Genomic DNA, 144179 nt, shown 5'->3' on the forward strand with positions numbered 1-144179 from the left:
AAGTACTGTGAGACTTTTGTGGGGAATATGGTATAGCAGTGTATTAAATGCCACGTGGAACCACAGTTTTAATTTCACTTCCAGCCAATTAAGAAAGAGCAATGCCTTATAGCACTAAAGGCCCCTAATGTGAAAAAGGAGTGTGTTGTAGGATTAAAACACCCGTATTTCTGCCTTTACCACTCAAAAAAAGTTGTCTTAGGTTCTACATTGTAACTAAAATACAATGTAATTTAGTAGTCCTGTAAATGTAATTTAGCAGTCTTTTTGTAAGCAGTCCTGCTGGGTGTCTCTCTCTGTATAGGCCAGTCTCAGAAGGTGGGTCTTGCCACATGTGTTTCTTTTTAGGAGGGAGCTCAGGGGAGGGGAGGGGTGCCACTATCAAGAGAGTGACGGGCCAAGGGAGATATGGCAGTGGGGGTTGGACAGGCCGTTACAGGAGAAGGAGAGTTCATCATAGGCAGATCATCTCTCCTTCTGGTCCTTCCCCCAATTCTCGGATGCCTGGTGGTCTTGGCGGTGAGTCCCTGGATCTGAAGCTGCTGCTTTTGAATGCCAGGTCGGTGAATAACAAAACCTGCATTATCCGGGATTTAATCCTGGATGAGAAAGCCGAGCTGGTATGTATTACGGAGACCTGGTTGGACATGGCAAGAGGAGTTAGTCTCTCTGAACTTTGTCCTCCAGGTTTCCAGGTGTTGCAGCAGCCAAGATTGCAGGGACGGGGAGGGGGAGTTGCAATGGTCTATCATGAGTCCATCTCCCTTACCAGGTGCCCTGTCCAGCAGTTTGCTGGGTTCGAGTGCCTGCACGTTGTGTTGAGAGGGCCGGACAGGATTGGGATTCTGTTGGTGTACCACCCGCCCTGCTGCCCAACAGTCTCCCTGCCTGAGCTGACTGGGGTGATCTCGGGGGTGGCATAGGAGGCCCCCCGCCTATTAGTGCTGGGGGACTTCAATGTGCATGCCGAGGCCCCTGCGTCAGGTGCAGCTCAGGATTTCATGGCCGCCATGACAACCATGGGCCTGTCCCAGAAGATCTTGGCCCCAACACATACTGCAGGACACGTGCTGGACCTGGTGTTTACAGCTGGCCTAAGGTTTAGGCTTGTTGCGACTTCCTACCTCCGCAGAGGCGGGGGACCGTTTTCTATGGTCTGCCCCCGGAGGCTAATGGATCCTGAAGGTTTCCTGAGGGCTCTGGGGGATTTCCCCACTGCCAAGACTGGCATCTCATCTGAGGTCCTGGTTGACCTCTGGAATGGGGAAATGACCAGGGCAGTGGATGAGATTGCTCCGGAGCGACCTCTGCCACGTCGCAGACTCGGAGCAGCTCCTTGGTTCACTGAGGAGCCGCGAATGATGAAGCGGCAGGGCAGACGTCTAGAGCGATGGTGGCAGAAAACTCGGGATGAATCCGATCGGACACGGAGTAGAGCTCATTACAGAGCCTATTCCATGGCGGTGGTAGCAGCGAAGAGATCATTCTTCTCTGCTACCATTGCGTCTGCTGACAACCGTCCGGCAGAGCTGTTCCATGTGGTGCGGGGCCTCCTCCATCAGGCCCCCCCAGTAGACCAGGAGGAATACACGGTCAGCCGCTGTGACGTGTTTGCGCAACATTTTGCAGGTAAAATCGATCGTATTCGTCACAACTTGGATGCCACATTGACAGTGTCTGACGATGTCCCCTTGGCAACTGCTTGTCCTGTGTTGTGGGATTCTTTTCAGCTTGTACAGCCTGAGGATGTGGACAGACTCCTTTGGAGTGTGAGGCCATCTGCCTGCCTGCTCGACCCTTGCCCAGCTTGGTTGATAAGAGCTGCCCAGGGTGGGCTGGCTGAGTGGACAGGGAGGGTGGTCAACTCTTCCTTGATGGAGGGGACGTTACCACTCGCTTTGAAATGGGCAGTGGTTCGCCCCCTCCTGAAGAAGCCCTCCCTGGATTCCATTGTGTTGGATAAGTACCGGCCAGTCTCCAACATCCCGTTTCTGGGCAAGGTAATTGAGCGGGTGGTGGCATCCCAACTCCAGAGGGTCTTGGATGAAGCGGATTATCTGGATCCTTTTCAATCTGGCTTCAGGCCGGGCTTTGGGATGGAAACCTCCTTGGTCGCCTTGGTGGATGACCTACGCCGGGGACTGGACAGGGGGAGTGCGTCCCTGTTGGTCCTGCTGGACCTCTCAGCGGCTTTCGATACCATCGACCATGGTATTCTTCTGGGCCGATTGGCCGAGTTGGGAGCTGGAGGCACTGTTTTGCGGTGGTTCCGCTCCTACTTGGAGGGTCGGTCCCAGATGGTGGTGCTGGGGGATGCCTGTTTGACAGCCTGGCCCTTGAGATGCGGGGTGCCACAGGGCTCAATTCTGTCCCCCATGCTATTTAACATCTACATGAAACCGCTGGGAGAGGTCATCTGGGGCTTTGGAGTGGAGTGCCATCAATATGCCGATGACACCCAGCTCTATCTCTCCTTTTCTCCAGACTCCAGGGTGGCGGTTGAGGGCCTGGAGCGCTGTCTGGAGGCAGTGAGGATCTGGATGGGGGCTAACAAACTGAAATTAAATCCGGATAAGACAGAGGCTCTCCTGGTTCGGAAATCCCTGATGCAGGTGCTGGACTATCGGCTTGCGCTGAATGGGGTTGCACTCCCTCTGAAGGAGCAGGTCCGCAGCTTGGGGGTCCACCTGGACTCGCAGCTGCTCCTGGATTCCCAGGTGGCGGCTGTGGCTAGGGGGGCCTTCGCTCAGCTTCGGCTGGTGCGCCAGCTGCGGCCATACTTGGATTGTGCAGACCTGGCCACGGTGATCCATGCCTCGGTGACATCGAGATTAGATTACTGTAACGCGCTCTATGTGGGGCTGCCCTTGAAGACGGTTCGGAAACTGCAACTAGTGCAGAATGCGGCGGCCCGTGTGGTTACTGGAGGTAGGCGGTTCGACTCTGTCAGTCCGCTTCTCCACGGCTGCAATGGCTGCCCATTCGTTTCCGGGCCCAATTCAAGGTGCTGATATTGACCTTTAAAGCCCTATACTGCTCTGGGCCAGGATATCTTAGAGATCGCCTACTCCCGTACAATCCGGCTCGTCCTCTTAGGTCATCAGAGAAGGCCTTTTTACAAGTGCCGCCGCCTAGGGAGGTACGTGGGGCGGCTGCAAGAAATAGGGCCTTCTCAGTAGTGGCACCAACGCTATGGAACTCCCTTCCCCTTGACTTAAAAATGGCTCCCTCTCTTGAGACCTTTCGGCGAGGCCTGAAGACCCTTCTGTTTAAACAAGCCTTCTGAGTTCTCGGCCTTTTAAACATCTTTTTAACATCTTTTAATATTTTTTACAGGCCTGATTCTTTTATGACTTGCTGCTGCTCTATGCTCTTTTTACCTAGTTTTTATTCTGACTGCTGTTTTTTATGATGTGTTAATATGTTTTTATTTGTTTTTAAATTATGTTTTTAATCTGTTGTAAGCCGCCTTGAGTCCCTTCGGGGAGAAAGGCGGGGTAAAAATAAAGTTATTATTATTATTATTATTTATTATTAAAAAGTTAAATCATCCTCCAGATCCAAGCCCATCCCCCTTATCTGTATTGTGCTCATTTTCCCTGATCTAAACCATCCCTGACAGGTGTTTTTCTAGGCTTTCCTAAAAACCTCAACAGAAAGAAATTCCACAACTTCCCTTGGAAAAACCTTGTGCAGTATTACTCAGTTGATCTTAGCATTTACTTCAGCCACAGCCTAAGGGCATATCTGCACAGTACAGTCACACACCACTGATTCTATACTTTTGCAGAGAAAGATAAGCAGGATTTATAAAAAGGAAGTGCTCTCCTAATTTCTGGAGTTCTGCATGGCAGTTTTTTTTCCCCATATGGAGACAGATCTAGACTCCCCACAGAACTGTATGAAGCAATTGGCTTTAGCAAGTGAATAGACACAGGAAAGCATTTTTCTGTTTCCGGTCTCCATCTCTGGGTGTCACCTTTTTAAGAATGAGCTTTGGTCAATATTTGAATGAGCATATTTTTTTTTATTTTATTCTTCTGATTCTGGGGCAGAGATGTTTTTCCAGCACTCCATTGCTGTATGTTCCTTGCCATTTTTGCCAATGATAATGTCACTGTCAACAATGATATCACCTCAGTGCTACAGGCAGATAGATTGGCAGAAACATTTTCAGCACATTTCACAGAAGATTGCAAAATTTGGAACTTAGAGAAACTTTAAAACCTATAATTAAAACAGGAGGCAGGGCAGGACGTCTGGTCTAGAGGGTAGAGCCTCTATTTGCCTGAAGATAACATCCGCAGGTCGCCAGTTCAAGGCCACCGGTACCGTGCGACCTTGAAGCAGCTGACAAGCTGAGCCGAGCTATTCCATGTGCTCTGAGCGTGGGAGGATGGAGGCCAGAATGTGAAACCAGATCAGAAAGAAACATCTGAATGTTGTCGTTCTTGAAAGATAGAACCTTCTTTCATTTGTAAAAATCCCTCTGGGGATTTAAATAGCCTGCCTATGTAAACCGCCTTGAATAAAGTCTTGAATAAAGACCAAGAAAGGCGGTATATAAATACCTGTATAAATAAATAAATAAATAATAAAACTGAACATTGGTTTACATGTTTAAAACCAGTTATTAAAACAACTAAACATGTAAGCACAGAAACAGCAGAATAAGACATCTTGAGCGCAATCCTAAGCATACTTACCTCAGAATTAGTCCCACTGAAGTCCGTGGAGCTTGCTTCTGAACATAAGACAAACCTTATTGGATCAGGCCAAAGGCTCATCTAGCCCAGCTTCTTGCATCTCACAGTAGCTCACCAGATGCCTCAGGGAGCACAAAAGACAACAAGAGACCTACATCCTGGTGCCACCCCTTACACCTGGCATTCTCAGGTGGCCTACTTCTAAAATGAAGAGGTTGCACATACCATCATGGCTTGTAACCTGTGATGGCCCCTTCCTTCATATATCTGTCCAATTTCTTAAAGGCACCAAGGTCAGGTTCCATCACAATGTCAGCATAGGATTACAGTGTTAATAACTCAACATTAGGTTCTATACAGATAAATTCTGTATCTGTATATACAGATATTATGTACAGATAACAGATAAGTTCTGCATTTGGGAATGAAAAATCAGAACAAATATATCATTTGGGATACTTGCTTGGCAGCAGTATATCTGCAGAGTCCCACAGTTGTGAAGTGCTGTATGGCAGCCATTTCTCAGCCACAACTGTAAAGCAGCAGCATCAGAGGCCCACTGCTGCAGCTAGTGGCCTGCACCAGAGCAAGTAAGCTGGAACAGGGGACAGTTTGTGGGCAGGGAGGGGGAGTAACCAGAAGGTCATGTCAAGGGAGAGAGGGGCTAGATCTGATGACAATTGCACGTGCCAGATCTTATGCCTCATTTTCCTGTCAGTCCTGCCCCCTGGTTCTCCTTGGGCTTGCCTCAGCTATATAGCGGGCACGTCAGAGAAGACACCAAGGCGATCGGGCAGCCCACAAGGGGGTAACTAAAAACTATATATTTACTAACTCTTCAGGCTGTCTGATCTCTTCCCCCATCCTAGCATAAAATGCTGTCTGTTAGCATGGCTGCATGCTATAATGGGGCAGGATTGGGCCCCCAGAGCCTGATCCAAACAGGCACGCGCCGGCCCAGTGCCAGTGCAGTGTTGCAAATGTGCCATAAGGAATGCCTGTGACAGTCTGCACCAGTCCAGCATCAGAGCTGGCTCAGCTCAGGCGGAAGATGGAGGACCAATGCCCAGAGCTCCAGGTGAGCACTGAACGGTGGAGTAGTAAGTCTGGGCAGGTGGAGGCGTTCCAGGGCGGACAAGGGGAAGGCATGGTGGGGGAAGAGGCAGGAGGGATGGAGATGGCAGCAGGCCCTGCTGCACTCAATAGCAGGCTCAGATCCGAGGGGACCCATCAGGGTTGCCTGAGGATTACGCAGGTAAGGGAGAGTAAGCTCCCTTACCGTAGCCCTGGTGCTGCTTTCCAGCCCCATGGAATGCAGCAGTAGCCATTGCGGTGGTGCTGCAGCCATGGACGTTGGGTAGCATTGGATTGGGCTGTCAGCTTAAAGGTCAAAAGGCAAGTGCATCCTTTGGCTTAACCTTAAATGTCCTTTGTTTGATGCTGCCACAGTTCCACCTCATTGGTCAAGGCATAGTCACCTGAGCAACTTTACTTGCCACCATGATCTGATCATTTGGGAGGGGGTGCCCAAACTAAACACATTGCCACTTCAGGATCCCATTTAGGAACGGAGACAGGAAACACAGGAATTTTCACCACTGCTGCTGTGATTTTACTTTTGCAACAGACTAACATGGTTACCCCTCTAGCAGAAAACACACACTTTAGCAGACTCACCATTAATGACTTACCACATAACATTTTTACCCACAAAGGCAGGTTCCAAATCAAATTGCCATCTTCATATACTGGTATGGGCAGATAGGCATGTTGGTAAAATGCTTGTATTTTCCAGGGTCGGGAACTCAAGTCAGTGACTCGAACTTGAGTTGCAAAAATGTGTGCTTTTTGCTGACTTGGCAGCTCGTGAGTCATGCACATGGAAGACTTGGAAAACGTTTGAGTCTGGGTCCCTCTAACTTGGCACTCTTCCCCCATACATACTGACTTGAGTCTGCCTCTGTCTGGGTGTGCTTGCTTACTGTTTCCAGTGTGAAAAACCTGGTGGTTTAACATACCACCCGGGCAAGCAGCAGGGAGTTCCAGCCACGAGGCAGGGAAGGGTGAATTCTTCCTTTTCCAGTCAAGTTGGGGGGGACACAAGAGCAGGCTTTTTGCCATCCCTGATAGGAAGGAAGAAACCAATTATTATTGGACAAAGGATGGGTTTTCTCATATTGTCTTTGGTTGAGGGAGGGCAGGAAGAGGAGCCAAGGGGGTTCTTGCTTTACAGTTGGCTGCAGAAGCTCAGGGAGGAGGAGAAAGGAGGGAAAAGGGGGGAGGTTCTTAGCATCAATCACACTTTCCAACACATGACTGGCTGCTGTACACTGAGCTCCACTGTTAGGGAGGGGGAAGCCACATTGAATGACTGGCTGCAGTGGGACTAGAGTAGAGCTGCCAAGGATCAAGTCAGTGGCGTCGCTAGGGGGGGTGCGGGCTGCACCAGGTGATGCGCCCTGGGGGTGACGCACTAAAACTGCAGCATTAGGGGCTACTGTGTCATGCCATACACCATTGGATGTGGAATTCCCAGAGGAGTGCAATGCAAAAAACAGAATTGCTCCTTTCTTTCAAAAGTTATGGCCAAAAAACCAGAAGGAAAAAAATGCATGTAGCCCTATGGAAAGTGAAAGTGAGCCGTATCGCGTGTTTACTCATGCGTAGGCATATTTGCCATAGTCCATCCGAAAGGGCAGGCCAAGAGGAATCCAATGATACCAGAACAGTCCCGATCCAATGAATGCAGCCCCAAGAAAACACCCTAGCATGTCCCTGTCTCCCTCCCAGCTGCGTCTATTGAGCTCGAAACGAAGCCATGTGGCCGCGTTTACTCATGAGTAGGCAAACTTGCCTTAGTCAGTTGGAAAGGGCAGGCTGAGAGGACTCCAAGGACGTCAGAATGGTCCTCATCCAATGAATGCAGCCCCCCAAAACAACCAAGGAGTTTCCTCCCTCCCAGCTGCGAGTTTATGGAGCCCTACGGAAAGCAAACTCAGCCACATGGTCGTGTTTACTCATGAGTAGGCAGATGTGCCTTGGCTGGTGGTCAGGCCAGGGAAAGGGGAATGTGAGGACACCAGAATGGTCAGGATCTGATGGAGCTGGAGTGCAACAAAGGCTCCAGAAGTCAACCCCCCCCCCCCCCAAAGAAAAAGGACAAAAAAAGAGGCTTCAACTAGTAAGGGGAAGTTTTCCATTTTGCACTTGAAAAGCCAGGTGGGTCTTTGTATTGATATGCCTGAAATAGAAGAACTTTAAACTGGGCACTGGGGAGAGCTGGAAATCTCACTGATTCTTTTTGGGGGGTTGTTATTGCAGGCAGTGGCATAGCTAACCAAGTTGCTGCCTGGTGCAAAAAAAATTCTGTAGCTCCCTTCCCAGCAATGACATCAAATTTAATTAATTACATTGGGTCTTTTTATTTGTTAAAGTGAGTGAGAATATTTTAAAATAGCAAACACTTGTTGAAAGTAATTATTGCACTTTTAATCTCTTCATGTCTACTCAAAAGTAAGTCCCATTGTGTTCAGTGGGGCTTACTCCCTGGTAAGTGAAGTAAATTAGGATTGCAGCCTTATACAGTTTGAGATGTGCAGGAGGGGACTGGAGACAATCATAAGAGCCAGCAGCTGACCTTTAGGAAGTGGAATTGAGGAATTATGTGAATAAATGATGAGGCCAAACCACCTGCTGCTCCGTGCTCCTGCTGCAACTTGCCTCCCAGGTTGCTGTGCCTTGCTTGCTACCCTCTTCAGGCTCCTGCACATGCGCAGGTAACCTCTCACAGTCAGCCAACTCAGAGTCCAATCCTCTGCATGTCTACTTGGAAGCAAGCCCAGTCTAGTCAATGGGGCTTACTCCCAGGAAAGTGGGAAGAGGATTGCAGCCTCAGAGCCCAATCTCCTGCATGTCTACTCAGGAGCAAGCCCTACTGGCTTAGATTGTGGCAACAATTGGGCTGCTGCAGCCTTGCCAGGAGGATAAGGGGGCAGGCAAGCAGAGAGAGGACTGTGACAAGGAGAGTAGGAGCAGGGGAGTGGTGAGCAACTAGTCCCGCTGCACGAGGGGAACCCCCTCCTCAGTCCAGGCTGGGCTCCACAAGGGTCTCTGGGATGCCTGCCTATCAGGGGCTCTCTCTCTCTCTCTCTCTCTCTCACACACACACACACACACACACACACACCCAGTGCCCTGATCAGCATCCAACAGCCCCCCCCCAACACATTTCTTCCTCCCTCTCTAAACACAAACAAGCACTGATACGCTCCCCACACACCTCTCCGTGACTGTTGCCCCTCCTCCCTCTGGAGTGCCTGGCACTGGCAGCAGCCCAATTGTTGTGCACAGGTGCTGTTGCCTGCAGGTTGTTGCCCCCTCAACCACATTGTTGCCCCCACCCACCCTGTAGCCCGGTGCCCCTGCTACCCCCTGCACCCCCTAACTATGCTACTGATTGCAAGCAGACTACAGAGTAAGCTCCATTGACCACTATGGGACTTACTTCTGGGTAGACATGCATAGGATTGGGCTCACAGGCTGCAATCCTGCCTACACTTTCCTGAGAGTAAGCCCCATTGACCACTATGGGACTTACTTCAGAGTAGATTCACTTGGTGGAACAGGACTGGTTCCCCCTTATATTCCTTTTATTTTAATTTAATTTATTTATAATTATTTATTTTAATTTGCTTGATGATGTCACTTCTGGCCATGACATCACTTCCAATGGGTCCTGGACAGATTGTCATTCTAAAAAGTGGGTCTCAGGGCTAAAAGTTTGAGAACTGCTGCAATAAGGTGTTAGTAAGTTGACTGGGGAGGGGGTGTGTGTCAGACTCTACAAGTTTTCAAAATCACTAAAATCAGAATTTGGAGGAATAATACCATCATGTTATATATCAAAAAATGCGTAATTTCTTGCAGAATGCAATGAAACAAACCACATTGAAATATCTGTGTTCTAACAAAAGGTACAGCCAAAAAACCAGTGGGGGCAGGGCGATGGTACATCATCACGCCCACCACCTGGGGCGTTGCCCCACCCACTGCTTGGGGTGACGCGCAGGCCTCCCACACCGGGTGACACGAATCCTAGTGATGCCACTGGATTGGGTCATTCTGGTAAGACTTGCAGCTGCTGCGTGTGACCCTCTTGCTGCTTCTGTCCCTGCTCTCTCGCCATCCCTCCCACTTCTCCTGTCCGCTTTGCAGATTGGTGGAGACATCAGGGGAGTGTTTAAAGTGAACTCCCACACACGCACACGTGCGCGCATGCATGCGCACGCACGCGCGCACGCACGCACACACACACACACACACACCTGGCAAGAGACCCATTTTTTCCACAGAGCTACAGCGGGCTTTTTGAAAGGGGGGGACTCAACTTGAGTCCTTTAGAGTCACTAAAGGGTGACTCAGTAACTCAGGAAGTGCCCCATTATGACTCGTTTTTCAGTTGAGTCATGGGGGGGGTCAGTGACTTGGTTTTCTCATCCCTGGTATTTTATGTTATGTGTTATGGGTGTGTTATGCCTTAGTGCAGGAACCCCAAAATGGTTAATGCACTTCTTCAACAGCTGGAAAGCTGAATTTTGTCACATACAGTCCAAGAAACAAGTCCATGATTAATCAAATCCAAAAACATGACATATTATATTGATGATTTGCAATGCACAACACAAACTTTACTTCATCATAGTAGCCAACAGGGAGCAAACCAGGCTATACACGAGATTGAATATGGGGCTTGTGAGTTCCAAATCAGCCTTGGATGGAGGGAAGAGAGGCAGCAGAAAGGAATGGTTGGTTGGCAACCTTCAGTCTCGAAAGACTATGGTATCGCGCTCTGAATGGTGGTTCTAGCACAGCATCTAGTGTGGCTGAAAAGGCTGATTCAGGAGTGACAATCCCTTCCACACCGGGAGCAAGTGCAGTCTGTCCCTGGTCTGTCTCCCTGGCTATGGGCCTTCCTTCTTTGCCTTTTTGCCTCAGTCTGTTGGCAAAGTGTCTCTTCAAACTGGGAAAGGCCATGCTGCACAGCCTGCCTCCAAGCGGACCGCTCAGACTGTAGCAAAATATATATTTAAGGCACCGTCAAGGCATAAATTCCTCTGTATTTCTTTGCCTGATCAATGATTGGTGGCTACCTTGAATGTTTTAATTTTGTTTTCTTGTTGGATTGCTTATGCCAATAAAGGTGAAATGAATGAATGAATGAATGAAGAACGCTCAGAGGCCAAGGTTTCCCATCTGTTGAGGTTCATTCCTAAGGCTTTCAGATCCCTCTTGTAGATACCCTTGTAGAAAGGAATACATGCCTGAAAACAGACAAGCTACAAAAGCAAAATAATTGCAGGATATGACACTTTCCTTTTCACATAAAGTCCTTGTAAGAATTCTGGCATTGACTGAGAAATAATTCCCAGAGAGTGCCACATATATACTTGCTATACTTGTGAAATGCAGACTGCCATTACATGTATAGGTCTACATCTATTATATAGAAGATAAATGATACCCCATGTTGATGTTCTTTATTCAGAGGCCAGGAAAATCCCCCTACCTCTGATTCATTGTTTGCCCTAAGACCTATGGCAAACACTGAATTCATCATGTAGCTAAAAGAAGGTCCTGATAAATGATCAGGTCCCACTGGGTGCAACAGCAGTCTTCTGATTTGCAAGGTGGCAGAATTATCATAAAGATGTGGAAATGTGATTCCCTGGGTCTACAACTTCCAAAGAACTGAACTGAAAAAATGAGGATATGAGCAAATCCTAGTGGTGCTGTACAATTTTGGCCAGGGCTGGAGTTGGAGAATTAAAGCTGAGCAGACGATTCAGTTGGCTTGCCATTCTTGAGGGAAGATGCTGGATTAAATATGGTTTCCTTTGCCTTCCCACTTCTTTCCTGTTTCTTGCTCCTCAACCAGAATGCAGCCAAGAGGGTCTCCCTAGAGCTCAGCAACACCAGTTATCATCAGATGGTGTTGTTGCTGTTGCTCTCTGCATAGGATGTTAGACTCACCAAATTCCTAGCATCTTAATATCTTTTCTTTGCACCTGAAACATTATTTGCATTTGTTAAGTACAGTCCTTGATTATTTATTTAAGTGAACCAAAGTGCATCTTGATTATCTCTACTACTCCTTTCCCTCCCTGTTCACTTTGTGAAGGTTGGGAAACGGTCACAATGTTTCATCCAGCTTTCTGTTTACTTTATTAGCAGAAAAGGGAGAGGTTTATATACACACCATTAGAGCAAACAGAGTTGTTCCGACGGATCCTGTTTCAGTAGCATTTACACACATATTATATTGCTTAGGAGGCTCCTTAAAGGAAATCATTTTTTCCCTGTGGAAATGGAGTTTTCTCTGTGTTTCACAGAGGCAGAGGTGAAAATAAAATCACACATTAACTTACTTTGCTCATCACAACTGCCAAACATATGGTTAGCCCTTTTTTCATACACCAAAGACAATCATTGACTTCCACAAGAATATTACAAAACAAGTAGTTACCTGTTGTTCCCATTCTATAGATGAGAAATGAGCCTGAGAATTGCTTAAGCACTAGATGCTCTTAAGGGCATCTAGTGAGTCAATGCTGTAATTTTGTTCATGGAAGGAGACCCATGATCTTGCATGAATTTCTGGCTGGGACTGTACACTGCTGATGTGAGTAGACCACTCACATGAACAGTTTTTAACACAGCTCAGCTACCAGTCAGAACTGACTCAAAGCCTGCACTTCAGTACAAGTTACCCCAAATCTCATGCTATGTCTAAGGGCCATTTCACAGGTTTTAAGATTAATAATGTACTTTACATCATGGGCAAACATCATTTACACCCTCGTGTGTGAAGTTCTAGTACATCTACACACACCAGTTGCTAGTCAACAAATACAAAATACACACATATTGCCTCATTGTTTCAAACCACTGTTTTCTCTTCAAATTCATGCAAGTGGAAACTGAGAAAGGCTCCTGACTCACTGCATGCATGTATTTTGAAAGAGAAAAATATAATTTTCTTCACTGTCATTCCATACACATCCATGCGGCCTCCCCCACCACACACAGAATGGGTTACCAAATACAAAATATTATTTGCCTGGTTATAAAGGAGGGTGTTCCTGTGTAAGTCCCACAATATCATTGTGATGAGGAAGTTCTCTACACTGCTGGGATATTCCCCACAGAGTCCCCACAGGACAGAGCAAGGAGGTGGAGACAAACACTGCAAACTCCAGAAAAATGCAAGAAACAAAAGACAGACTCAGAAGTTTACACATCCCTGAACAAAACTTAAGGGTGAATCCCCTCAGATGAAATTCCAAGCATTGACTATGTCTAGATTAGAAGACTCTTTCCCAAGACTCCTCCAGTTCTATTCCATCCTCTGAGTCAGTGCATGTCTGTGGACATAGTATGCAATGTCCTTTTCTTTCACTTTAATGAACTTAACTTGCATACCAACCTATGGATGGCAATTGTTCCAGAGTAATTGACACAGAACTGCATATGTTGATCTCAGGCTTGATGCCAATGAGTCATTGCAATGGATGTGAACCCCAGAGAACTAGATTTAGTGCTTTTTCAAAAATAAAGTGCCAGATCTCAATGCTGCTTGTAAACTCTGCTTTATATTCCCAGGTGTGTGGAATAGGCTATGGTTGACAAATGACAACACAAATGACAGATAGGTTGTGGCTGACAAATGACATCTTAGTGCCGGAGGCAGAAAATCCATATGGCATACCCTGTGGTGGTCAAAACAAAACAAAACCAAATAATGAACAAATTGCTGTCCTCCAACCCTAAAATCTGTAGCCTGAAGCAGCCTGCCTCAGTCTGCCTGTTTCCAAGGCTGGCATCACTGTAGCTATTGATAATGAGGAAAAAAGGTCAGGAGGGCAGGAGGTCTGGTCTAGAGGGTAGAGCCTCCGTCTGCCTGAAGATAACATCCACAAGGTCGCCAGTTCGAGGCCACCGGCACCATGCGACCTTGAAGCAGCTGACAAGCTGAAGCTTAGCAATTCCATCTGCTCGGCACATGGGAGGATGGAGGCCAGAATGTGAAGCCAGATCGGAATGAAACACCTTGAATGTAGTAGTTCTTGAAAGAAAGAACCTTCTTTGAAATTGTAAAAATCCCTATTTAAATAGGGATTTAGATAAAGCCTGCCTATGTAAACCGTCTTGAATAAAGACCAAGAAAGGCGGTATATAAATACCCGTTATTATTTTGTTATTATTATTAAAAGTCTCTGTATATACTCAGAAGCACTTTTGCTTATTATTATTTCACATGTTCCTGGATTATCCCTTGATAGATTCCACAGGCTGAGCCCTGACACAAATTAAGCCCTCTTTGGATTTAAACGCAGCTCAGTTATGGGTTCATTTGGATGTCCTTCCACAACTGCACTCAGCTTTTTATCTATGAGGATAATGAAATGGGGAATCATAGTTCAGGGGTTTGCATGGCAGACACCACAGCTTCAATCCCCAGTTTATCTCATTTAAGAGGATCTCAAGTGGCAGGATTGAGAAAGACCTCTGCCTGAGAGCCAGTCAAGGCAGATAGTACTGGTCAAACTCAGCATAAGGCAATTTTATACACTTATCCTTCTTCACGTGCTTATTAATATTAGAAATGATGAGGTGGGCCACCTTCCTATGACATTTGGGACTTCATAAGAGAGAAAAAAGACAAGAAAGGAGGACATGATGGGGGTTTTTTAAATTATGAGTGCTTTTTACGAAAATGAGTAAAAAGTTGTGTGTGTGTCCCATCTGTTTCTCAGAACGTGAGAACCTGGGGGAGAGGCGCGTCACCCCAATGAAACTGATTGGCAGCAGATTCAGGACTGGCCCCATGAAGTTCTCCTTTTCGCAACACTTGCGATGAACTTGTGGCATTCACTGTCACCAGAAGTGAGGCTGGCAAATGGCTTTGGAAGATGAGGGCAGGCCTTCCCTTCCAAGTCCAGAGGGAGTGTGGGCCTCAAGTCCAGCCCTGAGGCAGCTGCATTGCAGCCCAAGGGTCAGGAAGCATACATTTCCTTGCCTGGGGGGGGGCTCCATGACCGCCCCCCCGTGGGGTGCAGCAGACGCCCTGTTGGGACGGGGGCTCGGCCTGGGCACTGCGCCCTGCGGGTGGGCGGGGGCGCAACGTCCTGCTGCTGGGCTTCCCTGCAGCATCTCTGGGCGGGAGGTGCTGCCAGGCTGCTCATCCTTCCTGGAGCTGGGAGGTGAGCCGCTTCCAGCTCGCGGGCTCCTTTCCTGTCACGAGAAACGCGAGCCTCCTTCCTCCCCACGGAGGAGGACCGGCTGGTGGGAACGGCATCGACTTGTGGCGGCGGCGGCGGCTGCTTCCCGCTTGCGGGGCTGAGCTCATCCTTCCACCCCTGTTCCCCGCGCGCGCAGCCCGCCCTTTCCCGCCCCCACCACAAACCCAAACCCCGAGCCAGGCGGCCGGGCAGCGCGCGAGCCAAGCGGCCGCCTCTGCCGCCAATGCATGAAGATGCAGCCCAGGCGCGCCACGGCGAGGGGGGCGCGTGTGACGAGGCTGGGCGGCCGAGGGGAGGGGAGGGGAGGGGGGAGGATTTCAGGCGGCGTTTCTAATTAAAGAAACTTGCCCCCCGGGGCCGCCGCTTCCTCGCGCCCTCCCCGCTCCAGCCGGGACAGCGCTCTCTGCGTCTGCGGGCAGGCTGCATAAGAAGGCGCGCGGGGGGCGCAGCCAGCCAGCCAGCCCGCCAGGGGAACAAACTTCAGTGGCCGCAGCAGCCGCGCTCGGGGCTGGGTGTCCACCCACCGCCCAGTCGAGACTCTTTCCCCCACCACCACCTCACGGGCACCCTGTAAGCCCATATAAAGCCTGGCCATGGAGTAGGTGGCGGAGAGCAGACGGCGCGCACGCCCGCCAAGCCCGAGCGAGCCACGGCAGGGAGACCAAAGAGGGCGCCCCAGCCAGCCAGGCAAGCGGCGGACACTCCAGAGCACCGGCACAGGTAATGCTCCCGCGCTCTCCAGAAGCAGGCAGGGCTGGCGCGCCTCGGTCGGGAGCAGCTTCCCGCCAGCCTCACCGGTGTGGCCACAGCCTCGCGGGCTCCTGCAAGGCAGGCGGTGCTGCCTGCAGCCCCAGCCTCCCGCAGGCAGAGCCGTCGAGTGAGCGGGAGCGGAGAGGCGCGCGCTGCTCTGCTCTGCTTCTCGGCCCGGGCCAGCCCCGCGCGCACTGGCGCGCTTGCCAAGTGGGCTGTGGCCCTCAGAGGCGTCGCGGGTGTTGGGGGGGGGGAAGATTGGAGGGAAAGTCAGGGCGGCGCTGCACCCCAGCGGGGGCTGCACTGTGCAGGGCGGAGGGACGGTGGGCGCTTTGCCTCGAGGGCAAGAAGGGAAAGTGCAGCGCGCCAAAAAGCCCCGTGGTTGCCACTGATTGAGAGCCCCACCGAGGCGTGTCTACTCAGAAGTCAGTCCCATGATAGTCAATGGGGCTCACTCCACACTTTCCTGGGAGTAAGCCCCACTGACTATAGTGGGACTGCGTAGACATGCCTAGGCTGGGGCTCTCGGTGCCTAACGCTCTCCAGCCCTGATGCAGCCCCGAGGTGAGGGAAGAAACGTCCCCCCTGCGACTGTCCCTCCATAGCAGAGGGCGGCGCACGCCCCACTGGCACCGCTGCTGGAAAGTTGGAGAGGATCGGGCCCTCGGTGTCCAGCCTCCCCACTGCAGTCCGAGCGGGGCTTGGAAGTACTGCACGAGAATGCGTTTTCTCCCCCCACTGTGGAGGCGCGCCCTCCAGACGGCGGGGCGTGCAGGGCCTGTCTCCCCTGACGCGGGCGCCTGGGCAACGCTGCACCTGCTGGGGCACCTTGTGTTGGCGCGCCGGCTGCCTCCTGGGGGCGGCGTCCAGGGGATGGGCCGAGCGATGGCAGGTTTCACAGCCGCAGAGACGGGCTGAGGCGCACTGGAAGCGCCGGCCCAGCCCTGGGTGTCAAGTCATCCTCCCCGCTGACTGGGCAGGACACCAAAGGCCAGGAGTTTCTCCAGTAGTGGCCACCTTTCCTTCACCTAAGGAGGCCCGGAGAACGGGTTCCCTGGGCTCTGTAGCTGCGCCAGGACAGACTTCCCGGCCAAGGGGCAGCTCCCAGGGCTCGCCCGCGCCTCGGCACCGGGCCCCCGGGGTTTCCTGGAGAAGCCGAACCCCAACCGCGCACACTGAGCTCCTAGCACTTTGACTTGGGACAGCCCCGCCCACTGCTGGGATGGGGAACGTCGCCCCAGGGTGCCCCAGACCCCTCGCCATTGGCCCTGCCTCCCTCCAGAAGAAATCCCCCGATGCCCACCCTGGGGGTTGCACCATTGGCGCGAATGACAGCAGTGTCACCAGCGTGCAAGGCGCTTCCAGTCCCGGTCAAACAGAAGCAGTAAAGACTGAGCCAGGTGTCCAGTAGTTCGTTTTGCACTCGAGTAGACGTTTGGGATTTTTTTTTTTTGGGGGGGAAGTGTTTTTCCTCCCCTCTGATGATCGCACTTGAAGCACCAACTCCTGGAGAGTTTCTGATCCCCCTCCAAGAACACACCCGGTTCTGGTTCAGGAGTCGTGCGTCTTTCTGCCTTGCTTTCACAAAGCTTTCATTATTAATGATGGTTACTAGCAAACGAGGTGGTGGCTTGTAGGAAGGGCAGCGTGTGCTTTACTGGAGGTGGCTCTCAGCACGCACACCTCTCCACCGCCCCCCCCCCCAAATTCCCACTCTCCTATACATAGCATGTATGGGAACAGCACTGGCTCCCCACCGTCTATATCTAAACAAGTCCCATTCAACTTTGCAGCACTTCCAGAGATCTCTGGGAGGCGATGAGAACTGAAGTTGGCCAATTCAATTCAGCTTGTCAGTTTCAGCTGATCTCACCCCCCTCCACCATGACATGTTCCTTTCTTTCTTCCCGCACCTCCTCCCGAATGTTTTCCCCTTTCAGGGAGTAGCGGAGGAAGGTGGCTCCATTTTCCTGGCTCCACTCAAGGTTTACCCTCCGAAGTGCGATGTGCAGACTCCTACGGACTCCTGCGGTGCTTCTGCTGGTGCTGGTGCTGCTTTCGGAGGGACATTGCATGGAGAGGTCCGAATCTAGCGAAGGGCTGAAGGACAGGCAGAATCTCTTAAACTTGATCATGGAGATCATTCAAGAACTGAAAAAGTACTACCTGGAGGAGGACGAGGAGAACGGAGTTCAATACCCATCCAAACGAGACTATCTTTTGGACCGAAAGGGGGTTCCTGATTATGGAGTGTATTCCGACAGAGTTGGTAAGTCTCATGAACTGCGTTCTGTTAAACCCTGCGTAGCCCAGTGTGATACAAATCTTCTGTGGAGGCATGGCTGGGATTTCCTTAATCGTTAGGTGAGTGCTACAGGAGGTTCTCCAAGAAAATGGAAAATTCCACAGCAAGAAAGGGAAGCTCCCCTCTCGCTGAACAACCTGGTGGAATAGCGGACCTCTCACAGCTAAACCCTGTTTCAGCAGTGGATGGCGCTGAAGAGCCAAACCAATAGAATAAAATCAGAGAAGCATCATTTTATAGGTCTATCTTTCAGTGTGGTCCTAGGATCCTAAAGCTATTTATTCGTCAAAGTTTGAAATTGAAATTCTTCTCATTTCAAATGCCTGCCCCCTTTATGTTTCTTAAAAGCTGCTCTACAGCTCAAGAAATTTTATCTCAGCAGTGCAATCCTGTACAAGCTTACTGAGAAGTCAGGGCTCAATCTTATCCAACTTTCCAGCTCCGGTATAGCCACAGAGCAGCCCCATGGTAAGAAAACACATGTTCCCATACCTTGAGAAGGCCCCAGGGACTGCCCCTCCATCACAGAATGCAGTGCACACCCCACTGGCATAACTGTACTGGAAAATTAGATAGGATTGGGCCCTCAGTGCCACTATGTTCAATAGGGGTTACTCCCCACTTGCAAACCTGTTCACACTTACTTGTGAGTAAGCCACATTGAACATAGTAGGACTGACTTCTGAGTAAACTTATATAGAATTGGACTGTAAGTCTTTTCACTTCTAATGTGTTTTTAGTTCTTTGGAGCACACTCTGTTTTAAGTACCAGGGTTTCCCCCCTCCCCCCTTATCCCAATTAGCAGCTCCCGTGGTGGTAATGGGTAGAGAGCTTAAAAGGGGCACCAGTATTTCAGGCCTGGATGGAGCTTTGTCCTACGTTATATCTCTGAAATAAGAAATAACAGTATATTTCATGTTAATGCTTCCACCCTAAACATATTTTTCCTGAAGTAAATTCTGATTTTGAAGTTACCTATCAAGGAAGCATGCTTAGAATTGCATGCTTATTTTACATTTCCTGTTTAAGACTCAGAAATGGGATGGGGGCAAGAGCTAAAATTTTGTTCTGTTAATGGGAATTTTTAGCACTGGCTTCTGGAAAAGCAGGATTACATTCCTATGGGTTACTTTGTCTTCCAAAACTCTTTATTTCTGTACTATGATAAATTACTTTACGTCCTGCACTGATTTCAGGTGCTGTGACCTTAAGTACGGTCTCACTCATGTGTAGGGAACAGTTGTACTCAATAGATTTCCTGTTTCTGCATACAGATCATTTCAATGGTAGGTCTGCAGTGGAAGTGCACTCACATTTGAGTTAAAATTGCCTTTCTTGGTACCTGAGCAAAGTCCATATTTGACTACCAACTATCAGAGGTTTCTCAACATTTCTCTGATATTTAACTTTTCTAGACTTTAGGATTAAGCACTGAAAAACTTCACTGATATTAAAGCATGTACCTAGGATGTACTTTTCACAAGGAGCATGTGCATATAGATGTACTTTTCACAAGGAGCACATGCGGGTTTTTAATTGCAAGCTACACTAAACTGACATAAATAGAACCTCTGTAATAAAAGCATCTCTCCTCCTCTACCCTACCTCTTTGAATGAGCCACACACTTTGTTTTTGTTTTCCAAGTGCCTGGCATGTTGTCCCAAGTTTATGATTTTTTTTTTTTTGTTTAATTGTCCATAAACTTTGACACCTGCTGTGAGAGGAGGCCTTATGACTGACACAAGGCAGCTCAGCACTAGGGGGAGTTGCTTCTTGACTGGCACTAGGACAAGCCAATCAGCACTATTGAAATTTCTCTATTAAACTGGAACAGCCCCATCCCAATCCTCAGGAGGTGTCAAACATGAGTGCACTTCCACAGCAGACCCCCACTGAAATGATATGCAGCCTCTCTACTAAAGTCAATGAGACTTGAAAGATGCTTAACATTGGCTAGGTTTATGGTAATTGGGTTTGAGAAAGGCTTTCAATGAGCAAGTTGGTCATAACTAAGCACCACTGAAATCAATGAGATGTTAGTCATGACTAACTTAAATCCCATTGAACTGGGATTTAAGAATCCTTATTCGTAGGATAGAAGCCTTAACTTCTGCTCATATTGACTGACACCTCTGAACGTAAATATGTTTTTGGTAAAAATCTCAACTACCTACATTTAATATTTAATATCTGCCTTGAAATCAATTAAACTGGGGAATAGGAGTTTAGCCAATCCACATTATTTTTATCTCAACAGGGCTAAAATATTTTAAGAGTGTAATAAAGAAAAGGAAAGTACAGGTGTACCCTAGTATCCGTGGATTTGGTATCAGCCATTTCAGTTATTGGCGGTTCTGCGGATACCAGCGAAGCCCTTTTAAAAGATAGGGAAAGTGAAGGGGAACATAAAAATAACTACTTTACCTGAGTATAGCAAAAATGCTGCATTTTCAGGGATGCAGGCAGCCTTCCAAGCTACTTGCAGCCTCTTTCTAGTTGCTCTAAGACTCCTCCTTTCTGCCAATGTTGCCCCAGAATGCACTGTTACCAGGAAGGGAATGCATCAGGATGCATTCTGGGGTGACACTGTAGAAAAGGAGGATCCTCGGAGTAACCAGGAAGATGCTGCAGACAGTTCAGAAGGCTGCCTGCAGTTCAGAAGGCTGCCTGCAGTGGATTCGATGCACTAAGGTAAACTATTTTTAATGTTCCCCCTCACTTTCCCTATCTTTTAAAAGATAGGTATCCATGGGGGGTATCAACAGGGTGTGTGTGTCTGGAATGGAACTTCCGCAGATAGCCACCCGCCCCCACAGATGCAGCAGCACCATAATGGCAACTGCTCCATCCTATGGTGGTGGGGGGAGTACATGAGGTCTTCTCTAGATGGTCTACCTGGGGGTGAGCCTCCGTGGTACAAAGTGGTCCTTGGATCTGTGATAGCTTAATTGCTATCCATGGCCGATCCATGCCAAGGAAACAGGTTCAAGTGGGTTATCAGCGGTGCAGGCGCTGCTGATCCCAATCCACCCATTCCTGCCCCTGCCTCCAACCTCCATGCTCCACGCCCCTCCCACTGACTTACCTTCATTGGTGAGCGGCAGGAAAAATACTGGAGCAGGAAGGAAGGCCAGCAGCATACTGAACTGTGTGCTGTCAGAATGCCTTTTGCAACTGGTGCCAACTGATTTACAGCAGTCAGTATGAGCACAAGAGGTGCACTACTATCAGGCGGCTGCATAGGATTGGACTCTTTAGGCACACAGGAGTATACATATAATGCTAAGGCTCAGTGGAAAATGAGAATTAGGTTTCATCAGTATTACTTTCCATTTAAGATATACAAGGCAGTTTCTATATTCCATGCAACTATAGCATGATCATGAAATCTAGCATGTCTGTGTTTAGATAAAATAGTAGAGCTATTCAAACTGAGAATAAGCCAGCATCTATGGTCCCACTGAGGTCTAGGACACAAGTTAAATCTGGAATATAGAGGGGCTAAGCCTGTTCCTTATCCTATTTGCTGAAATACCAGGGGAAGGTTTAAACCTCATCAAATTACATCCCTAAGTGCATTTCTCTCCTATAAGTGAATGACACCATTCATTTCTATAAAGCACAACAGAAAAAAGAAGAGGTGCATTCCAAAATGGCAAAAACCAATATTTACTGGAAAATATTGCAGGTCTTACTGCATCACAAGCTTGAAGGAAGAATAATCTTGTCAACAAAGATGTTTTCATATCTTTATAGTAAAAGTGCTCTTGTGAAGTATTGCATCTGCACACAGCATTAATGTAAGAGCAAAACTAACCTACTAGAACAGGTGATCTGGGCTGCCAGGGAGGCACTGCAAGGGGTGCCTGAGCCTCAGTGTGCCTGTGCAGACTTCTTGTGCCTTCTGGTTATTCCTGTAATACACAGAACCGTCTTCTCAAATGCTTGTCATAGTGTCAGTTGACTAGGGATTGGTAAGATTTTATCCTAATCCTAAACATGATAATTTGGAAGAAAGTGTCCAGGAGGACCTATTAGTAAGATTGCTTAGGATTGCAATCTTTGTATGCAAGACTGTGTCTCCTTTTTGTTTTAAAAAAGTTCTGCACTCAGGCAAGTCAAATTCTGCACCAAAAGCTGAATGATGTGATGTACACGATAGATTTAATTGATTTTGATTGCTCTCCTATGTGTACCTTGCATGCAGTAGACTAGAACATCAGGAAGAAGATTACTTTTTCATGCTGGAAGTTTTTTTTTTTAATAAGCACATGGACTCACCTACAACTTAAGAGCATTCAAAAATATGACCCATCTGCAGTCCTGAGTGATATAGTGCACCTCATCCTATGTAAAATGTATGATCTCGTAAAACAACTACAACTTTGTTTCATCAATGGATTAGGCGACATGTCTAATTATTCTGCAACACTTAGCAGAACACCTAAGCCAAGTATACTAGTGAGCATGTTCTAATCAAAACAAAATAGCCAAAATAGTTCTGAAACAGGTTTGCCAACTTTGGAAGGTTTTTTAAAATTATTATAATAAGAGAATTATTCTCAAAAGTGTTGCTACCACTAAAAGGAACTACTAGCTAGGGATCATTCTGTCAATCTTCAAATGTCTGCCTGTCATTTGAATTTGCCTGTGAATTTGTCAAATTCAAATGTCTGGGAATTATGCAAGAAACATCTAAGCATTTAATGCACTGCATGACACAATTAGGTCAAATGGGATAAAGGTAAATTTTACTGAGCCTGACTATACTTAGAAGTAAATAAAAGAATGAATGAATGTTGAGAATAGATGAGATGCACCTGCAAATCAGATCTGGTATAGAAATGTCCTGGTTTTAAATGTGATAAGAAGTTCCAACAAAATTCAAAGACTACACAGACATTCCATTAATGGTAAAACAATAGTGTTTCATGTTCAAAACAATAAGATATCAATATAAGTAACTAAAAGCAATACAACGGTAGATTAAGAGGACAGCCACAAGCAGTTAAAAGGGGTTTCAATAAACTACTAGCTCAATTCCCATCCACTGAATATAAGATATGGGAAAGCAAACCACAATAGTAAGGACAAAGACGCTCACTGTGGATGTTCCCTTTTCAATACTGTTTTGTTCAATAGTACGTGTTATGTTTACATTTCCTGAAAAAATGCTGGATTGGATCCAAAATTTCTCTTCCTGTTTAAGAAGGGAACTTTTGGATTCATCTTTTTTGGCAGATATTTTGGCTGCAATCCTATCCACACTTTCCCACTGATTACAATAGAATTTACTTCGGAGTAGATATTGGGCTCTCCATTATCAGACAAGGCTGATCAGTAGAGGTGTTTACCTATGCTTAGGGCTCTTTGAGCTTTTGGCTAGGATACTTGCTTAGTTTTTAGATTTATGAGGCAGTAGAGCCAGACACTTTGTTCGGAGTATTTTAGGTGCCAGTATGGTTTTCCATTCCCTTGAGAAAGCCCCACATAGTTAGGGCAAAACTTTGGGAAACTTTTTAAGATTTCTTGAACATGGCCTGAGAACCCATAAATGAATTTCTCTTTTAGTGACAATTCTGGCCACAGAAGCCTTAGTGCATACAGAAGTTATGTAGTTTGTTAAACTGAGGAACCAAATTACAGAACCAAATGGCAGTTTAAAGATCTAGTAAAACCGGGTTGCCTTTATTATTGTAGTCTCCTCATCTGCGTAAATAAGGATGTGCAGAACCATAAAAACATTAAACTCCTTTTAAACATCAATGTGGAATAATGGCCTGCAACCAAATGAAAGTTGATTTACATTAAATCAGTGTTTCTCAAACTATGGGTTGGGATCCACTAAGTGGGTCACAAGCCCATTTCATGTAGGTCCCCATTCATTTCAATATTTTACTTTTAATAAATTAGACTTGGTGCTCCCATGGTATGTGACTGCATTTGGGGAAATGTTACAGACCAGTACTTTTAACGCTACTATGTATACTCTTTTAAAAACGATAGTAAATAGTAAATGGGACTTATTCACACAGGTAAGTGTGAGTAGGATTGCAGCCTAGGATTGTTGATTTCCCTGATTGATGATGTCACTTCTGGTCATGACATCACTTTCGGTGGGTCCTAACAGATTCTTATTCTAAAAAGTGGGTCCCAGTGCTAAATGTGTGAGAACCACTGCATTAGACCATCACATATGTAAACAACAGCACCTGTCCTGGTTCAACCATTCTGTACCTTTATTTGATAGCCCAGAGTACACAGGCAACTTTTGCCATTTGACAAAAGTGAATCACTGCCTTTGGAATTTAAGTACTAAAGTTGCTCATAGGCTCATTATTCAGTTGCACAGCCCTCAGCTGACTAATCCCCACTCTTACATCACAACAGATAAACCAATTACAACCAGAGAGGCAAAGATACCTTGCCTGCAAAACACCAGTGACATAATAGTGTATCACCCAAAAGAATCAAGATAAATGGGATTAACATTTAAGAGTCTGAAGAGCTTGTAAGAATGATGAGCTAAGTGAAGAGTGTCAGGGAAGGCTGAAAAAGTTTAACTAGCTTTAATCTAGTTTTCAGATGTTTGAAACATGAATTATGATTCAAGTAGAATGAGTATCTTTCATTTCTTTTAACAGAAATAGTTCCTAGAGATCTGGGAATGAAAGACAAGTTTTTAAAGCATTTAACAGGTAAGCAGACTAACATTTGTATTTGTTTCTTTTATGCATTATCCTCTGCCCTGTAGTATCAATTCAATTGATTCATGGCTTTCTCTCTCTCTCTCCAGGTCCTCTTTACTTTGGTCCAAAATGCACAAAACACTTTCACAGACTTTACCACAATACAAGAGACTGCACCATCCCTGCATGTAAGTATCACCATCCAGGCCACCTAGAAACCACAATTGCCCACTACTGGATGGAATGGTTCCAGTTTTTGAGCAGTCATTGTGGACAATTATCATGCAGTTCACTTAAGGCACTTGGAGTTACAGAAATTAATCAGACTTCTGCTAGGAATATAATGAGACTCAATGTGGATACACTGTATGCATGCATGTTTACAGTAAAATAAGTTTCATTCCACATTTACTGATCAAGTTGTATCCCATGAGAAGCTATTTCCAGTTGCGATTGCTGCAGTTGCTCTGAGAGGACTAATGGCTCTAACTTCATAAACCAGCACTTAAAATGTATTTTCTGTAGGCAACTGAAGATAGGCAGTTTATGTGTACGCCAATTAAACCAGTTAGCCCCTTTGCCTTAGGTTGCAATACAGTAATTTGGAGTTTACCAGTAAGTCAAATTTTACATGTTAATGAACCCAATCCATTTGGCTTTGCAGCATTGAGATGGGGAAAACAAAGAGACATAAGATACATTGTTTTCAATCACTACAATTGGCAGGGGAATCATAGCTGGCAATAAGATCTGATCTATTAAGATGATGCATTTCCCCTTTATTCTTCAGAACAGAACTTTAATCCAAGATTCCTGGAATGTGGGGAATAACTATAACAATTATGTGCATCAGATTCTTTGTACACTATGTGTACCATCAGAATATAATAATCCTGAAAAGGTAGCCTTTTGTATATTATTGTGGGACAAAATATGTTCCTATCAAGGCAAACTCCTAATATATCTGAAGCTAGGCTTACATGCAGTTATTAGCCTCTGTAATGTATCAGAGAAAAAAGAATTAATGACAAAAATAATTGAAACAAGGTGAGAAGCGGTCATTAGGATAGGGATTCGACCGCTCTGAGGGTGGCTTCAAATGGAAATTTGTACTTTGGTTCAGATTTCCAAGTACACAGTTTGCATGTGCTGTAAATGGCACTCTGCACACGTTGTTCCTTTAAAAACACACACAAGGAACAAGCAGAAAACTCTGCTTATGTACATTTAAATGAGTATGTCCCCCAAGTACATACATGTACAATCACATGTGAATTTGTTCATAGGTATCTGTACTGAAGTACAAAGCATTTTAAATTAAGTTTCCCAAAGAGCAATAGAAAAAGTTCCACTTTGTAATCCTTAAAGAAGAAGAAAAAACTTTATTCTAGGATGGAAGCAGGTGCAAAATACCACAGTGCAGAAGCAAATGTGTTTCTTTCTACATCACAACACAGCGCTGGCTGGGCTGTTAACAAATCTTTCATAATGTCAGAGCCACCCCAACTGACAAGTCATAACTTATCAGTTTGCATTACAGAGCCATAGTCCTCAGAATACTTAATGGAGCCTCTGTAACTTCTTTTCCTCTTCAGTAGCCTTAGCCTAACTTGGCAGCTATTTGCATGCATTGGCTCAGTTTGATGTTAGGTTCGTTTACTTATTCATTCTTGGCAACTGTACATAAAAGTACTTGCATGTGCGAACACATGTCCTTTGCTTTATTAGGAAAATTATTTATTCTACTTCTAGTCACAGTTCTCCATATTCCAATATCTTGGGATTTAAATCTAAAAGGTCATAAACTAAGGATTGACACACAGAGGACCATACTAATGCTCGACATTTAAACCAGGTTGCGAGACATCTTAAACAAAGATGTACACTAAATACTATCCTTGACTGTACACAAAACTAATTACAAGAATGAATTTTGCAAGCATGAGACTTCTGTAAGCCTGGTAGAGTTCCCTGGCCACAACTAGTTGCTTATCATTAAACTGTATGCAGTTTAGGACATGGATTTCAAAGACCAAATAGCATTCATGATGTCTGCTGAGGGCTGGAGTGACATCATTAAGCAGGAAGTGACATCATTAAGCAGGAAGTGACATCATTAAGCAGGAAGTGACATCATTAAGCAGATGATAGCCAGGAATAAGCACTTCGTTCTCATGTAGGAATTCATCAGATGCAAATGATGAGAAAATATGCAACTCTTGCTCATATTTTCAAGATATGGGAGAGCATGGCCGCCTTTTCAGCAATGCTACTTCTGCTGTGACTTGTCTTCACAGCTTAGCAGCTGAGAGGTGCTTGGGACAGCCAAATTATAATTGGCTCAATTATACCCCTGGCCCAAGGAATGTTTCATACATTGTGGAGCAGCAAATGCAGCAATTCCTCATCAATATCAGATTACTTGTCCTCTTAGTTTTTCCTCCAAGTCATTGTTAACATAAATGTCATTCTATGTCATTCTATTCTAGCAGTAAAAATAAAAGCTGGGTGCCAAAACATCATGTTTGCCATTCTACATATCTAACTTGTCTGTGTACCCTCTACTCTTCCTCTATCACTTGTGGGTAGGAATGGCAAGTTATTCCTTAGCTGACTGAAGAGTTCCCTCCCCCATGCACACATTATTTTTTAAAAATGCGTTCAGAGCCTATGCCTATTTATTTAGAAATCCAAGTTCAACAAGGCTTACAAAATAACTCCATTTAAACATTCTTTTAAAAACTCTAAAATTTCATGTGCATGCTGTTTCTTAGGAATACAATTAAAAAATCAGTGATTTTAAAATTGTTTTCAGAATGAATGGCATGTGTAAACTGTACATTTTAAAAAATAACTCAAATATGTCAAGTCCTTCATTAACATCTATTTATGTTCTTTTCACTACAGACTATAAAAGATGCGCCCGGCTTCTTACTCGGTTGGCAGTAAGTCCAATGTGCATGGAAGGATAAGGTAAGCTTTTTGAAAGAACCAGTTACACGTTGCTTGCATGTACACAGCAACATCTCCATTGTAGCAATGACAAATTCATGCGTGTTGAAACAATAGCCCTTTGGTGAAGGTATTCCCCTTTCAGAGAGCTTGACGCAACTCCCTTCATTTAGAAAAATACTGGCCATAAATAAAAGGATACCCCCACCTGGAAAGTGTTCTGAAGTCTCCCAGACATCAAGTGTGAATTATTCATAGCTGTATGCAGTTAGCAGATAGTGAATTTGCTTTCTGAGAACAAAACATAGTAGGCACAACTGATTTTTTCAAGAGTGGAGTTGAGTCAGCATCAGTTTCTATGTACTGACATTGGCTGTCTTTCTAGTTGCAGCAGCAGATTTATGTAATATGCAGTAACATGGCTTAATATATACACATGCCTATTTTATACATGTAGAAATAGTATCTAATAATTCAGTTATAATATACTTGTAGCATGAAGAAATATTATGTAAATACAGTTGCATTTGTTGCACAAGTTCACAGTTCAGATTTTACCCATGCATTTAAGCAATATCAGGAAAGATGCACTAAAAATAAACCCCATTAAATTCCTCTTACAATTTCTATGCTATGTAGTACCCTTCTTTTTAGCTTTTTAGAATTGTCACACTGCAAAGCCACAGTCCTTCCCCTGACTGAGGTTAGCAGGCATGGCACAGTTCCTTTCTCAGATCAGAGGAGACCTCTGTGCAAAGTGCTTCATCTAGAGATTTGGGAATATTGACAAGTAAACAAATGACAGTATTAAGTCCACAGCTATTTAAGCTTACTAGTAGTCAATCTGAATATGGAAAAGGTTGATATAAGGTTAGTTGCTCTAGATTTCAGTGTTTAAAGTCTTGACCTTATATGCCGACTTCATTCCTCCTCAGTTCAGCAGTCACTGAGAGAAGGCACACTCATCTGCTCTGCAATTCATATTTTCCACTGGAACCTCCCTTTTACTTTCAGAACCAATGAGAAGCCAGCTTCCTTGTGGATAGACATGCCCAGCTGGGAGAAGGAAGCTGCAAGTGGGAAGTAGCCAGAAGTTATATAAAGTACTGCTTCCCAGCTGGATAAGAACTGCTTTGCATATGAGTGTGTGGAGTGATGCATTGGGGCTGAAAAGTCATTCTAGAGACATGGTCCTTAGCAGGATGGACATTTCAAAAAAAGGGCAAATTAAAAACATGTAAATTGAAAGTTACCAGTATATATTTAAAGTCAGTCATTTGTATATTTCTCAAGAAATGTCACAAAATCTGGAGTTAACTATCAGCACAGAACCTGACTTAATAAATAGTAAAGTGAAATATTTTTCTCTCTCTCAGGAAGAGTGAAACTTATTATTTGGATTTTTTTTCCTACCAGATGCTACTACTATCAAAGTAAAAAATTTCAAGAACCAAGAGAAGTGCCTTGGAAACCAGAGAAATTGAATTTACGACCTTTGTAACATATTCCATTGTGAACAAGAGATTTATTTTTGCAAGTTGACAGACTACTTCCCATAAATTCTTTAAACATGTGTTTTGCATACTGTTGTCACTGTTTACAGATATACATTCCTTATGGTAGACAACAAGCCACCAAAACAATTGAAAAAGTTTTAAGCCACCTTACAGGTTGCATTGATAAAAACATCCAATAAATATCAGCCTTTCAAGAATGAACATGTCAAGGAAACCTTGGTGTGGAGAAGATATTTGACAACTTCCATGCTTATGCAACTAAAAAAATTTGATTACAAATTTTTTATAAATCTGTTATGTTGGGCTCAGATTGAGTCCTTATCAAGTGCAAACTGCATGCAATGTGCAAAAGACAAACATGTTTAAGTGGAACTTGGATTCTGTATCCACATAAGACTGCCATCTGTTTTGTGTACAATTGAGGCATAAACATTCCAGCTAAATGTGCAATATGTAAATACTGTAAATAACATAATAAAGTATTTGGTATATGACTCCGCTCTTCATGTATAATTGTTCACACTTCCTAGTTGTAGTTTAGGATACGTTTATTCTACTAGATACATTGATGAAAATGTTATTCAACCAGTTACAGTTGGTTGAAATTGAAAAAAATATTTCTTAAAGTGAAACAAACCTAACACAAACATACTTAACATAATGGAAGATGATGGTATACCTGAAGCCTCCTGGAGGGCAAGTTCCAACTGCGTCATTACGAATAGTTTCAGACTGGCAATCTCGCTCTTTACTTCACTTGCCTGTGCCACCACATTTCTATCCCTGCCACTACTAGCATAATGCTAACTGTGGATCTGGTTCTTTCACTTTCACCACTGAGCTACCACCACCACTTGGACAGGTCTGGGTTGAAATGTCTGTCTGTCTCTTCAGACCAGAAGAGACTGGTAGACATCTCAGCACTATTAAAAGAAGAGAAGCACTGCTGAATCATATGCACCAATGGTTTTGATTCACCCTCATGAGAACTTCCAGATTACATACGAACAATGAAAAACATTGAATACAATTATATTCCCTCCATTTCACCCTCTAGGAAAAGGCACTATCCTTCTGAGCCTAAGAAAGGGAAGAACACGACAACGCATGAGGAGCACTGACAGATTAGACTAAAAGCCATATAATCCAGCATCATGTTTCCCAGAGTGGTCAGTCAAATATTTCTACAAATCCCATCAGAAAGAAGTGAAGGCAACAGTCCTCCCCACTAAAGATCCCCTAGCAATTGTAATTCAGTGGTATACTCAGGGGAAGCCCAAGTCAATCCTCTCTGTTCACAGTATTATCTCTGCAGGCCACTTTACAAGAAGCTGTCATGGAGCTGGACCAGGAGATAAGCATAATACAATATTTGTTCATTGCTATGAGCATATTATACCTGAACTATATATATGCCAATTATTTCTACATGTATAAAACGGGCATTTGTATATATTAAGCAATATTACAACATTCTGGAGGGTCAGGGACCCTCCAAAATGGGATTCTATGGAACACAGAGGACTCTAGAGTTCTGAGATTGTTCTCATGAGACCAATGATTGTTCCCCTCCAACCCCTTTGCACAAATGGAAACAGCATCCACTCATAGAGAGACGGTTGGGATATAAACCATGTCTAGATTACCTGCTATCCACATCTGACATTCCTATAATGTTCTAAAATGTTAATATAGTAAAAGACCTTTGCTGATGCCAAGCTATTGTTTTGCCAGCAAGGCTTGCTCTTCAATAGGCTTAAAACTTGACTTTCATGGTGCCTTCAACCAGTTACCTGGAACAGAACTTCGGTTAAGTGGCCCATAATTTCTTGCCTCTTTAAAAAAAATCGGCACTCCATTGACTATGTTCTAATTTTATGACAATATATTGCATATATTACATCCAAGTTTGTTCTGAACCCTTGCATGTATGCCCATCAGACCTAGTTAAATCATTAATTTGTCAATGAACTCTTGAACAGTGTTTCTCAGACTGTGGGTCAGGACCCACTAGGTGGGTTGTGAGCCAATTTCAGGTAGGTCCCTATTCATTTCAATATTTTATTTTTAATATATTAGACTTGATGCTACACTGGCATTTGGGGAAATGTTGCAAATCTACTTTTAACAGGCTACTATGTATATGCTTTTAACAATGATAGTAAATGGGACTTACTCCTGGGTAAGTGTGGGTTGGACTGCAGCCGAGGATTGTTAAAAATTTTCCTGCTTGATTATGTCACTTCAGGTCATGACATCACCTCCAGTGGGTCCTGACAGATTCTTATTCTAAAAAGTGGGTTTTGGTGCTAAAAGTGTGAGAACCACTGCTCTAGAGCAGGGGTGTCAAACATAAGGCCTGGGGGCCGGATGCGGCCCATGGAAGCTTTTTATTTGGTCCTTAGGCTCTCAGCTGCTGAGCAATGCTGAGGTGTTACTGTAGAAAGGGCAGCCCACATGATACTTAAGCTCCCCCATATCTTGAAATATGATAAAGATTTGCGTGTTTTCTCTTCTGCCATTTGCAGCTAATGAATTTCTAAGTGAGAAAAAGTGCTTACTTTTGGTTATGACCTGTTCATTGACATTACTTCCTGCCTTACAACATCACTTCCGGCCCTCAGCAGGCATCATGAATGCCATTTGGCCCACAGTATGAAATGAGTTTGACACCTTGGTCTAGAGCTTCACCTCTTGTCTTTGCTAAGTCTCCTTTCCCTGCCAAATTGGATCAGGGCAGAGTGAGAGCTGATGCAATGATAGCCAAGAGATAGAACATGAGCATACAGGATGGCCAAAACTACTTACCAATTAAAAGACTGCTCCCAGAGCAGCACACATTTCTCTTGGCAAAAAGTATGAGCCTGAAAGCTTTTTCTTTAAATGCATGAAAAGTATTCCTGGTTACAAAGGGCAAGAAAGCACAGGGAGCAATGGCAGCTGTCAGTATTTGGAACAGAAGAGATTCATGTGTGGCAAAGCCTGTCAAGAATAGGACATTGTTTGAAATAACCAGCATGACCAGAATTTATTTTAGCCACTGCCTCAATAACAACGGTATGTATTATATATACAAGTGATAAAGTTTGATAATCTTGGCAAAATTATTTGCAAAACTTGACACTATTCTTGGTGCTTAATGGAACAGTCCAGTTTATCCATTTGAAGTATGTAGATGAAATCCATGGAAAGATGACAAATCTTGATTCATGCACCTTTTTACCCTTTAAAAAATGGATACAATATGTGGTTGCCCTGGGGCCCAAGGCAACAAGTGGAGACTCCACCACAAAAAGTTGAAGGTATTCCCAGCCCCAAATGCACTTGTTCCCTTCTCCAGTCAGCCTGAAACAGAAGTCCTGTATTGCTGTTCTGGGTATAGAAGGGAAACTTTTTATATTTTCCACCCCCCCCCCTATTGTAGGACTCAGGTTTGGGGCTACTCAGCCCTGAATTGACACTTAATTGCTATATAACAGAGGAGAGGCTTTTTAATTTATTTTTTAAACACCTTATGGAATGCATCTCTCTAGATGCCAACACGCATCCTCCAGGGTGCTATAAAACTATTAGGGACCAAAACAAGTCATTCCTTCCCTTATTTTTCAATTTAAAAAAACACCTTCAGCATTCTATAGCTAAACTGACCTTAACTACAGATTGCGTTGCTTGATTTGCAATCTGTCAAACCTCAAGTTCTTAAATACCCTTTTTAGCCCCAGTCACTAACTTGCAATAAAACAGCAGATAGCTACACTGCAAAGTTGTCAACAGCCACTCTCTCCCATCCAAACCCCCCTTCCCGCAACATGGAGCTAATGGACTATATCAGTAAGGGACTTTAATTTTAAAAAAATTAAATGAGACTTTCCCACCTCTGAGGTGGGTGGGGGCAGATGGGGAGAAAGAGAGAAACAGAGCCTAGTTACAGTTGAATTAAAATCTTGGATTTGTCCATTGTTTTCGATGGGCAGTTCTAATTTCTACCCTGAGAAAAGCGGGGGGAATGGCAGCCAGTGTAAACCCAAAAATTAATTTTCCAGATAATGTCTTTCCCTCAACATTCCACAGATGCTGAATGATCACAAGGTAATTTTTAAAAATAAATTTCTATTAATTTACAGCACTTATTTACTAACATTATGGGTCTTACATTATGAACATTACATCCTTCTCTTTGATAGCAAACTCAGGAAGTGAAACAAGGACACCTAAAAATCCAGGAGTATGGATTTTCAACATCCTTGGCAATCCCTGAGTACATGGAAGTATGTAACAGACCATGAGCTCCTTTTTTAAAACTGAAAATTTGTAATCAATTCCAGAAAATCATTTTGTGTATTCTGGATTCAGGGTTGCAAGGGTCTGTCCATTTTATGTACAAATTATTTACAAGCTGTACTCTCAATGTAACAGTTCACATTAGGCAACAGCATATGTATATAGGAGGTAATGAAATAATACAAGAACCCACATAATTTGACTGCTCTTTAACACTATTTGGTCCTATACTTTCAGATCACTGGCCTTGAAGTTAATTGCTAAAATGGTAAAAGTTCTGAAAATAAAACCTGACATTTTTATTAAAATTTAATAAATTTTGTGGATTGAGGGTATGCTTGAGCAGCACTTTATTACCTCATCCTATTAAAAGAAATTATGGCTATTTTAAACTGCAAGAAAAATGCATAGGTAAGCAGAGATGGAGTTGGGTGCATGACGTAGTAAGTCTCAGTGCATTTCAAACTCAGTGGGCCTGTCCCCAAAACAAAGAGCACCATCTGTTTCCAAGAAAATCTGACCTTCAACAGAGTAAAAATAATATTTTATGACTGCCCTGTTGGCACTACTAAGGCTGCAATCATATACAGACTTCCTTAGGATTTTGGATTTGCTACTGAGTAGACATGCATAGGATTGCAGTTAGCCCTTTTCCCCACTAGTTTTTAGTTGGGCATGCAGGAAAACCAGGCTATCATCTTAAACCTGTCTGCATTATCCAGAAACAAATCCAGCACCCCTGCTTCACAGGGTCCCACTGAAAGCAAATGACAGAGTGCTGCAGTATCTGATATTATGAAGATCAAAACAGGAAGTGCAAAAGGAGTTAATGTCCCAGGGGGATTTAGTACTGGGTACCACAGTTTGGTTTCTCCCCTTAACATGGCCTATGACTACAGCTTTCAGATAAATGCAAAAGGAATTGTGATGATTTCATATTTCCTTGTCTACAGTTTGCACCATTAATACTGTTAAGCACAAGATATGGATCTTAGCAAGAAGTTTTATATTGGTTTATTTTAAACAAAAAAGAACTACTAGACTGACACAAAGGAGTGGAATGACACAAAGACGACCTTTATTCATGCCAGTACCCCTGAGCATATGCTGCACGTTCAGCTATATATTATTGTATTCAGAGGGTAGTTTTGCATTCAACAGTACTATTTCTAGGATAAAGCTTAGAAATAAGTTTTCTTAAAGTAGATGTTCTTTATCAGTGGCACTGGCCTGCTATGTTTTTATTTGGCTCAATTTTGAAGCCACTATTAAATGTTTACTTTCCTTTCTCTTTCAAGGAAGGGTTGGAGATGGTAAAAAGAGGGAGACTAACAGTGCAATCACTGGCTCTGCCAGTACAGCTGCTGCTGCTGCAGCCTAGTATTACAACATGCTGTAAAGCACATATGCTACTACTCTGGAGCAAGCAGCACCAGCAGGAAGGTGGCTCGCCAGCATTGTATCCAAAGGAAAGGCTGCCGGAGGAGAGTACTCCGCTGAGTGGCACAACTGTGGGACAGTGGGAGAGTGAAACGGAGGTGGGGATTGAGTGTAACCATTATAATGTAACAGGGCAGAGGGAGGACAGAACACCACCAGAATGTATCCAATCTGATGAATAAAGGCCCCAACAAACTCTTGAGAAGGAATCCTACCCACCCCCGGAAGACAAGGAAAAGGTACTGAACCCTATGGAAAGCGAAACTGAGCCACATGTGCTTTGTTTACTCATGAGTAGACAAACCAGCCTTGGTTCTTATCAGCAGCCTGGCAAAAGGGGAACACAAGGCCACCATAATGGTATGTATAAAGACAGAAAGATGTACTGGCCTTGAACTCCTACCTTTTAGAGAGCAAACATTTCCATGTTCAACAAGCTAGAAGCAGAGTTCTGTACATTCACACTAAAAACAAGTCAAATGCTGCAGCATAGTAATCATAATTTTGTGGATTTGTGTTATGCAAATTGAGCATATTTACATAATAATACATACATTTATTTAACTCCAGCTAGTAACGCGCAGGAACAAGGCTCCATTTCCCAACCACTGGAAATTATATTCAGCCACCCTACAAGGTGCTGCCTATCCTCTTTCAGATATCATGCCTGAAGCCAGAAAGGACTGGACTAGAAGCAGTACATCGTTCTTTCAAAAAGCAAAAGCCAAGACTTAAGAAGCTGAACTCAGCCTCAAATACCATATTAGGAATTTTGCAAATGCACAGAAAAATTAATGCATCACAGCTACTGTGCAGGGTTTCAAATCATGACGTGTAAGTACTTTAGAAGTGATTATTTTTCCACATTCACAAAGGGTGTGAATATTTCTTTTCATCAACTATTAGAACTTAAAATTGTAAAACATCAAAACATCTTCTAGGGGAGATCTGAAACTGCATAAATGTGTACATGTAATTCTGTGAGAGATGTTTAAGGTTAAAGACTCTACAACAAAACAGCAGCAGCAGATGTGCCTTATTTACTACTTAGAATATGTTAGTTATGAATCACTCATGCGCTTTGCTTGCACTGGACACATTCTTCTCATAACACTGGTATGATCAAGGTCTAATTTTTTTCAAAAAGAATGTACATAAATTGTACAAAACTAAAACTACAATTCAAACAGGATCTATTTCAGAGGCAAAATATGACAATTTAATATGAATCAAGTGATGTCTTAAACCAATACTTTTACAGAAAAGCTAAATATTTACTTTTAGAAGCATTCAGCTCCATTAATGAGGTTTCTCTAAAAACGCTTTACAGCATCTAAGGCACTGTTCAAAAACAGTTTCAAAATCTTCATCGTTCCCCTAGGTATAAAAAAAAAAAGACAAAGATAAATGCACCATTTTAAATGGAACTGGTAAACAAATTTGTTTATTGAATACCACAATATTGATTTTGAGTTAGAAAAGGTTAAATTTTCTTGGATACTTACATAGTATGGATCTTCAATAATGAGCTGATTCTGGGGATCATAACTCCCAAGTAGCTCAATTTTAGCTTTGCAGTTCTTAATATGACTACTTTTTCTTTTTAGATCTCTGCAGTACAAAAGATTAAGTAGGTTTTTAAAAAATCATTATGTGCAGTGTGCCTTTTTCAGTAGGCATCAACATGCTGTCAAGAGTTGCAACGTATGATGGAAACAAAGATTACATATGTGCTTTAACTGTGTGATATACCCTCACTAAACAGTGTTGGAAAGACAGTTGTAGGTAATAATAATTAAGCTTGTTCACTGAAACAGTGTTGGTGTTGACAATAACTCTAACTGGTTTCTGTCTGAAAAAAATTCAGAAAGGTTTTCCTTCACTTCATTTCCACTGACCAACTTTATATAATAAAAGTGTATTTTCTCTGCTGTACACATTCTTAAAAGTGACAGAACAAAATGCTTTCGTGTCTTAATTGGACAAGCTGTTTTTTGGTTAATTTTTTTTCCTTAGAGTTGACTTGAAATGAAACATTCCTCATGACCTCTACATAATGATGCATCAATGGATGAAATGCAGAATAATGCCCTTCTATTGTAGTGGTTCTTGATAAGCTGCATCAAACTCATCAATGTTTCCTCTCTTTAAAATTTACTTTCATCATTGTTTTCAGGCTGATCATCTTCTATGTAACCTATATCAGATATGGCCAATGGGTGGCCTAGGGACCAGATCTTGCAACCTAGAGATAATTTTATCCTCTCTCAGTGGTTACCCATAATTTTAAAATCAAAACATGATAAACTTTCCCCAGCTTCATTTGAAAGTAAAGGGAAAACATTTTCCAGTTCTAAGGAGCAGAAGTAGACTATACTTTCATGATCCTTCCCTCTTAGATTTTGTAGGTGACATCTAACAAATATAGTTTTATGTAACAGAACATCTGAACATTATGTATTCTGAAACTGACAAGCCCTTATTGCTAGATAGTACAAACTGTAACATGCAGCCAAAACATTTGAAAGGTGCCCAGGTTGAGTGGCAACACGTTTCTGGCCCTTGGACAACTGGATGGGCGATAATGATGTCCAGTTACAAGGCTGCGTGTTTATATTTAACACTGAAGCTTGATGAACATGTAGATCAAGCAGGGGCAAATTTTTATTTCTCCAATCCTGGCAATCACTTAGTCCCAGAAGGAAAAGATTGTGATAATGCATGAAGTACAACATGGCCAAATTACTTTGCTGGCAATCCCACAGTGAATGCCCCTGAAAGAAGGGCACTGGGGAAAATATACTTTCTGCTCCCAGTAAGTAGAGAGAGGGCACAATATGCGTAAACAACTAACTTTGAGGCTGCAATTATCAAAAGATCTACTGGAAAAAGCAGAAATGTTTTTACAACTTACCGTAGGTTACTTTCATCCATACACAATATGTAATCAAAAGTCAGGAAATCATCTTTTGTAATCTAGAAATCAACAAAATATTTCAAGACTGTTAGTAGAGGCATGTATCATCAACATGCACTACTAAGGTTGAATTTGAAACATACTTATTCAGTAGTAAATATGAAACTTTCAGCAAAGGTTTGTGCTATAAATGTATATGAATTGTCAAGTAATAATTCTACCATTACAGTTGCATAACTACATCTAGGAAAGAGATTCTAAGGCAGAAGGAAATTGTTTAAAGCAAAAAGTTTCATATAACTTATTCAGGTGAAATATCTAAAAAATAGTGTGGAACTTAACCACTTGAAAACACACGCAAATTTAGTTGAACACAAAAACCTACACAGGAATAGCTAAACATTCTGCATTAGAATAAGGTCATGCTTCAAAGATGCAGGAGTGGAAGAAAAAATTCCCACTGCCATACACTGAGCTATCCAACACAAGTGGATCTATGGATGGCCTTTAGGATGAAAGCTATGCAGGCAAAACACAAGAAAAATAGCATTATACCGAGGGCACATTTAACAAAATATGTTTCAGGCACCAGACAACATTGTTTGCAAGAATAGCTATGAGGTAAGTGGTCCCAGAAGTCTATCTTCTGTTAGAAAAAGAAAGGGAATGGGTGAGGGAAGAAACTGGAGACTAAAGGACTGGTACAAATTATGTTGTTTTAGAAAACTTCCAGGGAAACCAAAAGGTTTACATGAGTGAGGAAAGTCTCAAACAAATGCGAAGAAACATTTATTCAGAACCACATGCTGTACTTGTGTAAAAAGGCAAAGTCGCCTGCTTTACTACCTATCTTCTGAGCAGTTCAAGTTTTTAGACCCCCTCCATAAAGTTTTCTTCAACTAAGGCAGCGATTTTCAACCTTTTTCATCTCACAGCTCACTATCAAGCTGATAAAACTGTCAAGGTACACCATCGGTTTTTTGACAGGATACACTGCACAGGGGCCACATCCCCCAATAGTCCTACTAGTAAATGGCCTTTCCCCAAACTCCCATGGCACGCCTGTGGACCATTTGCCCCACACCAATGTGCTGCGGCACAGTGAAGAAAATCGCTGATCTAGCTGTGATACAAGAGGACCATAGAGGAATTGTTTTATTTTTAATACAACTACAAGGCACCCTGAATTGGATCAGAATCTTGTATTTTTTCCCCAAATGGTTCAAAAGTTGGTGGGTAACCCCTAATTCCAATGGAAAAACCACCAGAGGGGAAAAGGTTAAGAACTCCCATAGTTGCTCTGATTCAATTTAGAGTCCTCTGCGCTTGCGCTAAAGCAAAAAACCTACATGTCTCCCACATCTCATCTAGCTTGGCTGAACACACTTTCCCTGCTTTCAAATGCTTCCCACATGGCAAGTCACTTCCCAAAATAATATAAATTAAGGTCAAAATCCAGAGAAGTGTACAGCTAGCTTCAACACAGACAAGAAGGTTTTCTGAGCAGTAGCCCTTTGCTTTTGAAATGGATGGGTCTTTCAAAAGGAACGTGTTTTAAGGAAATGGACCAGATGATCTAAAAACCAACAAAAAAATCAAAACCCAAGCCAAGCGAGAGTATGCACTTGGACACTGGTTAAGGAAGGTCAAAGGGATGCTCTCTGAGGCCCTCTCAGTTTGATCAAGTAGGGCTCTTTTTTTAATGGAACAATGTACCGTAGATACTCGCCTATAGGGCGATAAATTTGTCCCAACAGATCGCTCCTGAGTCAACCCTTCGCCTTAACTGCGGCGCCACTAGGGGCCAGGGCTGTTTCAGGCACACTGCGGAGCAGTAGTGGTGCTGCTGGGGAGGGTGACCCGCCACCCGCTCCCCCCCACCTGGAGCAGGGAGCCTGACGGAGCTGCTTGGCTCGCCTGCAGCTCCCCCCTCCTTGGCGCTCCTGGGCATTGCAGTCCCACCCGCTCAGGCTCCCTGAGCCTGGTCTCCTCGGCTCTGACTTCCTCCTCCTCCGCCCCTGCTAGTCTTCGAAAGGACAGGAAAGGGGAGCAGGAGCCTGGAGCGCGTCCCACGTGTGTTGTCAATTGGGCTTACTCCCCGGAAAGTGTGTGTAGGGTGGCAGCCTTTGAGCCCAAGCCAGTGCATGCCTTCTCAGAAGTAAATTCCATTGTCAATGGGGCTTACTCCCAGGAAAAGATCGTAGCCTGAAGATGGGGAGAGAGACAGGAGGGCTGCTTCTTTATGCAGCGTCTACAGCTCTGCATCTGCTTCTTCCAAGTGAGAGGGAGGAGGTGAGCCCCCCACACAGCCTCCCTCCCGCCGGCCCCACTCCTGCACTGCCTGCTTCTCTCTGCCCTTCAGCCCCTCTCTTCCCTTCACCAGCCTTCACTCTGTTGTACTGTTTTCTCCCCCTTCTCTTCTCCCTTCCCCACTGTCCCTCTTTCTCTGCCACCTATTTACAAGCCATGCAATCAGGGAAACTGACCAGGAAACTGATTAGAGCAGCAGACAGCAGTTTCCATTGGAACATCCCCCCAAGACAGAGAGCAGAGCTGAATCAGCTCCCCAGAATCATCCCACTTCTTTAAGAGTGAAACCCCCCTGACAGCCTTGATCCTGCTGTAAATCAAGAGGAGGAAACAGCCCTCAGACCAGGTGGGGGTGGGCTTGTTGCAGCTGCAGGATGCACCTTCCCTGAAAGCGGAAACACTCCCATCAAATGTCTCACAAACTACAATTCAGAGCACCATTACTTAGGAATAACACCCAGGGAAAGCAATGGGTCTGCTTCTGAGTAAATAGGGTTTCAGCTATGTGCAGCTGCACTTGGTCACAGCCATTTGCTGTTGCTTGTCTCTGCTGTGAACTGAATTGCACACTCCCAGTTGTGTTCTAAGTTGTATGTTATATGTAGAGCTTCTGGCTTAAGAGCAGAAGACTCTGCCTTTGCACTGTTTTGCACCAGAAATGTCCTGAGAAATTCTGAGTGATAGATCACTTTTTTATGTTTTATTTTTTTTCCTGTGCTGGTCTTCAATCACTGTTTCATACATGAATTGATCACCAAAAATTAGCTATTGGTGGGGCTTTCACAGTCAACTAGCTACCTCCCTTCCTGCCTTGCTGGCCCTGCAAGGCATTCTGGAGCACTGCCATTATTCCATTCTCTTTCAAGTACCCCTAAAGGTCCTGTTGAGTGCCCCTGGGGGTACATGAACACCAGGTTGGGAACCACTGTTCTATTAATATGTTATTTATAGTGCAGTTACTCTTTGATAGTGTTTACAAAAATATGAAGACCAGAATTTAAAAGTTTATGAATAAAAATGAATCTTATGATCTTTTACAATATTTTTTTTAAAATTAGAGACTGTCAGTTCTTAGGTAACAATTACTGGTAGGTTATTTTTCAGGATCTGGCCTAGGGTAAAATCAGACAAAACTATAATCAGACACACACACACCCAAAGTTTATGACCTCGACTTATCCGAGGGACTTATCATAGAGAAAATTCTATGATTCTTGCCTCAAAACCTGCCCTCGACTTATCTGTGAGGTTGACTTATAGACAACTGCCTGCGGTAGTTCAAATCTTATCTCAGCCATGACTCACTGGGTGGCCTCAACCTCAGTTCCTTATCTACAACATAATTACCAACCTTATTTAAGGATTATTTATGGATTATTGTGATAATGAATAGGGAGTGCTAAGTATTAAGATTATAATATTCAGCAAATGACATTGCTTTTGTGGTGCCCCCCCCCCCAAAAAAAATCCCAGTAAAAGTTATCAACTTGTGAATACTTTGAAGATTTACACCTGGTAATTAACCTGATACCTGTTAACTCAGAACTAAATACCACTTTAGTCAATGGGATGTACTTCAAGGAAAGAGATTATAGATTTCATCCTTATGTTTGAATCTTTACAATTCAAACAGAACAGTATGCCTGAGGACATCTGTATCACAAGATGTATCACTGTATCACGGTGCAAATCACAATTAAAAAAATGAAAGCACACCATGCTCAAGAGACTGAAGAGGCATAGTTCCATCACTTCATACAGTTCCTAGAATTCAGTTACCATTTACATTGAACTAGTTTAATTATCCAAGATGTAAGAAATAACACTAAGGAAACCATCAGACTTAATTTGCCTCCCATCATGAAAACTCATGTGTGAGGGTGTTGATTTACTACTTCTCACCCATTTCCTATTGGCAAAATGGGGGGGAGCCCTTGGAAAATTTATTTACTACTCATGAATGCTAAGATTTCTTTTCCCCCCACACACTAAGTGTTACTGTTGCAGAGATTTAAGGTAAAGTGTCAAAAAGACACTGAAGTTGGTTTCACTTGTCTCCTTACAAAGACACTATTACTAATTCCACCGAATATAATCACTTACAATGACTGTATAATAAATTCTAATCTTTTGTTCTTCATCATTCCATGCATTGAACAAAGCTGTTATCAAAACTGGATAATAATTACAGTAGAACATACACCCATTATTTCAGTGAAATAACGGAACAGACTCTTTCTACCTGTCGTGCTTTATGGGTGGTCCCAATGCCATGAGTTCTTAGACAGCTTAAAGCCCTTGCATCTGGGGAGCGCCCCACGTTCCAGTCAGAAACAGCACCGCTGTCTATCATCCACTGCAAACAACAAGAGCATACATACACACACATTTAAAGGAACTGGGTACAGTACCTGCCTGGCAATATGACTCATGGTAATGCCATGTTTCCTCATGCAATTCTGGCCTCGATAATCTGGAGGATTTCCTATTTCATACGTAGATGTTGCTGCACTGTCTATCCTCCACTACAGAAAAATAAATTCAAATATTTATAATTTTCCCTTCACACTACTGTAATATTAAGAGAAAGGTGGCTCAAGTGGCAACACCAATAATTACCTTGTTTTCAAGGTTTCCATCAGTTACCAACTTTCTAAAAACCGATTCAGCTATAGGAGATCGGCAAATGTTCCCTATAGAAATAAAGATTTGATTAAGTGTCTCTGAAATACAGTTTCATATACACGTACAGGCAATCGTCAATTCACATACGGGTTACGTCCCTGGAAAATCATGTGCATCTCAAAAGTACTGTAAATGAAAACCACAGGGAACTATAGGATTAGCCTGGGTTAGGGGAAAAGTTATTTATTACTCATGTTGACAACTGACAACTTCTGCTTCCCCAAGATGGTACAAGAAGGAAGGTTGAGGAGGGAAGCTACTGGGAGTAGGAGTAGCTACTGATATCTTGCAATTTGGAAACCACTGAACTAAGAAAAGGCTCCTGTTTGGAATCCAGACTAGTTGTTGCCAGCCAGTGTAAACCATTTTGAGACAGATTGATATGGGCTTGACGCAGTATGTTTGTTTGCAGTGAGTAAGACAGAATTACCACCAAAGTCATTTTTTTGTCAGCTTTGGAGTTGGGAACTCAATGGGGTTTAGAAGCCTAAGTTGAGGAGTCACAGCAACTTACAGGAATGAGAAAGGTTGAAGATCACCGGAGTGGAGCATCACTAGGTAAAGGGAGAGGCATCTGGAGTATCCCTTCAGGTAACACGAAATTGTGTCCCAGTCCTACTAAGGTTCTTCACAATTGTGCTACAATAGCCTTTACTAATGCCAGATTTCATGGTCAGTTTTTTCTGCTCTCTCTAATAAGACTACAGGTCATGCCTCATTACCCATTAGGATTCTGTTCCAGGACTCCTAGTGGATAAAAAAAGTTAGTGGATACCAAATCCTTTGAAAATAGCTTTGAAGACCCACTTCCAGGTCTCTTGCTCCTGAATGCATCAGTAGACACTATACGGCTTTCAGCCACCAGATGGGGTGAATAATGGAATGAAATTATAATTATTTAACAATGGAACAAAATTGGATTTTGGAGTTTTTTTTTTCCTTGTTACAAGACAGTTAAAGGTGGACCATCAGTGATGAGTCAAATCAGTGGATACTAAATCAGTGGAAACAGAGGACATGACTGAGACATACAAAATTATGCAGGGGATGGATAGAGTAGAAAAAGAAACGCTCTTTTCCCTCTCACATAACACCAGAACCAGGGGACATCCACTAAAATTGAATTAGGACAGACAAAAGAAAATATTTCTTTACCCAGCATGTAATTAGTCTGTGGAACCCCTTGCCACAGGAAGTAGTGATGGCATCTTGCCTAGATGCCTTTAAGAGGGGATGGGGCAAATTTCTGGAGGAAAAGTTCATTACAGGTTACAAGCCATGGTAAGTACAAGCAAGCTCCTGATTTTAGAGGTAGGCTGCCTCTGATTGCCAGATGCAGGGAAGGGCACCAGGACGCAGGTTGTGTCTGTTGTCTTGTGTGCTTCCTGGGGCATTTGGTGGGCCACTGTGAGACAGAGGAAGCTGGACTAGATGGGCCTTTGGCGTGATTCAGCAAGGCTCTTCTTATGAGATCCCACTTGTATTTGGTTACATTGAACAGTCCTGGGATGGTGTTACAGGGGAAGGATGTGCAGTGTTCCAGGAGGGGGTGGGTGGGATTGATGGTGGGTTCCTAGTGTTATACTTTATTTACTTAAGTACTTATTGGGGGGGGGGTCGTGATATGAGAAAGGTGGAAGACCACTGGCCTGTCTTACTGAGCACAACAGGCTTACTTCTAAGTAAAATAACACAGGTTTCAAACATCTAAAGCAGGTTTATTTTCAACCTTTTTCATCTCTCGACACACTGACAAGGCACACCATCAGTCTTTTGACAACTGACAAGGCACACCATGCTGCAAGTGAGGGAGCTCACATCCCCCTATAGCCCTACTAATAAATGACCTTCCCCCAAACCTCTGTGGCACACCTGTGGACCACTCATGGCACACCAGTTTGCCATGGTAGTGGTTGAAAATGGCTGGTCTAAAGTATAATGAGGCAGAGCCGAAGCCTATGAATGCCTACTCAGAAGTAAGCCCCATTATAGTACATAAGAACAGCCCCACTGGATCAGGCCATAGGCCCATCTAGCCCAGCTTCCTGTATCTCACAGCGGCCCACCAAATGCTCCAGGGAGCACACCAGATAACAAGAGACCTCATCCTGGTGCCCTCCCTTTAATATACCCTTACCACATGGTTGGCAACCTTCAGTCTCGAAAGACTATGGTATAAGCCTACAGCACCCGGTATTCCCAGGCAGTCTCCCATCCAAGTACTAACCAGGCCTGACCCTGCTTAGCTTCTGAGATCAGCCAAGATCGAGCATGTGCAGGGTAACAGTTGCTGCCCTAGTGAACGGGGCTTACTCCCAAGAAAGTGTGGATGGGACTGCAGCCTTAGAGACCAAGCCTATGCATGTCTACTCAGAAGTAAGCCCCATTATAGTGAACGGGGCTTACTCCCAGGAAAGTGTGGCAGGACTACAGCCTTCCTGGGAACGCTGGAAAGGGAGGGGGGCGCAGAGGGGAGGCGGAGGCCTGCGAGCCCTGCCCGCCTGGCGGAGCTCTGCAGCTTCTTCCCCCCCACCGCTCGTAGGCGGCCTCCTGCCCACCCGCAGACCCAGCGGAGCGCGGGCACAGAGCCGGTCTCAGGCCCTCCCCCCTCCGCTCACCCAGACACACGAACAGAACGGACTTCGCCTCCCCCGCCGCCATCTTGGCTCAGAGAACACCGGCTAGCGGTGGGGGCGGGGCCGGAGGAGGAGCAACCGAGTGCAGCGCCTAGAGGAAGCACCGCCCCGTTCCGGAACGGTCGCGCGTTCGCGACAGCTTACTTTACGGCAGCGAGGAGAAGGCCCTGTGGTCGTCAGGGCAACCACAAGAAGGCCCCTTCGGGTCTGTCTAGCTTAGTGCCTGATAGGAAAAACAAAGCCCTCCCGCTTGGAAAGTAAATAAAACGAGTCTCGGGTTCTTAAAGTGTAGCTGTTACCCTCCCCACCCGCTTCCTTCTCCGTGAATGGGTCCTCTAAGAAAGCAGGCACGCGCGTAGCCTACTATGTCCCTTGCCCATGCACCTGCTCCATCCAGGTGAGCAGCAGCAGCAGCAGCAGAGGAAGGTTCTGAGGGGCGGGGCTTGCGCAGTCAGCAGCAGCTTCTCCCTCTGCTGCAGAGAATGCCTGCTTGGCAAGAGTGGGAGAGGCTTCCCCAGCCTGGGCTGTAGTGGGTGCCTGTGGGAGAGCTCTGGAAGGAGTGAGTATCTGGGTACTCTTCAGTGGGGTGAGGCTGAGAGGGGCTGACACTACTTGGAGGGAGTTCCCTGTTCTCAGTCTCCCCCACACACTTCTATGCTGATTCTTCCTTACGCAGTTCCTAAGGAAGCACAGAAATACTGAAGTTATATGGGGAGGGTGACCAGGTTCAAAGGGGGGGCAGACAGAGTGCCTGTGCCTTTAGCCCTGGGATTTTCAACCTTTTTCATCTCTGGCACACTGACAAGGCACTTAAATTGTCAAGGCACACCATCAGTTTTTGGACAATTGACAAGGTGCACCATGCTGCCAGTGGGGGAGAGGGGTGGCTCACATCTCCCAATAACCCGACTAACTTCTCCCAAGTTCCTGTGACACACCTGTGGGCTGCTCATGGCACACCAACATGAGTGGTGGAATTTGGACAGGAGCAGCTCAGCATAAAGCATTTTAAAAGCTGCACCTGCCCAAATTCCCTCTTATATAACAAGGTTAAAGATATAGGCATTCTGTTCCCCTTTGTATCTGGTAACCCTATATAAGAGGCTTGTCAAGCTCAGTCACACAGATCAATCAGTGGGACTATGTTAGAGTCAGTAATTTTGAGTATTACAGTCCTGTTTTTGGCAAGCTTGTTTGTTTTTATGCCTAGTGTGAACAGGGTGACCAGATGTCCTTTTTTTTCCAGGACATGTCCTCTTTTTTAGCCTGGTGTCCTGGAGAAGAACTTGGATGTTCTCCTTTTCCCTGTGAGCAGGCCCCTACTGGCAGTGTATAACCTTCTTGCAATTAATAAATTATATGTAATATAGTTTTAAGTAATATAGTATTTAAATTAACCACATGAAATCAATATGCGAGTGTTTTTAGCTTCTATATTGTCATGTCCTACATTTTTCTTGGATGTCTTACATTTTGGGGTGCCTTGTCCCCTTTTGCGGTTATTACATCTGTTCACCCTGAGTGTGAACAGTATGACTTTCTAGTGTCTGTATCACTATGCCTGTATGAGTGTGCTGCCAAAATTGTCTGGCTGCATCTCTGTTCCAGCTAGCTGTTGGTGATGGAGGATGGGGTAGAATAAGTAATTTGATTATTGTATCATGTCCTGAGTCTTTGGTGTGGGTTGTTTTGTATGCTCTCAAAAAATCTGTGGGTTCATGGTCCAGGTCTGTGCCATATTCATGTGCTGTAGTGACTATCTTTAAATGTACCCCAGTTGATTACTGTGGGATTAAATCCATTTATACTTCGCCAGTTAGCCCATATTGTTAGATTGTGGGCTGTGCCAAAAGCTGATTCACGTTCTTTTATGTTTATGTGTGACAGTCAGTGTCTTGACACTTGTAGTTAGTGTCTTATTAAAAAAAACACTACAGAGTATTATTAGCACTATAGTGTCAACCATGTATATGATGCTTTACAACAGACGTGAAGATGGCATTGTGCCCCAAAAGGCTCACAATCTAGAAATGGACACAAGGGAGACTACTGAGTATGCTATTTATTTCATGTACTTGGGCATAGTTACAGCAGGTAAACAGACTGGGTAGTTTTGCCAAGGACTCCTTGGAAAAGGTGTTGCTGGTTCCTATCAGCTGATACAAAAGCTTGGGGTGTGTGTGTGTGTTTGGATAGGCATTCCAAGCATGTAAAACCACTAAAATCTTGATTATGCAATTGCTTGATGATTAACAAGCATGTGCCAATCTAGGATCCTGTGCAATGTTACACACCACAAGTACCAATGTGCCAAATCAAAATGAAAAATATTGTAAGTAATTTAGTATCTATTTTATTCTAAGGTCTTAATTCAAACTACAGTGTTAGTCCAGTAACAATGCCATCCTATGTGCCTCAGCAGCCCCACCAGGCACATTGGAGGGGGGGAGAAGCAGTTGTGTGCCACCATGCACGCCCGACCAACCAGGCACATTGGACTACAGGGGCAATGGGCTACACTGAGGCCAGCCCTGCACCCCTGTGAGGGGAGGTCGGGGCGGGGAGAGGAGGCTGTGGAGAAGCCCTCCTGCTTGCTGCCAGTGGCTGAGGGGGAAGGAGAACTCGGGGCGGAAGTCGTGCCTGACAGTCTGAGGCTGCAATCCTACCCACACTTTCCTGGGAGTAAGCCCCGTTGACTACAATGGGGCTTACTTCTGAGTAGAAGTGCCTAGGGCTGGCTCTGAGTGAAGCCTCGCTCACAGTGGCTGGTGGAGGGGAGGACTTGGAGCGGGCAGGAAGTCATGCCTGACTGAGGCTGCAGTCCTCTCCACTTTCCTGGCAGTAAGCCCATTGGACACAATGGGGCTTACTTGTAAGAAGACATGCCTAGGCTTGGGCTCTGAAGCAGCAATCCTCTCCACACTTTCCTTCGATTAAGCCCCATTGACTACAATGGGGCTTACTTCTGAGTAGACATTCCTACAATTGGTTCTTAGTGTGGGAAGTGGCGGTGCCTCCCCCTCCTTCCCTCCTGCTGCTGCATCTCTGAGCAAGGTGGAGGCAGTTGGCAGCCCCGCTGGGGCAGCTCCCTCGCCCCAGCACCCACAGGCCTCGATGGGGCGGCTCTTGGTCTTCAGGCAGGGGGGCTGCGGTGCCCTCCCAACACTAAGGCATCCTGCAAAGGTTTCCCCCAGCTCCACCAAGATCTTGGGCGGAGCAGAGCAGGCTGTTCTGCCACCTCGAGCCCCTTTCCAGCTGCACCAAGTGCGAGCTGGTGGGCAGGCAGCCTGTCCCGCGCACCGCGCACCGCTCACCTCTCCATCCCACCCGGGAGAGGGCAGCCAAGGCAGGGCTTCCCCAACCTCCCTCCAAGGGGCTTCCCCGCTCTCTCCAGCTGCTAGAGGCTGCTGCTGGAGGCTGCGGGGGGGGGGCGGCGCAAGAGTTTAGCCAGTTGCCGCATGTGCAATTTACACTCTCCTGCTCATGGTGATAGCAGTGGATGACTTTTGCCCTTCCCCTGTAGTCCAAGTTGCACGGAGGTATTGTTGCCCCTGCTGTTGCCCCCCAGCCCCTGATGTTGCCTTCTCAGGAGCTGTAGCCCGGTGCATTTGCTACCCCCTGCACCGCCCTAGCTATGCTACTGCTCGCACTTGTATATGGTTGAGCATGTCCTGGGGAACCTACTTCCTGGAAGAACAGGCCTCTTTATTCAATTGATTTCTGCAATTTAGGGTGTTACTGTATAATTTAAGCAGGCTTGGTTATCGTTAGGATTGGCTTACTGGTCAATGAAGCTCTTTTTTGACTTTAGCCAACTGCCTGTCTTTCTGCAGGTTTAAATGACTGTAGGAAGATGTTGGAGGGAAGGGCCTACAATAGTTGCCTAGGAAGGTTCTTATTTGGATCCCAGTCTTCCAGAGGGTTGGATCAGTGAATGCTTTCTCAGTGTTGTACCAATATTGTAGTACATAATCTGACCAACTCCATCTGGCTTGTTTTTTGTTTTGCTTTACTAGCAAGTGAAGGTTTAGCAATTTTAATTAGCATCTGTACTTGAACTGAATGGAAGTTTCATGTAATCTGTAAGTGCTCTGTGCATTTTGTTTGTGTGTGTGTTGGGGGGAAGGTTAATTTGAATAGCTTGTTTGCTGTTTTTAGATGGTTGACCAATGCTTTGTATTCTACACAGTACTGTAGAAAGTCATTTAATACATTTGTTAACTGTTATTGCAGTGAATTTTCTGATATTTTTTCCCCAATGCAAGCTATGAAAGACTTTCAGTGTGCATTGCAACTTTTAATACCAGTTTTCCTATCTGCAGCAAAACCTTCACAGCAGTATGTAGTTGATACAGACATGCACAAAATTATATCATGATAATGGTTCTGTTTATTGCCTGCAGATTTTTTTAAAGACTCCTTAGTTTGTTTTCTGATGCTGAAGGATACCCAAACCTTTTCCCTGTCATCAGTAGGCATGGTGGTATGTGAGATTGGAACTGATGCCTGACTTCTGTCATGACTGCTGTCCTTTCTCCTGGTAAAAGGCCTTCAGATTTCATTTGTACAGGAATGGCAACAGCCAGAGTTGCCAGGAAGTGGCTGTAAATTGCATACTTGGCTATCATTCGACAGCCAACATCCTGCAGTATTCAGGCTCTTGCCAGATAATCCAGGCAAGACCTTCTGTGTGTAAAATAGGGAATTCCTTATCTTGATACAGAAATCCTTTGACTGTTAACATTGCTGGGGGAGACAAAAGCAGGCAAATGTCCTTCTCCATGGAATGGCATGTAAAGTGGTGTCATTGCCAAGACCATGTTGGCAGCACCAGTAGCCACAGGGCTATCCGGCCCCATTTGTTTTGTAGCAGCATTGGCTACCCCCCCCCCCCTTCAAGACAGTCAATCTATGGCATTGCTCTTGTTGTGCAACTGAATTCTTGATAGGGAAAGGAGAGTTTATAGTACTTCAGGGTAGTGAATTTTCGCATGCGGCTTCTCTTGCCATTAGTTGGTGAAGGTGTAGGTTAATTTTTTTGGATAGCTGTGGCATCTGTCTTCAGATGCATTTGTCCTGCGTGTCTTGGATTAGATTTTTTTTTCTTTTAGCTTTGTGTGTTGCTTTTTTAGCAAGAGAATGTCACGGCAAAGTAGACAGAAAATTGCAAATTGGTGCCTTTTACAATCTGTTCTTAAAGAAATATGAAGGTGATAGCAAACACCTGATGTATCTTTATTAGGGTGCCTCAGTTTGATATGGCAAGTCACAGTTTTAGCCTCTTGACACCAGAAAGGCAAGAGTGCAAAGATTTATAGAGTAAGCTTATTTAATCTAAATCTAGTAAAAATCACTCTGCTATTCACTCGGCTGAAGAACTCTATTGGTTTTGCTATATAATCAATAGAGAGAAGTGACTGAGGGCAGATGGATTTAACAGTATTTCAACAGTATACTTTCTTTGTGAAATATTTACTTTCTCTCTGTGGTGGGCTTCTGCAAACCAGAGTGGACTGTCCTAGATTGGATCAACCTTGTTTGGTTGGACTTCAGCACCTGGGGTCTGTAACAGTCTTTTTCTGGACAAGTAGCTCTGCAGGCCCACCACTTAAGCTGACCTCTGCTGCAGAGGTGCAAGCAGGTAGTTACTGGCATATTTTGTGGTGCTCTTGGCTGAAAGCCTGAATTGTGTTACCACCAAGCTTTGCTTTTTGTCCATCAACTTTTTGTTGTCCAATAATATTGCCCGCATGTAAGCAATTTGTAAAATATAAGGTAAATTCTCTCTTTCCAGAATGTGTCCTGCTCAGCTGTTATATTATTTTACTCTTCAATGTACTTTCGCTTTCATTCAGTGAGATTATCCTGCTTAGGAGGATGACAAGGATTTCAATCTGTGTATATTTAGAGGCTCATTTCAAGCTCTTTAGACTACAAAATAATTTGCTGTGGGGTTCATAAAATCCTTTTGCTAATATTTTTGTCCTTTTAATTAACTTCTCTGTCAGATTTTCCTGAAAGAGATTCAGTGCTGTGTGTTATAACTTTCTGTGGTCAGAAGATTACCTCTACGCCTAGGATAAACTGGTAACAACATTGGGAAGGCAGCTGCATCAAAGACCACACGGAGTCTTGTTCCCGAATGAACACACACACACGATTCTTTGGATTTTGGAGAGGCAATCAAACAGGCGACAGGAGAATTCAAAGGACTTCTTACGTTTACTCGTTTGCAAACGGGACCCCCCACAAACACACACACGTGGAGGGACCCCGAACTATTACAATGATGCTGGTTTTATAGGGTAGTCTAGGTAGGGGAGGAGGGAAAAGAGCACACAAAGAGAGCAAAACACATCCATGGCAAGCATGGGAATAACAGACCAACAGGCCCACAAACATTTGACTTTGTTATCAGATCAACATCTTGATCCTCAGGATGTTCAGGAGGGCAATTCGATCCACGTGTGTGTGTTTGTGGAGGGTCCCGTTTGCAAACGAGAGTAAATGTAAGAAGTCCTTTGAATTCTCCTGTCGCCTGTTTGATTGTCTCGCCAAAATCCAGATCAACAGTCCAAAACTGTTCCCGAATGAACACACAAATGATCCTTTGGATTTTGGAGAGGCTTTTGGAGAGGCCTTATGGGTAAACTGGGCATCTTGGGATATTTCCATATTGTGAGCTGGGCATATTGAGATCAGTCTTGTGGCACCTTAAAAGATGAACAAATTTGTTGTAGTGTTACTTTTTTGTAGGCTGCAATAAAAAACCAACCAACCAGGAGCTGCATATGATAGGCAGTTGTTGTTTTGAAAAATATTTATTTACTTTTTAAATAACAAAAAGCAGTGAACAAAATGGTGAGCTGCACAGGAGCTTGAGGAGAGCAGGGCAGAACAGAGGCAGGGAGTGGTGGAACAGGGTGGGGAAGGGCAGAGTGGGAACTGGACAGGCCTGGAAGGGGACAGAATCAGCAGAGGAGGTCTCTGCCATATCCTAACCCCCATCCTGGACCTGGGAGCCTTTCACGGGACTGCCTGGATTTGCACCAGTAATTGAGCTGGTGGAGTGCCAAGTAGCCTCACTGGGCAGACTGGAGCATTACTCAGGGTAAGGAGAAAAATATTTCCTTATCCCATAGAGATCTCTAGCCTCTTGCTAACCAGTGCTGGTTACATATATGCCTGGCAGCTCAATCCTATCCACACTTTCCTGGGAGTAAGCCCCATTGACTCCAATGGGACTTGCTTCTGAGTAAACATGCATAGGATTGGGCTGTTAGTCTGCAGTTTTCAAATCTTGGTAAAACCAACATAATTGTTTTGCCACTAGAGCTATTCTAGTACAGTATTTGCATTGAGTCAGATACTTCCACAGCCCAAGAGTACTGATAGAGCACTACTAGATGTCATTTTTACAATTGAAGCTTGACTGAGTGCCCACATATTTTAAAGTAGCTTCAAGCTACTTAGTACTTGAGCCTGCTGAAGATGTAGTTCTCCTGATTTCTTAACATGAGAGCCTGTTGCAAAATCACACATTTCCTTTGTCTGATCTCTCCCCTCTTACACACACACACACTCTCTCTCTGTACAGTACTTCACCTGCCAGCCTTAGTTCAGGCTAACAACAGCAGTGTCCCCCTGGTTAAGAGATCAGGAGTGTTATATCTGCACCTGTCTGTATTAGAATACTGTACTAGCAACTGTTAATTATGTTTGGTGTTTGATGACAAAATGTCTTGGTCTGTCTCTGTAATCCTGGGAGGGGATGCAGACCTATAAATGCCTATCTGCTTGGTACCCTACAGAGATCCCGCCCCTCAGCCTGCCAAGTCAAAAGACCAACTGGTCACCATGACTTGAGGCACTTCCTGGATTCCCCTTGAGTCAGTCCTCTTGCACCTAATTCTAAGACACACCCATATTCACCAGTCTTTGAGCAATCACCTGGCTCCAGGCACAATTCTAAGATATTCTTTAGAATGCATACTTGTTCCATGACCTGGATTCCAGTTTCCTGTAACTTGAGTTTCTTTGCATTTGAGATCCATTTGCACAAAATACTGTGTTTAGAATCTGATTTGTCACTTTTAAAAACCTGTGTCATTATCTGCCTCTCATATTGTAAACAGTCTAATTTTTTTTAGCGCAGCAGCAGCTGGGTACACTTCAGTTTTGAAGGAACTTTGCCACAGTTTGACAAGGCATTCAATCTGTTTAAGAGTCATCAAGCTTTTGCATAGTAGCTTAACAGGATGATAAATCGTTTTTGTCACAAACACGCACGTTTGTGTTCTGTGACTTCAACTGGGCCATCAAGGAGTGCAATGAAACCTCATGCTTTCATCCTAGGTCAGAATGCTGTGAGAAATAAGCTTCTTTCAGGATATGCTCTGCCAACATGCATTGCTGGTCAGAATGCTAAATATGGACTGATGCACTTCCCTTAGAAACTTGCTAACTCGATAGCACGCCAGCTTTCCTGTTCCATGGTGTGTGTCACTCACTCACATAGTGCTCAGTATCTTTGTTTTTACATAAGCGTGGGTGGAATTTTAAACTTCTCTGTTCTTAAACCGTTTTTTCCCTGGCATTTAACTGCTTTTATAGTTCCTACAACACCTCTCTGTTTCTTTGTCATTGGCGGAATGGGAATTTCAACAAGTCTTTAGCTGTACACTTACCTAAAGCTTCCTGGAGGAATGTGTCGCCTACCCCATAGATTTAATATTGTGCAAAAAAAATACTGTAGTGAGTTGTTCTGTAGTCATAGATTGGCAAGATTCTCCAAAGTCCTGCCATTATGCTAATTACTATAGGAAAGCTATACTGGTATTAATACAGTACTATGTGAGTTGTGAGGCCAGATACCATAAGTTGTACTATAAACCAGTCTGAACAATTATTACATCACTTAGGTTTCAATCATATCCACACTTACCTGGGAATGAGTCCCATTGACTATAGTGGGACTTAGAGCGCAATCCTAAAATTGTGCTGGGCTGGCACAAGTCCCTTGTAGACAGGCGGCGAAAGAGCAGGGGGTGGGGCTACTTTTGCTGGATCCTGACCCCGTTCCCTGGCAGTTCGGGGCAACTCCAGACTGCTCGGATCTGCACCACCTCTTCAGGTGGTGCAGATCTGAGTAGTCCCATTGGGACTGCTGTGTCTCTCCCTGGGGAAGTGATTCTCCTTACCCCAGGCTGAGCCTCTTCCAGCCCCAAACTCACGCTGGATATGGGGCAGGCTGGCCCAACCAGCCTCCCTGTTCCAGCATAAGTTAGGATTGCACTGTTCTGCGTAGAAGAGCATAGGATTGAGCTGTTTAAGTGATTGATGCTTCTTACCCATTTATAATCAAGTTTTAGTTAACGCATTCCTTTATATTGTTTATCACTCTCTTTTTTTCTTTCTACCAGTGAATAACCCCATACCTTCCAATTTGAAGTCAGAAGCAAAAAAGGCAGCTAAAATTTTAAGAGAGTTTACAGAAATAACTTCCCGAAATGGACCAGACAAGATCATACCTGGTTAGTAGAGAGATGGGTTTGCTGATGTTCTTGAAACCTTAGTCTGTCTTTTCTTGAGGTAAGGTTCCCTGTTAGCTTGGCTTGTCATTGGGAAAATTTATCTGACAGAAGAATTATTTACAAACTCTATACATGTAGTGTGCGATTTTACATTCCCTTTTGTTACATTTTGAGACCCCAGTGCACACTCTCTCTGTATAGGTATACAGGGGCCCCTATATTCCATATCCATGGATTCACTTATAGGATAGGCATAGGGTTTGCGAGCCCCCTGCCTGTGGGAGCCCCCTCACCCGCTTCTCCCCTCTGGAGATGGGGGGAGCTCCATTGCCCCTAAAGGGTTCTTTGAGCCCAGAAGAGGCTGCGGGTGCCCTCCTCCAGAGGCTTCCCTGGGCCTTCAGTGCCTTAAAAAAGTCACTTCCAGTTTCATGGAGAAACTGGAAGTTATGTCTTTTACACTGTTGGATTCAGTTTGAGCCCTGCAGAGGCCATGGACAGATGTCTGCAGCCTCTGCTGGGCTCAGAGGAATTTCCGGACATGAGAGGAGCTCTTCTTCCCTTGGCTCCATAGGGTGGGGAGGAGGCATTCACCCATATGCACGGTTTCATTTAACTGTGGGTTCTGGAATGGAACCCCTGTGGATACAGGGGCCCACCTGCATATAAATTCTTTGATTGTAAGCTAAGACTGCAGTCCCATGCTGACTTACCTGTGAGTAAGCTCCATTGAACACAGTGGTACTGATGTTTGAGTAAACTTCCATTCAATTGATCTGCATGGTTCATTTCAGGAAATAGCAGTTAACCCAAGACCTGCCTGGCCACTGCTGTATCTAATGGGCCAGGGAAGCAGCCAGAGGTCTCACTGGGGTAAGGGAGCAATTGTTCTGCTGCCATCTGCACCCCTTCCTGGGCCCAATTCTTCCCTCCTCCCATCCCATTCCATCATCCTCCTGCTCCAAAAAGCCTTGCTGGACACTGGCAGGAAATTTACCTCTCGGTGCTCCAGTGACGTGTCATTACCACTCTGAAGCCCAGCAGTGACTGTCGCTGGCTTCAGCACCAGCCCAGCATCAGTTCTGTTAGCGCAAAAGTAGGAGGCAGGAGGTCTGGTCTAGAGGGTAGAGCCTCCATTAGCCCGAAGATAACATCAGAAGGTTGCCAGTTCGAAGACACCGGCAGCTCCCTGAACGACTGAGAATGGCGAGACCTTGAAGCAGCTGACAAGCCCAGCTGAGTGATTCCACCTGCTCTTGGTGTGAGCAAGAAGCGTCTTGGCTGCCCTCCATGTGAGAGATGGAGCTACTTGTCAGCCTGTGTGGGAGAACTGGAGGCCAGAAGTGAGACCAAACCAGGAAGATCCATTCTGAAATGTTGTTGGTTCTTGAAAGAGAGATTGTAAAAATCCCCTTGAGCGATTTATGTAAACCGCCTTGAATAATGTCAGAGGAGTAATCCGATGACCAGAAAGGCGGTATATAAATACCTAGTTATTATTATTATTAAAAGTACTTTATGGCATTTTTGCAACAGCCAGAGCTGGCCAAGGAGCACCAGTGCTGAAGACAATAGGATTGGGTCCTTAGTAGAATTGTACTCATGTTCCTACTACCTGTACTACTTTAACACACATGCAAATTGTAACTTGTAGAATGCAACTAATACAAATGTAACCCCTGCATCTAAAGTGCTCTAAGGTCCATTTTGTACATTACACAACCAAAAAAGCAAGGTTGCCATAGAATGTACATTCACCCAGGAATGAATTATCTAACTTACAGATAGAAATGTTTTATACGTTTTTTTCAACCACTTCAGAACATTGCTCATGCCCCATAAATGAATAAATGTTTCAAGCTAAGTACAAACCTCTGGCACGTAACCTGTATTTAAGTAGGGACCTATCTGTACTCAAAGGAAAAGACCTAAAAAATCCCATTGGGTGTAATGTGTTGCTGTACGTTTGTTTTTAATTCACATCCATGCTAACTACTTATTTTAAAACCAAAAAAATTGGAGTAGTTCTTTGTATTCCTCCACAGTATTTTAACAGTTTCTTTTACTCTCTCTCTCTTTCGCAGCCCATGTAATTGCTAAAGCAAAAGGCCTTGCTATCTTGACTGTTATCAAGGCTGGATTTCTGGTTACAGCTCGAGGGGGCAGTGGAATTGTATTGGCTCGCTTGCCTGATGGAAGTAAGTTTACATGGTCTTCTTAAAAGAACTAATGGCCGAATCCTTCCCTCACGACCCTATGGTGGTGAGGCTCCCAAAAAGGGCACTGACTGCCATAAAGCAGCACCACCTGTTGTACAAGGCACTCTGACAGTATACAAGTCAGTGCGCTGGCAGGAAGGCCTGTGCCTTCCTGCTTCTGCCAGTGAGGGAATTGCCACTTGCCAGAGGAGGTAGGATAATGGGGCAGGCAGGAGGGCAAAACGGAGGTGGGGAGGGTGCAAAACCAGGCGGGAAGGGAGGATCTGTAGCAGGTGGCCTGCAATGGATCTTATCCCTTCCACCAGCAGCCTCCCTATCCCTTTTCTCTCCTCAGACTTGCACTGCTAAACTTGCCGGTGCAAGGAGACCCATTGCAGGTTGGGAGGCTTAAGTGGGGTTAAGGAGATTTTAGAATCCTCTTTTCCCACTGAAGCTTCCTGGCCCTCTCCCACTATGGATGCTGTGTTTGCCAGTTTGGCATTGCCGCATTTGTGGGGGGGGGGGGAAATGCATAAGATTGGGCTCTTAGTGTGTGCTTCTGTATTGTTCTGCTCAGAAATGTTAAACATAAGCAATTCACATCTTTCTGTTGTGCATGGAAAAGGAGTTGCATGGACCTAAGCAGAGATGTGTCCATATTTTCAAATGGACACAAACTGAATGAGAAATTATGTGTTTGGGTGTTTAAAATATGTATATTTTTTCCCATTTTTAACCCTCTTTTTAGTAAAAATTCCAAAGTGGCTAAAAGTCAAAAGCCTCGCAATCAAAACTCCAGCAGGAGACTCAAACCATTTCCAGGCCATTTGCACTCCCAAGACCTGGCAACAAATATAGGTTGGCCCGCTTTATCCGTGGGACCGAAGGATTTGACTTACTGCAGGTCCCAACTCTCTTCTGGAGGGCCTCGCCAAAACTCCCAGGTGCGACCGGAAGTGCCTTCTGTTCACACCCAGGAGGTGTTCTGAGGTGTAGGGAAATCCAAGATGCAAGTGCTGGGTCATCAACTTCTTCTGAACAGGATTGCTCTCCCTTTGCAAGAACAAGTGTACAGCTTTTGGGTTCTCCTGGATTCACAAGTGGCGGCTTTGATTGGGGGGACCTTTGCTCAGCTTAGACTGGTGCGTCAATTGTGGCTATTCCTGAGTCACTCATACCTAGCCATAGTAGTCCATGCCCTAGTGACATCACTATTAGATTGCCTACATAGGGTTGCCCTTGAAGATGGTCTGGAAACTGCAGTTAGTGCGGAATGCAGCAGCTCATGTGGTTATTGGAGCTCAGCAGTTCAACTTTTTCGAACTGCTACTCCAGCTACTTCACTAGCTACTGGTTTGTTTTCAGGCCCTGTTTGAGAAGCTGGTTTTAACTTTTCATAGCTTTTGCAGCTTAGGACCAAGATACCCATGGGACTGTCTTCTCCCATATATTCTAGTCCTTTCCTCAGGCCATCTGAGAGGTCCTCCTTATGTATGCTTCCCCTGTCAGAGGTTGGGGGGGCACTAGTTAGTCGGAGAGCTTTCTTGTTGGTGGCACTGTAGCTGTGGAGCTCCGTCCCTCAAGATTTGAGAGCTGCCACCTTCCTTGATGAGTTCCATCTGGGGCTAAAACATTTTTATTTTGTTTGGTCTTTTGTATTTAGTAATGGTGTAAGGTTTTTTTTTTTTTTTTTTTGCCTCTGCTTTTATAGCTCCTGCCTTCAGTTGTTGGATTGTTTTAATGTGTACTTTTATTACCACTGCTTGTATACTATTTTTAAGTTTACCGTTTAATGCTGCTGGTTTAACTGATGACTCTCTCAATGCTTTACTATTTTTATTGCTGCTACTATGTTCCTTGCTGTTTATTACATTGATTTTAGGTGTGTATGTGTGAGCCATCTTGTGTATTCACTTTGTGAAAGAAATGCAGAATGTAAATCTACAAAGAAATAAGTGTATGTTGTAGGAAAAGGTTGGATCATCTTGTTAGGGCTCAATGATATGGAAAATATGCAGTTTTAAATACAAATTTATGTCCAAGGAACTAATAGTGATGTAGTAAAGTGCAGAATAGATGCTATTTTGGTTTTGGGTACTGTAAACATTTAGACGTCCATGAATACTCATCTCTCTATCTGATGAGAAACTGAAGTACTCTCCATCCAGCATGCCTACAAAGTGAAAGCCTGTCTCAGAAACAAAATAGTAAAACTGAGACGGAATTGTACTAATATAGGGACATGTTTCAAAAAATTATCTGTGTTTTCAGTGGCAGGCAGTAATTGAGGGTTTCTGTAATCTCTAAAGTCCAAAAGAATGCTCTCTTTGTCTTGAGTCAGTATTTACTGTAGGTATTGTGTAATGCAAAATTGGGAGCTAAACTGCTGTGTTATGAAAATATTTCAGATTGACTAATGGAAACATTTCTGTAAGCCACTCTGCCATTCAGTTAGTTTTTATGACTCTGTGTGTGTGTGTGTGTGTGTGTGTGTGTGTGTGTAAGTAAGAGAAAGAGAGAAAGTGAACTGCATGTAAATAGAAAAAAATTCTGGTACAATCATTCCTGAGAGATGAGCAAAGTTTCTTAGCTTCAACAGCAATATGGATACGTTTTATGAAGAATAGTTGAGATTTCATCAGTGTCTTTGGGTCAAACAAAGTGTTTGCCCAGTTACAGCCTGAGAGATATTTCAGTAGAAAGTGCCCTTTTCCACACCTCCTCTTCAAAAAACAAACAGAAAACCAGCAATGGGAGGCATGACCAGTCCTTACTACAACCATTACATATGGGGAGGTCAACTCTTGTTGTGTTAAGTCTCCTCCTGAAAATCACCATTCAAGCAAAGTTGATGCTTTGGGGTTATTTTTTTTTTTTGCAGAAAAACGTTGCAAAAAAAATTGACTTCCCCCACATGCCACAGTTCCAATATGCATTTCCTCCCATCTCCCCCAATTTTGCAATTCTTGGTGGAAAAAGAGACACTTGCTTAGAAGCAGGCATTTGAAGTTCATAATTGGGTGAACATCTAATGTACATGTTCCTCACCCCTTTCCTTTTTTTTTTTTTTTTTTTTTTTGAGGAACCAATGTAATGGACAGTTGACTGGTTTGGACCTTACTTATGTTTACTGGTTGCCCCTACTCATTTTATGAAGTGCTCACTCATGACTTGCACATATCATGATCCTGTCATGTATCATAATCCTGTCACATCACTTCCCAGAGAGTTTGTGGTCACTTCCCTTAATTGTGGGGAGGTCTTGATGAATAACATACTCCCTCACATAAGAACAGCCCCAATGGATCAGGCCATAGGCCCATCTAGTCCAGCTTCCTGTATCTCACAGAGGCCCACCAAATGCCCCAAGGAGCACACCAGATAACAAGAGACCTCATCCTGGTGCCCTCCCTTGCATCTGGCATTCTGAACATAACCCATTTCTAAAATCAGGAGGTTGCGCATACACATCATGGCTTATACCCCGTAATGGATTTTTCCTCCAGAAACTTGTCCAATCCCCTTTTAAAGGCGTCCAGGCCAGTCGCCATCACCACATCCTGTGGCAAAGAGTTCCACAGACCAACCACACGCTGAGTGTGGTTCCCCACAATTAAGGGAAGTGAGCGGAAATTCTCCAGGAATTGAAAAGAGATGCTAGGACAAGCATGTAAAGTTTCTGTGTGCGCGTGCATGCACATCTTTTATCACATAGGGCTGGTTGAGTGATTTAAGCATTGTTGTTTAATAGAAACTTGCAAAGTTCTGTAGATAGGATTCCAATATATTGCTGTATTGTAAATTTAAAACCTTCTGTTCAAATTTTCAAGCAGTAGTTAATGATTTATTTTTAAATGTCCTGTATAGTATATCAGATGGATTAAGCCAACTTGTATATCTGAATTACCAATATTTTCCTTGACTTGGGCAGCTGTCACTGGTCTAGGATGTGTGACCTCCACAGTTGTATCATACAAACCTCGATTTAAGTGTTGGACATGGAATTCAACATACTGATAACTCAATTTTCAGCTTAAAATAAGCAAGCTTTTAGTCCTTTACACTGTGCAGGTACGTGTGAAAGTGCTGAGGCGGTGTCTGTTGAACTCTCAAAAGTCAGGGTGGGCCCAGAGCCTAGATGTTAGTGGCTGTGGCCTGAAGCTATCTGTTTTCTTCCTCCATTAGCACAAACAATATAAAGAGCAAAATAAGCAAAAATGGACAATTTGTTTTAACTCATCCAATTTATACATGTCTCTGAATTTGTGGTACAGAATTTGGCTTATCTTGACGGAAGTTGTGTGGTCTTTACTGAAAATCCTTTTTTGCTGTTTTGCCTAAAGAAACAATCGTTAAAATTTTGGAGTTGCTAAATATCCTGGAGAAAAACAGATGAGCACGGAACATAAGAACAGCCCCACTGGAGCACAAAAGAGGTTGAAAAGCACAAAATTGGGAACAAAATTCCTGATGTTCCATAGTAGAAAATGGAAATATTTTGTGTGTGGGATGACTGTGAAGTGGTTCCTTCTTTAAAAAGTTTTTTTTTTTTGCAAATAGTTTGCACAATGGGATGGGTTATTTGCAGATTGACTTTCATTGAAAGGCAGATGTGGCATACACTTGCCTTCCAACTTGGTTTCAACTTGCATCAGTTTACTTCCTTACTAGATCTAGAGCTTATTTAGTTCTTTACAATCTGTTTCTGTTCACATTCAGGATGGTCGGCTCCATCTGCGATAGGGATAGCTGGCCTTGGTGGTGGATTTGAAATTGGAATTGAGGTAAGTGTCTAAAATAAGGGATGCGGTGTTTGGTCAGGTGACTTCAAAAAACTTAGATCAATTTTTAAAAGTGTTTTGTCCTAATTAATTGGGCAACAGACCTTTAAGATGACTTTTAAAACTGCTTAACAAAAACTGTAGATGGTAAACATCATCTTAACAGTAATTTCCTCCAGTGTGAGAGGAGGAAAATATTGATTCTAAGATGTCTTGCTGCAATGCATGAACACAAATTGTATGACTTTATTGTTGGATGCAATTTGATTAAATGTTGACTCAAATCTAATATTAAATCAGATGTATTAAATCAAATACCGATTTGATTAAATTACGATGAATCGATGATTAAGAATTCTTTGGCCTGGCAACTGTCCTCTCTAAAATGAACGTGTCTCTTCCATGCGCTTCCTGTATAATACTTAATAACAAGACATTTTTTGAGGTTGACCCATGGCCTTCAGGTAAGTTGTATTGTAGCAAGCATGTTGTGCTAACTTAGTAGGAACTCTTGGCTGTGGTTGAACATGTAAACATAACACTTGAAGGCACAGAGTAGGATTTATAAAGGACAGCTAAAATAGCTTGGTAACTATTGAATACTTAGTACCTAGTCGTTCAGTTTCGAAACTGCTTCTTTTCTTGAGAGTTACAGCTGAGCAGAAATTGGTAATTTTAGGTAAAACAAATAAGGAGCTGCATTCTCATTTGGGAGGAATGGTTGCAGAGTCTGGCTGCTGATGCCAGAGACTGTTGCACAACCTGAACAAGCTTTATATGTACCTGATAAGTGACCCATGTCCAGAGTAGGAATCTGAGCCACTCACTGAATCTAGCTCATTACATCAAGGAAACTAGTGGACTCCACCACTGCTACCCTGCAGTATGCTGTCATGTCATGTCATTCCCTGTCACCTACTAAACTTGAACACACCCCAAGTGTTTTGGTTTTTTTAATCCTTATTTTTTTTCCATTTCTATTTCCACTGCATATTTCTTTCCTTCTGTAGCACTTTCAGAACTGTTGTACTTACTTTCCTTCACTCAGGATAAATGCTTCAATGTCTGAGCCATTGTTTGGAAACTGCGTACTAGATTTAGGTTTGACTGTGCAGAGGCAAGCAGTGGTGACAATGGGGACATGTTGAATGAACATCTGTGTTGCAATTCTTAATTGAGGCTTGTTTACACTATCTGTTATCCTCTGATGACAGCCACTTAACTTGCTTCAGCCTGCTGAAAGATCAAGGGGTTTAATCAACCCAGACAGAGGAAAAGACCTAATGGGTAACTAAAATTGTATGCAGACATGCCTGAAAACTAGTGTAGTTTTTTTTTATGCTGCAGGGAGAGCTCTGCTTACCCCAGCATTTCCTCAGCCAAGGATGTATGTACAGATGGCCTGTTTTTCAGACTGTGCCTCTTTCACAAGGTGCGTCAGAAGAGAACAGTTGTGAGATGAATGATCCATGTTTCTCTGCTTGTTAAGAGTGTTAAAACAGTTAAAAAAAAAAAAAGAAACACTGCTTTACAGAAGGAGAAGAATTGTAGGTGGTGTCACACAAGCATTAGACCAGTGATTTTCAACCAATGTGCCACAGCACATTAATGTGCTGCAGGAGTTTGAGGGAGGGTAATTTATTTGTAGGGCCACTGGGGATGTGAGTCCTCCACCAGCACATGGTGTGCCTTGTCAATTGTCAAGAAATTGTCAAAAAATGGTGTGTCCTGAACATTTTAGTGCCTTGTCACTTTAGTGAGATGAAAAAGGTTGAAAATCACTGCGTTAGATAGACAATCAAATCTGGCTTCTGCTGCAAAGTAAGGGGAGAAACCTCTTCCCTGAGCTCAGTCCAGGTGAGGCATCTGCTCAAAATGTACTGAGTGTGTTTTCATAGTGGGCTCACTGCAGAAGTAATGCATGTCTCAAAACACCCAAATAGCTCATGCGCCTCTTCTCTTATTATTGGTAGTTACTGAGCGTTTCTGCTGTCAACTGTATCAGCTCTAACTTGAAAAGTCTAGTGTTTCTGTACATCCTATTATAAGCAGGATTACTCTTGATAGTCCTGATCCCTGTCCCAGGTATGGTACCATGTAGACCAGTGGAAAAGGAAGCATAGGTGCGCTTTAAGTCTTGAAGGGTCAGTGGCAATAGGCAGAGAATGCCCTCTCATTTTTTGGAGCTGCCAATTGACACAAGAAGTGGGGAAAATACGGCTTCCTGTCTTCATGCCTGATCTTTGCAGAAACTCACACCTGGCAGCTGCTTCCCCCCGGGAAATCAGGGTACAGAGTCTTCTGGGGCAGAGTGCAGTGGAAGCGACTGTCCAGTGCAAGTTTCTGCAAAGTTTGGGTGCAAAGACAGGAATCTGTGGCATGGAATGGTAAGGCTTCACCACCGCCATTGTTATGCAGATGCATCACTGTTTGGAGGTCCTTGTCCTAATCAATATCCTGTTTTAATTTTTTTAATTGCACTTATCTTGCTTTTTTTACTGTGCTAGTTTTGCTTTTCTTTACAATTGACTTTCTTCCTATTTTTTGTATTTTACTGTGTTCTCTATTGTATGCTGCCTTAAGCACTCTGTTTGTTCAGAGGGAAAGGTGAGATAAAAATAATCAAACAATACATTGCTGTTGCCTAATCTGTACAAGCAGTCGTGCTATGTGTGTTAAATGTTATCCTCTGGAAAGAAATTTTGATTTGTAGCAGTTTCCAGGAGTTGCTGTTTGTTTCACTTGTAAGCAGGTGAAACATTTTGAATACATGTGTTTTTCCTTCTGCAAGTTTTATTTTCTCTTCCCTGTACCCCAGGTGTCGGACCTTGTAATAATACTGAACCATGAAAGAGCAGTTGAAGCTTTTGCAAAAGGGGGCAATCTTACTCTAGGAGGAAACTGTACAGTGGCGATTGGCCCTCTGGGGAGGTGAGTATCACTAAAACATTCTCATGATTCTGCTGCAGATCTCAAAGTAGCAGTCCTCTAACATATAACACTGAAGGCTTCCAGTGCCTGCACTAGGTGCTGTAAATGTAGTGTAAAGCACATTTACTGCACTTGGAGAGTAGTGAGTGCTGGCCCAGGGCCCGGTCCAGTGCTGCCAGGAGGAAGACGCGTAGCTGCTGGGGGTAAGGGAAACTGACAGGTGGTGGTGTGGCCTCTGGGGGCAGGGGGAGGGGGGAACAAAGGCAGGGCGGGGGGTAGGAACTGGGTTGGGGGAGTGGGACCAGCAGATCCTGAACTGCCTCTGGATCCTGATCTTTGTGTCAGGCCAGAAGGCCTGACACGGAAGCTCTCACATTTGCACCAGCAAAATAGCTGGCGTGGACACGAGGAGACCTATTGCAGGGGCTTCCTTGGGGGAAGGAAATGAAAGTCCCCTTCCCCCAAGGAGACTTCCAGTGACTTTTCGGTACCCGCTTTGGTCCTGCTGCTCCCACAGGTGCTGGGTAGCATAGGATTGGAATGTAAGGCTGTAATTCTATACATACTTAACCTGGGAGCAAGTCCCATTGAACTCAGTAGGCCTGATTTCTGAGTAGATATGTAAAGGGTTGCATTGTTAGCAGTGGTAACAGGTAAGTATCACTAATTCTGCAAAGTAAGCACAGCAACAATTTACAGTGTTTATTTTGTTACAGGTCAGCCTTGTTTTATTTCTCTTGTTAATACACTCTGCTGTTCTCACCTTTTCCTTCTATAGCTATATGTATGCCTGTTGAGGATTTACTTCATGTGTCTAAAGTAGGCAAAAACTTAGGCAGAAATAAATGGTATTAAAGTGCCACAGGACTCTGATGGGTTGAAAATGGGAATAGTATACAGCAGATGGCATTACAGCAACCCACAGGGATCTTCCACAGAAAAGAAGGGAGAAAGGGCACCCCTTCTCAAGGGTTGTTTCATATTGGTTGTGATATTATGGAACACCTAAAGTCTTAATAAGGCTGCTCATATGCAAGTTACATTAAATGTAAAGCTTTTGGTGTCTAACAGTGACTTGGAACATAACGGGGGGGGGGGGGTAACATTCCTGCCAACCTAGTTCAGAAGGAGAGAAAAACATAGGTTTATTCATTTTTAAAGTTGTGTAAGGTTAAGGTGAAATGTGATCGTTTTCATAAGAGAATTGACAGCTGATGCCTTTTTTTTTATCTCCCTCCCCAGAAATCTAGAAGGTGATGTAGCCTTAAGAAGCTCTGCGGCTGTCTTTACCTACTGCAGATCTCGAGGGTTATTTGCAGGGGTTTCTTTAGAAGGAAGTTGTTTAATTGAAAGAAAGGAAACAAACAGCAAGTAAGTTGTTGGACAAATTGGACTATTTTGCTACAGATTATTTCCAGTGGTTTTAAAGCGGACATACTTGGTTACAAAGTCCTATCATGGAAATGTTGGTATAAAATAAGTGGAAGAATAGCTAATATTTATAAAACTCCTGAAACTATAAAAAAAATCTGCCCTTAGATCGACACCTTCTAAGGCTTGGGTTTCATACTATTGCCGTTTCATACTATCATAAATTCTGAGCAAACGTACTTTTTCCTCTGTAACTGATCAATAAAAAATGTATATCTTGCACAAAATCTAGAAACAGTATGATACTTAGATGGAGAGTACTGCATAGATATTCTTTTCTTATTAGATAAGTCTCCCCCCCTCCCCCCAATTTGTGAAGTAACTTTTAAAACACTTTTATCTAGGTTCTATGGCTGGGATATTCGTGCCAGTGCCATTCTATTTGGTGATATACCACCGCCAATCCAAGCACAGGACCTTTATGACGTTCTTGAATCTTTCACTCTGAAGTATGAAACTGAGGAAAGGAGAAGTTATGCAAGGGCAACAAAGGAGTCGAAAAAGGTTTGCATAGCCCTATTCCATACTTGTTTCTTTTTGCATCAAAACATATTGTTCCTTCTATGACACTCCTGGCTGCTTGCAATTTGACTCTTTCTGTACTGCCAGGATGAGATCTCTCCCTCTTCTCTCTCTCTCTCTCTCACGCGCGCGCGCGCACACACACACACACACACACACACACACACACACACACACACACACAGAGTCTCTCTCTCTAATGGAGTCTGATCCTGCATTTGTCACTTGATAGCTCCTTTGACCGTGAAAGGCAACTACTCTTCATCTCCTAAAAGAAGTAAGGTTGTCTGGCCTTTTAATGTCCTTTGCACAGGATTGTGCACTGGTAGAAAAATACCTTTTGAATTTCTTCAAAATATTGATTCCTTTCACTATGTACTGCTATCACTGGCAACAATTTTGATTCTTTTTCCTCCCCAGGCAAATGACCACTCAAAACGACGTTCATCTAGGATTCCTGAAAACTCTTCACCAGAAGGTACAATATGTAGCAGTCATCTATCTTTTAAATAGGAATTACAGTATTACGTGCCTTCAGTTCTTTTTCATTCTTTAATTGGTGAATTTATAGCAATTAGTAAAACTTTAGATATATCTTAGTTTACATTCATAACTACTAGAGTATAGTTTTTTAAAGCCAACTTCATATGGTCTATGAAGAGTGTTTCAGGATTTCCATGTGTTTGTATGAGGAGAAAAATATTTCCCCAAAAATATTTTCTTTTTCTATTCTGTCCAAATGGGCCATTCTGTAACTGGAAAAAAAGGCTGCCTTTTGAGAGCACTCGCCATGCGAACCCCTTCCCACCCTCATTTGTGTTCATTTTTTCCCAGAATTCTGATGCAGGTTTTCCATTAACAACCTCTTAAAGCTCCAGAAAGCAGAGTTAGTCTCTTGCAGCAAATTCAAGAAAGGAGCCTTGTGGCACCTTAATAGCTAGTTGGTTTATTGAAGCAGAAATTATCATGAACTAGATGATTCTGATGAAGTGGGCTATAGTCTGTGAAAGTTTGTTTCCAGGAATGTATTGATTTGCAAGGTGCCACAAGGCTCCTTATTTTCTTTAAGAAAAAGTTTTCTTACCTAATGTAGATCAGGGCTTTCCAAACCCTGGCTGAAGGGCCAGATCCAGAATTTGGGGGAAGCCCTCCCACCTCCACACCACATTCATTCCCAGTTGATCTGGGCACCAGGACACTCTGGGCAGTTGGCGTCTGCCCGGACATCCTATTGCACAGCTTCTGGGATGCCAGGCAAAAAATGCAACTAGGCACCAGAATTCTGGGCACCAGAATTGCCTGGTGCCCAGATCTAATGAGAATGAACGTGGTATGGAGGTGCAGCAGCAAGTTCCAGCTGGGATGGGAACCGCTTTTTTTGAAGGACAGCGATCGTAAGTTTGGCAACTGCTGATGTAGATTGAGGTAGTGCAGTGTACCCTCCCTGGATTCCACTGTGTTAGATAACTACCGGCCAGTCTCCAACATCCTGTTTCTGGGCAAGGTAATTGAGCGGGTGGTGGCGTCCCAACTCCAGAGGGTCTTGGATGAAGCGGATTATCTGGAACCTTTTCAATCTGGCTTCAGGCCGGGCTTTGGGATGGAAACCGCCTTGGTCGCCTTGGTGGATGACCTACGCCGGGGACTGGACAGGGGGAGTGCGTCCCTGTTGGTCCTGCTGGACCTCTCAGCGGCTTTCGATACCATTGACCATGGTATCCTTCTGGGCCGATTGGCTGAGTTGGGAGCTGGAGGCACTGTTTTGCGGTGGTTCCGCTCCTACTTGGAGAGTCGGTCCCAGATGGTGGTGCTGGGGGATGCCTGTTCGACACCCTGGCCCTTGAGGTGCGGGGTGCCACAGGGCTCAATTCTGTCCCCCATGCTATTTAACATCTACATGAAACCTCTGGGAAAGGTCATCCGGGGCTTTGGAGTGGGGTGCCATCAATATGCCGATGACACCCAGCTTTATCTCTCCTTTTCTCCAGACTCCAGGGTGGTGGTTGAGGGCCTGGAGCGCTGTCTGGAGGCAGTGAGGATCTGGATGGGGGCTAACAAACTGAAATTAAATCCGGATAAGAGAGAGGCTCTCCTGGTTCGGAAATCCCTGATGCAGGTGCTGGACTATCGGCTTGCGCTGAATGGGGTTGCACTCCCTCTGAAGGAGCAGGTCCGCAGCTTGGGGGTCCACCTGGACTCGCAGCTGCTCCTGGATTCCCAGGTGGCGGCTGTGGCAAGGGGGGCCTTCGCTCAGCTTCGGCTGGTGCGCCAGCTGCGGCCGTACTTGGATCATGCAGACCTGGCCACGGTGATCCATGCCTCAGTGACATCGAGATTAGATTACTGTAACATGCTCTATGTGGGGCTGCCCTTGAAGACGGTTCGGAAACTGCAACTAGTGCAGAATGCGGCAGCCTGTGTGGTTACTGGAGGTAGGCGGTTTGACTCTGTCAGTCCGCTTCTCCAGCGGCTGCATTGGCTGCCCATTCGTTTCTGGGCCCAATTCAAGGTGCTGGTATTGACCTTTAAAGCCCTATACTGCTCTGGGCCAGGGTATATTAGAGATCGCTTACTCCCGTACAATCCAGCTCGTCCTCTTAGGTCATCAGAGAAGGCCTTTTTACAAGTGCCGCCGCCTAGGGAGGTACGTGGGGCGGCTGCAAGAAATAGGGCCTTCTCAGTAGTGGCACCAACGCTATGGAACTCCCTTCCCCTTGACTTAAAAATGGCTCCCTCTCTTGAGACCTTTCGGCGAGGCCTGAAGACCCTTCTGTTTAAACAAGCCTTCTGAGTTCTCGGCCTTTTTAACATCTTTTAATAATTTTTACAGGCCTGATTCTTTTATGACTTGCTGCTGCTCTATGCTCTTTTTACCTATTTTTTATTCTGACTGCTGTTTTTTATGATGTGTTAATATGTTTTTATTTGTTTTTAAATTATGTCTTTAATCTGTTGTAAGCCGCCTTGAGTCCCTTCGGGGAGAAAGGCGGGGTAAAAATAAAGTTATTATTATTATTACCCAAAAGGCCGCAAAAGCAGGCATATGTTTGCTTCCACTCCTTTTGAACTCCCCTCCTCCCCACCTTTCCCATGGTAAACTGAATTTGATATTGTGAATCTATCATGGCTACTTGGGTATTGGAAGTAGAAGGTTATCAAACAAGATTAAATGGGCCAGGCTAACCAATATAATCTGAATTCTTCAACAGTAGGTAGAAGGCAAAATGGACTTTATCCGGAGCTTCCTAGTTACTCTTCTGCCATGGGTGAGTGCTTATAATATTGTTATTCTTGGAAGTCAATGCTGGGGTTGAGAATTCAGGAAGTAATTAGAAAGAAAATTTGGGAAATCATGAGATATTCATAATCCAAAGTACCCCACTATTCCATGCATGTACCTGACCCACCCTGAAACCAAGGTGCACTTGACCACTTCCAAATAACTTTGTATTTACCATTTTATGTTTTGGTCCAGGGTTGCTTTAAAGGCAGTATTCTTTCTTTTTGCTTTAAAACTTTTTAAAAAAGGATTCCCTTCTGAATATATTTAAATATTCTGCACTGTAAAGCACAAATTAGGTGAGCTCTGAGATCCCAATGTTTGTTTGGATTTTTTTTTCTTAAAAGAACCTGAGGGTCCTTTAAACTGGGTTGGTACAAGGGCAGCTGGTGTTCTTAGTTTTTCACCTGTGCAGTTCTCCCAGTCTAAATGGCACCTGGAAGTTACTTCATGTTTTGCTGAAATAAGCATACTGCTACCTGTAGATTCCGCAAGGCAGATCACAGCTATGGACTTGGAAGGGGCTGCAGGGAAGGAGGAAGCAAATTAAACAGAATGAAGCTTCCTCTTTCCTCTGGTGCTGTTTTCCTCTTTCACCTGCCAAAGTTCCATCCCGTTTCCATTCCATAGTATTTTTCAAAGTGAATCCCTGTCTTCATGTAGCACAGGCCTGAGCTTCACACTGGCAAGGTTTCTGAGGGTGTCTCAGGAGATTTTTTTAGTACTCAATCAAGTTTTGCCTCTTCAGAAATAATTCTCAGGATTCAGATCCTCCTTGCAGTATGGTGGTGACGACATTTATTTATTCAGCAATGGAAATAATGTTGAATCTGCATTGTGGACAGATGGATGCATGATGAAATGACTGGTTGTTAGTTGAAGACTTAGAGGACAGTCATATAATTTCTTCTTAAGCGGGGGTAATATGTGTCAGATCAATTGAATAATTCACAATGGTAGTAAAAATTCCTGTACATCAGCTGGGTTGCAATATGTTTGTAGCAATATCTAGAGAGCCGCCTATAGCAGATTATAAACTGTAAAAGCAGCAAGCCTGATCAGGACGACAAATGGATATTTGTATCTGAAGATCCTTAAGAAGGGGGATAATGTGTCATAACTATTGTATAAACCATGGTGACGTATGCTACATTAACCAGTGTTACCAAGTGAAACCTCTTCTTCCCACCCCCCTTTTAAAAAAAAAATTTATGGCAACACAGTCTATTTTTGAGGGTCTCGTTTTACCGAGTCTGGCTGGTAGCTTATTTTCCGTGAAAATAAAAAGCCCTTGAGCAGATTCCCTCCATCTGTTGTTGCTATTATAAATTGCCATAATGCTCATCATAAAGCAGAAAATTCCTGGAAATCATTTGCAAGACTATTTTTGTGACTGCTTTTCTAGAGCAACACTGTTTCTAGCACTTTTGCAGCCATTGAAAGCAAGTTCTGAGGGTGCGCATGTGTGTTGGTGTTGCTTGTCCTATTGTGAAGTGAGCAAAAGTGCACTATGTAACATTCTGTTCATACTTGAAGGTTGTGTGGGGGGAATTTTCGAGAATCCATGTTACTGCTGAGCCAGCTGATTACAAATGACATATAGAGATTGAGGTCAGTGCTTGCTAGGTTTTTAAAAAAATAGGGTCTTTGTTTTAATGTGCATGTTGGTCAAGGTCATTTAGTTAAACTTACTGAGCTGCTAGTGGATGCTCAACTTGCACCTTATTAGCAATGTTAATTGGTGGCAAATAGGCATTTTTTTTCCCCTGGAGGAATAAATCTTCAGTACACACAGTGGTGAGTTTCAGCAACAATTAATAAAACCATCAGTAAATGTTAAGCTTACCTCTTCCAGCAATATCATGTGAGGCAAGGAACAAAGGCTTAAAATGCTTAAAACAATGTCATGAATGTGTGCATGGCAAATGGTGGACCAAGTTGTAACTGTGAAGAGGGTTGTAGAGGTGTGATGGACCCAAAACCTTTTGCAAGGATTGGGAAGTCCTGAAACTCAGCTTGGCAAAAAAATGTATCAGCCAAGCTAGATGTGATTGTGGCAGCCACACTTGTTTGTGCCCTGCCCTATTTACATATAAACCAAGGAGTGGGTAGGTGGGTGTGTAATGTTAGCATTGAAAGGAGCATGTGTATGAAGGGAGCAGAACTCTTCCCACTGTCCAGTGCCCAAACTTTTGTATTTTTTTCTTCATCTCATCTCCAGTGCTTAAACCTGGCATTGTGAATGTCTGAACATGCCCACTGAGAGAAGACAAAAGTCTTATAGAAGTAATACAGGTGCCCATGCACATCTCGCCCCCCACACACACTCAAAGCTATAGAAACCTCTCTGTGGAATATTTGATGTTTTGGGTTGACTTGCGTGTCCAAAAAGAATCCTTGTGCAAAGGATGTACCACAGTTACCTTTAGTTGCTTATCTGTGAATATTATACCAATGAAAAGCAGATCACTGTCTTACTATAAGGGGAAATGGTGTCTCTTTTCATGAGTGAGTCCCTTCCTGTTGTGGGAAGCACTATGCTTTGTGTTCCTCAAAGAAAAAAAATAAACCAAATAGCATACACAGATTCCTTTCTCCTTAGTTTATTGGGGTTTTTTTCCTAATGAGAAACTGGAAACATGGTTTAGGATTTATAACCAGGGAGAAGGTTGCTTTGCTTAATGTTAACAGTGCAAAAGTAGATTCAAAATCAGGGAGATTTTATTCTGTATTGTCCTGTTAAAGACCATTGCAGAAAAAATAGCCTAGTACATCTAAAGAGAGAATCTTTATCCTATGAGAGATGATCTGAGCATTATTCTGCAGCCATCCTCTTACAAAGGGAAATGTGATTGGAGAGATGACTAGATCAGTTGTGGCAGAAGCTACGAGTCTCTTCCAGTACAGTCCGCAGAAATAAAAATGACATTTTGGTATATGAATTGAAATAATAACCATGGAGGCATAGGGTAGTTCATGTTGGCCATTTAAATCTCTTCCGGCATCTGTTCCACGAAAGTGAAAAAGAGAAAATGTTATGGGATTTGTCAACATGTAGGTCACTTCTGAATAGAAATGGGCTTACCCAGCAGCTGGCTTGCAGAGTCAGTTCTGTGGTGTGCTCGTTAAGCTTTCCTTTTTGACCTTGGGGTGTTGTTTGCCAGGTTAGTGTAATGTTGCTCGGGAGAAAGGTGCCCAAACCTGCCAGAAGTTAATGTGCATAGGAGGGCATCTGATTATTTTAACTGAGATAGCCTATAGTGCAAAACTGAACATAAAATATAGTCACATTGCCTTATAAACCTGCTGAGCAATAAATAAGGATCAGAGTACTTTTCATGGTATTTAACTCTTGCAGAGGTCTTTTTTTCCACTGCAGTGCATTAGTAGGACTTGACCTGTGGGATGGTATGCTTTCTGTGTAACATTTTTCCATGAGCCTTGTGCAATTTTTCTACAAATTTGGTCAGTTTTAAGAGGAATCTGTGAAAGTGGCCATTCTGGTGATTCTGGTGGCCATTCTGGTGATATGGAAGAAGGGAAAAAAATGAGTCTTCAGAGAGCTTAGATGGAGCATTGTGTTTTCGAAGCTTGAATAGCTTGCTGCTATGTAAATAAGCTGAGGTGCTCATTCATGATTCTCTTAACGAATCTGACCAAACACTGGAGATTGTGGTGCCATTCTGCCTTAAAGGGAAGCTCTCCTAATGAAAAAGCTGACTGGATCCCACTGTGTTTGGATAATTACAGCCCATTTCAAACCTTCTATTTTTGGACAAGGTGCTTAAATAGGTGGTAGTGACTCAACTCCTGGAGTTTCTGATTATCTTGACCTGAGGTCTCCAAACTAGAAAGCACTATACCCAGAAAAATCCCTCCCTGTCCTGACAGGCGCTTACCATTCTGCCACAAAGCTGCATTTCTTTCAAGCTGATTTGGGCACAGGGATGCAAAACAGTAAGTGCCACTCACCGGGGAGGGGAAGCTTCCAAACCTTAGATCTGGCCCATGGGCTGGGGTTTGGAGAGCCTTGATCTTGACCATTCCAGTCTAGTTTCTAGTTGGGCTTTGGAATCAAAATATCTGAAGCACCTCCTCTGCCCATCCCTGAGGTCATCTGAGAGGACTCTTCTGCACATTCCACTGCTGGAAGAAGAATGTCTGACAGTGACATGAAAACAGGCCTTCTCTGTGGTGGCATTCAAGTTACTGAACTTCCCAACTCAGAATGTGAGATTGGCGCCATTTTTGCTGTCATTTTGATACCACCTAAAGACTTTTAATTTTGCTTAGCCTTTGTGTTGTGGTGCTGTGGTTTAAATTGCTGGGATGCTGCTTTCTTCATGGATGTGTTTGCTGCTTTAGGTTGCTGCTGTTGTATTATTAGATTGGAAGCCATTTTGAGTGTCTCCCTGATGAGAGAGGGAAGTGCAGGATAAAAAATTTTTATTTCAGCAACAACTAGAGAGCCCTGAGAATGAGGCCCAGCAGCTGTTGGAATGTCAGTTGAGTAGTAGCATAGCTAGTGAGGGCGCGGTCCACCCCGGGTGCTATCCTGGGGGGGTGACATCACTAATCACCAAAATCGCAGTTGTTAGGAGTAATATAATCATATGCCACTCGATGTGTAATTTACAGCAGAATGCAATTGTTTCATTGCATTCTGCTGTAAATTATATCTGCTGTAAACCAGAGTGAAATATCTCAATTCTATTAAAAGTTATGGCCAAAAAACCAGAAAAAAATGCAACTCTTATGCAACAAAAAAGCATTTTCTCCAGGCAAAGCAGGCAGAAAAGCTTTCTAGCTGTGGGCTTATAAGGGTGCAGCTGGTGAGTCACAAATGGCTGAGAGAGGGCAGGGTAGTAAAAAAACTCTCCCAGACCAACTTCCTTGGACTTTTGCAAGTGGTTTCTGGTACTCCTCATAGAGCGGCTGTAATGTGGGAAATGGCTCTGAGAGTAGATTGAGATTGGCTTCTTGTCTAGCTCTTGAAGGCTCTTCTTTTTCTAGCTCTTGTCTTTTTAGAGCTTGGCTGCAGAGGGAGCTTGCATTTCTTTTAATGGCTAACTTATTCTTGTGCTAAAGCACAAGCTTGTAAGCATCAATGTCATTTTGGGCCTCTAGATTTCAGGATGAGAATGGTTGTTCTAAGACAGTTATACAGAAATATATTTTAGTGGTACTTTTAAGTGTATAAGAATAGGGTCATCCATTCTTGAAATGGTACACATTTACAAGGGCAGCTAAAAGGCTAAAATCATGACTACAGAACTATGCATATTTCCCTGGTAGTAATTCCCGTTTCGCACTGGGATTTGCTCCTGAGTAAACGTGCCTTGGACTGATTAGTACAGTAGAACCTCTTTAAGCTGACCACCCAAGGAACTGGAGGAAATTGGTCAACATAGGGAGGTGGTCAACATATGGGGAAAAAATGGTATTTAAATATTATCATGTTTAGCTCCCAGGACAACAAATGCAAGGCCAAGTTATTATTTAGATTGGATTTTTAAAGTTTAATTGCAAATATCAATGAGAATTGATCCTCTTGTGATGCTTACTATTATATCATCTATATCTATATCAAGAGACAAACAGCCCACAATCAGTGTTTTAAAAAAAAACCCTGAAAATTCATAAGCTTAAAAAAAAATACTTGGTTTCATAGCAGACAGGCAGACCAATGCTATCCCTTGCCAGCCCATAGCATGTAGCATGTTACATAGCCCCAACAGCTTAAAAACAAAAACAAAACTTAGGCTGCCTGGCTTCCATTTAGTGAATTCCATTTGGATTCACTAAATGCCAGAAGGTGTTTGATACGGTCCCTCACTAAAAGCTGTTGAGAAAACTCCACAGTCAGGAAATAAGAGGACAGGTCCTCTCATGAATTGGGAATTGGTTCAGGACCAGGAAACAGAGAGTGGGTGTCAATGGGCAATTGACAAAAAAGGTGGAGAGAAGTGGAAAGTGGAGTGCCTCAAAGATCTGTCCTGGGACTGGTGCTTTTCAACATCTTCATAAATGACCTGGAAATGGGGATAAGCAGGGTGGTGGACACGTTTGTGGATGACATTAAACCTTTCTGAGTGGTGAAGACCAGAAGGGATTGTGAAGTGCTCCAGAAGGATCTTTCCAAACTGGGAGAATAGGCAGCAAAATAGCAGTTGTGTTTCAATATAAGTGTAAAGTAATGCACTGGTGATGGGAACCAAAGTGAAAGGACAGTGGCTTCACTATGCACAAGCAACCTCATGTCCCTCACAACTTCGTACATGTCCAGGTACAATTGGCAGCCGGCGCAGGTCTGTTGGCTATGTGCAGTGTGTCCACCTATAAAAACCCATTCGCACATGCACTAGCAGGTGTAGGGGAGGGATTGTCGCATGGCTTCTTGCTTTTCCAAGATGGGACAAACCAGACAAAACACAGGCCCACAGTATCACGTTCAGTGGGCAACTTATGGAGGGTAAATTAATACTCTGTGCAATGGTCGAAGTGGTCAAGATATAACTTACTGAGGTGGTCAATATAGAGAGGTTGGTCTCCCATAGTGTATATGCAGTGTCTGTCCATACTGTGAAAATTGGGTCAACTTAAGGAGGTGGTCATTATAGAGAACTTTGGAGATTCTACTGTATGTTTCTTTTACCTCTTAATGGTTTGTGCAGAGGGGAGTCTTTTAAAAAAAAAAAAAACTTTTGTCACCTGCTTTTCCAGGAAAAAAAATGTCCCAGGCAACTAACAGGCAATTTAAAACTATTTTTGGCATGTCAGGTTTCACAAACCTTAGCAATTCTGACCTGGCAAGCTACACCTGTTGGCATTCATTCTCTAAAACTAATCTACAGGAGCTACATTTAAAAGGTTAGCTCTCCCTGAATGAGGACTTGGCCATGTGATTCTTTCACCCATCCTTTTCCCAGGTTAAAAAGATGCTAAATGCCTTCCTCCATTTAGCACAAGCCTCATGATTATGATCACTGTAATGCCTTGGTCTGTTTCCATATTAAGGGATCAACAGAGCTCAATCCCATAGATATTTGTTGAATGTAGCACTGCAGCACCATCTTGTGTGAGCTGAGTAGTTAATGTAATGACTTTATGTACACATATTGTGAATGTTAAATAATGAAAAAGATTGTATGGTCTTGAATTACACTGCACTGCCTGCATTTATAAAACAAAAAACAAAAAAAAACCCTGTACAGTTTCAAACATTTTCTTATTCTGAGTTCTCTTTTTAAGACTTGGAAACTCTGTTGTGATGCTTTCAAATGTTAACTTCTTGCATTTTTAGGCACCTGCTACACAAGCTTATCCACAGGTTTGCTAACTCTGTGTTAGTCTGGAAGATGCACAATTCTACATTTTGCTCATTGCATTTTTTTTTCTTTTGCTTTCATGGTGGTTTCTTGAACAGAGTGTTGCCAGCAAAAAGTAACTTTGAGGGCTTAGATGAGTAACCTACTCTGCTAACTTCTGCTTTCTTGCAAGCCATAAATTTGCTCATCCATTTTAAGGTGGACTGCTGGGGAGGTACTTCTGCTCACTTCAATCTCTGGAGATGCAGTTGGTGGACCCGCATGAGGGTCCATTCTGAGACTATGGAACTCCCTGCCATAGGAAATTAGGATGGCCCCCATTTACTTGCTTTCTCTCTCTCTTCATAAAGTCTTTTGAAGGCTTCAGTTAATTGAAGGTTTCCACCAAACCTTCAGATAATTGCTCCAGAGTTATTTGCTATTTTTCTTGAATATGTGTGTTCCTTTTATCATTTTTTGTTTACATGATTGTTTGGTTCTTATGTAGACCACCTTCAGTATTCTCTTTTGAATGGGACTGATGTCACAAATATCTTGAACTTATTTCTTTTTAGGATATTCTGGGACCAATCCTACAATAGTGACAGCAGTATACCCGTTTGAAGGACAACAGCCTGGGGACTTGACATTCAAAGTGGGAGACAAAATCAAGGTCACAACGAAAACGGATTCACAGTTTGATTGGTGGGAAGGAAATTTACAAGGCAGGACTGGCATTTTTCCTGCCAATTATGTTACCATGAATTAAAGAACAATAACTGGCCTTATCCTTTTTTCTAAACGCTTTTTCTGTATGCAAAGTAGAGTAAATTTGTACTGATCCAGTCAAGTGCGAGTCCAAGACCCACACATAATTGTGCCACAGATTTCAGCAGAACACTTTTTACTACTTTGGTCTCACAGGCACGTTGAGGATGCTGCAAGAGAATGGGTGGTCCACGTGCTTCTCAGATCCCTATCCAACCCTTCCTCTGTAAGCCATGAGTAGGTCAAAGAGGGATCTGGGAGAGGCACTTACCTCCCATTCTCTGCATAGCTTGCTTGTGCTGCCTGCCTACACACCCATGTGCTCAAGTTGAAAAAAATACACAGATCCCTAGGTTGTATGTGTCCATGCTTGACTGGCTCAAGGTGTATATTTTTACAGATTTCTAAAAACCAAATGTATATGAAAGCAGAATATTTGTGTTTCTATAATTTAAATGGGGAGTAATGGGTGAAATTATTTTATAATCAAAATAAGTTTGCACAAGAAAATACTAAATTTACTATGTTTATATGAAACATTTTACGTAGTGATAAAATAATGCCAAATAAACTAAAATTTTATTTCTAGTCAACCAAATCTTGTGTAATCTTTTTCAAATATTTAAATTGCGTGGAACATTTTAAGCTTACCAATTCCATCTCCTTTTTGGTTTTTTTTTATCTGATCTGCGCAGGGAGTAATGGGAAGTAAAGATCACTAAGTGGGCAGACTTGTTTTATGTGTTGTCTGGCCTGAATCATAGATCTCCCTGTCTTAGAAACTCCTGAGGCTCTGATCTTAAGTCAGAATCAACTGCCTTTCTCCTAGAACTGCCAGCAGTTCTACAGAACCTAAGATCCCATCGTTACATAAGAAAAACCTAACTGTGCAGTGTTCCAACCGGCATCTCGCTTAAATTGGACCCTTCAATGTTCAGACTTCACACACTGATGGTTCACCTGCCCAGGCCATAGATGTTATGGTATGTTAATGATGGACATGTTGCCAAGGTAAACCTGCTTTAAATGAGAGGTTGACTGCATTGGTAACATGTTTAATATCATATTTAAACTGAGCCCAGCTCAGGCTGTGCTTTGGCTAGCCAGAACTTGTACTGGGGAAATTACTCAATGACTCCAGCTGCAAGTTGGTGGTCTCCCCTCCCCTCCCCAAGTGACCATCCTATTGTTGGGTCTTTGGAACCCAACAGATTCCAGAGTGGTTGTTCCTCCAGGAGCTCTGGCAATTCAGATTGGCTGCACGAGTTTTCATTTGTGTAAAGTACGTGGGCTTACTGTGCCTTGCAATTCCTTTACTAATGCTGATCTTTACTGGTAAATTGATGAAAAAATTATTGAGGAAAAGTATAGCCTTTGCTATGCTACATGCAAAATATATAATCATTAAACTTGTGACCTTTTTCTATAAACAGAACTGATTGCCCTTGGTATTTGAAAAAAATTAAATGTCAAGTTCTCATACCACTCAAAGTTATCCTTTTTCCTGCTATGCAGTGGGATTTTTGTTTTCTGTATCTGTGAATTCCTTATCGGTTTGTCAATCTGATATGACTGTTAATCATATTTCATTTTTACTAGGCAATTCCCAGCAGAGGATGTTAATTCATTTAATGTACATGCTCAGAATCGGCATCAATTATCGTTTATTTTATGATTCATTTGTTTCTGGGTTTCCTTTAACATATGGCAACAATGATTGAACTTCTTGGTCTGGAAGGATTTTTTCAGATGTTATGACTACCCCTCTGGTGGGTTGACCAGTCTTGTGATTCACTACAGAATCAAACTAAGTTTCCATATTAGCTGTGATGCACTTGGAGAACAGTTAGACCTTACAAATCTTATTAAACTACCTGAGGAATACTTTTTTTAAAAATTCTAGCCAAACAGAATAGGCAATGTCTTGCCATTAAGGAAACAGTATTGGTATATATCCAGACTTTTACATTCTTGTGTACTTGCCTGTATGCATGCTCGAGATTCATACTGATAGATGGTAGTACTGAAGTTTGTTAGTGGACTCTGAAATTTGGTACACCTGTACTCCAAGACAACCAAACTACCAGTTTAAGCTGGAAATGGGTCATTTGAACATGTGGAATTGAGGACCCCAAGTGTCCCCTGAATTGTCAATTATTTCCAAGTCACCCAGCAAACTGAAATGTGGCATACAAGGACCCGAAGACCTGCTGATGACTAGGGAAGTCCCCTACTGGGACATCTAACAGCCCAAACTTGGGATATTCTGTCTATCTCATACCACTTGTTGTTGGCAACCTTCAGTCTCGAAAGACTATGGTATCACGCTCTGAATGGTGGTTCTGGAACAGCATCTAGTGTGGCTGAAAAGGCCAATTCGGGAGTGACAATCCCTTCCACACTGAGAGCAAGTGCAGTCTGTCCCTGGTCTGTCTCCCTGGCTATGGGCCTTCCTTCTTTGCCTCTTTGCCTCAGTCTGTTGGCCAAGTGTCTCTTCAAACTGGGAAAGGCCATGCTGCACAGCCTGCCTCCAAGCGGGCCGCTCAGAGGCCAGGGTTTCCCACCTGTTGAGGTCCACTCCTAAGGCCTTCAGATCCCTCTTGCAGATGTCCTTGTATCGCAGCTGTGGTCTACCTGTAGGGCGCTTTCCTTGCACGAGTTCTCCATAGAGGCTATCTCATAACAAGCCAAGCATTCTAGCATGTAGCAAGCCAGCTGTCTGTGGGATGAACTCTGTGGCAGGAGTGGCACTAACATCTTAACCAGGAAGGGCATTATCTGTGCCACTCCCCAAATGGCCTGAGGCCAGATACTTTGGGACAGGCTTCTTCTTTGTTCCACTACCACCACTGAGCTTGCCAGAGTTGATTCTAGCTCAGGAAGGGGAGAGCAACTCCAGCAAGGCCTCTCCGGAAAGAATTTTAACTGCTTGAAAGCAAGAACAAACTGTGTGACATGAATGGCCCTAGTCTCCTAACCCAGCCAGGCATTATTATTTGCTCCACTCCTAGATTGATCTGAAGATGCTTAGCTGACACTTGCTCTTTGCCTCAGAGGTGGCAGTAGGACAGAGCTTAGAAGGAAGCTCTGTCTCTTCATCGTAGAGATCAGTGTCAGATGAGGGAGTTTCTCCATATGTTATATGGTGGAAGTGTGACATGTCCATTCCTGCTGTGATGGAAGATAACTTTATTAAAATATGTTAAAAACTTTAAGGACCTAAATGAAGAGAAGCAGGCACAAAGCAAAATGAAAGAAAAATATTTGCAGTGCATGGGATGTAACATTTTGGACTGTAGAAACTCTTTTGCATGTAAAGTCTTCAATTTGAGGAAGAGGATACTTCCAGTTGCAACAAGGTACATGCTATGCTTACAGAATACATGCATAATTTACTATTATACTTTAAATACAACAATAGGCTAATAATGCCAAGTAATCAGTTGAGACTGCATAAATGTTATGTGTCCTTGGTTGCCAGTGATAGCTATTTCATGAGAAGAAGGGAGTTGCCAAAGGGGTGTCTGCTCTTGAGCATGTTTTGTGTGACTGCATATCTAGGTTTGTGTTCGCTTGGTTTTTGTCTTGCATTCACCCCATGATATAGATCTCTAAGTTGGTGCTTTTGCACAGATGCAATCTGTTATAGTTCTTTCAGGCAGGCGCAATAGCACTGTTCTGTTTTGCATCTTTTCTGACTTCTGGACAAACCTCCTGGGACAGAATCAGGACATAAGTTGGGGGCTTAGTGTACTTTAATGTATTTAGGCGAGAAGCGTGTCTTATTTGCAATTGCAAAGACTAGAAGAGTAACTAACAAGTTTGTCGTATTGAAAAATTCAGTGCTGATGTCCTAACTTCGGAAATGGCTCCTTTATCCTCTTTTTTTGTCTGGATTTTTGCAAATTATTAAATTATTTTTTGTAATGCTCAATGAATGAGCATTACAGCATGTGACATCATCCTGGGAAACACCTGGAGCTGACAGTTTTGATCTGCAAGTTTGATCCTCAAGTTCCTTGTCTATAGCCATATTTTAAAAAGTCCTAGTATTTCAGGAGAAGTGCTTCTACTTTTGCATTTCAACCTCTATTTTAAAAACCAACCTAGATATACTTTAATATTAGTTGACCATGAAATATAGATCACAGCCCATTATTCTTGATAACTTTTTTCACAGCCCCACAGCTGCTTCAAATTGGCAATATTGCATATCATTCAGTCTGTTGTTTCCCTGGGTGCATCTTCTGTGCTTCAAGGGCCTACATTTCTTTCATACTTGATTTTAAAACAAAGACCACACTCGGTCACAAACTCAAACTGTCTATTCTGACTTCAGTTGGTAGCTGGTCATTCATCTGACAAACATTCAGTAGAACAGCCCTGAAAAATGTCTTGAGTGTTTTGGGTCATTTATTTTGTTTATATGTCTTAATTATTTTCAAATGCGGATCAGCAAATTTCCACATATTACAACGAGAAGATTTTGCCAGGTTTTATAAACAGAATGCCATGGATCCACTGACCTTAGAGGACTTTGGAGTTTTTCTATTCATTAGACTTGTGTGTTTTAAAACCTAATATAAATCAATGAATGGGATTTTCATGCATTGTAGTAAACAAGATCCTTCCCATTGAGAATGCCATGTAATGGACTCCTTTTCAGTTTGACTAGGTTTTTAAACTTCTATTCTGAGTGCTTAGCAAGCACATTTTAGTTCCATAAACTAATGATTAATGTCCAGCATTTTGTATTCCTGAGGTAATTTATTTCTCTAGTTCCTATACTTTTGCTTTCTACAGAGCCAGCTCCAGATATAGGGGGCCCTTCTCCTCCCCTCATGCTGGCAGGCCCCCTGAGTGGCTCCAGAGCAACTTTCTTAACACAAAGGCTAATGGCACAGAGGTGGTCTTTAAGCCACGGATACATATATTGCTGTCCTAATGGAAACGAAAATTTGAAAGACAGTCCCAGCCTCTGAGATCCCCTCTGAAACTGCCTAACAATGTCGTTCCCTGAGGCAGGGCCTGCCTTTCAGATTTTCATTTCCATTAGGACAGCAATATCTGTGGCTTCTGGTAATTGATATTGCCCTTTCTTTACCCTTTAAAATAAGGTTTGTAACTGTGATGCCTGATGTCTTTTGGATGATAAGAACTTCCTATCATAAAAATACTTTGAAAAACATGAATAAACTATCATAGTTCTGACAGACAGAAGGTGCCATAGGGAGAAAAGGATACTTCTGTGTATGTAGTAGGAAACATGCAGCGCAATCCTGTCTTGTGCTGAAACAGGCAGGCCAGGAGGCCTGCGCTGTATCCAGTGCAAGATTGGGGCCAGAAGTGGCTCAGCCGGAGGCAAAAGGAAAGACTTTCCCCTTATCCCTGGGTAAGCCACCACAGCCCCAATGGGTCTCCTCAGACTTGCGCTACCTCCGGAGATGGCATATGTTTTGGGAGAACAGAGCAGCTGTAAGCCGTTCCATGCTGCTCAGGGAACGGGGTTGGGATCCAGCATAACAACAGAGTCCCAGCCCCACCTTCTGCTCTCCGCCCGCCTGCCCCCCCAACAGCCCACTGCCCACCCTTCCCCCACCCTGGAATGCCTCCCTTCCGCCTCCTCCCTGCCCTTCTCAGACCCCTGCATGGCCAAGCTCAGCCAACACAACCTGTCTTGCACAAGCCACCACTGAGGCTGGATGCAGCCTCTGTGCTCCAGCACACCTCCATGCACTGGCGTGGCTTGCTCCCAAGGAGGTGCAAACATGCTTTACGGTACATTTGTGACCCTCCCAGGCTGGCGCAAGGGACTTTTGCCAGCCTAACGCAGGGTTAGGGTTGTGCCCTTAGCTATCTGTGCTCTAGAAGTCCATACTACTGGTTTTAAACTGATCGCTGTGTGTGTGAAGTAGTTAGGCTCATGATGTACATACAGTCTGTCCTGCAAAGACCAAAAGAGCACACCTGATCCCCTTAAAAAAGAGCCAGGTGGTGGTCCTGACAATGAATTCAAGTGTAAACTACTCTTAATAATCTTGACTGCCACAGTAGCAATGTGCACATGATCCCACCAATGTTTTTTTTCCATTATGCTAAAGGTTCCATTACTGGGCTCTCAGCATCCAAGTGAACACCATGTTTAACATGAACTTCAAGAGCCATGATGTTAATAGCTCTTGCCTGACAACATGACGTGTACGTATTATTGATTACACTTGCGGTGCATTGCGCTGACTGAAATATAGCATTCAAGTAGCATGTGGAGGCAGTGCCAGATGCAAAAACTGAAACACTATCTAAACAGAGCTGACTTTGAAAGTAAATAATCCAGCGGGTGGTCCTTGAAATTGTCAGCAGTCATTACTTCCTGCAACATAAACAGGGTTGTCAAACAGGATTTTTGTCACAATGCTGAAAAATCTCATTCTTCTGCAGAGAGCTCAAGGCTGTTTCTTCTCAAGAAAAAGATTCCATCATTAGAAGGGAGGATGAAAGTTGCTTCCTACACAGCAACATTCTTTTAGTCAAAATGTGATACTGCAGCAGGATAACATACGTGAGGGGAAACTTTGACATCTATCAGGAATGCCAAAAGCTAGGCAGGTAGCAAAAGACTATGAAGGCCCCTGATTGGTGACGTCTGTGGGTATGTAGAGAGAGAGAGTGCGCTTAATTTCATCAGGAATATGAGAATCATAAGAGCCACGTGCAGTTTCTCTTCATGCGCTGCTTGCAGAATTCTCAGCAGCAGCTGATTGGCCACTGTGGGAAACAGGACTGCTAGATGGACTTTTGGCCCAATCCAGCAGGGTTCTTGTGTGTTTTTCAGGACCCCCCACTACTTCATGTCCCCTCCATGCCATTCTTGAAAGCTGGAGTCCCTGCTTGGATTTTGGTACAATGCAAGAGCCTACAGCCAGAAGGGTTATTCAATATCTCCTCTCTCTGTGTGCAGACAGGGTTGGCTGAAAGATTTTTGTTGCTCTCAGTAAATCAAAAGGTTGTTGCTTACCTGTGCTGCTGCCACCACCCTAGCCACAAATGTTTTATTGCATACTGAGCACATACAATTAAGAGTTGAGCAAGGTACTATTTTCATTTTTCATGTCTGTCGCTTTCATGCTGATTGAAGGACAGGTCCTGTGCCAAGAAACTCTATGCTTAGCCTTCCAACCACCTAAACAGAAATAAGGAAGGAAATGGAGGTGGCCATTGCTGTATTCCAGTATTTTGGAAGTGGCTGTGGCATCTCTAGAGCTGGACCAAAGAAACAAAGTGGAGATAGCTGCCAGATACACTTCTCTCGTCTGCCTACTATAGGGCAATTACAAGAGTTCCAGTAATAACACTTGTTTATTAACACCTGGAACACAATGTTTCAAAATGTCAATTTTTTCTATCAAAACAGCTTTTCACAGTATATTTGACTTGACTATATAGCAAAAGGTAAGAACATTACAAAACTGCCATGTACAAGGTATACAATATATTCTCTCCCACTCCCAATATCGCAGTCTTAATCAAACAAATCGATATTAAGCTAACGAAAAGTGGCAAATATTGCAGAGTACACTTCTGCTTCTTATAAACTTGAAACTGTAGTTTTCCATTTTCTTGTTGCAGGGTGAGAGTGATTGAATTTCTCATTCCCTGCTGCAGCTGTCCCAAAAAATCCAGCATTTTAATTAAATTACTATCAAGTTTTATACATATCTTGTGACACATCATTGCCCTTTCAAAGGCTGGATGGAAAACATCTCTTTTTAGAGAAAATGTGTTCCTTCTCAGGTTAACTTTCCTGCAAATGGTAATGGTTGCAAACACAGTTTGCTTACCTTAATGAGCAGGAGTAGGCTATGCATGGCTTATTTGAGACTATGGTGATGATGGTGACTATGGTGATGATTTTTCCTTGAAGGCAAAAATTTCCAGAGAGGTCACCATGTGTTGCAACAGAGTCTTCTGATATCTTACAGATGAGAACATATATTGTAGCAAAAGCTTTTGTGGGCTACAGCCTCCTTCATTGCATTCCTGGATTGTTGTCTTCAGTTGACAGGTGTACATGCATGTACACATGTAAAGAAAACTTGTACGTTTGGTCAAATGGCTGTGGACACGTTTGGTCAAACGTGTGGTCAAATGGCTGTGAATGGAAAGTGTTATAGCCTCTGATAAACCTTTACATGAAAATGCTACAGACTGAACTAAAGTAACAGAACTACCTGGAGGCTGCTTGCAAGTCCCCATGGCAAGCAAAAGTGATTGTTGCTAAGGGATAACATTTGCATAGAAGTCTCTGCTGGCCCCATACTGATGCATGCTGCATTCACAAGGTTAGCTTTTCACCCTTATTTGTCCTCACTAATGCATATCACTCTTGTTTCATGTGACATAGAAAGACTTGGCCTTGAGAACCAACAGCTGCAAAGTGCCCGCCTTTGAAACTGTCACCTGCATGGAATATCTCTTCATGAACTTCTGTTACTAACTGCAAAACCTAAAGAATGCTCTGTTTTGTTGGGAATTGCATGACATTGTCATAGGGCCTGGTTTATCTGATCATACCAAGTTCTGAAATCTCTGATCCTGCACAGATGTCACAAAGAGTTAAGAGCTTTTTGACCCCTTACAACATCAGCTTTACATCTACAACCTCTCATATCTAAACATGATGCCCAATTTAGAAGATGCAAAGGGACAGGAGTACTGTATGAAATTAGTATCTCAGAAATATCTTGTCTCATGCCTGCAGACTTTGCCTGCCCAGAATATTACAGAACAACTACTGTACTCTCCCACAAGCTGGAGGAAAACTGCAAGCCCCTGCTGTCCCAAACACCCCTCAGATTCAAAGCAACCTCATGGCCCCTTTTTATTTTCATAATTAAATGTATGTTATTAAAAAGATGCAAGAACGTGGGAACGGAAAATGTTTTTTCAAGCAAAATCTCTGGGAATCTAAGATGGGAAATGAGCAATGGGGAACTCCGGTGCAACAATACTAAATTCTACAAAAGCTCAAGCATTTATATGTTGCATTTATTTATAGGGACACCCATTGCGGGGCACTTAGGTGCCCTGTGCTAAACAAAATAAACATCTTACTAAAATAGTGCACTTACAGGGTATTGAGGTCACTGAGCAAGGCTGGAAATTCTCCTGAGCTTTCATTTTAATCCAGGCCAATAAATAAATGTTACCAGGGACAGATGGACTTGATCTATCCATCTGGGTTTGTCAGTGAACCACCTTATATTCAGTCTGCAATTTAGATGATGAAATGAATACCCCATGCATGCTTTCTCCCTTTCCCCTTCTCCCTCTTAAAATAAGTGTTCTATCAAGCTACTTACTTATAACTGAAGGACCTTTCCATGGGGGGGGGGCATGTTCGTAAGGAACTGTGCCAGATTTCCATACTCATCCGAACAGAAGCAATTGGAGCAATTATTTCAACAATTTGATTTCTCTGCACTAACTTCTACAGAGCAAATCAGCCTATTCCATTCCTGAATCAGAGACTCCTAAACAATGCGCCCCCATTGAGTCTATAAAACCAAAGTGAAGTGCTGTTAGATGTGTTTTAACATTCTTGGGAGGCACTTGGCACTATAGAATTATGAGAATATAATGAGCATTTAGATAGGTTGGTGATGGTCTCATAAACTGGAAAGGGCTGGCATTTCACATGATCTTAAAATAGCTCCAAACATGAGAGTTTACCTGCATGCTGCCCCTTTGTCTCTCATTTTTCTTGGTGTGTGTATTCTGAATCTCAAGCTGTCAGGAAGTGTGATCCGCTATAATATGCTGAACTTGGTAACGCATACGCTCAATGTTCTTTACACTGATAATGAGGCCCATTGCACTTTGACACTGAAACATGTATGCTTTTCATGTTGTAGAGGAGACTCTTCTCAGGAAAGTGGCAAGACCTTTGAATTAAATGAATTTCAATTCTGATTCTGCTGGCGTTCAACGATGTAACATTTTAATGGTTCCACGAGACACCTGCTATCAGGCTCTTTAACTGTGGTGCATAGCGCATGGGGAAGCAACTTTTCCCAGGATAAGTGGACTCCATGTTCTTTCTATGAATAAAACAGATGTCTGCATTTTTCTAAATCATCTGCTGCTTTGAGGAGTGCTGAGCTAAAGAAACTGTAAGTATACGTTTTGAAAGCAGGTGATATGAGCTGCAACACATCTGAAGAACTATCCAAAGGACGTGTTTACCCTCTTCCATGAAGAACTGGGGTTTTCCTTCATTGTTAATAAGATCTATCAAATCATGTGACATTCTTCAAATTCTGCTTGTGGAAACAAGCTTCTGAGCTTGCAGTTAGTACAGTTACAGAAGTGCATTTCAATGCACGCCTTCATTGCAATGTTCATACAGTGCAACTGTATGGGATGAAAATGTGTTTTGATGAGGTTCAGGATGCACATGTCGACCTGAAACCTCTAGCTGCCACTGAGCCTGGATTGAAGTTTATAATTTCCGAAGAACTAGTTGTGTCTGCCACAGTCATGCAGTCAAGGGAGGCAGAGCCTCACCTGACCCAACAAGTTAAATAAAACAAAAACCTTGCCTTTCCATGCTGCTCCTTTCTTTTCCAGCACAGACAGTGAGTTCATCAGTATGTGTCAATTCAGTTCAAAGAAAGACATGAAAACAGCAGAGAGCCTGCGCAAAAAGACTTGCTTTCTAAAACACCAGGGAGGCAGCTATTGAGCTGCCTCAGGACAAATCACTGCGCTCTCTCTAGCTCTGAATGGGGGAAGAAGAGGTGAGTTTCTAAAAAATTATTTTTTGGGGGGAGAGAGTGTGAGTGTGTATTCATGTGGCTGCGCCTCCCCGGGCCTGGACCTCACTGCATGACACTGGTATCTGCTGACCTCCCAGCACATTTTTGTCTCACCTTTTTTGCATCTACAAGGTGCTACAAGATTCTTGTTCGTTCTTATAATCATCTGGAGTACTTTCCGGTAGTGAAACTGCAATAGCTGGGGTTTTTTTTAGTGAGTTTCTAACATGGGTGGGAATAATGGCTAGTTTGGGAAGATAGACCTAAGAGACTCATCTATTATGTTTCATGTCCTGCTCAAGAATGAACTCATTGACTCTAGAGGATTTCATATGCAATTACATAGCCTCTTTATGAGATGAGAGGGCAGATAAGGCTAAAATTATTGGTCCTGGTGCATGAAGGAACTACAGTTATTAGACCTTGTGCTAAGTTCTTTAGTTCAGATTCCAGCACTAGGAAATAACTGTGTGTGCTTAAGGTATATGAGGCGTTCACCATAGGACCTAGAGCTTACAGCATGGTTGAGCATGCCATTGCTTCATCATGTTGACAGGTATTTCACTGTTAAACCCATTTGTGGCTACATTTTAGAATTTATCAAACTCTTCCTATCTGCCTTGTGCTGTTTCCCAAACAGGGGCATCGTTGCAAGCCTGTAGCTCAGTAGTAAAGCACCTGCATTGTCTGCAGAAGATTCCAGGTTCAGTACCTACCATCTCCAGGTAGAGTGCCAAAAGAAAGGCACTCTTCTGAAAGTCTGAAAGTCACCACCAGTTAGTGTTGACAATATTGAGCTAGACGGTCCAGCTTAGTATGAATGGTACAAACTTGCATACTTATGTTCTCCTATAGCAGGGCTGCCCAAACCCCGGCCCAGGGGCCATTTGCAGCTCTCAGGACCCCCAATTTGGCCCGTGGAAGTCCCCAGTCTCCAATGAGCTTCTGACCCTCCAGAGATTTGCTGGAGCCCGCACTGGCCTGATGCAACTACTCAAAGCGCATCTGTTTGACCTCTGGTGCAAGCTGTGGGCCAAGGGCTCCATCCACTGCTTGCAGTTTTGTGTCTATGAAGCAGCAGCGGCAGCAAAGGAAAGGCTGGCCTTGCTTTGCAGGAAGTCTTTTATGGGCTTCAGCTATCATGAGACCTTCATTCATTCATATAAGTTCCAGCTCCAACATATTCATTTATGTAAATTTATGTAAATTTTAAATGTAAATTAATTCTTTTTTTCCTAGCCCCCAACACAGTGTCAGAGAGATGATGTGGCCCTCCTGCCAAAAAGTTTGGACACCCCTGTCCTATAGCAATGCTGATGCACATGAAGTCATCATGACTTTTATATATTTAGGATGCAAGAGGTCCTCTTGGATCCTCTTCAATAGTTTAAGGCAGATTTACAAGCAGAAGAGCATGTGATTAAAGCGGAGTCTGAAATAAGAATCTCTTTTGTATTTTTCCTCATTTTTAAAGCTCAGTCTTTCTTATGTTTAAAGTGATTTTTTTTTCCAACCATTGTAATTTACAGCATAACAGCTTGTGCTGTTGAAGTTAAAATGTCGCTCTGTATTTACACTGCAAGCTTGTGTTTTCTGAACCTTGTAGATCAGCTCCATGGATCCAATCCAGGCAGGAACTTGGCCTCTAACTTCTTAACTCAGGAGAGAATTGTTGTTATTAAATTACTTAAAAATAGGCTTGACTGTTTGTAAGTTAACACTGAAAGAATGCTATAAACAAATAAATAACAGCAGGCCTCTGTAGTTGGTTTACACTATTCGAACTCAAGCGCCCTAGTTTGTAGAGACATTTAGTCCATAATGGGTCTGATTCTGGATCCGATGGGGGGGGGGAAACCCTCGTTTTATGGGAGGTGTTCTGAAAATGCCATGAATGCAGATCAAAGGCTCTTATGGTGCTTGGAGACTCAGTTAAGAGGATGAAGATTTATTAGAAAGTATGCTGGCAGAACTATGACCGAGAACAACTGAAAGGCAATTCTTCTTGACAGAAGGTTTCACATGCAACTGGCACACAAAAAGGAAAGATAGCTACACTCCTGCTCGGTGAAGATCACTGGGGAAACACTAAATGAGTCAGGTCATGCATCTGCTTCAGCAGCTCATTACTGGGAGATGTGGGGAAGGTCTGTGGCTCAGTAGAAATTGTGTGTTTCAAGAAATATTTAGCTTGGCCCTCAGAGTCACTTTTCAGGTGTCTCTTTCCCAGCCCACATACTGAACAACCAGGGGCCAAACTACATATTACATTAAGTCCATCAGTGAGAAATGGACTTAAAACTGACATACTCTTTCTCTCTCTCTCCCCCCCCCCCAAACAAAAACACCTGGAGAGGTTGTGTGATGCAGATCAGGACTATGATACATGACAAGGTGATGGGTTCAACATTCTCTTCCTGGTCAATTTTCCAGCCTAAAATCTCCCCTATGGTTATTTGTTGCAACTGGTTGCTTTACGGGAGATTTTCAGTGGGGAAACAATTCAGGAGAAAGTGTTAATTCCCCCTTTCCATAGTCCTGAGCCACATCAGTCCACTTCATGGGTTTTCTTTCTTGCTTACTTGCTCGTCCCATGGTGCCATAAACATGCTTTATGGCATGTTTACAACACCTAGCACTGGCACTGGACCTCAGCATCAGTGCTAATGGCCCATAGGATTGTGTCCTAAGTCTGCTGTCTGATGGAGGTGGTTGGCTGTTGCCACTCAGGGCTGATCTCCTACATGGGTCACTGCCAATTTTCAAGTGATTTTGCCTGAAGCAGATGTACAGTGTCTAAACACCTGGGAAGTTGGCACCCCCTGAAATGATGTCAGAGCAATTTTCTGAAATGTCAGAAAATTCAATTTTTTACTCTAATATTTAAGAGGATATAAACATGGTGGGGCAAACTTACTAATATAACCCTGAAATGACTATGATTGCATTGGAGTTGCCGAGCTTCAGTTGCATCCATAATTAACTATCATCTGTAGTGTTCAGCTTTTGCTTAGCACACACTCTATGCACACTTACTTGTAAGTCCATAGAACTCAACAGACTTAACTTCCACATAATAGTGTTTAGGATCAGCACATGAATGCATGTCAGATCTATGAGTTATGAGTGGAAAGGCCTGAAGAGAAAACTGTGGCAACAGAGTTGTAAACACAGTAGCAGTAGGCTAAACAAAGGAAGATATGTTTTATGTTTAAGCCTCCTTTGCTTCTGAAGTAGTGCAAGGACAAGGTTTTGCACATTTTATCCTTGATGGATGAGATCTTGCTGCACTGAGCTCTAAGTGAAACAATGACATTCTGTTTGTCCTGGTAATGGGTTCAGTGCACATTGTCTTTGATTATTGGATACATTTTATATACAGTGAACCTTCAATTTAACAGACTAATAGAGGAGAAGGAGTGTCCATTAATCCAAAAGTCCATCAAATTCAAATGGAGATGAGCATGTGCAAAACATATATGACTAGTTTTTAATGGAGCAGAAAACACCTGCTGTTTCCAAGGTCTGTTAAATGGAGGGTTTGCAACACTGTCAAAGTCACAAGAAATGTTCTAAGTATTACTATGCACACTGCCTGCTTTTCTGGGAAGTTGCAAGCTTTTGTTCAGCCACATCTTTCTTCACCCTCGCAACGATCCCTGCCCACCATCAGCCTGATTATTTTAAACAGATTGGTTTTCTCACTCCCATCTCTAGAGGCACTATGGATCACATACTTTGCATATTGGAGGCGCCAGGTTCAGTTTCTCATTAAAAGACCTCAGCTAGCCGGGCTTGGCAAGGCTGCCTGAGATGTGGATGAACCACTATTAGCGCCAGCACCAGGTCACATGGGGCCCTGGGACAAAGCCCTGCACTAAGTTTCTTGTGCCACCCATTGAAGGTGCACTGCCACAGCACTGAGGGATCAGGAGTTTGCCTGACTTAGTAGGCCCATGAACTAAGTCCCACTGGTTTGTTTGTACCATGGCTAAAGGACATGCTATGAGCTCTCTTTCTATATATGGGAATCTAGCTGAAGTCCAGAAACTCAGTGCTGTTTGCGCAAGCATACTGTCTCAAAATTCACTTTGACAGTTACTTTTTTGAAAGAGCACTCCTGTGCAAATGAGATCCTTCCTTAAAGCTTACTGACTATGAGAGCTGGCAGACTAAGCCACAAACGAGCTTAGAAAAACCACCATCATCACTTTAGGTTGCTCCCAAAAAGAACAAGATTATTTTCTGTAACATACGAAGCATGCAGGGATGTATTTCTAGACCAAGGGTGTAAAACATAAGGTCTGCAGGCCAGATGTGGCCCCTGGAAGCAATTTATCTGGCCCCTATTATAATTGGGCTCTCTCAGTGTGATAATTGAGCTCTCTCATATCTTGAAATTGTGGATGAGATTTGCACATTTTCTCTTCTGTCATTTGCAACTAATGAGTTTCTACGTGAGAACAAAGTGCTTATTTCTGGCCATCATCTGCTTGTTGGCAACCTTCAGTCTCGAAAGACTATGGTATAATCATCTGCTTAGTGATGTCACTTTCCTGCTTTATGATGTCACTTCCAGCCCTCAGTAGGTCCCATGAATGCTATTCAGCTCGCTAGATGAATTGAGTTTGAAATTAGGGAATGTTTATTCTGTGCACACATGTAAGAGAAAAGTATGGTATTATTATTATTATTATTATTATTATTATTATTATTATTATTATTATTATTATTATTATTTATTTATTTATTTATTTATTTATTTATTTATTTATTTATTTATATACTACTTTTCAACCAAAAAAGTTCACAGAGTAGTTTACTGAGAAAATCAAACATCTAAATGGCTCCCTGTCACAAAAGGGCCCACAATGTAAAAATAAAAATATTTTATGATCAAAAAATTCATATTTCTCATTTTCAGATTAGTATAGTGATCAAAATAGGCATCATTTAATAGGCAATTGTTAATCAAAATATAGCAGTGAGCTGTAACTATACTCTAATATATTTATTTTCCCTCGCTCAGTTCCTAACCTGTTCCAATCACCTGGAAAGGCCAAACGGTTTATCTTCAGTCAACTCACATCTGATGCCACAGTAAATCGGCTGCCAGCCTTTGGTGGCTCTCAGCAACATAATGTTGCTTGAGATTTCCAACTGCACTAGCACACATTAGTCCTTAGATGTCGCTCAACACCACCGCTGGCTTCAGCACCCAATAGTTACACTTGATTCTTCACACCACCATGCTCATTCTTGGAGGCTGTCAAAACGCTGCACTGCTTTCTCTCTGATCATTATAGCATTGAAAATTATGCTCCATAGTATACTATCTGTGGATTATTATAAAAACACAGTCACAGAATTCAGAAAATGCACGTTAATGACAGTCTTATAGAATACGCAGCTGCTCAAAGGGGCGGGAAAGAGTCCAGCACTTTTAAGAGCAGGGAAGTATTTTGGGACAGTGGTTCCTAGACAGATGGTCCTCCAGAAATAGGCTAGCAACCAGTTCTGCTATCAGCCAGTCAGTGACAATAATGTAACTAGGGTAACAATGTGGGGAAAGCTACTTTTATTGGTACAAGCAGGTGACAAAAATCACAAAACAATTCTGGACACCATAGTGTTCAAAGGGATACTTCTTAATATCAAGATGGCCACCATTTAGCATACTGACACCACAAAGCTTTAAGTTTCTTGATGCATTTATGCAAGAAAATACCTGGGTTCAAACTTCAGTGTCAGCCACTGTTGCAGACCTACCATCAGGTCCGATGGGGCAAAAGCCCCAGGCACGAGCCGCTAGAACCCCACGGAAGCCTCTCTGAGGCTCCTGACAGGGTTGGGAACTGTGCTTCTGGTTTTTTGGAAGCACAGTTTATAGCATCGGGGAACCGCAGAGAGGCTTCCCCGATGTGGTCCTGGGTCGTGCAAGGCTCTGTGAGCCTCAGGTGATTAGGGGGAGTGGATTTTTGCACGGGAGGGGGGCAATAGCCCACAGGGGGCGCCACTGTGGACCTCTGCCTCCGGCACAGGGCTGGGGAGGTCCGCTGCTGGTCAGCTATGACACTGAGTGATACTGGACCTCTATCTCACTCTCTCAAAACCTACCCTTGATGCCAATGATCACTTTTTTCCTAAGATAAATTGCTTCTGCATGGGGGGGGGGGAGAGACAGAGAGAGAGAGTGTTGAGGATATGCCAATAACCCTCTACCCCTGCAACAATTCCGATCCTGGCACAAATCCACATTTGAAATCTAGCTAGGCCACGCAAGCAATTTTCTTGAGAAGGAGGGTGTTCTGGAATGCCACATACTATATAAGCCTAAGAGCTGTTTGTTTGCCTAGTTTCAGAAATACCTGGGAATACAAATTACCCTTCTCATAGGAGAAGAGATAGTGGTTAGATTTCAAATGAGCAGAAAAGTGACACAGGCCTCCCCCCTCCCCCCCAAAAAAACTTTTAGTTGCCAAGAATGTTTGAATGAATATAGGATATTTTGGGGGTGCTGAATCCAAAAATGGCATAGGGGACAGATGTTCCCATACCTTGAGGAGGCATCTGTGACTGCCTCCCCACCACAGGATACAGTGCATGTCCCACTGGCACGGCTGCACCGGCACTGGAAAATTGGATAGGATTGGGCCCTAAGTCTGTTGCAGCAAGTGCAAGAGTGGATCTTGTGGCACAGTAAAGATGGGCAGATTGATTGTAGCATAAGCTTTTGTGAGCCAGATCCCAGTCTGAACAGTGAATGTGGACCATTCCATCGCCATCTCATTCTGCTGCATCTTTAGATACAGCCTAATTTACTTCCAGCTTAGCAAGTCAGGATATATCTACCCTAGCATTTCTAGGTGCATTTTTGGTATCACATGGCAATGTTTTTGTATGCTTTTTGTGCATTGTTGTCTGACTGCAAATTCACATGCATATTTTCATCCGCAGTATAGAGTAGCAGTGGTTATGAGACTACGTGGTGAATGAGGGCATCCCTGGTTTGAATCTGTCTTGCCTCTGCCATGAATTATCACTGGGTGGAAGCAAGTCAGTTGTCCCACAGCCTAATCCTATCCACACTTTCCTGGGAGTAAGCCCCATTGACTCTAATGGGACTTACTTCTGAGTAGACATGCATAGGATTGGGCTGCCTGTCTGTGTACCCTGCTGCAATATGCAGGTGACAATGGCCTACAGGGTTGTTGTAAGTACTGTTGGTCTCAGGTCACTGAAGGCCTGGCACAAACTTCTACACTTGGCGTTTCATGGCACCCCCTGCCTGCCTCCAATGGCACCATGGGTACTGAGGTTTCAAGGGGCAGCCTGATCAGGTGAGCCCATGGCCAGGGCCCCACCTGACTAATGCCAGATGCCATCTCTGGTTATTAGGACAACTTAACAAGATCGAGGTCATGTTATCCACTGATTTGACTCACCACTGATGTCCACCTTTAAAAGCTTTGTAACAAGGAAAAAAGCACCAAAATCCAATTTCCCACCTTCATGCTGTTAAATAATTATTTCATCCCACTAGATTCCATTATTCACCCAATCTCATGGCTAAATGCAGTATAACTTCTATAGCAATGCATTCTGAGATGACAATGGAGGAGCAAAAAACCTGGAAGTGAATCTTTACAGCTATTTTTCCAGTGATTTAGAATCCACTGATATTTTATGCACTGGGGGTTCCAGAACAGAATCCCAGTGGATAATAAGGGATGACCTATACATGTGAAGTGCTTTGCACAGTCTGAGAGTACTAAATAAATGTTAAATATTATTTTTATTGTTATGTTTCCACACAGTTTCCAGAATTCCTTTTTTTTTTTCCTTCCCAAAATGTGACTGCAGTCTGTTCAACCTGTTTCAAGTAACATCTGATAGGAAATTCACATGATGATGTGTGATACGCACGTGTTCCGAAGTAGACCTGAATATCACAGCAAGATGATTGACACAGACAGGCGTGGGACCTGAGTGACCTGATTTCTCTTCAGGGGACAATTACATTCTATGAATATTCAACTGCATTTTCGAGTGGAAAACAACCATGGGACAAATCCCAAGTGAGCAACTTCCTATTCAACAATGGAATGTTTGTTTGAATGCTTGTTATAGCTCTAAAACCCTTGCACTGCCCTGGAGTAAGCAGAGTTTGGTTCTACGTAATTATCATGCAACATCACTTACCCCTTTGTGCCTGACCTTTCTTTCTGTAGAAAAACCATCACCACCTTTATTATATTATTGGCACGTTGTGAAGTTATTGCTATCTTCCTGTGGTCCTCAGGCTAGTAGCATGCACCTGTTAATTTGAAGGCACACCAAGCATACTGGAGCATTAACCCAGGCATAAAAAAGCCAAGGATGTGACAATACAAGGATCTAATGAAATATAAACATGCTGTTCTCACACACATTTCACAGGGTAAGCATTGTAATAAGTTCCATGTCTTCAATCATGACTCCTTAATATGCATCACACTGCTAAACTGGCTGCAAGACAGATTTTAAATGGAAGTCACTGTGCATCTGTAGTGCAAACAACAGACAAAAGTGAATTTCCAAATGGCATCGATTTCACTAGGAGTCTCAGGATCACAGCCTCTGCCAATAAGACTGCTAGAGACAGATGCAAAGATTTCTGAGTGCATCATTGAAAGTTTTTTCTGCAGAGAGGCAAAGAGAAGGATATTTCTGAGTGCTAAGTGGGGTTTTTGGTTTTATCTGCGGCCTTGTCCTTTCATAGGATATATATCACACACTAAACGTCATTTGACAGATGACAATTTCCTTGGTCTGCATTTTTAGGAGTCGCACACTGTATGGAAATATTAGCTCTAGGCTCTTCCCAGCAGCAATTACCATGATGACCAGCTGCACTCCAGCATGTATATACAAAATATACATTTGATGTTGATCAGTAGATCTAAAGACACCTGCTGCAGGGTACTGCGTGAAGTGTGGTGTCAAAAGTATGGTGTCTGAAAAATTAAACGACCTGAGAGTGACTCCCATTTAACACAGTGGGGCTTCATTTGGAAAAGACAGGCATTGTTACTTTCATTTCCTGCTGCAACTTAGCGTAGGTACATGTAACTGAAATAATTGCATATGCTTCCCTGTTTACTCCTACCTCCATCCTCCTTTCCTTCTTCTGTTGTCTCCCTTGTATCCAGACTGAGAGTATAAACCCCTTGGAGCAAGGATCTGCTTTTTCACTCTTTGATAAGCATCGTACTGTATACATAGGCAGTGCTGTATTAGAAATATACAGCTATGACATAACTAACTGCCCAAACCTGTCTCCCACCATTGACGCTGATGCAGCCACCCTGACAGAGCATATACTACATCCACTGGTGGGGGGAGCGATCAGGGGGCCTGCCAGAGGTAAGTAAAAATATATTCTACTTACCCCTACATAGGCCTGCAGGTGGCCTATGGGTCTCCTTAGACTTGGACTCCATTTTGCTGGTAAAAGTCTGAGGAGAAAAAGGGATTGGGGCAGGTTCAGAAAGAGAGGTTGGCACATGCCACTCATGATAAAGGGGAACTTCAAACCATGGAAGTCTTGATTCCCAGATCAGAGCCCAATCCTGAGCTCTTACCACCAGTCCTTCATCGGGCTGAGTGTCACAAATGTGCCATAAGGCATGCCTGTAGCTCTCGCGCCAGTCCAGTGCCGCTGCTAGCTCAGTAGTGCTGGTGGACCACCGCTACTTCATCACTCCACAGCCGCCCGAACCTCTGGGTGGCAGAGAGATGGGTGGGGGAGTGGGAGGAGATGAGGAGGAGGAGTTCCAGGGCAGGGGGAGGCAGGGAGAGGGGGGAGGGGGCATGCTGGGGGGAGGCAGGGGGGCGGAAGGGAAGCGGGACTGGAGTTGCTCCTTTCCTCCGCATCCAGAGCCTCTGTGTCAGGCTGCAGGCCCAACACGGAGGCTCTTGATTCTACGGCAGCCCAAGGATTGCCACTGAATTGAGCAGCCCCATTGTGGGGCTACTTGCCTTACCTGGGGGAAGAGGGGAAAACACCCCTTCCCTGAGGAGCCACTGGTGGCTACCCTGTTGCGTGCAGGATGCCGCGGCAATCCCAGCACAACAGGCAGCTCAGGATTGGGCTGCCCATCTCTTAGGCTGCAATGCTATCTACCTGAGAGTAAGTCCCAGGGACTATAACGGGGCTTACTTCTGAGCAGACATGCATAGAATTGGGTTCTTCACCACTATAGCTGCTATCTTTACCTAAGTCCCAGTGACTATAATGGGGCCTACTTCTGAGCAGATGTGCATAGAATTGGGCTCTTCACCGCTATAATACACCAGACACACAAATAGGACAGCACAAATTCAGCAGAGGAAAAAGATGCATTTAGAACAAAATAAGAAGTCCTCAACCTACTTTAGTGTTTAGGTTTGAGAGACAGCTGATCAGCTTTATCAGTTCTTTTTTGTTGTGTTTTTGAAGGAAACCCAATATTTTAGGACAACGTCTGCCACAACTGCCTTTTGTCAACACAGAAATTTTATTCTTAATATCCTTAAGAGATAAGTGATAAACAGTAAAGTACAGCCTGGTGCTTTCTTTCTATATGGATTAAAATCCTACCCTTTGGAGAAGAGCTAAGGTTCAAAACACAGAGTACTTTGCAAACTCTAACCTACTCAGTATTACTAAGGAGTGATAGTTCAAGGTTGCTACACCTCCTTTCTCCTATATGGCCTCTTATGGCTACTGTTTTACATTTCCTCCCAATACTGAAATGCTGTAAATGGGCTCATAACAGCCACTTTAAGAAATCTCATTCTTTTTACTATGTCAGTCAATCAGCACATTCCACCAGGAAACTGCACAGGCAAAAAAATCCCTTTTAGAGCCAACCATAGCCATTCTGTATGGTGACATTTATGCCGCGCTAACAACCAGATGTTTTAAATCTGAGATGAAGACCATTAAGCTGTGTTCTCTGACATTTGTTAATTAGCTTTAATTTGTGCTATGCAGCACCTCTTTAACCATTGCTCATACTTGGAACCTAGTAGATTAAACTCACTGTGGTAGTGATGAAGAGGAACAAAGTGCATTTAATTTCCTTCTGGGATATGTGTTCATGCAGCTATAAAATAATCACCTGAATCAGGATGAAAACACATTTAGGTGAACATCAAGCCATTTACCAGCACAAGCAGCTAAATCACTATATCCGAGACCCTACTAAGCTTCTAGATAAAATCATTTCAGAAGTCATAGCACTTATTCTTTATATCCCATTTGCCAGTATGATCATCCGTTAACAATAGCTCTGTTCAGCTTTCAGTTTCATCTTCATTGGTCAGAGCAAGGGTGCCCAAACCCCGGCCCTGGGGCCACTTGTGGCCCTCGAGGCCTCTCATTGCGGCCCTCAGGGAGCCCCCAGTCTCCAATGAACCTCTGGCCCTCCAGAGATTTGTTGGAGTCCACACTGGCCCGATGCAACTGCTTGACCTCTCGCATGAGATGTGGGATGAGGGTTCCCTCCACTGCTTGTTGTTTCATGTCTGTGATGCAGTAGCGGCAGCAAAGGAAAGGCCAGCCTTGCTTTGTGCAAGGCCTTTTATAGGCCTTGAGCTATTGCAAGACCTTCATTCATTCATATAAGTTCATCTGTAATATATTCATTTATGTAAACTTATGTAAATTTATTCAAATTTTAAATGTAAATTAATTCTTTCCCCCCCCCCCCGGCCCCTGACACAGTGTCAGAGAGACGATGTGGCCCTCCTGCCAAAAACTTTGGACACCCTGGCTTAGAGGACAAATCAATATACTTAAGGTTTCTGATCTGGAAAAAAATCAGATCAGGCTGGCTTATACATGCATGTTCATCGTTTGACACGAGACTGAAATCCTATCCATGCTACTTGGGATTAGAACATTTGGGAAGAACAAATATGTATAGGAGGAGTGGAATTGTGGCAGCAGGTTCTGTCTCTTAAATTATACATGTTCATTTCAACATGGGAAGTAGGCAGGGGCAGATCCAAGGAGGGGTCATGGGTGCGTGCCCCGCCCAAACTGTCTACCAGCAGGCAAGGGCACCTGCTGGACTGTGGAGCAAAATTGGGCACAAGGAAAATGCCCACTGGGCAGGTGCCAGCAAGATTGGCTGGAATGGGAGCCCAGGTTTACCTAGCCAGTAGACCTGGGCTCCAAGTCCAGGCAGGAGCCCAGGTCTACTCAGCTGGTAGATGGGTTCCAAGACCAGATGGGAGCCCAAGTCTACCCACTCCGCAAACCTTGGCCACAGAGGCCATCAAGTTCAACCCGGAGCCCAGGTCGACCCGCCTGGTTGACCTGGGCTCTGGAGTTGGTAGTGTTCATGGCCTCTCAAACACAAACACTGGATCCGCCCCTGGAAGAAGGCCTGCGTATGTGCCAATGTGTGCACATAAGGACCTCTCTGTCAGCTGGTCACACATACAAGGAATTGGGAATAAGTATGGCACGTTGTGGAATCATCATTTCTAATCTGCTGTCCATGGTTTGTGGGAAAGAACCAATGACCGCGGATTTAGGAATGATGATGATTCAACAACCTGCCATACTTTTTCATATTTGTAAGAAAGGTTTGTATGGTATATTAGCTTTGGTTCTATTTTGTACTTTTTTTGTTTTAAAAAACCATTTTATTTAAATTAAAAAAAACAAAAAACAGCAGATCGTAAGACCTTTCCTTGGCACTTGCTTGAGGTTTACCAACTCTTTGTGTCTCTCAGTTATTTTGGTGCCACCCTCCTCCTTTCTGTTAAGACTAAGTGGGCCACCATGTCCTTCCTAATGTTTCTGTGAACAAGCTCTGGAAAGGTGCTTGTCTTCCTAATACAGTATTTTAATAAATTGTGAGCAATTGCTAGGTCCCCAAAATACCAGCCAAGTCACTGTTTCTGGTCAACCAATTGTATGTCATCCATACTGATATTTTTCTTTTAAACTTTTGAGGTATCAAGGAGCGTATGGACAGAAGAATGAACTTGATTTTTATAAAAGGGAGAGTGGGGGGAGTGGCTAATTCAGGTTGTGAGCACATGTCTGACAGATGTGAATGAGTGCAGTCTGTATGGAGATGATCCACCCATATGATTTGAAAACTTAAATACAACCGACACTATGACCGAGGGCTGATAGCAATTGAGCTTGTGGAGCCTTATACTATGCACATTTATTCAGAAGCCAATTCAGCTGAGTTCTGTGGGATTTATGCCCAAGACTGCAGTTGTAAGTTTCTCTTTTCAAAAGACATATCTTTATTTAAAGGTATGGGCAGAATGACTTCATGCTGCAAAATTCAGGCCATTTTTGTATAGCCTGCAGACTGTAAGTGTACAAGAATTGCGGAATGGATCCAGTGCAAACTGAGGACGCTCTGGGTGATCATATAGGTATGCCCTAATTTACTGTGAAAGACTGCTTAGTCCAGATCCAGGGCCATTAATTTTGCACAGTCTCCTTCTCAGACCAATATGATGAATGAATGGATGAAATAAGTCAAGGAAATGAAGCGGGATGGGGAGATGTAAGGCTACCATTCCATATCTGCCATCTTTTGCATATAACTGAGTCCTTTATTGATGGATGGAGGTGTGATCATTATCTTAAATGTAAACCTTACCTTGGGCGGGGGGGGGGAAGGGGAGAGACATTAGCGTTTAAAGCTTACAGCACAAACAGGAAACCTACTTGAACAAGAAACATCTTGCAGCTGCACACTATTGATTTAGAAATGTCCGTAACTCATGATCGCTTCTGGAAAGGAAATATAAATAAACAGACTCCTTTGTCAGGCTAAAAGAGACAGACACAGTGCAGAATAATGCTAGTGACCATTGTAACTGCTGTGGAGAAATCAGGTTGTTTTGGTTGGAAGACAAGCACTCAAAAGTGCTTGAAGGGGAACTTTGAACTGGGTTGGCAAGCATGACCTCCCATGTTTTGGTGGTCTGGACAATGTTATGGAGGTTTTACAGAGTACCTGTTTGTGACACATCTAGTAGCTAATTTTGTTGTTTAATATGGAAGAAAAGAAGGCAGGAGGAGGGAAGGTGCTGTATTTCTAAAGGAAAGCCCTCTGCTTAACTTTAAACTCTACTACTTATCTGCTCTAAACTCTAACATCTTAGTAAGCAGACACTGTAGGAGACCAAGTGAGGAATTTAAAATAAAAACAATTTTTCCCCAAATTTGTCTTTGTGAGTCATGTACTGAGCACTTTTCAAGATTCAAAGAATGAAAGCCAATTAATGAATCAACCTCTCTCTTTCAAAGCACTAACCTCCATTTTAACGCTATTGATCAGTACCCGGTGGAGCCCAGGGTTAGCTACAGCTGAGAGAATAGCTCTGCTGCCATAGAATCACAGATGATTCATATCCTTATGAACCCTGTTACCTTAAACATTTGGGCTGCTGTGCCCATCCTTTGCATGGTCTGTGGAACCATTACAGCGCTGTTCCAACACCATATTTTGTTGTGGCACATCAGTTTTATTGTACCTCGTTCCAAGCACTCCTGTGATTGTGTAGCAAACACCTAAGAAACCAGCAATTAGGGAATTGGCTTTTAACCAACCACACAGTATGCTCCAAATACTAATAAATAGCCCCAATAATGGTTTACTCATTTGCCTAAGCAAGATGTTGTAAAAAAAAAAAATACTTAGCAAGCACAAGGGATATGTCAATTCATTTACAGATGGAGTTCTGTCACATGGGGTATTCAGACTGGATCCAAAGAAAGTTAGCCAAGGTTAAGCCCCAGAGACTGTTGTGTGGCTGACATTTGTTGCAAGCTAAATTGTTCTGTTAGGTTCAATGGGATTCAAGCTTGACTCACTGCATTATTATAGCATTTGGCATATAAATGCCCCAATCCTAACTCCCTCCCCTGTTGGCGTACAACAGTGTAATACAGTTGTAAAGCAGCCTCCACTGACAAGTGCATTGGGCTGCTGGCAGAGAGGCTAGAGTGATCTCCCATGTGCCAGAGGAACCACAGAGGACCCAGCAATGCAACAAAGCAGGTAAGCCCAGGCAGGGGTTGGGGGGGCAGAATGGGGGAGGAATGGGCAGAACAGGATGGTGACAGGGTGGGAAGGTAGAACAGGTCCAGGAGAGGGGCAGGATTGGTGGTGAAGGGCTTGGAAAGAAGGGGGGTTGTTACGTGAAAATCCCCTTTTCCCTTCCAAGTTGTGATTTTTATATCTGGTTATGTTATTTTGGATCATACAGACCAAGCAAGCAGGCCACTCCTCCCCCAGCACATGTTTCTAAGGGCCATGGCCAAGCTACAAGCACATGAATTACACAACCCCCACTTCCTTGCAGGTCAATGTATAACCTAATCACTGTGTCTCCTGATTATGCAAAACAAGCATGCACCTCTAGGGGATGAAGTCTATTGTTCTTTTGTTGTAGCTTTAACACTCTTAAGCACCTTATGCAAATTGCATCCCTCCCCCAGAAGGTCAGCCTGGCTGGTAAGCTGACTTCCTTCCGGTTCATCACATACTCCACGTGTACCATTGTGAGTATACTGAGCATGTGCACAGCTCTGGGATACTGCCGGTCATTCTAGGTCAGCTTCCAGGTCACACACAATCCCTTAAGAGGAAGCTCCGAGCACATGTCTCTCTCTCTCTCTGGTTTCCCTCCCACGGGAGTGGCCCTTCCTAGGACTTTTCCCCCAACTGCTCCCCGGAAAGGTAAATATATCTTGCGTTTAAAACTCTTTCCCTTCTTCCCTATCTATTCCTCCCTTCTCCCCCATCTTTAGTTAGCAAACTGGGTTTAGCAGATTAAGGAACCCCTAAAATACTTCCCTACAACCTATCCGTTTCTGATTCCTTTTCGGATGCACCCAAATACATAGCACATGCAGCCACCATAAGCTAGGTACACTAGACACAAGTACTAGAAATCTATACTTATCAATTCTCCATGTGTATTATGTTTACCTTTGTGTGTTTTTGCAATAAAAATATAATCCTTTGATTGAAAGTTACCTTTCTCCCTGTCTCCTCTTTAAGCTAGACAAGGGATCTCTTTGCTTTACGCTGTCTTGTTATCCAGCCTGCGATCCTAAGAGTTTCCAAAAGGTTAATATACTAATTTCCCTAAACAAAACAGCCTTTTTGGTAACAGGGTGTCTTGCAATCCTGCCGACTATGCCAATTTGTCCCGTCCAAAAATTCCAACTCCCTTTGCCCGCTTTTTGGCTAATTAACACGTCCTTATCTCTAGAAACAGCAGCTGTGGTGTGGGGAGGAATGAACAGAGAACTCCTTATCTATAGCAATTAACCAACTTTATTGCTACAAACACTTATTCCCTGCAAGTCCTCTTGTCCAGAGGCTTCCCCTCCCCAAAACTCCACTTAACTCAGTGGGTAAAGGTCCAAAGCCTCCAATCCAAGTTCACGGTCTAATCTCCAAAGCACAGTCCAGTCTTCCCAGTCCAGTCTTCTGCAGCAGAGTCCCTCCTCTGTGTCCTCTCCAGCAGAGTGTCTCCTCCAGCAGGGTCCTGGCAGTCCTCTCTTCTGTGTCCTCCAGCAGAGTCCAGAGCAACAGCTGGATGGTGCCCGGAGCTAGATAAGCTAGCCAACTGGTGCTGGGCTGGTGCCAGCGCTGACTTGGCGCAGAGGGTATTCACATTTTTGATTCCCAGCACTGGTGCTAGAGGTCAGTGCCGGTGCTGGGCCCTGAGTTAGCTTCTGTGCAGCAGCTGGAGCCCTTCATTTTATTCTGCAGGCCAGGTGGCTCTGTTCTAGTTGACAGGGATTTGATTTTACTTCAGTAGAGGTGGCACCAATTCACTGCTTCTGCTGCAGTTAAGGCCAATCCCTAGCATCCAGATGCCCAATCATCTCCCATTCAGATTAAGTGAATGGGCAGGAGGTCTGGTCTAGAGGGTAGAGCCTCCGTCTGCCTGAAGATAACATCCACAAGGTCGCCAGTTCAAGGCCACCGGCACCGTGCTACCTTGAAGCAGCTGACAAGCTGAAGCCGAGCTATTCCATCTGCTCTGAGCGTGGGAGGATGGAGGCCAGAATGTGAAGCCAGATCGGAATGAAACACCTTGAATGTAGTGGTTCTTGAAAGAAAGAACCTTCTTTGAAATTGTAAAAATCCCTATTTAATAAGGGATTTAAATGAAGCCTGCCTATGTAAACCGCCTTGAATAAAGTCTTGAATAAAGACAAAGAAAGGCGGTATATAAATACCTGTTGTTGTTGTTGTTATTATTATTATTATTATTATTATTATTATTATTATTATTATTATTATTATTATTATTAAGTGGCTTGCAACCAGCTGGCAATCTGGCTGCAATGCTTGGTTATTTTTTCACAGCAAAAATGTCATTTCCCTTTCCAGATCTCTGTTCAGCATGCACACTCTTGACCTATGATCTACCATTGTAAGAGGCATTATGGCTCAGGAATTCTCCAATAATGGAAATTTAATTGCTTCATATTGTTGGTTTAATTTCAACCCGAAATTCATTTTTAAATCCTGCACAATTGTATACTGAAAATCTGTTTGATTTACAGGCTCTCCTCCTCCTATGCTTTTTGCATTCATGGTTTGCACTGACTGCTTTGCTCTTGGGTTAAGTTCTGGATTCTTAATGGAGGGGTGTGAGTAATGGACAATTTTGATCAATTGAAGTCAAAAGTTGGGCCTTTATTCAGGAAGGTCCAAAAGATTCTCAGTTTATTTTTCAAATGGACACAGGGATTCCTGATAATGTTGTCCACATAAAAGCATAAATCTTTTTTCTTTTGCTCCTAAAATTCTGGATGTTAAGCTTCACATGATATATTGCAAAACAATTTCAGAAAGCAAACCCAGCACTATGAATTGCAGAGAAACATTTTCCTATATATGACATGTTCAGAACTGGAGCTGAATTGCTTTGTAAATCATGGAGATTTGTGGTTATATTTCCTGCATGACCCCTCCTTTTAGAAGAAATCCCTGGTCAAAATATTAAATGTTTTTGCCTCTGTGGAAAGCATTAGGACAGTTTTTCTCAAACTGTGGGTTGGGATCCACTAGGTGGGTTGCGAGCCAATGTCATGTGGGTTCCCATTCATTTCAATGTGTATTTTTAAAAAATACATTAGTCTTGATGCTACCATGGTATGTGACTGCATTGGGGAAATGTAACAGATCTGTACTTTGAACAGGCTACTATGTACATGCTTTAAACAAGGACAGTCAATGGGGCTTACTCCTGGGTAAGTGTGGATGGGATTGCAGCCTTTGGGATGTTTGAGGAATTTTTTTTTTTAAACAGTTCAGTAACTGCTTGGGAGGGTTAGGAGGGTTCCTTATTTTAAATAAATTTTTAAACTTATGCATATTGTAAACTTACTTATTGTAAACTTATTGTAATTTACTTACTTAATTTGATTTGATTTTTTTGTATAGGAGGTGTTAAAATTTTCCTGCTTGATGATGTCACTTCCAGCTATGACATCACTCCCAGGTTAATGGAATCATTTCCATTAACATAAACATCATTTCCGGTGGGTCCTGACAGATTGTAATTCTGAAAAGTGGGTCCTGGTGCAAAAAAGTTTGAGAATCACTGCATTAGGAAACAAGCTTTTAATTCTTTTTTTTTGGGGGGGGGGGGAAGGGACTATGAGAATAATGATGCCTTTGAATATTAGCAACAAAGAGCCTTGTCCAGCCTTCTTGTTAAAAACGATGGACATGCACACTCATGGCCAAACTAGTGAACAAGTATTATCCATCTGCATATTTATTTCCAAGTCACTTTCTCCCAAGTGACTTCAGTCTTTTTGCTATGTGGGGTATTTTTTTTCTGTTAAACTGACATGTATTTCTCATGTGCAACTGGATCTTTAAAACAGAATGTTGGAAGAGCTCAGAAACAAGACACTTGAAGGATAGGGAGAGAAGCAAAGCATGGAAAAGCATCACCCATAAGAACATAAGAACAGCCCCACTGGATCAGGCCATAGGTCCATCTAGTCCAGCTTCCTGTATCTCACAGTGGCCCACCAGATGCCTCAGGGAGCACACACGACAATGAGCTTGTGCTGTCACATCCTTTAGCATAGAATTAGCATCTTCACCACTGCCGCACGTTGGGTTGACACTCTCATCAAGCTGTCCACTAGCACACAACATCTCTCTCCTGATCTGTCACAGACAGCTCAGAACTCATTAGCCTATATGTGAAGTTTGGATTTTCTTTTTTATTGTAGTTACCCCTTTGTAACTACACCATTGGCATCTTGGCATGCTGTTGAATCACCAAGTCTGTCTTTATGAATCCATTAAATAAATCATTTCAGCAATTTCCCTAGAACATATACAGTGATTAAGTCAAGTGAAGCAAACAAACACAGTTTAGTCATGATACTCTATCTAATGAGTATCATGGTATACTCATTAGAGTATCTAATGGGTATACTGAAGCAAAAGGAAACCAAGTACACTTTTTAAATGCTGGTAGACTCCGGTTCGAAGTATGCATTAAAGAAGCTTTTTACAATAAGGAACGATTGTTCTAAACTTTCTTGAGTCATTGAAGTATTGCAGGTATCATCATCACATTGTACACATGCGTGTACACACACACGTGGGGGGAATAACATCACCTGGAAACGTCTACTCTTGCCAGCTTCCTTGGCAAGCAGCAGTATTGTAGGAGAGCCACTAGATGTAGTTACAGAGTCAGGCTGTTGCTGTTAATGCAAGTTGAAGTGATCCCTTTCAGAGAAATCTCCACGCCCAGAGATAGGAAGGCTGTCTTTCTGCTATTAAGCTTGCTTTGGTGAGCCATATTCACAGCCCCTTTCAAGGTTGTCCTGACCAGGGGATTTACAATGTTGCTGACAAAAAGCTAGCTTATTAAACCATGCATTTTTTATTCATTCAGCCTGTTTATCAGATCACTTAAAATTCCCACTGCTCCACCAATCATTCCCTTGCCTTGTGCCAAGAATCCACATCAGCTTAATTATGGTTCTCTAGTCATTTCCCCCCCCCCATTGTCTTATTCTCCAAGGGTTGAACATACAGATCTCCACTCCTCTACCCTATTAACCATCATAGCTCTATTGGAGTAAATAGTTTACATCAATCAATTGTCATCCCGATCCAACTCTTTGTTGTGGGCAGGGAGTTTCATATCATGCACAGAATAAGGCATAAGAAGAAAACTACTTGTGCAGGAGCTTTGTGTGAGATGAGGGCATGCATGAACTAACAGTAATTGCTGGATATCTGGGAATCAAAGCTTGCCCCCATGCCACTGATGGGGGGTGTTGTAGTAAGAAGATTCACTGTACATCACCATCTGATTCATCTTAAGCACAGTCTATGATTTTTCACCTAGTCATTGGCTACATTCTACTGATCCTCATCAAACCACAAGAGGTCTGGGTCAGGTATCCAGCTCTGGTCACTAGCCCCAGCTAATGGGGTATCTTATATTTAAAGGGGAAGAACAACTCATCTTATGCAGATAGGTATAGTGTTCCACCCATTGGCTGCTGCCAGTGTCTCTCTCCTGTTTCTTTTTAGCTTATCTTAGCATCCCATCATCATTGTCATTGTTCCTCTGAGATTTTAGAGTCAGTTTTGGGGAGAATGTGAAGCTGTAGATGGGGAAAAATGGCAAACAGATATACTTCTATTCATACAGAAGGATCTTGAGATTCAAGTCTGTGTTTACAATAGATTTTGCCATCTGCAATGACTGCAGTTTATCTTTCCCATCATAATGGCTAGAAACTTCAGGTTTCCAAATTCGTCAAAAAATTTCACGTTAAACTTACATTAGCACATGGAAAACACTACTCAGCCAAAGTTAAGTGTATTTACACCTCATGGAATCAAGGTCAGTGCATTGGTTGGATCACGCCAACATTCATATGTTACAAACTGATGGTGCAAATGTGTTTTGCTCTAATAATGGTTGTATTGAGAAACACAGGGAAGTATAGTAAATAGCTGTGCTCTCCAGGATGCTCAAATGCTCACAAGACATGGTGGTGCATGTTCTGTAATGTGAAAAACCCCTAAAAGGGGGGGGGGAATAGGTCTGGAGTAGAAATTCAGATCAAATAGATATAGACTGTTATAAAGGTTTTATTTGAGATTGAGAGTTGAATTCCAGGAACTGGAAGTCTGTCTTTCTCCAAGAAGTACATTTGCCCATTCCTTTAACTCTATTGCATAATTGTAGATTCAATGAGATGCTCTCACATCCTCCTTTCAATGCCTGTAGCTTTCAGATGGAACAAAAATCTGGCAGAGCATATTGGGAATGAACGCATTTGCTAAAGTGTAGCGCCTTAAAGAGAATCAACAAGGAGCACAGGGGCTGCCTGCAGGCACCAAGGTACTCAAAAGCAATGAAGCTTTCAGCAAAGAATCTTAATGAATCCAACTGTTAATTTTCAAGGGCAACCAGTACACCTTGTAAGCACAGACTATGCAACCAGGGGAAATAAAAATGAAAGGAATACTGCCAAACTAATTGCCAAGAAGCATTTTCTGGCACCTTCCTTTGTGGGAAAAATTCTAACACGGTGGAAATGCTGCACTATATAGCAGAGTGGTCTCTGGGGAGGGGGTGGGTGGGAGATTTCTTGCTGGCATCCTTCAGTCCCGGAAGACCATGGTATCGCGGTCTGAATAGTGCTCTGGAACAGAGTGTCCTCTCCAGTGTGCGAAGCCTGGGTAAAGTAGGTATGGAGGACAGACTGTTACCCATGCAGCAAATCCCCCCTCTTCACGTCGCTGAAATGGTCCAATGGAAAGGCAGAAGCCAATACGGTTGGTTCCAGCGAGGTCGCAGGAGTTGCCAGAACGTGACTGTGTTCAGCCATGAACTGCCTCAGGGACTCCAGCTCCGGATTTTGCCTCGAGGTTGACTCCTGAAGCCTTTTCCATAACTGGATGTAGCCACAAGGCAGTGGAGGTTTGGGATCAGAGTTTTCCTTCTCTCAGATGAGCTGCCTTCCCAGGCTGACGAGTCCCATCTACCTCCCCTGTTCAGTCACCTCTTACGACAAGTACAGCCAAACTGAGGGCCTATTCTTATCCCCAGCCCTCAGGGTGGGAGAAAGGCTGATGATAACTGTGGTATATGGACCAGGGCAAAGAGCTAAACCAGGAGTAAATCCTGGAGACAGGACCAGGAGACAATCCTTGCCTAGGCCAAGTTCAGCCTGAACTGGAAGCTTTTTTATCCTTTCTAGATCCTTTCTCTAATTTGAAAAATGAGGGCTCCTATGATAGACATATAGCATGCACCATAATCTGAAATAGTGGACTGTGCACCACATATGAATTGCTACAGGATAGTAGGTGTAGCAAGAGAGAGATTCAGTGTGTCGGTTGGTAATAGCAATGAATGAGACTGATGACATCACAGTCCTTGCCTTATAGATGTGGCAGAGGTGTACATTATGAGAGACATTATTACATGGGTTGCCACTCCAAACTGCATCTTTGTGTGACATCATGCTCTGCAATGCCTTGCTAGTAACAAGCAATCATGTGGGTAAGTGAATCCCACACTGTGATGATATCACAACATGAGGTAATGGTACACTTGAAGGGGGAGGAGGTGAGAATAGGAAATAGTAGTTCCATGTGTCCTGTAAGGAATAGTTCTACCCTAAAAGAATGCCACAGGAGCATAAATATAATCCTTCATTATGATTCCAAGTATGTCATTTCCTGATCACCTGCAGTTTCTTTCAACAGATCCCAAGACATCCTCTTTACCACAACTCTTTCCAAACCCAAACAATTCAGACATCTCAAAGGCTTGTTGTATTTCACTCATGAGACAGACTGTTGCTTAGAACGTGCCAGAAAGTCTCCTCAGCTCACTGATAGTTTATCAACCATGCTCACTATTGACAGAGAAAGCTTCCAAGCAAAAAATGTTATATGTGATCCACATTGCCTTGGGGTTCTCATAAATTTAACAGGCCCCAGCTGTGGGAATTGCTGCAGGAGGCAATGTAACCAAGCATTACAAGAAGCAATTATGAATTATGATATGGTTCTATGGGACAAAAGTACTGGTTTCCCCATGGTCAGCAGGAAAAATGCAGAAAAGCAAAAGTAACTACTGTTGCATGTTACAGACTCAACCATGGGCTGAAAATCATGCTCTCTAGGGTCACTGCCCATAGGTCCTACAAAAACAGGCATCAGAACTTCCTCTGCACCATCCTTTATGCTAGTAACAGAAACAGATGATGATGGATGGAGAAGGTGGGGCTTGAGAGAAAGAAAAGGAAAGGCAGGGAACTGGGAAAAGAAGGGACCATTTTGTTAGCAGGAAAGAAGGATGCAGGCTGGGTGCTCAGCAAGCAGAGAGGCTGAGAGCGTGGAAACATGGATAGAAAGAACAGAACATTAATTTTAAAAAAATCAAAAATCAAAAGGATAGAAAGAACAGAAAGCTCAAGGACAGGGGGCAAGAGTAGCTGGAGGGAGAGGCACAGGATTGGTAAGGAGTTGCAAAGGGTGATTAAAGAGACGGAGAAGAAGGTAGAGAGCAAGGAGTAGAAAAGCCAGACAGGTGATAAAACTGGAGACAGGTGATGACACTGGAATAAGGAAGCAAAAGAACAGGGAGGAGATCAAGTCTGGGGAAGGTACATTTCATATCCTGAATTTAAATAACCAACCAAACCCTGGACTGCAAATCTCTCTGTTGTTCGTTTACATAAGCCAGGCTACAGAGTTTGCCTTAAGTTAATGTTTTGAGAAAATATATACATCATGTATTGAGTCACTAAACTCATTGTAGACTCCCAGTCTACAACTGGGAATAGCTTGGAATCTTGCCAAACTAGAGACAGTTGTCATTTGTTAATACTTGACATTTGGAGCTGCAGCGGGACGCAGTGAGGAATTCTCTGAAAAGCCATCAGATCCTTCCAATTTCATTAAAAATTGCCATGAAGGAGGGGGGGAAGAGAAATGGTGCAGAATCCACAACTCGGATACTAAACAACTATTTTTAAAGCTCTTTCATTAACTGTCATGTAACATCCAAATAGCTATGAAAATACAAATAACTACAGAATAAAATTAGAGCCAAGTGGATATAAAAAATAGTATGACAGTCAGCCCTCAGTGATGACAGTACTGTCACAAATCTTCTCCTGCTTCTGGCTTCAGTTCCTCTAGTTATATATTGCGTCCTCCACCACATTGATGCTGCTCTTCATTTCCTTTGTCATTCATTGTTAGCTTCTCCTCCGGTTGTTGAGCCTTAATCAATACTTCCTACTCTTTAATCTTCTGTTCCTTTTTTCCCCCTGCCTGACTAAAATAGAACATTGGAAGTAGAGTGTGGTTGTAAATTACTAGAACAGAGGCTAATTATATGTTTCAAGCTACATAATGTATGTAAAAGTCCAATGCCATGTTTTAGACAGAAAAGAGTGTGTGTGTGTGTGGGGGGGGGGGAGGTTAGAATACAGTAGTGTCAGGGGGAGATAAAGGGTGCTTAGCCCTTCCCCTTATCATTTCCATGTTCCACATTGTGGCCAAGCAGTTTCCCTCCAGTGGGGTTCAACATGTTTGCTCTACAGCCAGTAGGAAAGGCCTTCAAGAATTGAACCGGCCACAGCTTCACAGGTTGATTATGGATTTTAAGAGTACTTAGGGAGAACAGCATACCTTCCTTTCACTGCTACCCTGGGAACACCTATAATGCTAAGGTTTGTCCTGCAAATGTCCAAGTAATGCATATTAAGAGATGCCCTTTAGAGCAGCTTACGTAACATGCTGTGTGGTATAGGGCCAAAGACTGGTAGATGTTGGAAACTTGGAGTCAACTCATGTGATCAATCAATTGTACATTAATTAAAATTAGACTTGCTAAATGTCCTGAATCAAAAATGTTCCCCTCCAAACAGGAAAACAGACTGAACTGTTTAGGTGTGCTATGACTGAGCACATTAGAAATGTACTCTGAGACAGTATGCTCATTGTGTGTTGGAACCTGTTGCATGCCATTCCACAAGCACATGTCAACATTAAGCAATCATTATCACAGAGCACCTGCATTCTATGCATGTGCTCCTAGCTTCAGCCTCGGGTAACTCCAGTTAATGGATCCTGGCTAACAGAAATATCTTAACTTCAGAGACCAGGGCAGGAGCAAGGGGGGCACTACTGTCAGTGAACTGGCAGAGATGGGTCACCTCAATAGGCACTGCTACATTTTTAGCCAGGACTGATTCACACCTTCATTGCTGAGATGATAAAAACTACATGCAATAAAGATCTGCCTCTACTCCAGTTCCTATAAATCTGCCTTGCTAGGATTCCACATACCTCAGTGACAACATCTGGAAGTCGGAACCAGGTTGATGACATGTCAGACCACCAACAGCAAGGAAAGGAAGTGCAGATGTGATAAGTAACTATGTAACTATGGACCCAATCCTATCCAATTTCCCAGTGCCGGTGCAGCTGTGCCAATGGGGTGTGCGCTGCATCCTGTGGTGGGAAGGCAGTCACAGAGGCCACCTCGAGGTATGGGAATATTTGTTTTCTTACCTCGGGGCTACATTGCAGCTACACCAGTGGTGGAAAGTTGGATAGGATTGGGCTCTTAGCGACACCTCTGCTTTTTATATGTCTTCAGGATGAAGCATGTAAGGATCAGTTTACATGCAGGAAATATTTCTTATGCAAGAAATGCAGGTAATTGCTGAAAATGCTAGTTATTGTATGTACTTATGTCTTTATGTATGTAACTAGAGACCAAACCCCTGTGCAGAGTCATGATCAGTGTTCATCTACAGAAGGCGGAGACAGATCTGCCATGGGCAGGGCTAGCGCACAACAACAACAACAGTATTTATATACCGCTTTTCAACAAAAAGTTCACAAAGCGGTTTACAGAGAAAATCAAATATCTAATGGCACGTTCAATGGCAGCCTCTTCAGCATTTGTCTACATGGCAAGAAAAACTCCTGAACAGGACAAAGATTCCAGACTAAATAATATATTCTGCTTGATTCAACCAGCTGACGGATGGCAGTGCAAAATCAAAGCAAGCTTTAAAGGAAGATATAAAAGAAGCTGTTCTCTGATGAACATGTCAAGAAGCCCTGAAACACAGTCACACAACCAGACATCATCTGTAGCAAGTCCTGTCTGTCCCTCGGGATTGATTCAGTAAAGCGCAGGATGAATTTTGCCACTTTTTCAGCAGACTACCATCCTAACAGTGCAATAGTTGTCAACGTATAAAGTGGATCTGCACAGAAAAGCACAGGCAGTAGCAGAGCCGACACGAACCTTTTCCTCTCATGAGGTATTTTGACAGAGAAAGAAGGCAATCAGCCACGACCACACCACCCTAATCAGTGAAATGACTGTGTGCCTGCCTCCCCACTTGTGCTGATTGCCAGCACTTGGAATCAATACTAAAACCAGACTTTGGAAAGACAGAGGGTACTGCCTCTAAGGACCTGAGAGCAAGCTGTAGCTTGTTTTAATATATTGGTCTGTCTTCTAGGCTGACGACAAGATTCATTGTTTTCATGTCATATTCCTTTTATAAGTTTTCGTTTAATTAAGATTTCTAAAGCCACAATATCACCCAGCTTAAAATTCCTAAAGCGAGTCATTGAGAAGGAAAAGAGTAAGTTAAGCAAATTCCTCTTTCTCCTGGCCTGTTTGAGCTTCACTGAAGCCCTGTTTAAATCAAGTGATTTATTTGCAAAGTGAAACAGATTAATCAATTTTGGCAATATTTTTTAGTGGTTGTAAGCCAATACTAGAATGGCTGCAGTGTTAAATATTTGAGAAACAATTCTTGTTAGGACATCTCTACACTGTATTCCGCCCCCCCCCCCCAGGGAACGTTCCTGGAAGATATGAGGAAACACTGGTGTTACATACACCTGGCCCCATGTGGTGACCCTCTTAGATTTCCACTTCCAGGTTCTGCTACAGAAAAAACACAACAGCATTAAATATTTAAATTTTAAACAATTTACTATTAATTCAAAACTTATTTTCTTGCAAACTGGCCTTTTTTATTAGCCCCCTTCGATCGACTTGTGAAAGGTGAGATTAAAATAGATGGATGGATGAATATATACATTGTCCCACAACATGACCTTTAAAGGGAGACACAACACTAAGAAAAAGGAAGCAGTGTTGTGTAGTGGTTTGAGCAGGGGGTCCCCAGCCTTGTGAGGTCTGCAAGTATCACAGGAATTCTGAGAAGGGATGGCAGATGACACTCCAAAATGGCCATTGAGGAGGGCAGAAACAGGCACAAATTGGCTACCAGAGGGCAGAGACAGCTACAAAATGGCTGTTGCATGGGAACTGCTGGAACAGAGTAATTTTGGGAAGGTCTGAGTTCAAATTCACTTTCAGTCAAGAAGTTCACAGAATGATGTTGGGCCAGTCATCCTTTCTCACCATAGTTGTGGTGAGAATAAAATGAATTGGGGAAACTGAGTGTCCCACACTGAGCCCTACCTGGTGAAAGGTGGGGTGAAAATCTAGATGATGTTAGTACAGGTGTGCACTGCTTAACAACTGTTCACTTAACGATGGACTGCATATATGATGGTGGTCAAAGCACAATGAAGTTGCTCTTAATGAGGCAATCATGTTTCCCATAGCCTGTAGCTATGGAGTGTCTGTTTACAGAGAGGCTCCTAATGCAAAGAAGAGGCAAACTATCTCCAGTAGCCTGTGCAGCAGGCTAGTGTCTGGCAGGGAGTGTCTGTTTACACAACAAAGGCAATAGATTGGGCTGAATGTTCACTTAATGACCTAATCGCCTAACAATGGGGATCAGAGAAAGTATCCCCATCTTTAAGTGGCACACAACTGTAGTACTGATAATAGGCCTGGGCATACACTGAGAGAAATGCTATGTTTTTCACATTTTTGCTTCTTGCAATGGCAGGTGGGCAGCCCAATCCTGAGCTGCCCAGGGCGTGCGGCTGCAGCAGCGCCGAGAATGGCTCCCGCTGCATCTTGCATATCTCAGCCTGCCGCAGGCAGCACCTCAGGAGATGGGGACTTTTGTCCCCTTCTCCCAGGTAAGGAGAGCAGCCCCACAATGGGGCTACTCACTTTACCGCCGACGTAAGGTAAAGGCATTCGTGTAGGACGCCCCACACAAGCGCCTTGGATCCAGTGGAGCGGAGTTCCATGAGACCTGCCTCCCTCCCTCCCCCCTGGCACACCTCCTGCCCGCCCTCTCTCCACCCCCGCCTCCCCATCACACCTCCCACCCGCCCCCCTCTGCCCTCCACATGCCTCCCCCCTCCCCGGAACACCTCCTCCCCGCCCCCCTCCCCGCCCCCACTTACCGTGCCGTGGCTCAGCAGTCCATGAGACCGCTGAGCAGCGGAGGACAGGTGCCCACCTGGTGCTAGCCCTGCGCCGGCCAGTGCTGGGCTAGCACGGGCACTGGCCCGGCGGTAAGCCTCTCAGACTACCTCACAGCATGTTTGCAACAGTGTGCTCTGGTGGAAAGACGGAGCGCCGAGCTCAGAATTAGGCTCTTAAACATCAATCTGTTTGTGAGTAGCACATTTGTACCTGTGTCCCTTGTGTCACTTTATTATTCCTGGGTTCATCTTTTATTCCTGGGCTCATCTTTGGAACACCCAAAGAGATAAAACATAAATCCAAATTAATCCAACTTTCCAGCACTGATGCAACCATGCCAATAGGGCATGCACTACATGTTGCGGGGCAAGGGGGGGCAATCACAGAGGCCTCTTCAAGGTAAGGCAACTAATGTTCCCTGACCTCAGGGCTGCACTGTGGATAGGATTGTGCCCACAGTGTGACAGGTAGCAACGATCTGGTATATCTGAAGAGTTTGCAATGATATATAATATTTTGCAAGATTTCCTTGGCATTTTTGTTTCAAAAATAATATCAAGTGTTTTAGTGTTCTTGTAGTGAAGTTTTGGTTGCCTTTCTACAAGTCATAACTGAATCTTAAAAAGGGAAGCTGGGGTTGCCTTTCACCAAAGTGGAATCTAACCATGGCCTGGCGTGACTTTATTTAGCGATACAGTGGAACAACACTCCGTTAATAGCAGTGCTATTAATATCGCCATTTAGGGTAGCTGACTTTATCTCAACAGCACATACTCTAGAGAGTTTGGACAAATTTAAGTGTTGACCGCAGTACTGGAGAGGTAATAGCCTACCTGCAAGATTTAGTGAGAACAGAATGTCTGATGTCTAATTTAAAACAAAAGCTATTCCAGCTCTGAAGAGGGATGTGGGGAGGGGGTTCAAATTTTTCCACTTGACCCTTATGTAAATAACAGCCCAATTTAGTGGAGGTGACAGATTGGAGTGCTTGTAGTGTTTTCTGCAGCAAAGTATTGTAGTGGAAGACCTGAATAGACCTTGACCATCATTATTGCATTTGACAGATACAGAAATAGCCTGGATGAGACACACTCCTTTCAAGAGAACAGCAGGGACACAGTAGGTGAGGAAGGAGAAAGCACAGTGGGTGAGGAAGGAGTATGGATTACCAGTGAGATTCAGTATCTGAACTAGTCCTCTTTCAGTCAGAGAACAAACCAGGCAAAATCCCAGCCTAGGAAACCTTTGATAGCTCTTCCTGCCAGCCTGGGAGGGAATAATGGACAGCCTGGGCATGAGAGCCAAAGTCAAAGGAGACCCACAGGCAGAGAAGGCCTATGAGTCCTTCGGTTTGCCCCCTTCCACAGCATGCAGGGCAGCTTGTGTTGGTGTGGCCGCATGTTACAGTGCAGCAGGGGATTGGATTGCGGTGTGAAACAGTCCTATATCCTGATCTATCAACAACCACGGAAGTGGTCTTAGGGGTCTGTCAGAACGGCTTTAAAAAAAAATCCAGTACATGTTTGCTGTGCTATCAATCTATCATTCGTTGACCTACTGGTACTGCTTCAAGTCACTTCTATTTCAGCCACAATCCAAGGACAACAATGAAAGGCTGGTACCCAGTATTGATAACCCCCAATTCCTTCTTCCTTCTACCCTCTTCCCCTGCATTTTCCCTGAGCGCAACCAAAGGTGCTGCTGTCCCAATGTGGGCTGAACAGTTGGCCTTGTGGGTCACCTTGCAATGCACTCCATCCCCTGGGAAAGTGGCTTCAGCTCTCTTGCCCTGCTTTCCTCCCTTAAGCCAGCTATGGCTACTGTCTCGTTTGTGAGGCTTGCCTCTGCATACTCTTTCTGGCTTTGAAACCCTACTTGGAAGCAGAAGAATTACCTGGTTTACCTGAATTACCAGGAGAGTTACACTCACTCTGTGAGTCCTGCAATAGATCACACTCCATCCAGCAGAAACAGACTGGTGACATCTTGGTCTTTGGCACAGCCATACCATTTGACCCACAAACTCCTCTCTCTCTTTCCTCATTTTATTTTGTGTGCAGTCAAATCAGTGACATACTCAGTACTGCTATTCATTCATTCATTCATTCATTCTCTCTCTCTCTTTTTACACCACCTTTCCACCCAACAAAGGGGCGACAAAAGCTGCTATCTTTTTCCTCCTTGATGTGAGTGCATTGTCTGGCACATGTGATTTTGGTCTCTTTTTCCACAAGTTTTAGGGGAAGATTGAGATAAGACCAGGCCCCCATTATAGACTTCCTTATTTGACATAGCAGTTTCTCAAATCCAGGCTGCTCAACTGAGCTCTTGTAGCTCCAGCTGCAGTGATGGTTGGAGTGTTTATCTGGTGGGAGAGATAAGCTGCAAGCGGGTGAAGAGATTTCATTGCCCACTGAGGGGTCACTCCTTGCTCCTATAAGAGGCTGCAGAGAATCTATCCATTCAAGAGAAGCTATCCATTCAAGGCCTTTTGTCATGGTCCAAACCACAAGAACCTTTCATTTCTTCCACTCCCACATTTTTCCTCCTTCCTCGTCCTTCTGATATTTTACAGTCCCTCTGTTTTTCAACCTCTGCTGCCTCTGCGTAGCCCACACAATCTCCCTGTGCTCTTTCTCCTACCCATTTCACCCTCAATGCAAGCAACATTTTCTGTTTAAGGATCTCTCTCTCTCTCTCTCTCTCTCTCTCTCTCTCTCTCTCTCTCTCACTTATTGTCAAGCAACTCAATGTGTGAATACCTAAGAAACACTGGCTTGCCTTATTTAGATGCCCCTTCCCTGTTATTGTTAAATTCACCCCACAATAAAAGTGTGTTTGTTGCTCCTTTCTCCCTTATCTCCCTCTTCATTCCTCACCAAATTACTGTGCTGAGCTACTGTGCATTACACTGAATTCCAGCACACAAAATAGCTTTCCTCCATGTGCTCATGTTAATGGGTTAAAAGTACACCCAATAACATTGCCTAACCTTTCCTTTAAAAGTGCCTAGACATAATGTTAATCCCTTCAAAGGTGCAAGGCACAAAGTTGCCAGAACACACAGCTTTTGTCAGGGAACACAGGGATCCATTCACAGTTGTACCCCCCTTGCCCCTGGTTGTCTTTGAAGTCTGTTTATGCAAGAAGAACAGTGAACTAACCTCACAGAGATGAACCATCTCTTTTCCAAAGTTGCCCTGCTTTCAACTGATGTTACAGTTGCACTGGGGATTTCCTAGAGACAAGAAAAGAGAGACAGATGAATAATCACCAAGCTGTTCCTCAGAGCCTTAAGAGCCCAAAAGAGACAGCACTCTTGCAAAGGATGCATCCACATATCCATTTCCTGCGCTCACAGTTTTGCACTGACATGCCGATGTAGAGGCACCAGAAGCCAGCAAAGGAGATCCCTGGAAAAGGGCAGGGTCCATCCTTATGGTTCTGTGCCACTTCTCCGCTTGCTAATGTAGTAATGCGGTTACCTGTCTGAGCAAGGAAGTCCCCCATTCCGGTCAGACCAACATAGATGGTTTAGTCCACAGGGCTGGAAGAATGATAGCATTCGCAGCGCACAGACAGCTCAACTAGCCTATTTTCCATTCTCTTGCAAAAAGAGGGGGTTCCCTCTTGCCGACAAGAAAAGGAAAACTTATCTGTGCCAGAAGAATCTTAAAAAGCTCATTGTTTAACAATCTAGGTGTCAGATAATGGTAGGGACCTTACAGCCCAAACCTATGAATGGCTACTCAGAAGTAAGTCCCATTAGATTCAATGGGGCTCACTCCCAGGAAAGTGTGGATAGGATTGGGCTGTCAGTTTATTAACATCAGAGAGTGTGTGGTGCTGCTGATTTGATCAGGGAAACAGGACTAGGCATTTCACCATTTTCTCTGACATGGTTTCCCTGCTCTAAATCTCCCCTCCCCACAATCTTTGATTTGCACTGCTGGGAGAAAAGACCAACACTAATGACTTTTCTCTGAGCAAAATTAGCAGCTCCTTGGTGTGGCTTCAGATTTTGAATTGTATGTCTACTTGTTTCCCGCCTGTATATAGGGAAAAAAAAACCCTCAGATAACAGGAAAACACATGTATTATATGCTCTCTCTCTCATCACAAGAAAACTGGCTTTGGAATTTCCTGCTAATCAGGAAACTGGGGAGCACAAAACAATACAGTTCTCTTTCTACAATAAAAATGGGTGCAATCCAGCTCTTGACTTGGGCCGTCGCAAGTCCCTTGCGCCGGCCAAGGAGGGTCACAAACGTGCCTCATGGTGCCTCCTTGGGAGGAAGCCGGGCCGGCGCTCAGAGAAGTGCCGGACTGCAGAGGCTGATGCAAGCCTCTGCGCCAGCTTTCTCCACGTGCATTGCATTGTTCTGGCTGGGCTCTGGGGTAGGTGGGGACAGGGAGGAAGCAGGAGGGAGGCATTCCCGGGTGGGGGGAGGGCAGGTGGGCAGGGAGTGAAAGCCGGGGCTGGGATCCGGCAGTTATAACAGATCCCAACCCCCATTCCTGGGGAGAACAGAGTGGCTTCAAGCTGCTCTGCTCTCCTCGGACTTGCGCCACCTCATGAGGTGGTGCAAGTCTGAGGAGACCCATAGGGTAAAGGGCGCCTTTCCCAGAGGTAAGGGGGAAAGTTTCCCCTTCCCTCTGGTTGAACCACTTTTGTCCCGAATCCTGCGCTGGAACAGGCAAGCCAGGAGGCTGGCGCTGCATCCAGCGCAGAATTGGGGCCAAAAGCTTGCCTGTTCCAGCGCAGAATAGGATTGCATCCAGTGTCTTGTACCTGTCATCTGGACCTAAACAACAGTGGAAGCATAATTTTTTAAAATTTTTCATTTCAGTTGACTGTAAGATATGATAATTAGGGAATTATCTTTCCTATTACTGAACAAAACCATCATCAACTTAGAAATAAGAATCTTAAAACATAAGAAGTGAGACACAGTACCCTTACTTTATCATCTTCTTAGGGGTTTAATAATTAAGACATTCCCAAGGTTTCAAATTACTGTCAAAATTCAGGACTATTAGTCAAGGTACTTCAATGTACTGCTGTGAATATTTTATTGACTTCTTTCCAATGACTTCAGAGAAATGGTGTTGTAGAAATTTAAGTCCTTTTGCCAGTTGCCAGAAATTCAAGGAAGAAGGAGCAGCTTTCTTTAAATTTTGAAAGTTTAAGATTGGTTTTTAGTTTTACTAGCTCTGTTGCCTCAGAATGATCGTTCATAAGTCACTGAACAGTCTTCAGAAAAAAAGCTTCCTTTCCCTGAAGCCTGAAAAATGCATTTTGAGTTAACAAAGGTAAAGCATGCAGAATGAGATATGAAATACAATATTCATTACAATGAGCACAATTGTCAAAACGGTCTGTCATGCTCAATTTGATTTTGACTCAGGAAGATACAAGGATGCAGTCTCACGCTCATCTACTGCCTTATACTGATACCCCAATCCTAACTTGCACTGGAACTGGCAGGCCGAGTGACCTGTACTGTATCCAGTGCAGGATAGGTGCCAGCTGGGGTGCAACTTGGAGTAAGAGGATATTTTTCCCCTTATTCTGATTATCAGCCCAGCCACCCCATGGGGCTACTCAGATCTGTAACAGCAGAATCGCTGACACAAATCCAAGCAGCCCAGTGTAACGCTGAATTAGCCAGTGGGGGAGTTAGGATTCGGCCTGCGGTGCTGTGGCTGGTCCCACCCCCTCCCAGGTCTGATCCGCTCAGTGCCCCCCCCAAAACAGCCCCTCCCCCCTTCCCACCCTTCTACCACCTTTTCCCACCCCCTGTGCCGGCCTCCCTCAGCCACCTGCTCTAGCAATGGATCTGGCATCCATGGGCTGGCATGGGCCTCTGCACTGGCCTAGCCAGTGTTTGAGGAGACACGAACGTGCTTTATGGCACATTTGTGACGCTACTAGGCCAGCATATGAAGATCAAGGTAGGATTGCGTTCTGAGGGCCCAAACCTGAAGTTGCCCAATCCTTACGTGTCCTAAAGCATGCCTACAATTGTTAGTGCCAGACCAGCACAAGAGCTGGCCCAGCACGAGCCCGTATTGGGTCAGTGCCTGGCAGCAGAGAGGTCAGTAGGGGAACGAGGAGAGGTGTTCCAGGGCAAGGGAAGGGTGGGGAGAAGGTGTGGTGGGGAGGGGGCAGGCAGGAGATGGGCAGAACCAGTGGAGCTCACTTCTGCCAGATCTAAAGCCCCACATCAGGCCCCTCAGCCCGACACGGGATTGCTTTACTCTGCACTGGCAGAATAGCCGGCACAGAGTTGAGTAGCCCCATTGTGGGGCTGCTTACCTTACTCAGGGGAAGGGGACAAATGTCCCCTTCCCCCGAGGAGGCTTTGGGAGGCGCCACCGGCTGCCTAGTGTGCTCAGGATGCTGCAGTAGCTATTTTGGCACTGCTGCAGCCCTAGGTGCCACTAGGTGACTGGGCTGTGAGTCAGTCAGCTAGGCCATCTGGCCTGGCATTGTCTATTCCGCTGGCAATAACTCTGAAGCTTGAGGCAGGGTTATTCTCTACCCTGTTTCCTGAAAGTTTTTTTTTTTTTTAAATAAAGATGCCACAGATTGAACTGAGGACCTCCTGCATGAAAAAAAACATGTGCTCAGTCACTGAGTTAAGCCACCAGCAAGTCAAACCAATTTCTGGGGGCAGAGGAGGAATCAATGGAGGAGAGGTGTTGCATACCCTTGACTCTGGGCATTTTAGCGGCATCTGGTTGGGCACTGTGAAAAGAGGATGTGGGACTAGAAAACCTTTGATTAAATCCAGCAACATTCTTCTGAGGTTCTCAAGAAAATCTAACTCTTAATGCACTGTGCAAGTGAAATAACCCTCCCAGATCAAATTAATTTCTCCCTTATTGTCATCCAAATAATGACATTATAGATACTCCCGTCATTTACCCCTGTTGAACATAAATGACCGAAAAGGGGAACTAATGTGTTCATGGTCCATGTATCAGAACTAAGAGAACAGCTTCATTGGTATAGATCTGGCATGACAGAACCATCATTTGGTTTGAAGGACTCAAAGAATCTGAGCTTCATTTTGTGCTTTCAGCTTTTTAAACCATGCAGAACATTTTGTAGTAAATTCAAGGCTGTGAACGAAGTTTGACTACACAGGCTGAGTTTTCATATGTTGTTAATTTTGCTTTGGTCCAGGCCTCAGTTTCCTAGAAGAAATAAACCTGGGTATCTGAGCATGACTTTTAAAGATAACCAGAAGTCATCTTAAAACTAGCTCATGCTTGAAAGTATTTCAAAGGCTCAGTATCTCACAATGGAGAGAGAAACGTTACTCTTGCTCCATAAGAAGAGCTATTTCTGGAACCATCAGTTAGGCACATCAATCACCTTCATAGGAAAGCCTAGTCCCTGACCACAGTGTAGTTTTGATAAAATAATGACTCAGACTGTATGCAAAATGACAAAGATATATCAGTCTTTGTCTCTAGCTGCTAAAAGACACCTATCAACTTGAATGCAAACAAAGCCAACTAGTTTGTCATGTCATGCGTTGTCATGTTGTCCAATCAAAGGAATACTTTGCATATTAGGTAAGTAATGCATTTCTGAAGTTCATTACCTAGAGTCACTTCAGTTAGAACTTTGTCCATGTTTGGAGACAGACATTCTATTAACTTCCTAAACCTCCGCATTTTTGACACAATTGATCAAATTCGACTGCTCTGTCCAGAAGCATTCAGGGGTGGTTGGGGGTGCGCTAGGTTTTCCAGGGCTCCTCAATGATCCTATAGACTGTCCCTCCCCCTCACTTTCAGAGCCATTCCGGGCAGAGAGAGCAACCCAGAAGGGATGCTCATCTGGTTGCCCCCACCAAAGCAATGCATGTAATGGTAGTGTGGCTGCATCATGTAGGATATTTGGGGAAAAGACTGGGGCCTGAAACAGCTGGAAAATTTTAAGAGCATGGGTCAATCCAAAGGAACATCCTCAGGGAGGGTTTGTGCCTTCCTCTGCAGGATTGGAACCTTTGAAGCAACCCAATGTGTGCATACTTCATATATATCACTTTCAATGAGAAGAGGAAAAAATACTGTAATCCTTCAGTCAGAATGACACTATCAGATGTTTTCATCCTTTATCGAAAGACGTTTCTTCATCTATCATAGAAGGACATGTTACTAGTGTACATAAACAGCCAGGATGACATTAATTAATACCTGCTCATAATCTGTCCCAAATCATCCACTAACAGGGTGTTCACAGACTGTGTGAACACTATATTTATGCTCTGATGCCATATTTTAAAGGTGAAAGTTGACTAATTATTGTTATGAAGGCTTGCTATCTTTGTACAGAAGTGCCCTAGACTCAACGTTTTGCACTCCAGTGAGAAGCCACCCCTCCCATTTCACTCCCACTGAAGTGCCTGGAACGAATGAAGTGCAAATTCACAAGGTTATGACAACTGATATGAACAATTTTCTGCCAAAAATATATTGTACAATCATGTCACCTACCATTATTCATCAATAACATGGACACCAAGTGTCGTTGAGGAGACGAAATATAAAATACCTTCATCTAAACTGACATTGGAATGCGAATGAAAGAGAAAAGATGTACGTATCTTGTCAATACTATATGTATGTGTCCATGCGTCCTTCAGCAGTACATTAATTAATTTTGTCCTGGGACCCATTAATTCTAAAATTAATTATAGTATAAAGATGGCCATAATGGTACTTAGAACTTTTTTAGAATTAACTTGGGACCCAGGACATAATTTTTAAAAAACCGAATAAATAGTAAATACACTTTTCACATTCTATCCAAAGATTATTCTGAAATCACTATGATATTCACATTAACCAGATATTAATACAAAAACCACAATGCATAAATGGATCATTGAATAAAAATCTCTCACAGGAAGATGAGATCAAGGACAAATTATTACTATTCAGATCAAAACCTTAAACTATGTGCAAATTGTGTATTATTTTGCATGAGCATGTATCAAAGAATATAGTATTGGCAACCTTCAGTCTCGAAAGACTATGGTATCGCGCTCTGAAAGGTGGTTCTGGCACAGCGTCTAGTGTGGCTGAAAAGGCCAATCCGGGAGTGACAATCCCTTCCACACCGGGAGCAAGTGCAGTCTGTCCCTGGTCTGTCTCCCTGGCTATGGGCCTTCCTTCTTTGCCTCTTAGCCTCAGACTGTTGGCAAAGTGTCTCTTCAAACTGGGAAAGGCCATGCTGCACAGCCTGCCTCCAAGCGGGCCACTCAGAGGCCAGGGTTTCCCACTTGTTGAGGTCCATCCCTAAGGCCTTCAGATCCCTCTTGCAGATGTCCTTGTATCGCAGCTGTGGTCTACCTGTAGGGCGCTTTCCTTGCACGAGTTCTCCATAGAGGAGATCCTTTGGGATCCGGCCATCATCCATTCTCACGACATGACCAAGCCAACGCAGGCGTCTCTGTTTCAGCAGTGAATACATGCTAGGGATTCCAGCACGTTCCAGGACTGTGTTGTTTGGAACTTTGTCCTGCCAGGTGATGCCGAGGATGCGTCGGAGGCAGCGCATGTGGAAAGCGCTCAGTTTCCTCTCCTGTTGTGAGCGAAGAGTCCATGACTCGCTGCAGTACAGAAGTGTACTCAGGACGCAAGCTCTGTAGACCTGGATCTTGGTATGTTCCGTCAGCTTCTTGTTGGACCAGACTCTCTTTGTGAGTCTGGAAAACGTGGTAGCTGCTTTACCGATGCGTTTGTTTAGCTCGGTATCGAGAGAATGAGTGTTGGAGATCGTTGAGCCAAGGTACACAAAGTCATGGACAACCTCCAGTTCATGCTCAGAGATTGTAATGCAGGGAGGTGAGTCCACATCCTGAACCATGACCTGTGTTTTCTTCAGGCTGATTGTCAGTCCAAAATCTTGGCAGGCCTTGCTAAAACGATCCATGAGCTGCTGGAGATCTTTGGCAGAGTGGGTAGTGACAGCTGCATCGTCGGCAAAGAGGAAGTCACGCAGACATTTCAGCTGGACTTTGGATTTTGCTCTCAGTCTGGAGAGGTTGAAGAGCTTTCCGTCTGTTCTGGTCCGGAGATAGATGCCTTCTGTTGCAGTTCCAAAGGCCTGCTTCAGCAGGACAGCGAAGAAAATCCCAAACAAGGTTGGTGCAAGAACACAGCCCTGCTTCACTCCGCTTCGGATGTCAAAAGGGTCTGATGTGGAGCCATCGAAGACAACAGTGCCCTTCATGTCCTTGTGGAAAGATCTGATGATGCTGAGGAGCCTGGGTGGACATCCAATCTTGGGGAGAATCTTGAAGAGGCCGTCTCTGCTGACCAGGTCGAAAGCCTTTGTGAGATCTATGAAGGCTATAAAGAGTGGCTGTCGTTGTTCCCTGCATTTCTCCTGCAGTTGTCTAAGGGAGAATACCATATCAGTGGTGGACCTGTTGGCTCGGAATCCACACTGCGATTCTGGATAGACGCTCTCTGCAAGTACCTGGAGCCTCTTTAGTACAACTCGGGCAAACAGCTTTCCTACAACGCTAAGGAGAGAGATGCCGCGGTAGTTGTTGCAGTCACCCCTGTCGCCTTTGTTCTTGTACAGCGTGATGATGTTTGCATCCCTCATGTCTTGAGGTACTCCACCTTCTCTCCAGCAGAGACAGAGGATTTCATGCAGCTCAGTGACGATGATCTCTTTGCAGCATTTTAGGACTTCAGCAGGGATGCTGTCTTTTCCAGGTGCCTTGCCAAAGGCAAGGGAGTCCAGGGCCACGTGAAGTTCTTCTAGGGTTGGTTCACTGTCAAGCTCTTCCAGCACAGGCAGGCACTCAATGTTGTTCAGTGCTTCTTCGGTGACTACATTTTCTCTGGAATATAGCTCAGAGTAGTGCTGCACCCAGCGTTCCATCTGCTGCGCCCGATCCTGGATGACCTCGCCTGTGGCAGACTTCAGAGGGGCAATTTTCTTCTGTGTTGGACCTAGGGCCTGCTTGATACCATCATACATCCCCTTGATGTTGCCCGTGTCAGCTGCTATCTGTATCTCGGAACAGAGCTGGAGCCAGTAGTCGTTAGCACATCTCCTGGCAGTCTGTTGGACTTTGCTGCGAGCAGTTCAGAGGACCTGCAGGTTGCACTCACTGGGACAGGCCTTGTATGCTGCTTGAGCTCTCCTCTTTTCCTCAATGACTGGTGTCAACTCCTCAGAGTGGGCTTCAAACCAGTCTGCCGCCTTGTTGGTCTTCTTGCCGAATATGGACAAGGCGGTGTTGTAAACGGTATTCTTGAAATGTTCCCATCTGTTGGATGCGTTTGCGTCGGCCGGGCCTGGAAGAGATTCCTCAAGCGCTTGTGCAAATTCCTCCACTTTTCTCTGATCCCGGGTCTTGCTGGTATCAATGCGAGGTCTTCCTTCCTTTTTCGTGTGATACAGTCGCTTTGTTTGCAGTTTCACTCTGCTGCACACCAGGGAGTGGTCAGTGTCGCAGGCAGCACCATGATAACTGCGTGTGATCTTGATGCTGGGAAGGCTGGAGCGTCTGGTGAGGATCAGGTCTCAAAGAGATCAAAGAATATATTAATACGAATTTACATGATTGGTACAGGAAGGATTTCTGCATTTTCTCTTTCTGCTACCTGTAAATATTTTGGGGACAAACGGGATTGGAAACGCTCATGAAAGTGCTCAAGCTCTCTCATATATTGCCTCAATATTGCAATATTACAGTGAGCTGAGAATTCTCTTAGCCAGGGCCTGCTTTCAAGAGAAAACAGGAAGCAGTGTATAGCTCAAACTATAATAGGGTTTGGCTTTTGACTACAGCATTTACAGGTGTAATCATGTGTGTAGATGTGTATATATACACATGCACACACAACCAGACCTGCCAACTGAAGATGCATCTAATGAAGTGGGCACTAGCCCATAAAAGCTTAATCCAAAATTTGTTAGTCTCAAAGATGACTACCCCTGTGGTAGCTGCTGCAGTAGTGTAAGTGAGCAGTAAGTGAGTAAGTGCAGTAGTGTAAGTGCAGTAGTGATTCTCTTGTTTACCAGTTGGGGAGGCTGATTGTCTCAAAAATAGTTCTTTGCCAGCTTAAATCTGTCTGAGGCGTAAATCTCCCCTCTTAAATTGGTTGTTACATTGTGAATGCAAAAGTCTATGTTGACTACTAGAGCAGTGGTTCTCAAACTTCTTTGCACCAAGACCCACTTTCTAGAATGACAATCTGTCAGGACCCACCAGAAGTGACGTCATTAACCTAGCCATGATGTCATGGCTGGAAGTAACATCATCAAGCAGGAAAATTTTTAACTCCCCCCTATGACATAACAATAATAATAATAACAACAACAACAACAACAACAACAACAACAACAACAACAACTTTATTTTTACCCCACCTTTCTCCCCAAAGGGACTCAAGGTGGCTTACAAGTTAAAACAGATTAAAAACATAATTTAAAAACAGATAAAAGCATATTAACACATATCATAAAAACAGTAGTGAGATAAACATAAGAACATAAGAACAGCCCCACTGGATCAGGCTATAGGCCCATCTAGTCCAGCTTCCTGTATCTCACAGCAGCCCACCAAATGCCCCAAGGAGCACACCAGATAACAAGAGACCTGCATCCTGGTGCCCTCCCTTGCATCTGGCATTCTGACATAGCCCATTTCTAAAATCAGGAGGTTGCACATACACATCATGGCTTGTACCCCGTAATGGATTTTTCCTCCAGAAACTTGTCCAATCCCCTTTTAAAGGCGTCCAGGCCAGTCGCCATCACCACATCCTGTGGCAAAGAGTTCCACAGACCAACCACACGCTGAGTAAAGAAATATTTTCTTTTGTCTGTTCTAACTCTCCCAACACTCAATTTTAGTGGAAGTCCCCTTGTTTACCGAGCTAAACAAACGCATCGTTAGATGGTAGCATTGGTAAAGCAGCTACCACGTTTTCCAGACTCACAAAGAGAGTCTGGTCCAACAAGAGGCTGACGGAACATACCAAGATCCAGGTCTACAGAGCTTGTGTCCTGAGTACACTTCTGTACTGCAGCGAGTCATGGACTCTTCGCTCACAACAGGAGAGAAAACTGAATGCTTTCCACATGTGCTGCCTCCAACGCATTCTCGGCATCACCTGGCAGGACAAAGTTCCAAACAACACAGTCCTGGAACGAGCTGGAATCCCTATCATATATGCACTGCTGAAACAGAGACACCTGCGTTGGCTCGGTCATGTCGTGAGAATGGATGATGGCCGGATCCCAAAGGATCTCCTCTATGGAGAACTCGTGCAAGGAAAGCGCCCCACAGGTAGACCACAGCTGCAATACAAGGACATCTTCAAGAGGGATCTGAAGGCCTTAGGAGTGGACCTCAACAGGTGGGAAACCCTGGCCTCTGAGCGGCCTGCTTGGAGGCAGGCTGTGCAGCATGGCCTTTCCCAGTTTGAAGAGACACTTGGCCAACAGACTGAGGCAAAGTGGCAAAGAAGGAAGGCCCATAGCCAGGGAGACAGACCAGGGACAGACTGCACTTGCTCCCAGTGTGGAAGGGATTGTCACTCCCGAATCGGCCTTTTCAGCCACACTAGACGCTGTTCCAGAACCACCATTCAGAGAACGATACCATAATTTCTCGAGACTGAAGGTTGCCAACTAGGCCTGAGGAGAGTCATTGACAAATAATACAGGCCTATAAAATTGAGGGTCAGAAAAGTTTTTCCCAAACTTTATGGTGGTTTGATATGAATTTGGGGTGCTGATTCCAAAAATGGCATCTGTTTTGCCCTGTCACATCTAGTTTTGGAAATAAAGTATAGCCTCATTAGTGAATGGTTCAAGCAGCTTCCTCATGAGGAAGCCATGGTGTAGGCTTCCTCATGAGGAAGCTGCTTGAACCATTCACTAAAGAGGCTATGCCATGTCTCCAAAACTAGACATGATGGGGCAAAACGGAGGCCATTTTTTGAATTGGCACCCCAAATATACCCAGGAATTGGTGTAACGTTTAAGGAAGCAAAATGTGTGAATCAGAACATAAATATAGATAACTGAATATGATTAAGTATTATCTAAGTTAAACTTTATACAATTTAACAAATAAGGGCCTTGTGATTGTCAATTATCCTCATGTCTTCAGACTCATTGGCTAGAACACTGGAAGGTGGGAACACTTCTTTCTTCTTAGTAAAGGGTTCACTAGAATTCTGCCTCAGCACTTTTTCTTTTATCTTCTCAAGAAGACTTACTTGAAGAAGATTCTGTGAGTCGACTGGAATATCCCTGAGAAGGGCAAGGCCCTAGATGCCCCCCTGTGGCTCCAGCTGTATACTAATTCTTATCTTCCTTGAAGCACAAGCCCCCAGATGCCCCCCCTCTGGCTCCAGCTGTGTATTAATTCTTATCTTCCTTATCTGTGTGTCTCTTTCCTCACTTTCAGCTAATCCAATTTATAGCTGAGATTTAAGAGCAGGCCAGCCTGAAACAAGTAAAAATACAAGCCTGCCCCACTGTGATCAGGGAGCTTCTTATTTCCCCACACTCAAAATACGTGCTGTTACTCCTGAATTCCTGCTCCCTCCGCAGCTTCATGCCTTCTGCGGGAGAAGATGCAAGGCCAGGCCTCACCTGAGGTTTTGCAACCACAGATCTTCAGAAGCACAGGCATGCCTCCTGGGCTTTGGTGCTTCCCAGCAGCTGCAATCATTGCTGTTTCACAACTTTGAGCTCTGTCAAAATGTTCTGCATGCCCACTGGCAAGTGGAAATTTCTGTCAGTTCCCACTGCCATTCTCTTTTGATTTCTACGTCTGGCTTTCATCTCCCTTTTTTTGCTGAGTTGACTTGACTCTTATCAGGGCAAACGCATGCTGTCAGACCCACTTTTGCTAAAATAAAGGGGAATTAGATGGGTGGCGGGCACTCTGGGTGGAGGCTCATTAGGAGTGATGTTTGGAGGGCAGAACTGGTGTGGGGAAGAGGATTACACGCAGTGTTCAGAGTGATGGGGGTGGGGGAGCCCTTCATGCAATTTGCAAGTCTTGATGTATGAAATTGATGTATGAGGAGGTAAGTAAAAATTTTCTTATCTCTCCTGACACCCCCAATTTCAACCAAATAAAATCCATCCACAGTCTTCTAAAAACAATAGGTAAGGTGGCAATTCCAAAATGTAAGGGGACTTGTCCCTCTCTGCCCCCCTTTGATTTGAGCAAGGGTGAGCACTTGTTCCTGATTCTCTCCTTTTAGTGCCCCTTGTTGAGAACTTCACAATGTCCAATCTATGAATGAGGCAAGAGTCCTCTCTTCAGAAATGTCCTTTCTTCTTGTCACTCTGTTTTGATATATTAGTGAGGACAGGTCTGGATCACTGAAAAGAGATGCCCAAAAGTCCCGTTTTCAAAAGGAAAATAAAGGTTCCCTCCCCCCCCCCCCCAAATCAGCTAACTTCATTCATAGGGAAAGCCTCAGGGCTCCTAACATCCCGTTTGAATGGGGAGTTAAGTGGCAAACAAAATGAATAGGTTCCATCTTGAGAAGTAAAAAAGCAGAACAGAAACGCAACCCACACAAAACATGAGAATGCATGCAAGGCTGAGGCGCATTGCAAAGTTGCCACCCTATAGGGCAGCCGTCCAGCAGAACCTGGGCTACTGCCAACAATTTGGTGGTGAGGTGGATAAGGGGAGGGTCAGGGAGCACTGGCATGGGGAGAGGGCTGGGTTGCAGGCAGGAGGGGAGAGGATCTTAATGATAACCATGCATGCTACATCTTCAGGACTGGGCATCCTACGAATCGGAACCATTAACTAATGAAGTTTTGTTTATTTCTATGCCTTTCGGTGCAATGATGGAGGCAAAGAAAGCAAAGAAAGGCAGTAAAATGTGCAAAGAACTGAAGGCATGATTTTGCCTCATGTTGTTGGCATCCTTCAGTCTCGGAAGACTATGGTGTCACGCTCTGAATGGTGGTTCTGGAACAGAGTGTCCTCTCCAGTGCGCGAAGCCTGGGTAAAGTAGGTATGGAGGATAGGCTGTTACCCATGCAGCAAATCCCCCCTCTCCACGTCGCTGAAATGGTCCAATGGAAAGGCAGAAGCCAATACGGTTGGTTCCAGCGGCGTCGCAGGAGTTGCCAGAACGTGACTGTGTTCAGCCATGAACTGCCTTAGGGACTCCGGCTCCGGATTTTGCCTCGAGGTTGACTCCTGAAGCCTTTTCCATAACTGGATGTAGCCACAAGGCAGTGGAGGTTTGGGATCAGAGTTTTCCTTCTCTCAGATGAGCTGCCTTCCCAGGCTAAGGAGTCCCATCTACCCGGTGGCTGTTTAGTCGCCTCTTACGACAAGTACAGCCAAGCTGAGGGCCTATTCTTATCCCCAGCCCCTAGGGGAAAAGTTGCCTCACATCACTTCCAGAAAACATGCAAAATGAAGGCCACAAAGTAAAATCATAGAAGTGGTTGGCAGTCCCAGGGACAAGGCAATGCATGCATTGCTATGCAAAGAATGTTCAACAAACATGTACATCTCCATGGCACCTGCAAATGGTAAGTTTCTACGGTCCCAGTTTGAAGATAGCAACTATGATGTAATGTGGGGTTTCTTGCCTCATCAGTGTATTGTCTTGTGTGTGAACAAGCCATACACAAGCCAGAATTGTCCATAGTGGGGTAGGGGATAATGATGAGATATTCACAGGTACTAGGTTGTTTGCAGTCTCGGGAACCAGAATAAATGAATGTGAAACAAAAAAAATCTGCTCAGAAGCTACATGTAGGTTTACTAATTAAGTTTATATTCAGTATAGTGAGGCAGCTTTAACAAATATTCAGTATTTTCAGGGGCAAGTGTATTCCATTTCATTGGACAAGAAAAATAGAGAGTTCTTGGTTACATAAAAAAGCAATATTGTGTGAATATGAAGGACAAAAGATTAAAATGAATTTCTGTACAGTTGCTTGGTTACATGCTCAGACCATTTTTGCAGCAGTATGATTAATTTCCTCTCATCATGTACCAGCCTTAACTATAAATTCTGTACCTATGCCCTGTGTCCCACTGTTCTATTCTTTTTGGATGTTCTACAGTTAGCTTCTTATTCCATCCATGTTAATTAATCTTTTCTTCTTGTCTCATTTATAAGATTGTCTGCCACAAAAGACACAGAGATCTTTGGTGAGTTTCTATTTCAGATGTAATTGGCTTGCATAGTTAACCTGGATTACACCATACCTAGCAATAAGCCTCTCTTCCAGGGTGCATGACAATTTCCCTTTTTGTAGTCCCAGAAAAATTTCTGGGAGAGAGAAGAACCCAGAGAACTATCAAGTTCTCATTAGGCTCCCATATACGGTGGGTGGATTGTGCCCACTGAACTTAAGCACAAACTCTGTCAGCAGAAGCCGGGCAGCCCAATCCTGAGCTGCCCAGAGTGCCCAGGCTCGGTGGCACCAAGAAGGGCTGCCGCCAAATCCTGCACCTCCAGCGCTACTGCAGGAGGCAACTTGGGAGAAGGGGACATTCGTCCCCTTCCCCCGAGTAAGGTAAGCAGTCCCGCAATGGGGCTACTCACTTTACCTAGCAAAGGTAAAGGCGCTTTACCTAGGAAAAGGCGCTCGTGTAGGGCGCGCAGCCCTCCACGAGTGCCTTGGATCCTGCGGAGCAGAGCTCCGCAGATCCTCCTCATGCTCACTCCCTGGCACGCCTCCTTCCCACCCTCTCTCCACCCCCGCTGGCCTCCCCCCTTCCTGGAATGCCTCCTCTCCGCCCCCGTCCACGCCCCTGCTTCCCATTCCACTGCTCTGTGTCCAGGAGACTGCCAAGGGCTGGGCTAGTAGGAGGCTGGCGGTGAGCCCCGCAAATGTGCCTTATGGCACGTTTGCGACTGTGGTCAGCAACACGGCTCCATGCCACCGATCACAGGATATGTTCTTATGTTCTTATGTTCCTATGCTCCGAATTGGCTAAGCATACATTTTTCCCACCTTTGCTCCCCTGCATCTGGTATTCAGAAAGTAGTCCATAGCTAGTGTGACCCATATATCATCCAAAACAGGACACTTCTGAGAGTGAAAGTGGGTGCAAATTACCATAATTAAAATTATATAATTTTTGGAAATATTTATTCACCAACCGATTGGTCTTTAAAAATATTCTTTATATTGATCTTTATTTTGATTATCTGAACATTAAAAAACAACATAAGCAAAATAATTATTCTTAGTACATATTCCCATATTTTAAATCAATTTGAATACTTATGGAGAAACCTCTATAACCCTCCAATTAAGATAGACAAGCTTAACCAACCTAACCAACTTTCTAGCACTGGCCTAGCTGCAATGCAGCCCCAAGGTAAGGTAACAAACATGTCCTTACCTTGAGGAGACCCCCTTGACTGCCTCCCCACTGCAGGATGCACTGCATGCCACAATGGCACAGCTATATCCGTGCTGGAAGGTTGGTTAGGACCGCGCCCCTAGTATTTTAAATTCATGATCAAATAAATTTCCATTATGAAGAGGCAGAAAGCAATGTACCAGAAGCCATTGTGACAAGACAACTAAGCAAGAGGGGAGAATGACCAGACTGAAGAGACAACAGAAAAAGAGAATTCAGAAAATGGGCGGAGGGTTGCCATTATGAAGAGGCAAAATACCTGTGTCGCCATCTTGTGCCTTTGTTTCTGTCAGAAAATTCAGAGACTGCTGGCGCCTTGCTGGCACAGCAGATCTAAACCTTTCAGCAAGTCACATTCTAGGAGTTTACTTGGCATAAACAAAGTTGTTAGCAACAGAAAAGCAGTATTTCTCATTGCTTTTCGCACTTTCTCATCAAATCTATGAGCAAATTCAATCAAGAGTTGTATGCTAATTGATGTATGAGCCTCTAGAGCAGTTGTTCCCAAACTGTGAGCTGGGCTCCCTGGTGAGCCACGGAAACCAACCAGGGGAGTTGTGGAATCCTTGCAAAATACACTCTGCCCTATACAATGTATAGGATTGCAGCCATAATGGGGATCTGTTGCCAATGGCCCAGTAGGTCAAGGGAGCTGCCAGTCAAAAAAATTTGGGAACCACTGCTCCTTGGCAAAGTGCAAAACCATTCAGGCACACATCTTGAGCTGGGGATGGACCATCAAAGACCCTCCAGAAACAAAAGGTTTGTGTTTAATTCATCCCCTATGAATTAAACATAGGGGATGAATTATGTTTTCATCCATAATTCATAGAGGCTCCCCTTTGTGAATTTAAGATACAAAAAAACGGAGTCATAGATCCCTCCTGTCTTCTCATGTCCATCATCCCCTAGCTTAACTGCTGGTGCTATCACTCATGGACCTGCTGGATGGCAAACATCCCCATTTGCACCACTAGCCAAGAAACGGCATGCCAAGTGACACCCAGGACAGGTACCAAATCAATCCATTCCTCCCTTCTTCTCTGCTTCCTTCCCTCAGCACTCCTCCGGAACCCCAGCACAAATGTTCACTGAGTTGCTTTCCCTTTTGTAAGCTGCCACTCCAATACTTGCATCCATCAAGAACTCCAAGATCAAGGGTGATCCCCCCCAAACCCCTCTCAGAGCCTTGGGATATTGGTTAGGAGCGATCAGGCAGTGGGAGAGACAAGTTTCTCCCACCCCCAGAGAGTGAAGTGCTTTCATGCCCTCCTAAGGAGCGGACTCCTTGCCTGTAGCCCCAGTTCAGACTACAGAGAACAAAGGTTCAGCCCTTCTTTCTCTTGCATCATTACATGCCCCCTTCCTTGTAAGGATTTCCACTTTCTTTTCTATCTAGAGACTGGTGACATTTAGGGTACAGTTGTATGAAAAACTGCTGTGCACTGCATTGCTGGTTTTTTATCACCCTTCTCCACTATTATCCCATAACAAAAGTGACTGATTGTTGCACTTTAACCTAACCTCCCCCCCTTTCATTCCACTGAACTGTGCCACTAGCCACTGCACTAGGTCTTTGCACATGCAGTTGATTTCTTCTATGCGCATGTTATTTTACAGATTACACATATTTCACATGTTGCATGTATTTCACATCCAGTAACACAGGATGGGTTTGAGGGGGGTGGGGAAAGGGGAGAAATGGGAAGTGAAACAAGAAAGCCTGGGTGTTTTCTAGGAGGAAGTCCTAAGAGCTCTGTTGTATCAGGCCTAGGGCCCATCTATTCCAGCTTCCTGTATCTCACAGTGGCCCACCAGATGTCTCAGGGAGCACACAAGACAACAAGAGACCTGCATCCTGGTGCCCTCCCTTGCATCTGGCATTCTGAGGTGGAATGAGGGGGAAGTCTAGGGGGAATGAGGATTTGGGAAGAGTTTTATACTACTTGACTTGTTGAAGAAATGGCCACATCAGGGGGTGATTTTCAGGATGAAAATGGTGTGTGGGGAACACAAATAGCTCCTTCCCTGCCTGCCCAAGTTCCTACCCGGATTCCCCACGTTCCATCCTGTACATCCACTTATGAGAGAAAAAGAATTGTTTCTGGTTGGAAGCGTGCACTGGTTTGGCCCTAAATCCCTCCTGTGTGACTTTCCATGCTAACCCCTGCTCTGTGCAGTCTAATCTTGCCTTGCATTTAATTAACAGTGACTCATTAATTCTAAGTGGGTGTGAGTGAATGAAGCTGTGCTAGTCTGAACTAGCTACTGTATTTACCTGACATGGCCTGCCCTGGATCCCATCCAGCAATGGCAAGGAGTTCATGTTTTACCTCAGAAAGGACTGAGAAAGGAAACTCCACATCTGAAAGTCCAGTAATTGCATGATCATGTACAGTTCTCTTCATGCCCCAGTGGTCCTCATCTTTTTGAATGAACAAAATAATGGTTTCACAGCATAAAAGAAGCAGGTTGTATACATGGAACAGTGCCCAGACAGTGACTCACATGACTATCAGAATGTGTATGATCCAATGGAAGACTATGCAAAATAAAATTGTTTTGCAGTTTTCTGCAATGTTGGGAAGTAAAACTATTTTTCAAGGCATCACCAGGTGGGGCTGAGAACAACCACTGTGTGAAATTCTGGAGAGCTGCTACCCATCATTTTGGACAATACTCTGCTAGATGAATGAATGATCTGACTCACTACAAGGCAGCTTCATAAGGCCAGAAGTGCAAGATTTCTGGTTTTTATTACAGGGACAGTACAGATGAAGAAGCCCCTTCATTCACACTGTCTCTTTAAATAAAGCTGGATGTCTCACACACATCTGGTTTTGACAAAACCAAATAGCACTTTAAAGCAGTGGGGTAGGAGTGGAGGAGGACAGAACAAGGCAGTGACAGGGTCAGGGAGAAGCTGGACCAAGGAGGTGACACTATGGGAGGAGGGTGGATCCAGGAAGAGGGCATTTTTGCGGCAGCAATGGCTGCCGTATCCTAGCCCCTTTCCTGAACCCAGTCCCATAGCATGGGTTAATGCAGACATACACCAGTGAATTAATTAGCATAGGTCTGAGTAGACCTCATCACAATGCAGAGGCTTATCCTAGGGTAAGGGAATGAATGTTCCCTTACCCATAGAAGAACTTCGCAACTGCCCCCTGCAGGATGGCTTATCCTAGGGCAAGGGAATGAATGTTCCCTTACCTATAGGAGACCTTCACAACTGCCCCACTGCACGTTGCAATAGTAGCCACTTTGGCATCGCTGCATCAGTGGGCGGCAGCAAAATGTGCTTTATGTAGTTGTAAAGCATGTTCCAGAAGTGCATGGAGCTGCGAGATTCTGGACTGCCGTCAGAGTGGCTGGACCGCCCCCACACATGATGGCAGGGTGAGGAAGGCCTGCCAACTCAAGTAAACCAATGGGGAAAGCAGATCAGAGAGAGGCAGGATGGGGTGTAATGGGGGAGGGCTGATAGAGGCAGGAGGGGTGGCACCTGGCTAAAGAGCTGGCTCAGGTCCATAAAGACCCATTGGAGATAGTAAGGCTTATGCAAGGCTATGGGAAAATATTTTTCCTTTCTCCTCCAAAGCTACCCAATTGCCCCCGCCCCATAGCATATAGATCAGCCCATTTTGGCACTGCTATATGCTATGATGGGTGAAAGGCTAGGATTGAGCTGTTAGTTTCTAATGAAGTGTGGTCTCTTACACCATGCCCCCATACTTCTCTTAGACTTAGTAGAGCTAGCTAAGCATCAGGGATTCCAATTGTTATTATTAACTTTCCATTCCTTGGTGCCTCCTTATCCATAGTTGTACATGAAATTATATATATATATATATATATATATATATATATATATATATATATATATATATATATATATATATTCTCCTTTAAACCTGTTTATGGCATAATTATATCAGAATACAAAAAGAAAGATGGAAGTTCTGCAAGTATAACATTTCAGCAAATGCTAAACTATAGATCGTGAAGCAGAGAAATGTATATATTTATCTGTACCTGAATTATACCTATTTTTCAGCTTCTACGTGTTTTGCAATTCAAGGACAAACCCAGAACCATTTCTGTGTTCTTTCTATGCAATCATTTGTTAGAAGTAATGGCACATTTTGCTTTCCCATTTATACAGCAGTACATGTATGGTACTATGCTTGAGAAGCAACATCTGAGCTGCTAAAGCAGAGATGGGCAAAAATTTGGCAGGAGGGCCACATCATCCAGCAGGAGGGCTGGAAAAAAAGAATGAATTTACATTTCAAATTTGAATAAATTTACACAAATGAATACATTAGAGATGGAGCTTATATGAATAAATGAATTTTTCTGAGCTTTATTTATAATATAAATGAAAACTATAATACAGTCTTGTAAAACCACATGAGAACAATGAACTGTTTGCCACACACCTCTTGCACAGTGAAAACATACAGACCAAGCCAGAAACACAGGGAATCATAAGTAGTTGCAGGCCAGCACAGGCTTCAACAGTCTGCGATGGGCCAGAGGCTCATTGGAGACTAAAGGCTCTCTGCCAAATTGGGAGGGGTACCTGTGGGCCACAAATGGCCTGCAGGCCAGGGTTTGCCCACTCCTGTGCTGAAGTGTTGCATTTTGTGCCTAGGAAAAATGGAGTACATCTCCCAGATAACACTAGGATAAAGACTAGATCAGGAGCTTCAAACACATGGCCTGCAGTCCATATCTGGTCTGTGGAACCTCTTTATCAGGCCCATGTAATAATTGAGCTCTCCTAGCATTGTGATTAGCTGCTCTTAGTCACTGAGCTGAGAAGTGCCAAGTCACTTGGCAGAAGTGGTGCTGCTTAAAGGGTGGCACTGGAAGAGCCCAGTTATGCTCTTTCAGCAGTGATGCCTCAACAGAAATGGTGCTTCTGAAAGGGGTACCCACATGAAAATTGGGTTCTTCCAGAGTTGCCCTTTCAAGAACATCACTTCTGCCGAGACAATAGGAGGGAAAGACAGAAGGAGGCAAAATTGCTACAGAAGAAGGGGCAGACCAAGAGGGTGAGAGAAGGAAATGCTGCCAAGGCTCTGGGGGAGCCCAATTATTATGCGGGCTATCCTTTCAGCAGTGCTGCTTCTGCTAAGCCGACACTTCACAGAGCACCCCTCAGCTCTGAGCTGCAAATTGATTTTCTTGGCAGAAGTGGCCCTACTGAAAGGTTGGCCTGAAAAACTGGGCTCTCCCATGTCTTGAAAATATAATCAAGTTTAGCATATTTTCTCTTCTGTCATTTGCAGCTGATGAGTTTCTAGAGGAGAACAAAGTGTTTATTTCTGATCATCACCTACTTAATGACATCACTTCCTGCCCTCAGTAGGCACCATGAATGCTATTCAGCCTGTGGTATGAAATTGACACCCCTGGACTAGATAAAGAGACCCTTCAGCTCATCACTTTTTCTCCAAGTTTCTGCCCATTTCATTTTCCCCTGGCTTTTCAAATCTAGGGAGCAGGAGAAGCTGACACACTATTTGGTAAAGAAGTAGCATTTGGCACATCCTTAAGCACTGGGAGGTATTGAGCTGGCCCTTATTCTTGGGTTTTGTGCTTAAAGAGCAACTTTTCCCCACTACTGGCACAGGCTGGGGGAGCTGTGCAAAGAGATATTTAGTATGAATAACAAGCTTCCTAGCAAAGAAAATAATCAGCTGGTTTTGACAACCATACCTTCTCCCCCCAAAGCAGCATACTTTTTATCACAAGACTATAGAAAAATATGCAAAGCAGAAATGACATGTATATATAACAAAAGAATGTTCCCCAGTAGTGTCACTTGGAGTGTGCGGGCTGCACCAGGTGACGCACTCAAGGGGGGGTGACACCACTACTGGCCAAAATTGTGAAAATCTTGGTTTTTTTTTTTTTTTAAAATAATACCATCATGTTATATGTCATTCAATACATAATTTCATACAGAATGCAATGTCAATTTCCAGTGTTCTGCATTGAGTGCCACATGTATGATTATATGCCTCTGGGGCATAAGTCATGGGTGTGTCTTTGGTGCAAGGAGCTCCAGGGTCTCAGGGAATGCGTCCGCTCCCTTGAAGCCTTGGTGGCCAACCTGGAGAAGCGCAGGCAGGCAGAGGAGGACCGTGGGGAGACTTCCGGGGACGATCAGGCTTCGTCCCAACCTCAGGCGTGCAGCTCCTCAGCTGCCCGGGTGGGAAGTCTCGGGACTGGAGGACGTCATCCTGGAGAGGAGGGAAACAATCCTCTAGGGGGGACCCCTTCTCCAGGGGATGGGCCCGTATCCGAACGCACTCAGGATACTCCTCAGCGGGAGGGGGGTCGGGGGCTTCTTGTAGTGGGGGATTCGATTATTAGAAACATAGAGAGGGGGGTTTGCGACGGATGTGAGGACCGCATGGTGACTTACCTGCCTGGTGCGAAGGTTGCAGACATCACGTCTCGTCTAGACAGGCTAGTAGACAGTGCTGGGGGAGAGGTAGCGGCTGTGGTGCATGTCGGCACCAACGACGTGGGCAAGTGTAGCTGGGAGGTCCTGGAGGCCAAATTTAGGCTTTTAGGCAGGAAGCTGAAAGCCAGGACCTCAAAGGTAGCGTTCTCTGAAGTGCTACCTGTTCCACGCGCAGGGCCAGCTAGGCAGGCGGAGATCAGGGGTCTCAATGCGTGGATGAGACGGTGGTGTAGGGAGGAGGGGTTTAGATTCGTTAGGCACTGGGGAACGTTTTGGGACAAGCGGGGCCTGTACAAGAGGGACGGGCTCCACTTGAACCAGAATGGAACCAGACTGCTGGCGCATAACATTAAAAAGGTGGCAGAGCAGCTTTTAAACTGATCCCTGGGGGAAGGCCAACAGGAGCCGAGGGGCATCTGGTTCGGGACTCCTCATCCCTATGGGATGAGGATGGGGAGGTTAGAGAACAACAAGACAAAGGCAGAGTAGGAGAAGACATTGGGAAAGGTAGCGTGATGGGATGTGATAGACGGTTTGGCACAATGAGAGGATGCGGGGACAAAGGAGCGAATAAGCAGCCCATCCTGGGGCATTCCGTGTATAAATGCTTTTATGCGAATGCCCAAAGTCTACGAGCAAAGGTGGGAGAACTGGAATGTCTGGTGACAAGGGAAAACATTGACATAGTGGGCATAACAGAAACCTGGTGGAATGCGGAGAATCAGTGGGATACCGCAATCCCGGGCTATAAACTCTACAGGAGGGATAGGCAGGGACATGTTGGAGGTGGGGTGGCCGTTTATGTTAAGGAAGGGATAGAATCCAGCAAAGTAGAGATTGAAGGTGGGTCTGACTCCACCATAGAATCTCTGTGGGTTAAATTACCAGGCTTGTGCAGCGATGTAATACTGGGGGCGTGCTATCGTCCTCCAGACCAGAAATCGGATGGGGACCTTGAAATGAGGAAACAGATCAGGGAGGTGACAAGGAGGGACAGGGTTGTAATCATGGGGGACTTCAATTATTCTCATATTGACTGGGTCAATTTGCGTTCTGGTCACGATAAGGAAACCGGATTTCTTGACGTGCTAAATGACTGTGGCTTAGAGCAGCTAGTCACGGAGCCCACCAGAGGACAGGTGACTCAGGATTTAATATTGTGCGGTATGCAGGACCTGGTTAGAGATGTAAACGTTACTGAGCCATTGGGGAACAGTGATCATGCTGCGATCCGTTTTGACATGCACGTTGGGGGAAGAATACCAGGCAAATCTCTAACCCTTGACTTCCGACGGGCGGACTTCCCCCAAATGAGGAGGCTGGTTAGAAGGAGGTTGAAAGGGAGGGTAAAAAGAGTCCAGTCTCTCCAGAGTGCATGGAGGCTGCTTAAAACAACAGTAATAGAGGCCCAGCAGAGGTGTATACCTCAAAGAAAGAAGGGTTCCACTAAATCCAGGAGGGTGCCTGCATGGCTAACCAGCCAAGTTAGAGAGGCTGTGAAGGGCAAGGAAGCTTCCTTCCGTAAATGGAAGTCTTGCCTTAATGAGGAGAATAAAAAGGAACATAAACTGTGGCAAAAGAAATGTAAGAAGGTGATACAGGAGGCCAAGCGAGACTATGAGGAACGCATGGCCAGCAACATTAAGGGGAATAATAAAAGCTTCTTCAAATATGTTAGAAGCAGGAAACCCGCCAGAGAAGCGGTTGGCCCTCTGGATGGTGAGGGAGGGAAAGGGGAGATAAAAGGAGACTTAGAGATGGCAGAGAAATTAAATGAGTTCTTTGC

General features: G+C 44.0%; 3 protein-coding genes across 5 annotated transcripts; 2 read left to right on the plus strand and 1 right to left on the minus strand.

The window, feature by feature from the left end:
• The first annotated feature begins 17758 nt into the window (after positions 1-17758).
• Positions 17759-27722, plus strand: ALKAL2 (ALK and LTK ligand 2). Its single transcript, XM_066622690.1, has 4 exons — positions 17759-18023; positions 24706-24759; positions 24858-24938; positions 27658-27722. The coding sequence occupies exons 1-4, from the start codon at positions 17759-17761 to the stop codon at positions 27720-27722; spliced, it is 465 nt and encodes a 154-aa protein (XP_066478787.1).
• A 6834-nt stretch (positions 27723-34556) lies between these two features.
• Positions 34557-45572, minus strand: ACP1 (acid phosphatase 1). Of its 2 annotated transcripts, none has more exons than XM_066612380.1 (6): positions 45471-45572; positions 42787-42860; positions 42410-42523; positions 37855-37916; positions 36446-36551; positions 34557-36317 (listed from the first exon to the last, which is right to left on the minus strand). In XM_066612380.1, exons 1-6 carry the CDS (start codon positions 45511-45513, stop codon positions 36240-36242), a joined length of 477 nt encoding a protein of 158 aa, XP_066468477.1. In that variant the 5' UTR covers positions 45514-45572; the 3' UTR covers positions 34557-36239. The 2 variants fall into 2 exon arrangements, with proteins under 2 accessions (XP_066468477.1, XP_066468478.1); XM_066612381.1 differs by lacking the exon at positions 42410-42523 and adding an exon at positions 42579-42692.
• Positions 45573-45948: 376 nt separating this feature from the next.
• On the plus strand, positions 45949-96980 carry SH3YL1 (SH3 and SYLF domain containing 1). 2 transcript variants are annotated; one of them, XM_066640315.1, is made up of 10 exons: positions 45949-46047; positions 54911-55021; positions 57103-57216; positions 61936-62000; positions 64816-64928; positions 66171-66299; positions 66704-66863; positions 67302-67359; positions 70091-70147; positions 96914-96980. In XM_066640315.1, coding segments are annotated over exons 1-10 (831 nt in total). In that variant the 5' UTR covers positions 45949-46046; the 3' UTR covers positions 96937-96980. The 2 variants fall into 2 exon arrangements, with proteins under 2 accessions (XP_066496412.1, XP_066496411.1); XM_066640314.1 differs by lacking the exon at positions 96914-96980 and adding an exon at positions 78044-78742.
• Positions 96981-144179: the final 47199 nt, after the last annotated feature.

Source organism: Tiliqua scincoides, chromosome 1, assembly GCF_035046505.1.
Source record: "Tiliqua scincoides isolate rTilSci1 chromosome 1, rTilSci1.hap2, whole genome shotgun sequence".
Taxonomy (NCBI): Eukaryota; Metazoa; Chordata; class Lepidosauria; order Squamata; family Scincidae; genus Tiliqua; species Tiliqua scincoides.

Excerpts from the sequence above, each read along its gene's own strand:
- ALKAL2 (XM_066622690.1), top strand. The coding sequence starts at position 17,759 with ATGTGCAGACTCCTACGGACTCCTGCGGTGCTTCTGCTGGTGCTGGTG. Across the intron at positions 24,760-24,857 it reads GTTTTTAAAGCATTTAACAG|GTCCTCTTTACTTTGGTCCA; the intron begins GTAAGCAGACTA and ends CTCTCTCTCCAG. Across the intron at positions 24,939-27,657 it reads AGACTGCACCATCCCTGCAT|ACTATAAAAGATGCGCCCGG; the intron begins GTAAGTATCACC and ends TTTTCACTACAG.
- ACP1 (XM_066612380.1), bottom strand. The coding sequence starts at position 45,513 with ATGGCGGCGGGGGAGGCGAAGTCCGTTCTGTTCGTGTGTCTGG. Across the intron at positions 42,861-45,470 it reads CGTTCTGTTCGTGTGTCTGG|GGAACATTTGCCGATCTCCT; the intron begins GTGAGCGGAGGG and ends TTATTTCTATAG. Across the intron at positions 36,552-37,854 it reads ATGGATGAAAGTAACCTACG|AGATCTAAAAAGAAAAAGTA; the intron begins GTAAGTTGTAAA and ends TTTGTACTGCAG.
- SH3YL1 (XM_066640314.1), top strand. Across the intron at positions 55,022-57,102 it reads ACCAGACAAGATCATACCTG|CCCATGTAATTGCTAAAGCA; the intron begins GTTAGTAGAGAG and ends TCTCTTTCGCAG. Across the intron at positions 57,217-61,935 it reads GGCTCGCTTGCCTGATGGAA|GATGGTCGGCTCCATCTGCG; the intron begins GTAAGTTTACAT and ends GTTCACATTCAG.